General features: G+C 36.8%; 2 protein-coding genes and 3 pseudogenes across 5 annotated transcripts; 2 read left to right on the plus strand and 3 right to left on the minus strand.

Annotated features, from left to right (window-relative positions):
* Window positions 1-15,317: 15,317 nt before the first annotated feature.
* LOC132526228 (heterogeneous nuclear ribonucleoprotein A1-like) lies at window positions 15,318-17,515 on the minus strand (annotated as a pseudogene).
* NAALAD2 (N-acetylated alpha-linked acidic dipeptidase 2) lies at window positions 17,400-62,597 on the plus strand. Its single transcript, XM_060160202.1, has 19 exons — window positions 17,400-17,589; window positions 18,275-18,386; window positions 24,886-25,072; window positions 26,188-26,289; window positions 26,994-27,119; window positions 29,275-29,461; window positions 33,611-33,704; window positions 34,845-34,943; window positions 39,900-39,985; window positions 40,261-40,380; window positions 40,486-40,568; window positions 42,791-42,854; window positions 43,817-43,884; window positions 46,899-46,990; window positions 49,049-49,139; window positions 50,710-50,974; window positions 52,687-52,768; window positions 53,965-54,057; window positions 61,006-62,597. Exons 1-19 carry the CDS (start codon window positions 17,508-17,510, stop codon window positions 61,193-61,195), a joined length of 2,223 nt encoding a protein of 740 aa, XP_060016185.1. The 5' UTR covers window positions 17,400-17,507; the 3' UTR covers window positions 61,196-62,597.
* LOC132525337 (mitochondrial import receptor subunit TOM6 homolog) lies at window positions 38,080-38,312 on the minus strand (annotated as a pseudogene).
* Window positions 60,830-103,611, minus strand: CHORDC1 (cysteine and histidine rich domain containing 1). 4 transcript variants are annotated; one of them, XR_009542502.1, is made up of 13 exons: window positions 103,270-103,611; window positions 99,938-99,987; window positions 97,161-97,217; window positions 94,464-94,621; window positions 92,357-92,460; window positions 91,159-91,217; window positions 86,822-86,892; window positions 85,494-85,599; window positions 83,694-83,813; window positions 82,888-82,950; window positions 82,453-82,599; window positions 79,466-79,523; window positions 60,830-61,113 (listed from the first exon to the last, which is right to left on the minus strand). XR_009542502.1 is itself a non-coding variant. In XM_060160205.1 (12 exons), the coding sequence occupies exons 1-11, from the start codon at window positions 103,331-103,333 to the stop codon at window positions 82,453-82,455; spliced, it is 999 nt and encodes a 332-aa protein (XP_060016188.1). In that variant the 5' UTR covers window positions 103,334-103,610; the 3' UTR covers window positions 60,830-61,113; window positions 82,435-82,452. The 4 variants fall into 4 exon arrangements, 3 of the variants coding, with proteins under 3 accessions (XP_060016188.1, XP_060016186.1, XP_060016189.1); XM_060160205.1 differs by lacking the exon at window positions 79,466-79,523 and having other exon boundaries at window positions 82,435-82,599; window positions 103,270-103,610; XM_060160203.1 differs by lacking the exon at window positions 79,466-79,523 and having other exon boundaries at window positions 103,270-103,609.
* Window positions 103,612-117,448: 13,837 nt separating this feature from the next.
* On the plus strand, window positions 117,449-119,467 carry LOC132525338 (disks large homolog 3-like; annotated as a pseudogene).
* The last annotated feature ends 24,712 nt before the right edge of the window (window positions 119,468-144,179 follow it).

Here is a 144,179-nt window from a genome sequence, read left to right on the forward strand (position 1 = left end):
TAGGATAAATGTCCAAGAGTTCCAAAGATGGGTCATAGGGTTAGCACATATTTAGTTTTGTGGGAAACTGCCATATTCTTTTCTAGATATATTATACCATTTTATATTCCCACCACAGAATGTGAATGATCTACTTCCTTCACATCCTTACCTGCATTTGATGTTGTCACTATTTTTTATTTTAGCCATTCTGAAAGGTGTGCTGTGACATAGCATTGTGGATTCAATATGCATTTCCGTAATGGCTAACGATTTTGAATATATTTCCCTGTACTATTTACCATCTGTATCATTTTCAGTAAAAAGTCCATTCATGTCTTTCACTTATTTTTTAATTGAATAGCTGGTTTTTCTTACTGTTGAGTTTTCAGAATTCTTTATATATTCCAGACTCAAGTCCTTTGTCAAATATGTGGTATATAAATGATTTATCCTGGTCTATAATTTGTCTTTTCATTTTCTACAGGTTCTTTTCCATGGTAAAGTTTTTAATTTTGATGAAGTTCAATTTTATAAATGTTTTTCTTTTTGTGAATTGTGATTTTGTTGTCAAGCCAAAAAATTTTTGCCTAGCACAAGGCCCCAAGAATATTTTTTTCTTTTTTTTTCCTAAAAGTTTTATAGTTTTACATTTTACATTTAAGTCTGTGATCCACTTGAGATAATTTTTGCAAAAGCTGTGAATTTAAGTCAAGGTTCATTTTTGTGCCTATGGATATCCAATAGCTCCTGCACCATTTATTGAAAAAACAATTCCCCCTTTGAATTGCTTATGCACCCTTTTAAAAAATCAACTGGGTATGTTTGCATGGGGCTACTGCTTTTAATAAAATAAAAACTTAATATTCATCAGTTATCAAAGTTTCATATTTTGTAGAAGGCATACTTCTGAAAGCAGAATAAAACACCTTCCCAGGTCAAATGGGTCAATGTGCATAGTACTACTTCCTTTAAAATATTAAAATGATCAGCCAAGACTATAATAAAAACTTACTGCGTGAAATTGCTTTTTTTCTATACATTAGAATGAGTTTTAAAAGGCCCATTATATCCTTGAATCAGTAAAACCTTAGTTCAGAGGCTGAAATGGATGCATTACTGCCACCTTGTGGAAGTGTTCTCCCTTTACAGTCTATCATAAAAAGCAATGAGGGTGTGTGATCCTTGCAAGAGCCATTTTCCGCTTTCCCAATTTCTTAAATATGATGCAACTTCTGGCCTTTTTCCCTTTCTTAAAAACACTTGTAGATATTTGCCTCAAGAAATTGCATTTATGATAATATATTTTAATAGATAGTTTAATTTGTTAAATAACGTGTCAGATAATAATAATACTGATTAAAATTAAAACTACAAACCAAGCAGGTTTTTTTCCTGTGAAATTAAAATTATAAAAAATATTCCAATTAATCTTGAAGAACACATTTTGAAGGACTTGTACTCAGGATATCCACTTATTTTAAGAACTTGAGTCCCATTGGAGTTTGTATGTTTTCTAGACCAGTGCATATCTAAATTAAGGTGCATTTAAATTACCATGTGTCTTGTCAAACTGCAGATCCTTACCACGTAAATCTAAAATGAAGCCTAGGAAATTCCCTGGCAGTCCAGTGGTTAGGAATCGGTGCTTTCACTGCTATGGGCCTGGGTTCAATCCCTGATTGGGAAGCTAAGATCTTGTAAGCCACATGGTATAGACAAATAAAATAAAATGAAGCCTAAATTGCTCTAAGGTGATACTGATGCTGCTGCTCTTTGACCAAACTTTCAGTAACAAGGTTAAAGACTAGTGGTTTGCAGACCTAGCTGCATAGTTACCTGGGTTGTTCTTTTTTTTTTTTTTTAAAGGAACATTTATTTATTTATTTATTTATAGGCTGCATTGGGTCTTCGTTGCTGCGTGCGGTCTTTCTCTAGTTGTGGCGAGCGGGGGCTACTCTTTGTTGGGGTGCATGGGCTTCTCATTGCGGTGGCTTCTCTTGTTGCGGAGCACGGGTTCTAGGCGTGCAGGCTTCAGTAGTTGTGGCACGTGGGCTCAGTAGTTGTGGCTCATGGGTTCTAGAGCACAGGCTCAGTAGTTGTGGTACACGGGCTTAGTTGCTCCGTGACATGTGGGATCTTCCCAGGCCAGGGATCGAACCCTTGTCCCCTTTATTGGCAGGCAGATTCTTTTTTTTTTTTTTTTTTTGCGGTACACGGGCCTCTCACTGTTGTGGCCTCTCCCGTTGCAGAGCACAGGCTCTGGACGCACAGGCTCAGCGGCCATGGCTCACGGGCCCAGCCGCTCCGCGGCATGTGGGATCTTCCCGGACCGGGGCACGAACCCGTGTCCCCTGCATCGGCAGGCGGACTCTCAACCACTGCGCCACCAGGGAAGCCCTGGCAGGCAGATTCTTAACCACTGTGCCACCAGGGAAGTCCCCTGGGTAGCTCTTAATTATACCAACACCTGGGATCAGACCAATTAAATTAGAATCTCTGGGACTGGGCTCCAATCACTGGCATGTTATAAACTCCCAAGTGATTCTAATGTGCAGTCATTATGTTTGAAACCTAAGAAACCCCATATGTAGAAAGAAACAGACATCTATAAGTTTACTAACTGTAAGGGATATCATTGTCTCTAGCCTCCTCTTGGAAACCTCAAATGAATGTCAAAGTTGAGATAGGATCATACAAAATGATCCTGAAAATACCTAACACTGAACACATTGATAGACATTTGTATACAACCTGACCCATAGGGCGTGAGATCAGTTTCCTCAGACCACTATCAAGAAAAATGTCTAATAAAAAAATGGAAAGGTATCCTGTGTTCATGGATTAGAAGAATTAATACTGTTAAAATGTCAACACTGTGAAAAGCCATCTATAGATTCATGAAATCTCTATGAAGTTTCCAAGAGAAATTTTTTTTACAGAAGTAGAAAAAACAATCCTAATATTTATATGGAACCACAAAGATCCTGAATAGCCAAAGCAACCCTGAGAAAGAACAAAGCAGGAGACACGTCCTGATTTCAAACTATACTGCAAAGTTATAGTAATCAAAACAGTATGATACTGGCATTAAAAACAGACGAATAGGGCTTCCCTGGTGGCGCAGTGGTTGAGAGTCCGCCTGCCGATGCAGGGGACACGGGTTCGTGTCCCAGTCCGGGAAGATCCTACATGCCACGGAGCAGCTGGGCCCGTGAGCCATGGCTGTTGAGGCTGTGCGTCTGGAGCCTGTGCTCCACAACGGGAGAGGCCACAAGAGTGAAAGGCCCACATACCGCAAAAACAAAAAACAAAAAACAGAGTCCTCCTGCAGATGCAGGAGACACGGGTTCATGCCCCGGTCTGGGAAGACCCCACATGCCGCGGAGCGGCTGGGCTCGTGAGCCATGGCCACTGAGCCTGTGCGTCCGGAGCCTGTGCTCCGCAACGGGAGAGGCCACAACAGTGAGAGGCCCGTGTACCACAAAAAAAAAAGAACAAGTAACAGGTGCCTTGCTCTCCTCCCAAGGGTGGAGAGCAAGCTGGTTCCTTAAAAAAAATAAATAAATAGGACTTCTGGGAAGATGGCGGAAGAGTAAGACGCGGAGATCACCTACCTCCCCACAGATACACCAGAAATACATCTACGCGTGGAACAACTCCTACGGAGCACCTACTGAACGCTGGCAGAAGACCTCAGACCTCCCAAAAGGCAAGGAACCCCCCACGTACCTGGGTAGGGCAAAAGAAAAAAATAAACAGAGACAAAAGGATAGGGACGGGTCCTGCACCAGCGGGAGGGAGCTGTGAAGGAGGAAAAGTGTCCACACACTAGGAAGCCCCTTCGCGGGCGGAGACTGCGGGTGGCGGAGTGGGGGAACTTCGGGGCCGCGGAGGAGAGCACAGCAACGGGTGCGGAGGGCAAAGCGGGGAGATTCCAGCGCAGATCGGGGCCGACCAGCACTCACCAGCCGAGAGGCTTGTCTGCTTGCCCGCCGGGGCGGGCGGGGCTGGGAGCTGAGGCTCCGGCTTCTGTCGGAGCGCCGGGAGAGGACTGAGGTTGGCGGCGTGAAAACAGCCTGCAGGGCGTTAGTGCACCGCGGCTAGCCGGGAGGGAGTCCGGGGAAAAGTCTGGACCTGCCGAAGAGGCAAGAGACTTTTTCTTCCCTCTTTGTTTCCTGGTGCGCGAGGAGAGGGGATTAAGAACGCTTCTTAAGGGAGCTCCAGAGACGGGCGCGAGCCGCGGCTAAAAGTGCGGACCCCAGAGACAGACATGAGACTCTCAGGCCGCTGCTGCCGCCGCCAAGAACCCTGTGTGCGAACACAGGTCACTATCCACAACCCCTTCCGGGGAGACTGTGCAGCCCGCCACTGCCAGGGTCCCGGGATCCAGGGGCAACTCCCCCGGGAGAACGCACGGCGCGCCTCAGGCTGGTGCAACGTCACGCCGGCCTCTGCCGCCGCAGGCCCGCCCCACACTCCGTGACCCTCCCTACCCCCGGCCTGAGTGAGCCAGAGCCTCCGAATCAGCGGCTCCTTTAACCCCGTTCTGTCTGAGCAAAGAACAGATGCCCTCCGGCGACCTACACGCACAGGCGGGGCCAAATCCAAAGCTGAGCCCCTGGGAGCTGTGAGAACAAAGAAGAGAAAGGGAAATCTCTCCCAGCAGCCTCACAAGCAGCGGATTAAAGCTCCACAATCAACTTGATGTACCCTGCATCTGTGGAATACATGAATAGACAACGAATCATCCCAAATTAAGGAGCGGTGTGGATGAAAGGCTCTTGGTGCTGCAGCCAGGAGTTAGTGCTGTGCCTCTGAGGTGGGAGAGCCAACTTCAGGACACTGGTCCACAAGAGGCCTCCCAGCTGCACATAATATCAAACGGTGAAAATCTCCCAGAGATCTCCATCTCAACGCCAGCACCCAGCTTCACTCAACGACCAGCAAGCTACAGTGCTGGACATCCTATGCCAAACAACTAGCAAGACAGGAACACAACCCCACCCATTAGCAGAGAGGATGCCCCAAATCATAATAAGTCTACAAACACCCCAAAACACACCACCAGACGTGGACCTGCCCACCAGAAAGACAAGATCCAGCCTCATCCACCAGAACACAGGCACTAGTACCCTCCACCAGGAAGCCTACACAACCCACTGAACCAACCTTAGCCACAGGGGACAGACACCAAAAACAACAGGAACTACGAACCTTCAGCCTGCAAAAAGGAGACCCCAAACACAGCAAGATAAGCAAAATGAAAAGACAGAAAAACACACAGTAGATGAAGGAGCAAGATAAAAACCCACCAGACCTAACAAATGAAGAGGAAATAGGCAGTCTACCTGAAAAAGAATTCAGAATAATGATAGTAAACGTGATCCAAAATCTTGGAAATAGAATAGACAAAATGCAAGAAACAGTTAACAAGGACCTAGAAGAACTAAAGATGAAACAAACAATGATGAACAACACAATAAATGAAATGAAAAATACTCTAGATGGGATCAATAGCAGAATAACTGAGGCAGAAGAACGGATAAGTGACCTGGATATAAAATAGTGGAAATAACTAATGCAGAGTAGAATAAAGAATGAAAAGAACTGAGGACAGTCTCAGAGACCTCTGGGACAACATTAAACGCATCAACATTCGAATTATAGGGGTTCCAGAAGAAGAAGAGAAAAAGAAAAGGACTGAGAAAATATTTGAAGAGATTATAGTTGAAAACTTCCCTAATATGGGAAAGGAAATAGTTAATCAAGTCCAGGAAGCACAGAGAGTCCCATACAGGATAAATCCAAGGAGAAATACACCAAGACACATATTAATCAAACTGTCAAAAATTAAATACAAAGAAAACATATTAAAAGCATCAAGGGAAAAACAACAAATAACACACAAGGGAATCCCCATAAGGTTAACAGCTTATCTTTCAGCAGAAACTCTGCAAGCCAGAAGGGAGTGGCAGGACATATTGAAAGTGTTGAAGGAGAAAAATCTGCAACCAAGATTACTCTACCCAGCAAGGATCTCATTCAGATTTGATGGAGAAATTAAAACCTTTACAGACAAGGAAAAGCTGAGAGAGTTCAGCACCACCAAACCAGCTCTACAACAACTGCTAAAGGAACTTCTCTAGGCAAGAAACACAAAAGAAGGAAAAGACCTACAATAACGAACCCCAAACAATTAAGAAAATGGGAATGGGAACACACATATCAATAATTACCTTAAATGTAAATGGACTAAATGCTCCCAGCAAAAGACACAGATTGGCTGAATGGATACAAAAACAAGACCCATATATTTGATGTCTACAAGAGACCCACTTCAGACCTAGAGACACATACAGACTAAAAGTAAGGGGATGGAAAAAGGTATTTCATGCAAATGGAAACCAAAAGAAAGCTGGAGTAGCAATTCTCATATCAGACAAAATAGACTTTAAAATAAAGATTATTAGAAGAGACAAAGAAGGACACTACATAATGATCAACGGATCGATCCAAGAAGAAGATATAACAGTTGTAAATATTTATACACCCAACATAGGAGCACCTCAATAAATAAGGCAAATACTGACAGCCATAAAAGGGGAAATCGACAGTAACACATTCATAGTAGAGGACTTTAACACCCCACTTTCACCAATGGACAGATCATCCAAAATGAAAATAAATAAGGAAACACAAGCTTTAAATGATACATTAAACAAGATGGACTTAATTGATATTTATAGGACATTCCATCCAAAAACAACAGAATACACATTTTTCTCAAGTGCTCATGGAACATTCTCCAGGATAGATCATATCTTGGGTCACAAATCAAGCCTTGGTAAATTTAAGAAAATTGAAATTGTATCAAGTATCTTTTCTGACCACAACGCTATGAGACTAGATATCAATTACAGGAAAAGATCTGTAAAAAATACAAACACATGGAGGCTAAACAATACACTACTTAATAACGAAGTGATCACTGAAGAAATCAAAGAGGAAATCAAAAAATACCTAGAAACAAATGACAATGGAGACACAACGACTCAAAATCTATGGGATGCAGCAAAAGCAGTTCTAAGAGGGAAGTTTATAGCAATACAATCCTACCTTAAGAAACAGGAAACATCTCGAATAAACAACCTAACCTTGCACCTAAAGCAATTAGAGAAAGAAGAACAAAAAACCCCCAAAGTTAGCAGAAGGAAAGAAATCATAAAGATCAGATCAGAAAGAAATGAAAAAGAAATGAAGGAAACGATAGCAAAGATAAATAAAACTAAAAGCTGGTTCTTTGAAAGGATAAACAAAATTGATAAACCATTAGCCAGACTCATCAAGAAAAAATAGGAGAAGACTGAAATCAATAGAATTAGAAATGAAAAAGGAGAAGTAACAACTGACACTGCAGAAAAACAAAAGATCATGAGAGATTACTACAAGCAACTCTATGCCAATAAAATGGACAACCTGGAAGAAATGGACAAATTCTTAGAAAGGCACAACCTGCCAAGACTGAATCAGGAAGAAATAGAAAATATGAACAGACCAATCACAAGCACTGAAATTGAAACTGTGTTTAAAAATCTTCCAACAAGCAAAAGCCCAGGACCAGATGGCTTCACAGGCAAATTCTATCAAACATTTAGAGAAGAGCTATCACCTATCCTTCTCAAACTCTTCCAAAATATAGCAGAGGGAGGAACACTCCCCAACTCATTCTACGAGGCCACCATCACCCTGATACCAAAACCAGACAAGGATGTCACAAAGAAAGAAAACTACAGGCCAATATCACTGATGAACATAGATGCAAAAATCCTCAACAAAATACTAGCCAACAGAATCCAACAGCACATTAAACGGATCATACACCATGATCAAGTGGGGTTTATTCCAGGAATGCAAGGATTCTTCCATATACGCAAATCAATCAACGTGATACACCATATTAACAAATTGAAGGAGAAAAACCATATGATCATCTCAATAGATGCAGAGAAAGCTTTTGACAAAATTCAACACCCATTTATGATAAAAACCCTGCAGAAAGTAGGCATAGAGGGAACTTTCCTCAACATAATAAAGGCCATATATGACATACCCACAGCCAACATTGTCCTCAATGGTGAAAAACTGAAAGTATTTCCACTAAGATCAGGAGCAAGACAAGGTTGCCCACTCTCACCACTCTTATTCAACATAGTTTTGGAAGTTTTGTCCACAATAATCAGAGAAGAGAAGGAAATAAAAGGAATCCAAATTGGAAAAGAAGAAGTAAAGATGTCACTGTTTGCTGATGACATGATACTATACATAGAGAATCCTAAAGATGCTACCAGAAAACTACTAGAGCTAATGAATGAATTTGGTAAAGTAGCAGGATACAAAATTAATGCACAGAAATCTCTGGCATTCCTATACACGACGGATGAAAAATCTGAAAGTGAAATCAAGAAAACACTCCCATTTACCACTGTAACAAAAAGAATAAAATATCTAGGAATAAACCTACCTAAGGAGACAAAAGACCTGTATGCAGAAAATTATAAGACACTGATGAAAGAAATTAAAGATGATACAAATAGATGGAGAGATATACCATGTTCTTGGATTGGAAGAATCAACATTGTGAAAATGACTCTACTACCCAAAGCAATCTACAGATTCAATGCAATCCCTATCAAACTACCACTGGCATTTTTCACAGAACTAGAACAAAAAATTTAACAGTTTGTATGGAAACACAAAAGACCCCAAATAGCCAAAGCAATCTTGAGAACGAAAAACGGAGCTGGAGGAATCAGGCTTCCTGACTTCAGACTATACTACAAAGCTACAGTAATCAAGACAGTATGGTACTGGCACAAAAACATAAATATAGATCAATGGAACAGGATAGAAAGCCCAGAGATAAACCCACACACATATGGTCACCTTATCTTTGATAAAGGAGGCAGGAATGTACAGTGGAGAAAGGACAGCCTCTTCAATAAGTAGTACTGGGAAAACTGGACAGCTACATGTAAAAGTATAAGATTAGATCACTCCCTAACACCATACAAAAAAATAAGCTCAAAATGGATTAAAGACCTAAATGTAAGGCCAGAAACTATCAAACTCTTAGAGGAAAACATAGGCAGGACACTCTATGACATAAATCACAGCAAGATCCTTTTTGACCCACCTCCTAGAGAAATGGAAATAAAAACAAAAGTAAACAAATGGGACCTAATGAAACTTAAAAGCTTTTACGCAGCAACAGAAACCATAAAGAAGACCAAAAGACAACCCTCAGAATGGGAGAAAATATTTGCAAATGAAGCAACTGACAAAGGATTAATCTCCAAAATTTATAAGCAGCTCATGCAGCTTAATAACAAAAAAACAAACAACCCAATCCAAAAATGGGCAGAAGACCTAAATTGACATTTCTCCAAAGAAGATATACAGAGTGCCAACAAACACATGAAAGAATGCTCAACATCACTAATCATTAGAGAAATGCAACTCAAAACTACAATGAGATATCATCTCACACCAGTCAGAATGGCCATCATCAAAAAATCTAGAAACAATAAATGCTGGAGAGGGTGTGGAGAAAAGGGAACCCTCTTACACTGTTGGTGGGAATGTAAATTGATACAGCCACTATGGAGAACAGTATGGAGGTTCCTTAAAAAACTACAAATAGAACTACCATATGACCCAGGAATCCCACTACTGGGCATATACCCTGAGAAAACCATAATTCAAAAAGAGTCATGTACCAAAATGTTCATTGCAGCTCTATTTACAATAGCCCAGAGATGGAAACAACCTAAGTGTCCATCATCGGATGAATGCATAAAGAAGATGTGGCATATATATACAATGGAATATTACTCAGCCATAAAAAGAAACGAAATTGAGCTATTTGTAATGAGGTGGATAGACCTAGAGTCTGTCATACAGAGTGAAGTAAGTCAGAAAGAGAGAGACAAATACCGTATGCTAACACATGTATATGGAATTTAAGAAAAAAAAATGTCATGAAAAACCTAGGGGTGAAACAGGAATAAAGACACAGACTTACTAGAGAATGGACTTGAGGCTATGGGGAGGGGGAAGGGTAAACGGTGACAAAGCGAGAGAGAGGCATGGACATATATACACTACCAAACGTAAGGTAGATAGCTAGTGGGAAGCAGCCGCATAGCACAGGGAGATCAGCTCCGTGCTTTGTGACCGCCTGGAGGGGTGGGATAGGGAGGGTGGGAGGGAGGGAGACGCAAGCGGGAAGAGATATGGGAACATATGTATATATATAACTGATTCATTTTGTTGTGAAGCTGAAACTAACATACCATTGTAAAGCAATTATACTCCAATAAAGATGTTAAAATGAAAATAAATAAATAAATAAATAAAATAATATGAATTATATTGCTATTATTATGAGTTATACTGCCCTTGGTCACTCTAGCTGGTCAAGAAGAGGTACCAGTCTCAGCTCACTGAAGGAAAAACATGAAATAATTTTAGCTTTTCCAACAACTGCCTCCAATTATAAAATTGTTGAAAACTGCTTTTTTGTTATTTTGTGTTGTTAGCAAGCCTTGGACAATACTGTAGAAGAAGGCCAGGAATGCCCTTAGCCACTGGCCATTTACCAATGCCTTCATCTGTGGGCATATGGACGTACTACACTAGCGCTTGGAGAGCACAGTACCACAGGCCTCCCTTGGGGATTGCCTGCTTCTTTGTGATGCTGGTGATCTCTGCTGATGTGGTTGTTTCCTGGTCTCTATGCACTTGGTCTGCATGTGTTTCCTTAGTGTTGTCTTCCCTTGAAGGGAGGCAAGCTTCAAAAGCTAGATCAAGTAGGTTTAGCTGCCACTCTAAGGAGTCTGAATTTTGTTTTTAAGTTTAATGAGAAAGCTTTGAAGGATTTTAATAATAACATGATCTGATTGACTCCATAGAGTTTTCTTCCTAAAGTAAGAACAGGAGCAACAGTGGAGGAAGAGCCCCGCTAGGGGTCTGTTGCAGAAGTCTAGATGAGAGATGACTATGGCTAGGATTAGATGAATACTGGTGGAGCAGCTGGATTCATGATATATTTTGATTGCAGAGCCAATAGAACTTACTGGTGGATTAGATGCAAGATGTGAAAGAAAAGGAAGAGTGAAGGGCCAGAGGTGCACCAAAAATCTACAAGACAGCTGTTAAAACCATTGCAGAAGGTGGGAGAATATCTTGGTGCTCAACTGGGGACGATGATGTGAATAAGAAGCAGATGATGTAATCAGAGGGTAGTAACTTCAAAAGAGAACACCCAGTGATTTATGAAGTCAGAGCAAAGGTCCATCCTTCCTTTCTGACCCCATGAGTCCCTATGTGAATCATTCCTACTTCCCCATGAAGTGGATTTTTCTCTGGTTTTAGGACAAGGGGTATCATAAGTAAAAACAGGTGTCAGGTAAGATGGAATAGAGAAAGTGCTGTCAGAAGGAAGATCAAAAATCTGGAGAGATTTATTCATAATCTAATGATAGGGAAAGTACACAGGGACTAAGGATGTAAATGAGGATAGAGGATGAGAGTGTTGGAAGAAAAAGCATGAGTGGTCCCCTGATCCTAGCACTATTATGTACAAGCTATCATGGAAAATAGGCTGAAGTTACATGTTAATTATAAGGGATGAGAAATACTGGATAGGAAAACATGGTTTAAAGGCCAAATAAACATAACTTACCAGCGCCAGGGTACCACCTGGAATGTTAGCATCATGGTACACACACCCTGTATTGATAGGAGGACATGGGTGGCAGCCCTCTCTCTGTTTTACACTTTAACTTGGTGGATCTTTTCTAATTTCTACATTTACTGTTGAGTAGAGTAATTGTGACATCAGGAGGAAATCATCCAATCATGGTTTTCTGCTTTTCTTTTAGAATTTCTTCTCACTTACTTTTATTAGTCTTTTACACTTTTCACACTATACTCCTGTCTCACTTCTCACCTGCTTTATGTATTATGGTTTATTGTACAATATACTAACATTCTCACATCTTAAATTTGAAACTAATTTGGGGCAGTTTTTGGACCCAGGATTTTAGAAATACTCAATTGGAATGTATTTTTTGTCATGAATCTCAGCCATCATGACATTAACTTTTCACTTTTTTGGGAAGAGAATGTTGCTATCTTGATGACCAGATCATCCTATCACCTTGTGACATCATTAATGGCATCATGTCTATATCTGTACAGTGAGCATCTAGGCGATCCCTCTTTTATGAAAGATAATGCAACATCTTCAGGGAAAATGTGAAATTTGACACTAGATATTATTTCTTCTCTATTAAATCTTAATTATTGGTATGTTTATTAAGAAACTTACATATACTGCTTTATTAGTACACAAGTCACACTTTGTTTTCCAACCTTGCTGTGACCCATTTGATAGAATTTGGACTTTGAAGTTACAAGATTGCCTCTTCTAGGATGTGAGAGGAGAAGGGAAAAAAGGATTATATAAGAACAGTTTAACTTCATGAATGGAGAAGATAGTGAGATCCTGTCATGTTAGAGACTCTGAACACTGAGCAGATCAAATGTGTTAAATACTTTTACTGAGAGATTGATTTTCCAATACTAGAAGTTTCCTATACAGTTTTTAGCTTTGCAAGAAAGACTGAAAGGGGTTGGCATAAATCAAACAATGTTGCTTTGTTAAGTGTGCTTTGTACGATGCAAATATCTTCTAAGATGCTAATAATTAGAAACTGTGATAGCAGCATTCTTTTATATGCTTAATTAAGAAGATGAAATAATGACTCTGTGTCTATATTTCTACAAAGGTGAAAGGCTTGCTGAACCAGCTAACTGGACTATTTACAATGGATTGCCAAGATCAAGATTGCAGATGCCACCTATTAAGGCAGCGACAACCTTCACATTTAAGGTAATACTGCTCCTTCTTAGAACTTCTTACATTTAATTACCTATTCAATATTTGCCTTCTCATTGTTGTAGGCTTCCTAAAGGCAAGGACCATATCTTCAGAATTTTTCACAATGTCTGGAATGCCATAGCCTCATTGAATGAACGAATAATCTAATTTTAATTTGGGAATATTGATCAAGTTGGGAACTGTGCTAATTAATACACTGATCTCTTCTATTAGTCAACATATAATTAGCTATAAAAATTGAGATAGGAGTAGGAAAAAACAAATTTCACAAATAACTTAGTCATTTTTTTTTTAACATGTATAGATGGGAGAGACCCAGAAGAATTGAGTAATTCCCCCAAATGGCCAAAACCCTCACCTTAAATACCATCTTTAGCGAAAGACAAAAGGGGGAAGTAGTTTGGGACTTCAAAGGGGAAGAAAGTAATTCACATGGAGATAGAAAGCAGATGTGTAGTAAAAAAAAAAAGTTTGCTGAGCCAGGCAGAGACAATGGGACAGAGAGGAATTTTAACAGATTTTTCCAGGTTCCTTCCAGTGTACCACACTTATTCATCCTATAGTTATCTACTTGATATCTCCATTCCTGCAACAGGTCCTCTAACTACATTCTTTTAGGCAGTTAGGAGGAAGATCAAAGTTTATTCCTGAGTCTTTGGGGCCTTGATTGTTTTCATCTAGAAATAGTACCCATGCCAAAGAGACATTTTGAGGTGGCAAATTTTGCTCTACTACAGTCCAGCCTTTGAAACTTCTTTTAAGAGATTTCACAGTCCGGAAGTTGGGTTGATAGATTGCTTTATCTCACTGAGCCAGTTTCTTAGTTCTGACAATAGGTCAGATCAGTTATTCATTTCAGGAGGCAGTGATGCAAGTGGGCTCGCAACGTTAGCCCTATAGGGTGTAAGCAATCAGGTATTTAATAAGATGCATTTCTACGGAGACAAAAGAAAAACAAATGTTAATGGTTGGAGCAAATTTTAAACCCAGTGTCTGAGTCCTGAGAGTTGCCAGTGGAGAAGATTTCTAGATCTTAAGGTTGAAGCATCTTTTGTAGTTTGAAATGTCTCTGATGATGTCATCAGGTGTTCAGGTAAACTTTCTGAGTGGCTTACAAAGTGACAGGCACAGAGATTGTCTAAACATGGGCTATTGTGGTGATCTCTCTTAAGTTTATATCAAGTTGTCAGCTTTAGTTCTAAATGATTCCAAGTCAAAAGGGGGAGAAAAATTGGAAACATTAGTTTGAACAGTTGTTGCCAAATATTTGAGGAGACTAGAAGAATTCAGAACCCAGTCCAGTTTTTAGGTGGAAGAATAAAACTTCAAAGATGATTGATAGGGCTTCCCTGGTGGCGCAGTGGTTGGGAGTCCGACTGCCGATGCAGGGAACACGGGTTCGTGCCCCGGTCCGGGAAGATCCCACATGCTGCGGAGCGGCTGGGCCCGTGAGCCATGGCCACTGAGCCTGCGCGTCCAGAGCCTGTGCTCCGCAACGGGAGAGGCCACAACAGTGAGAGGCCCGCGTACCGCAAAAAAAAAAAAAAAGATGATTGATAGAACACAAATCTAATATTCATAACTGTGTATTAGAGTTTTTGCTGAAACGCAATTTTTTCTCTTTAAAATCACTCTCATTTCTACCAACGAAAGCCAAATTAAAACTAATTTGTTTGCAAAATAAGTTTAGTTTCATTAAAATTGGCCGATTATTTACTTAAGTCTAGCAAGAATAGCAATTGAGCACATAGGCTTTTTTTTTCGCCACACAGCACAGCATGCAGGATCTTATTTCCCCAACCAGGGATCAAACCTGTGCCCCCTGCAGTGGAAGCATGGAGTCTTAACCACTGGACAACCAGGGAAGTCCCAGACTGAATTTTTAATAGCTCTCAAGGCCAGCAAGCCAGGCCAAGTATTTGCCATCACACTTGCATGTAATACTTATAGATTTGGGAGAATTTCTCTCTTCTTGAGGTTCCCAAAATATCCTGAGGTTCTTGCATCTGCCAGGAAGCGACCATTCTTACTCACCCGGTAAGGCTGCTAGGAACACTGTAAGTAAGCAAGGTACCAGGCTGGTTTTCTAAGGGGCTTTATAGCTTCATAAAATCAATCTTAGTTCCTTAAAGCTGTCTGGTCATATCTGATTCAATGCATATTCTCAAATATTGCCTTCCAGTCAAAGCCTTGTTAATGTAAACAGTGTTTCCAATTGTGCCCTGTTACAAGGAGAACAGATTATTAGTGACTTTATGTAAATACAAAGATATTATACAAAAGTATGATTTACCAAATTGCCGTGTGTCATTACACAAGAGGAAAGGTTTCCTCATATCTGAAAATGAAGGATTAAAAAACCAGTAATGTTTCAAACAAAAAGTCGTAAAAATTATAATAATATTCATCAGTTCATTCAATCATTAATGTAATTGATTCTTGTTGATCTTGATCTGCTGTTAGCAGTTTTAGGAAGCCATCAGTTTTTCAATTAGAGTTCTGTAATTTGTTACCCAGTTCAGTAGTATCGTCTGACAGTTATCAGAAACCTATATTTCTTCTACAAAATTTCTGAAGGAAAAACCATCAAATACATTTATCAACAATTGCAGTGCAAGAAAAAGAAACTAGACCCTTCTGGCAACTTTTTAGGAGCAAAGAAAAGTGCCTTATCTAAGATTATCCGGGTCTCAGACAATGCAGTGAAGATTGGGGGTATAACTGTTACTGAAAAAAGTTCCTGTGCCTGATACACAGTGAGGCCAAATAAACCGAAATTACAATTAGTCACAAATACAGCCCTCAAGTTTTTTTGCCCATACACATGAGTATTGTCTAAAACGTGTCTTCTTTGTAGCAGCTAGGCCCTGCCACCACTGTGCTTGGCTGAGCTCACAAATCTGTTGTAACCTGTAGCTTCCCTGTCACTTTTCTGGCTCTCCTCTCCTGCTAAGCTTTGTTTCCTGGCAGTAATCAGAACCTCCTGCCACTGCCACAGCTCCTGCTGCTGCTGGAACCGCCACAGCCACCTTGGTTTCGGGGTTTGGCAAAGTATTGGCCTCCACCACCATAGGGGCCAGAACTTCTGCCTCCAAAGTTTCTTCCTTTCATGGGTCCAAAATTTGAAGATTGATTGTTGTGACTGCCAAAATCATTGTAGCTTCCACCACCTCCAAAATTGCTTCCATCATTACCAAATCCATTATAGCCATCCCCACTGCCACCATAGCCACCACCACCACGGCTGCTACCAAAGCCACCTTGACCACTGAAGTTTCCTCCATGACCAAAGCTGCCATTCCCACCAAAACCCCCTCCACGACCACCACCAAAGTTTCCAGAACCACTTAGACCTCTTTGGCTGGATGAGGCACTAGCCATCTGTTGCTTAGATAGGGCTTTCCTTACTTCACAGTTGTGGCCATTCACAGTGTCTGAATGACAGTCTTGTCTACAGAGTCATGGTCATCAAAGGTTACGAAAGCAAAGCCTCTCTTTTTGCCACTGCCTCGATCAGTCATGATTTCAGTCACTTCAATCTTCCCATACTGTTCAAAATAATCTCTTGGGTGATGTTCTTCAGTGTCTTCTTTAATGCCACCAGCAGAAATCTTTTTCACAGTTAAGTGAGCACCAGGTCTTTGAGAATCTTCTCTTGAGACGGCCCTCTTTGGTTCCACCACTCTTCCATCCACCTCGTGTGGCCTTGCATTCATGGCCGCATCCACCTCCTCCACAGTGGCACATGTGACAAACCCGAAGCCCCTGGAGCGCTTGGTGTTTGGATCCCTCATTACCACACAATCTGTGAGCGCTCCCCACTGCTCACAATGGCTCCTCAGACTCTCATCGGTTGTTTCAAAGCTCAAACCTCCGCTGAAGAGCTTCCGCAGCTGTTCGGGCTCTTTGGGTGACTCTGACTTAGACATGATGGCAGTGGAGGTGGGGGGAGACATCAACGATGCTTACTCGGCGGCGTCCACGAGCAGAAAGGAGTAATCTACCGAACGTATCTCCCGTCAGTTTTGAGGTTATATGTGGTTAAGAAACTAATGTGTTATCACAGAGCAGCCAGAACCAGAAATGCTGCCCAAGTGTGACCAGTTATAAATTAGTCAGAATCTGGCAGCAGGGCAATAAACAGGGAAGAAAAAGCTGCAGTTAAATGCATCTGGCAGCTCCTGGAATGAGGCTGGTAAGTAGAGTTCTTCAGGGAACAAGCAGGGACATTTTCAGTAGTCTCCCCGAACGCAGACTTTGTCCAGGATCAACAGAATGGGCGTTGCCTGCCAGCAAAAAGAATGTGTCCTCCTCCTGCAGGGCTTCCTCTCTCCCCTCGAGGCCCCCTGGAGATCGCAGGAGCCAGGAGTTTGGGGCCGGTTTCCATTCGCCTCTGGACCCACCAGGAGAGCAGAGGCAGGGCTTTGAGGAAGGTCAGCGGAGGCCACGGTCTGCCGCAACCTGGGCGTTCCCCGCGTTCCCGGGCGCGCTCTCTCTGTTCGCCCTCATTCCCGAGGCTCGCTCCGGTAGCCGGCACCTCCTGCTCAGTCCCGAGGAAGCCATGGCCAAGTCCAGGGGTCGTCTACACCTCTGGGTGTGCTTGGCTGCAGCGCTGGCGTCTTTCCTGGGTGGATTTATGGTGGGTAAGTGTACCGACCCCTTCCCCGGATCCCTCCAGCCTCCCCGGAGGAAAGCGGTAGAGCCTGGGGCTGAAGAGCTGGGCTGCGCGCTGGGCGCCGGGCCGGCTGAGCTCCTTGAATTTCAGCCCAACCGGAAACTGAGTGGAATGCATTTCGGCCTTCTTAATAAAGTGTGCCAGAAATTCAAATTCATTAAATGCTCGCTGAGTTCAGGGTACTGTTAAGGGCTGTTAAGACAATTTAGAGTTGCCACTATCCGCAGGGGTCAAAAAGATGATTTCATTTCCAAGACCATTAATGAGTCAAAACTTTCAACTGCCCTTCTGTCATCATTTATTACATAAATATTTGTCGAATGCTCCCTGTGTGTCAGGCACTGTGCTATGAACTTAACCCCTGTGGGAGAACAAGAAAGGTAAAGACCCGTGCCTTGATGCATAACTCATGGGAAAATGAAAAGAATAGCCCTCACCTAAAACTCGTTTAACCAACTCAAAGTTACACATCAGAATTTGAAGGTTTTCTGCATTTGGTATGAATGTTTTTGTAAAGCTCACCATGATCTGTTTCTTAGGTAAGGGCTTTTTTTTTTTTTTTCCTTCTTCCCCTTTGGCTTCTAGTTCTTATAAAAGTCAAAAGCAATTTCTTGTGTATGTAGTATGCTTATGTGTATATATTCTCCTCCCAGGCTGGCTTAGTAAGCCTCTCAAAGAAACAGCCACTTCAGGGGACACTCACCAAAATCTAAGGTGGAAACTGGTGTCTGAGATGAAAGCTGAAAATATTAAATCATTTCTTCGGTAAGTTTGTTTCATATATTTGATCTTAAAAATAGTGTTTAAAATATTGCAGAGTGAGAACTGTATGAAAACTGATTTTATTCATGTGGGTAACCTTTGTATGAAAGTATATGATATCACATTAATGTGATACCACATCATGGTAGTTTAAATGTTCCTTTATTCCATTCTTGGAGTCAAATCTACTTGAATGTTGAAGGAGCCTTTCTTCCCCAACTTCATCTGCAGAAAAAGTATCTGGTTACTTTATTAAGAGATGTTTCAGCTTCATGTACTTTGGACTGCAGCTCAATGTTATTCTTTGTTCCCCGTGCCTGGGTTTAATCAGGAATTTTATTTAAATGTCATATTCTGCCAGGAAGAGGAAGATGGTTGTAAACTCTGATTTAGAGGAAAGGAGATTAAAGTTTCAGATTCTGTCCACTACAAATTAAACCTTTATCCTGTGTTGCAAATTTAAGTAACACAAATAGGACAAAGTGAAAGCAAAAGGATCAGTGCAAACCCACCAGTCTCTTGGCAAGAGGAGGAGTGACATTCATCCAGGGGAGTGATTATGAATTCCTTGAAGGCAGTTATGACATTTATTTCTATATTCCGACTCTTTCAAAGGAGTATCATTAAAAAAAATTTATTGAATCATAATTTACATAAAATAAACTGCATCCATATAACGCCTACGATTTGAGAGTATTGACAGATGCACAATATACTCAGCAAACCACCTCCTCAATTAAGATACAGAAAATTTACATCATGCCTTTGCAGTTTATTCCTCCCTTCAACTCCCTTCCTTTGGACTCCTTTATATTTTCTAGAACTTTATATAAATAGAATCATACAGTATGTGCTGTTTTGTGTCTTTCACTCAGCATAATGAATGATTTTGGAATTCATCCAGGTTGTTGCATGTATCTGTAGTTTATTGCTTTTTATTGCTGAGTAGTATTCTATTGAATGGAGAGACTCCAACATGTAGTTGATGGATCTGGGGTTGTTTTTAGTTTTTCATTATTGTGAACAAAGTTGCTATGAGCATATGTTTACATATGATTTCGTTTCTTTTTGAATGGCTGTGTTGGATGATAAGCACGTGTTTAACTTTTTGAGAAAATGGCAAACAGGTTTCAAAAGTGGTTGTACCATTTTACATTCCTAACTAGTATTGTCAGTTGTTTTCATTTTAACCATTTTAGTGAGTATGTACTAGTATCTCATTGTGGTTTTAATTTGCGTTTTCTTTTTTTTTTTAACATCTTTATTGGCGTATAATTGCTTTACAATGGTGTGTTAGTTTCTGCTGTATAACAAAGTGAATCAGCTATACATATACATATATCCCCATATCTCCTCCCTCTTGCGTCTCCCTCCCAACATCCCTATCCCACCCCTCTTCTCATGCACTTATTGGACATTTATATATCTTGTTTTATAGGGTCTCTGTTCACTTTTTTAAAATTTTTAAATTGTTTTGATTTATTATTGAGTATAGGAGTTCTTTCTTTATACATTCTTTTGTCAGACATCTTTGTGAATATTTTCTTCTGTTCTATGGTTGGCTTTTTTTGTTTTCCTAGTGGAGTTTTTGAAGGGCAGAGATATTTAATTTCGATAAACTCCAGTTGAACAATTTTTGTCTTATGTTTCATACTCTGTGTCCTATCTAGGCCTATGAGAAGTTGTGAAGATTTTCTTATATTATTTTTTTTTAGAAGTTTTGTAATTTTAGCTTGCACATTTAGGTCAATGATCCACTTCAAGTTAATTTTTGTGTGTGGTATGATGTAAGAGTTGATGATTTTTTAAATACAATTATTTAATTATTCCTGCAAGATTTGTTTAAAAACTTTTCTTTCCCTGTTGAATTGCCTTGGTACTTGGTCCAAAATCACTTGACCATAAATCCATGGCCTGTTTTTTTGATTTTATATTTTCTTCTATTGATCTATTAATCTATATATCTCAGTACCACACTATCTGGTTTAGTCTAGCTTAATAGTAAGTCTGAAAATCAGGTAGAGTTAATCCTACAAATTTTTCTTTTTAAAAATTGCTTTGACTGTTTTAAGTCATTTGCATATCCAAATAAATTTTAGAATCAACTTCTCAATTCCTATCAAAAAAAAAAGCCTGCTGGAACTTTGATTAAAATTACATTGAATCTGTAGATAAATTTGGAAGAGTCTTTCAGTCTCTTCATTCATCATAGGGATGTACTACAGTTTAACTTTTCACCCACTGAGGGACATTTGTTTTGCTTCCACTTGTTGGCTATTATGAATAAAGCTGCCATTAACATTCATGTACAGCTTTTATGTAATCATAGGTTTTCATTTTTCTGGGATAAGTACCCCCGAGTGAAAATTGCTTGTTTGTAGGAAAAGTACACTTTTAGTTGTTGAAGAATCTGCCAAACTATAGTATGGCTATATCATTTTATATTTTTCATTGGAATTATTACTCTTTTCAATTTTACCCATTCTGACAGGTACATAGAGATACCTTATTATGGTTTTAATTTGCATTCCCTAGTACCTAATGATATTGAACATCTTTTCCTGTGCTTATTCACCATCTGTATACCATCTGCAGTGAAATGTCTGTTCATGCCTTTGACCTATTCACTATTTGGATACTTTTTTTTTTTCTACTGAGCTTTGAGGTTTCTTTATATTTTCCATATACAAGTCTTTTGTTGGCTTTGTGGTGTACAGATAGTTTTCCTAGTCTGTTATTTGTCTTTTCACACCTTAACTGGGTTGTTTGCACATCAGAAGTGTTTAATTTTAATAAGGTCTAATTTATCAATTTTTCATTCTATAGATCACGCTCTTGGGTTCATGTCTAAGAACTTTTTGTCTAGCCCTAGATCCCTTTTCTCCTCTTTTTACCCCCAAATTTTATAGTTTACATTTTACAATATATTTTGTGATTCATTTTAGAGTTAATTTTTGCATAAGGTGTAATGCTTGGTTGAGGGTCATTCGTTTTTTACCTGTAGATGTCCGGTTGTTCTAGCCCCATTTGTTGAAAGGCTATCCATTGCTTTTGCTCCTTTGTCAATAATCATTTGGGCATATCTGTGTGAGTCTCTTTGAGTTCTCTGATGCTCTGCTGATCTATGTGTCTACTCCCTGCCAATACCATGTTGTCTTGATTACTGAAGTTATGTAGTAAGCCTTAACAATGCATAGGATGATTCATCCCACTTTATTTTTCTATATCATTTGCCTATTCATATAAAATATAGAATAAATATATCTATATCTAGAAAAATCCTTGATGAGATTTTGATAAGAATTGCTTTAATCTTACAGAGCAATTTAGGGGCACTTCGCAGTTTTACTATGTCTCGACTTTCCATCCATGATTATGGTAAGTCTCTACAATTATTTAGGTCTTCCTTTAACAACATTTTGCAATTTTCAGGATGCAGATCTTGTATATGTATTGTTACCTTTATATTGAAGTATTTCATTGTCTTTGCAGCAGATGTAAAATCATATTGTGTTTAATTTCAGTTTTCACATTTTTGTTGCTAGTATATAGAAATACTGTTGATTTTGCATTCTGTGGCTTGTCTAAACTCATGTGTTAGTTCTAGGAGTTTTTGTAGATTCATTAGGATTTACTTTCTATGTAGAAAATCAGGCCGTCTTCAAATAGGGACCATTTTATTTCTCTGTTTTCAAACTGTATGCCATATATATATATATATATATATAGTCCTTATTGTGCTGATTGTAGTTCCAGTACTGCATTGAATAAAAGCGATGAGAGCAAACATTCTTTCCCTATGTCTGATCTTAGTGGGAAAGCATTCAGAGTTTCCCCATTAAGTGTGATGTTATATGTAGATTTTTTGTAGATATTCTTTACTGACTTAAGGAAATGTCCCTCTATTCCAAGATTGCTAAGAGGTTTGTTGTTTTTTTTAAAATCATGAATGGGTATTAAATATTGTGTCAACTGGAAAAGAGAAAAAAGCACAACATGAGAGAGCTGTGAGTTCACTGTTATTTGCGGACTTACAGAAGACTATACCCAGGAGACATTCTCTCAGATAGCTCTGCAGAACTTCTCCCAAGAGGTGGAGGTGGGGATGGGTGGAGGTCCAGGTCCATATATATATGATTTTAGTGAAGGGGGTGCATGCAATCAAGCGCACATCTTGGTACACGGTTGCTACTAGTAACAAGAAGGTTGCTGCTAGTCACAAGGAGCAGATACCTCCGTTAATAATTTTAGTGCTTTTCTATGTATGAGAAGATACAAGAAATTGGGTAAATAAAATTTTCTCCTGAAAATATCTAACTATCTGAAGGCCTGTTCTGCCAGTTTTTCCCAGAGCATAGGGTATCTCATTCCTGATCTCCACCCTGAATTCCTTTCAGAGTGTGTTGGAGATCAGCAAATGCAGTGGCTGAGCTAATCCTTGTAGAGCCAGATGGCCAGTGACACACTTTAGTTGGAAGTTGTAAAATGGTTTTGCTCCCAAAATCTTGGCTCCCTGTACATCAATGCTGAGATGAGATACAGAGGCAGAGTTTTGGAGGAAAAAGAAAGGGTGGCTTTATTATTTGCCAGGCCAAGAGGGGAACACAGCAGGCTAGCATCTCAGGAACTGTGTCCCTCTCCCTGGGGAATAGGGAGAGGTCTTATAGTCAGGGCTCCTGGTCAGGGGTATGTGATAAGGATCAAGGCAGTAACAGTCCTGCATTCTTCTTTCTTCTGCAGAGTTTCAAAAGGGTGGGGTTGCTGACAAGATTAGGGTGTGTGCAGGGCCTCAGGTGGTTTCCTGGCTGCTCCTCCTTTGATTTGCAACTGTTGGAATGTCGTGGAGGCTGGAGTCTTGCCTACAAGAAATGGTGGACAAAAAGGCCTCCGTGCCTGGAAGCCTGTAGGGCCCCGCTCAGTTTCAGTTTTTCTGCAACAATTTATATGATCATATAACTTTTCTTGTTTTCTGCTTTAGCGGATTACTATGGTGATTCCTTTATTTCTTCACTGACTTTTTGGGGGGATCAAATTCTGTCAAGAATAGTGTTACAGTCTCCTCCAGGAATGTGAAATTGTCTATTTCCCCCATTAATTCTGTTAATTTTTGCATTATGTATTATGAAACTCATTTATTAGACATATACACATTAATATTATGTCTTCAAGACAGAACTAACCTTTTATCTTTGTGAAATGTTCTTTATCTTTGGTAATAATCTCTATATTTAAGCATATTTTAGCAGTGGTGATACAGGGAGATTCATGTAAATAGGATGATATTTATGTCTGAGAGAAGATCTTGTGCAAAGGCTAACAATGGTGGTCATTTTAGGAGACCAATTAACATATTAAATGATATAGAGTGAAGAAGTTTATAAGGTGAGTGGTGGGAAATGAAGCTGGAAAGGTGAAACAGTGGATTAGTTGAAAAAGGGCGCAAATGCCATGCCTAGTGTGAACTTTATAATGTAGAAGATAGAAGGCTTTTAAAAGCAGTTGATCAAAATGATCAGATAAATGATTTAAAAATAACACAATTTCTCAAGGTCAGACAACTGCAACTTTCAGATGCCAGCCCTGGCATTTAATACTTAGGAAATTATGGACAAGGTATTTAACTACTCTCTGTTTCCTTATTTGCAAAACGGGGACAATGGCAGAAGGGTGGTGAGGATTGAATGAGAAAGCCCAGGTGAAATACCTGTTCCAGTTCCTGGCATATAGTAAGTTTTCAATAAGTACTGGTTTTTCTTTACTGTCTGTCTTTTTTGGTTGTACTATGATTGATTAAAAAAACAATCTACGAAAGTATCATTACCCTACTTATGGAGGGAGAGGGTTTGGGAAACTTTTAAAATATTATTTACCTCAAGCCAAGTGAATTTCATTTAGAACTATGTTTGTGAAGTCATTTAACTGTTCCAAATCATTTAGACTCAGAACCTAGAGAACATTGCTCAAATTCAGTTCAACAAACCTGTATTGTGTAATTCCTGGGTAACAGGCCAGTATTGAGCATTAGGGAATATACAAATAAAATTGCATGGACTCTACTTTCAATGAGATAAATAGACAACTGCGTACAATAGGATGAAAACAGCAGTAGAAATGTATGTTAACAAGACTGCCCAACTGGTCTCTGGCAAACATTATGATCTGTTTTTCAGAATGTCCTCATTTCCTGTTAAGCAGCAAGAAGTTAGCACCACTGATGTAGACGCATGCCATCCTTCCAGCATGTTTTCTCATACCCAAACCTCTGCTGATTGAATGTGTTCACCATGGGATGTGTTCTTTTCTGTGGGAACATAGTGTGAAAACTGCAGTGACACACAAATATTTAAAAACTGGCATCTCTAGAAAGCTCTAGCTGGGTTTTTTATATCCCTGTTATAGAAATGATAACTTAATGCCTAAAATATGAGTTATGCATCTAGAATAGTTCTTAGGTACATTTTCTGAATATAGTCTTTAACTCCTCCTTTTATTTTCATTTTAGTTCTTTTACAGAGCTACCTCATCTGGCAGGAACAGAACAAAATTTGCTGCTGGCCAAGAAAATCCAAACCCAGTGGAAGAAATCTGGACTGGATTCAGCCAAGTTGGTTCATTATGATGTTCTCCTGTCTTACCCTAATGAGACAAATGCCAACTACATATCAATCACGGATGAACATGGAAATGAGGTGATTGTTTTACAATATTGTGTTACTTTCAGGTGTATAGCAAAGTGATTTAGTTTTTTTTTAATATATATATATTTTTAGATTATTTTCCATTATAGGTTATTATAAGATATTGAATATTGTTCCCTGTGTTATACAGTAAATCTTTGTTGCTTATCTACTTTATATATAGTAGTGTGTATCTGTTAATCCCATGCTCCTATTTTATCCCTCCCCCTCTTCCCTCTTTGGTAATCATAAGTTTATTTTCTATGTCTGTGAGTCTTTCTCTTTTGTATATAGATTCACTTATATTATTTTTTAGATTCCACATATAGGTGATATCATATATTTGTCTTCCTCTTTCTGACTTACTTCACTTAGCATGATATTCTCTAGGTCTACCCATGTTGCTGCAAATGGCAATTTCATTCTTTTTTTATGGCTGAGTAATATTCCATTGTATATATAAACCACATCTTATTAAAACAACCATCTGTTGATGGGCACTTGGGTTGTTTCCATGTCTTGGCTATTGTGAACATAAATAGTGAACATTTGGGTGTATGTACCTTTTTGAATTAGATTTTTTGTCTTTTTTGGATATATGCCCAGGAGTAGGATTGCTGAATCATATGGTAGCTCTATTTTTAGTTTTTTAAGGAACCTCCATACTGTTCTCCATAGTGGCTGTACCAACTTACATTCCCACTAACAGTGTAGGGGGGTTCCCTTTTCTCCACACCTTTTCCAGCATTTGTTTTTTTAAAATTTCTTTGAAGTATAGTTGATTTACAATGCTATGCCAATCTCTGCTTTACAGCAAAGTGACTCAGTTATACACATAGAGACATTCTTTTTTTTATATTCTTTTCCATTATGGTTTTTTCAAGCATATGTTGTTTGTAGACTTCTTGATGATTGCCATTCTTACCACTGTGAGGTGATACCTCATCGTGGTTTCCATTTACATTTCTCTGATGGTTAGCAATGTTGAGCATCTTTTCCTGTGTCTGTTTGACATCTGTATGTCTTCTTTGGAGAAGTGTCTATTTAGGTCTTTTGCCCACAAAATGCATTATTCCTTAATAGCAATCTGAAATAATTCTAACTTCATGTGTTTCAATTCTTGCTAGGTTTTCAATACATCATACCATGAGCCACCACCAGATGGATATGAGGATGTTAAAAATATTGTACCACCCTATAATGCCTTTTCACCGCAGGGCACACCAGAGGTAAAATAAAAGACATTTTTTATTCAACTGTTTAAATCTTTTTTAAAGAAACCTATGTAGAGGACTAAAACCAAGATTAGGTGGATCATACATGCTAATTCATACTTTGAGGTTTGATGCTATATACAGCCTTCCTAAAAATAATTTTTAAAAAAGAAAAAGAAAAAAATAAAGAAAATAAGTACATGAAAATTGGACCCTGATAAGCAGATGCCACTCTTTGAAATAATTAAGAAACTGCTGAACATGTCTTTAATTCAGTAACAACAATAGATGGTTTTCAAGCTTTTTTCCTTTGTTCATAGTCTGACTTTGTTATAGATTTATAGATCTGAATTTATAAATCATACCACAGAAATTCTTAAATTAATACCATGGTTGGAAATCAAACATAGTTAGGATTTTAAAAATTACTTTTATTTATCCTATTTCCCATGGCTCAGGATATGCTAATAATTTCCTCAAGACAGAGCACACTGTCTAAAATGTTTTACATATTGTCTTTTTTTTTTTTAAACTTTCAGGATACTGAAATATTTTTAAAGACTTCTACAGAATTAGCATGGATCTGTTTATTAAGCCCAAGGCAGGAAAGATAACTTTTGATGATGCAGTATTGCGGAGCAAACTTATTCTTTGGTTTCCTCTTTAATTATAGCGGTATTATGTATTTTTTATTTTGTTTGATTTTTGTTTTCCTACAGGGGGAGCTTGTATATGTGAACTACGCTCGTACTGAAGACTTTTTCAAACTAGAAAGAGAGATGAATATCAACTGCACTGGAAAAATTGTTATTGCAAGATATGGGAAAATCTTCAGAGGAAATAAAGTATTGTGTTACTTGCTTTTCTAGAGGGAAAAAGACAGGATATAACCTGTGAATATAAGTGATCAGCTTGCATTATGGTTTCCAAAATTGCTTTATATATATATATATATATATATATATATATATATATATATATATATATATATACACACACACACACACACACACATATATATATATATATGTAAATTTGCTATTTTCATGGTTGCACAGAAAATCCTGGTTTATTTTTGAGGTTTTTTTGTTTGTTTTTTGCTACCTCACATATCTAGAAAGGGAAATTATTCTTAATAGTTTTATTACCAAAGCAATGTTATTTTTTATTTAATTGAAGAAATTCTGTATAACCTAAAAAATGAAAATCTCCCATGTATTACTCAATTTCGTGCCCAGACATAATCAATCTTAACAGGTCTTTCCAGGCCTATGAAATATGAATATATTATATGAATATAAGTATTCTCCATATACTCATATTACATAATTTTTTTTTTTACAAAGAGGGCATTAGATACTATATATTATATAACTTTATTTTTTCTCTCAATAATAACTCAAGGGTATTCTTCCATGTCAACACATTGAGAGTTGTATAATAAAGTGGTTAAGAGTATAGGTAGCTAGATCCATACAACCTGGGTTCTGATCTGGTCTGGGCCCCCTATTCTCTAGATCTTTTCCTGTGAGCAAGTTAGTTAACCTCTCTGTGCCAGTGTTTCCTCATATATGAAATAGGAATGCTAATAATAACACTAATCTCTTAGAATCCACAGTAGGATTAATCGACTTTAGGTTTGACAGCGCTTAGGATAGTTACCGGTACTTAGTAATTTCTCGGTAACTGCTTATCAAGTAAATACCTCATTACTTAGATGGCTATGTAGTATTTCACAGAATTGATAAGCAGTTTATTTAACCATTGCTCTGTTGACAGATCCTTGGCTTGTCTTAAATTTGTTACTATTAAAATAACTATATTGTTGGCATCTTTGTCCATATGTACTTGAACATTCGTGTGAAGATTTTTGTAATATAGATTCATTCCTAGAAGTTGAATGACTAAATCATAATGCACAGTTGACTCTTGAACAACACAGATTTGAACTGCATGGGTCCACATATACGTGGATATTTTTCAATAATAAGTAGTACAATACTACATGGTTGGACGTTAGTTAAACCCGCGGATGCAGAGGAATGGCGGATACAGAGGGCCAACTATAAGTTATTCTTGGATTAACCCTGCATTGTGCAAGGGTCAATTGTGTATTATTTCAAAAGTTTGATGGGCATCATTGAGTTGTGCCAGATTTTACTCTTTCTAATATTATAAAAGAGTGCTTTCTGAATACTGGAAAGTGTTTAAGTTGACTGATAGTTATCTATCATTCGCTATAATACTTCTGGTAATAAAGAATTCAGTATCTTACAGGAGAGATTTTCCTATTTGTGGTCAGTTTGAATTGTTAGAAAAAATGTTTACAAACACTATGGGCAATGTTTCACACACTATGTTCTGTGTAGAATTTTATGTTTTATGTTATGTTATTTATTTTTTGACCACACGGCGTGGCTTGTGGTATCTTAGCTCCCCAACCAGGGATTGACCCCGGGCCCTCTGCAGTGAGACTGCAGAGTGTTAACAGTGGACCGCCAGGGACTTCACCTGTGTAGAATTTTAAATTAGTTTAGTTCCACAAATATTTACATCATGCTTACTCTATGATGTACTAAATGTTGGAGGGTATATAGTTAAAAAAGAGTAAGACAGGGTCCCATTCTCAAAAACAGCCTCAATGTAGTAGGGGAGAAAGATGTTTAAAACGTATTTTATAATGCTTTAATCCATCTAGTAATGTAATTATATACAAAATATAGAAGACGTACCAAGAAGGGAGACATTAATTTTGCAGTTTGAGTGATAATAGGAATGCTTCACAGAAAAGGCAATAACTTGTTTGGAATTATGTTGAATAATGAGAGTTGTTAAGTCTACCAAGACAGAAATTGTATTCAAGGCAAAGAGAACTGAATGTGTAACAATGTGATGATAAAAGTGTATATATTTCCTTATGTCATTAAATTGATTTGTTCTTAGATTTGTAAATCAGTCATTTTCCATTTCTACATTATGGATTGCACATTGCCCCTGTAGGTTAAAAATGCCATGTTAGCAAGAGCCAAAGGAATCATCTTGTACTCCGATCCAGCTGACTACTCTGCCCCTGGGGTACAGCCATACCCAAAAGGATGGAACCTTCCTGGAACTGCAGCCCAGAGAGGGAATGTGTTAAACTTGAATGGTGCTGGTGACCCGCTCACTCCAGGCTATCCAGCTAAAGGTAATAGATAAGCCTGTTATGGTCCACTCATTTTTGCAAAAATATTACTTGCCCTTATAGAAGGCATAAAAGCAAGCAAGCATCTATAGAATAACATTAAAACTGTGTGCAATTATATTTTGGATTGCTATTGCTAGGAATTCAAAAGCATTTCCCTTTTATTTCAGTTTTAAATTTTCATGAAGTGAGGACATGGAGAGGGGAAGGGGTCAGTTCAATTCTCTCTCTACCTTTAGTAGAGGTTCAGAAACACAGATTCTTATGTCCAAAGTAATATTACTCTTACCAAACCAGAACTTAGGGTTTCTGAATTGTCTAACGATTTTATTCTTCTGTAGATCATGTATTTCTATTTTTAAAAATACCAATGGGTTTTTTGTGTTATTTACTATGTGAAATGTGAAAAGTTTTGACATCTGCATAACCATATCCACAATCAAGATAATGAACATATCCATTACCCAAAAAAGTTTCCTCTCATCTTTTTGTACAGCCTTCCTCTCAACCCTACCCCCTCCCTGCCAATCCCTAGGAAATCATTGATTTTCTTTCTGTCAGTATAGTTATTTTGAGATTAATTTATGTTGATGTCTGTGTCAGTATTTCATTTCTTTTTTTTTTTGATGAATGGGATTCCATTGAATGGATACTCTACAGTTTGTTTATTCATTTACTTTTTGTTGGAAATTTGGATTGCTTTAAGTTTTGGAGATATTACACATAAAGCTATGAACAGTTGTATGCAAGTCTTTATATGTACATATGTTTTTACTTCTCTTGAGTAAATACATAGAAATTGCACGGCTGGATAATATGATAGATGATTTTCAAATTGTTTTCCAAATTGGTTGTACCATTTTACATTGCAGCAGCAGTGTATGAGTGTTCCAGCTGCTACACCGTCGTCAACACTTAGTATGGTCAATCTTGTTAACTTTACGTTCTAATAGATATGTACATCCTCCAAGTTACAATTCTTTTTCAAAGTTTTGGTAGCTATTCTAGGTCCTTCCCATGTGAATTTTAGAACCAACTTATCAATTTCTACCAAAAAGTCTCCTGGGAGGTTGATTTGAGATTGAATTAAACCTATAGATCAGTTTGAGCAGAATTGACATTTTAAAAATATTGAATCTTCTGATCCATGAATATGGCACAACTCTCCATTTACTTAGGTATTCTTTACTTTCTCTCAGCATGTTTGTAGTTTCACTGTACAGACCATGCATGTCTATTTTCACATTTACCCATACAAATTTCAAAGTTTTATGCTGTTTTAAATTACATTTTAAATTTCAATTTCCAGTTGGTCATTGCTAGTAAATAGAAATGTTATTTTATTTTTAATTTAATAAATAAATAAATTAATTAATTTATGGCTGTGTTGGGTCTTCGTTTCTGTGCGAGGGCTTTCTCTAGTTGTGGCAAGCGGGGGCCACTCTTCATCGCGGTGCGTGGGCCTCTCACTATCACGGCCTCTCTTGTTGCGGAGCACAGGCTCCAGACGTGCAGGCTCAGTAGTTGTGGCTCACGGGGCTAGTTGCTCCGCGGCATGTGGGATCCTCCCAGACCAGGGCTCGAACCCGTGTCCCCTGCATTGGCAGGCAGATTCTCAACCACTGTGCCACCAGGGAAGCCCTATTTTATTTTTAGAAGAAATATATTGATCTTGTATTATGAAAACTTGTTAAACTAATTCATCCTACTAGGTTTTTGTGGATTCTGTCAGAGTTTTTGCATAGATGATCATGTCATCAGCAAATAAAGACAGTTTTATTTCTTTGTTTCTAATCTGGGTGCCTTTTATTTTCTTTTCTTATTGTAGCGTCTGGTACCTCTAGAACATTGCTGAAAAAAGTTGTTAGAGCAGATATCCTTGCCATGTTCCTGCCCCAAAGACTGTCCTAGTCTTTCTCTGTTAAGTATAATAGTAGCTGTATATTTTTTATAGATTCTTTTTATCAGATTGAGGAAGTTCACTTCTAAAGTGCTACGAGTTTTATCTTAGCACATTTATCTCATTTCACTAGCAGTATGTATTGGATTTTGTCAAATGCTTTTTAAAATTTTTTAATTTTTGGCTGTGTTGGGTCTTCGTTGCTATGCATGGGCTTTCTCTAGTTGTGTCGAGCTGGGGTTACTCTTCCTCGTGGTGTGTGGGCTTCTCATTGCAGTGGCTTCTCTTGTTGTGGAGCATGGGCTGTAGGCACGCAGGCTTCAGTAGTTGTGGCTCGCAGGCTCTAGAACACAAGATCAGTAGTTGTGACACACGGACTTAGTTGCTCTGCGGCATGTGGGATCTTCCCGGGCCAGGGCTTGAACCCATGTCCCCTGCATTGGCAGGTGGGTTCTCAACCACTGTGCCACCAGGGAAGCCCCTTGTCAAATGCTTTTACTGCATCTATTGAAGCGATCTTAAGTTGTTCATATTTATGTTTTTTCAATCATACAGATTGATGTTTTTTTTTTTTTGGCCATACTGCGCAGCTTGCAGGATGTTCTGCAACCAGGTATTGAACCTGGGCCATGCAGTGAAAGCCCAGAATCCTAACCACTAAGCTACCAGGGGACTCCCCAGATTGATTTTTGAATGTTAAACCACAACATCCTGGGACAGACTCTACTTGGTCACAATGTATTATTCTTTTCATAGTGTTGGTATATTATTGGATTTTTGCTAAAATTTTATTAAGAATCTGTCTTTAGTAATAAGGGATATTGTTTATCCCTTATTGCTATCAATTTATTTTCTTGTAATATCTCTGTCTCATTTTGGTAACAGTAATGTTGGCTTCATGGAATGAGTTAAGAACTATTTCATCTTCTTCATTTTTCTGCAAGTGTTTATATAGAATGGGTTTGATTTTTGTCTGTGAATGTTTGTAGAATCCTACAGTGAAGCCATATGGGCCTGGTGTTTTTTTCGCAGGAATGTTTTTAACTACAAATTCAATTTCTTTAATAGATATATGGCTGTTTAGGTTATCTATTTATTCTTGAGTGAGATTTGGTAGTTTGTGTTGTTTAAGAATTTTGTCCATTTCATCTAAGTTGTCAGATTTATGGGTTTAGAGTTGTTCATAATACATTCTCTCTCTTTCTCTTTTTCTCTCTTTCTCTGCAGGTACTGGAGTGCTATTCTTGTCTTTATTCCTGATATTAGCAATTTATATCTTTTTTCTTCTTTTCCTGATTTGTCTTGCTAGAGATTTATCAATTTTATTAATCCTCTCAGAGAACCAGCTTTGGATTTCATTGATAATCTCCATCATTTTTCTGTTTCCTATTTCTTAGATTTCTGCTCTGATGTTTAGTATATCCTTTCTCCTGCTTATTTTTGCTTTATTTGCTCTTCTTTTTTACTTTCTTAAGTGGAATCTGATGTCATTTGTTTGAAACCTCCCTTTTTTCTTCTTCTTTTTAAAAAATATTTATTTATTTATTTATTTGGCTGCTCTGGGTCTTAGTTGCGGCATGCAGGATCTTCGTTGTGGCATATGGGATCTAGTTCCCCGACAGGGATCAAACCTGGGACCACTGCATTGGGAGCTTGGAGTCTTAACTACTGGACTACCAGGGAAGTCCTGAAACCTCCCTTTTTTCTAAGATAGTGGTAATAATGCTCTAGAGAACTCTATTTTGGCTGAAAGCCAAAGTCCCAATTAGGTTTTAAGCCTGACAATACTTTTCATCTTCCTTTAAGGAGAATATTGTTATTGTTTGAGTAAGAACCTTATCACTTATTCACAATATCTCATAAATTCCCTTTAATTTTTTTTAGTTTCAGAATCTGGGATGCATTTTCCAGGTATCTGGTTAACTGAAGCTTCTTTAAGAAGGATTTGAGATATCCTTGAGGAAATAAAATATTCTTGTAAAATTCAAGAGAATTATGTGAAATGTCAAAGCAAGTTGGGGAGTCTGTAATCCTTATAACTGATTTTATATTAAAGTGTAAATGATTTAATTTCTTACTTTCAAATTAAATAGACCATATTAGATAAAACAATAATTGACTTTTGGGGAACTTTAAATTTTGAATATCATTTCAAACATATAGCTAATTTGCAATAGTAATAAAAGAAATTCCTTTATACCCCTTGCTCAGATTCTTCAATCGTTTTCCTCTTATGCAATTGATTTTTGCAGAGTACACTTTCAGACTTGATGTTGAAGAAGGAGTGGGAATCCCTCAAATCCCTGTACATCCCATTGGATATAATGATGCAGAAATATTATTACGGTATAATTTTCTATTTGGATTTGAGAATATGATATTTTGCACTAGTATGCCCATTTTCTCTTCTAAAACGAATATGTTTTGTATCAGAATGGCTCCTGAAATTGGAAAAACAGACCATATCTTCTTCTTTTTCCATAAGAGAAGTGCAGTCAGTTTAATGACTAAGAAATAATAAGAATACATTACTTTGTTTGCTACAAATGAAAGTCTCAAAAGGAAAACTATGTCCAAAGATAAAAATACTGATTTGAGATTTTTCAAGCAGTTAGATTTTCTTAGATCTTCATTCGATATTTGTATGTGACCTGCATTTTAAAAATGTGGTAATGTCTACCACTTACCAGATGTGTGAACTTATACCAGTTACTCAGTCTTTCTCTGACTCAGTTTCCTTCTCTGTAAAATGAAGACAGAAATAGTTTCTCCCTGACAGAGTTATTATGAGAAGTAGATGAGATCATGTATATAAAGTATCTATAATATGATATTCAATTAATGTTTGTTATTATTGTATTGTATAACTGTGTTGCTTTTCAAATCACCTAACTTCTATTTTTGTTTAATGTATGTACCAATACAATTTGGTAATTGCTTTGTAAGTGGCTACTATATAATCAGCAGCTTTTCTAGAAATTTCTTCTCTTTAACACAGTCATGAATTTCACATATTCAGGATTTCTTGGACCTAATGCTTCCCTATGTAAATAAAGTCAAAAGTAGAAAGGCTGATGCTTCCCATTTCCCCTCATTATATTGGTTGGGTTTTTTTCTCCTTAGCTCTTTTTGTTTTCTTGCCCATGCTGTGGGGCTTGCGGGATCTTAGTTCCCCGACCTGGGACTGAACCCAGGCCCGGGCAGTGAAAGTGCCGAGTCCTAACCACTGGACCGCCAGGGAATTCCCCTCCTTGGCTCTTATCAGTAATATATTAAACATTTTCCTCATTTATCTCAGTTATGACTCTCTCACTAGAATGTAAGCTCCACAAGGCAAGGAAATTTTACAGTACCTGGCACTTAGTAAATCCTCAATATATACTTGTTAAATGAATGAGTGAAATATCTCATCACCACACTTTATGATTTCTTCTAAGAAATGGTGACGCTCAGCATTTATCTGTCATTTTTGTGTTCTCCTGACAGCTATTTGGGAGGAACTGCTCCACCAGATGAGAGCTGGAAGGGAAGTCTTAAGGTGGATTATAACATCGGGCCTGGCTTCATAGGGCATGATTCTTTCAGGTAATTTTATGTTACTTTAGTATCCTAGAAAAGGTTTACATGTTTAATGGAAAAATGTCAAGATAAATATTCTGCCAGGTATATTTTGCTTATCTTCTTTTTCTCATTTTTCATAATTATTTTATATTGGTTAAAAATTACTTATGGAATGATGTATTAAATTCTTCTTCCAACAGTGATATCACAGCATTTGTTTTGTAAATCTCAAAAATTACATTTGAGTTATAGGTTTAACATTTTAACTTCCCTCTTCACCTAACCTTTTTAAGTTTTTCAGATAACTGTCAAAATGCTATGCATGTGAAGCACTAGGTTAACTTGAGGGAAGGAGTAAAAGAGAAGAGAGAAAGGAGCCAACCTTTGTTGATCACTTCCTGTGTGGGTGGGTTAGATGAGTTAAAATGGGTAAGCAAGTAACTACTGTAAGGCTCAACACACTTAGCATTTTGGGTATTATTGTTATTAACCCATGAGAGCACTTCGAGGAGTGATCACAGAATATGTGTTCATTGAGCTTAATTCTACAGAAAAAATAAGTTTTCCACTGTATCAAGATAGGCAGGAAATGCCAGAGGCAGAGAACAGCTTATACAGAGTTGCAGAACATCATGACATGATCAGAACTTTACGTACTTTGATTTGCTTGAAATGTAGAGAGGAAGGGAAACTTAACACTGATAAATCAGAGAAAATATAACTGTTTTTATTAAGCTAAAATGATTAAATCAGTCTTGTTTGCTAACAATTTACTTTAACAATGTGAAATTGTATTCTTAGAATGTTTTTTAATTTCTGTAAGAGTTTTTTTTATTTCTGAACTTTTAAAGTATTAGAAGTTCAATTTTATTTTATGGGGATTTTAGAAATATTTTTATATAAGTGCTTATTATCTCTCTCTCTCAATTAGAATGGAGTTCTTTCGATATAAAAGACTTTATTGTCTAATTATTAATACTGTCTAGAGGCACACAATGAAAGATGTAGGCCTTTCTGATTTATAAACAGAAACATACAAACAGAGAAATCAATAAACATATAGCTTCAGTCACAGTTCAAGAGTAAACTCAGAAAGAGAACATTTACTTGGTCAAGATATCAAAAAACTGTTCACCTTCACCATGGGCACAAAATCCTATTCGATTTTAACTCAAAATGGGCAGATACACAAATTTTTTTTAAAAATTGCTAAAAACAAGACTATGTATGTAATTTCTCACCCCAAAGAGATCTTGATAATCTATGGATCCATTTACAGAGATTACCAAATGACAAGGCATGAAACCTTGAATTCTTAAACATTGCTACCACAAATAGGGAATAATTTACCTACTGTAAGCAAACTAGAAACATAAACAAAACACAGAATCAGTAGAAAAAAATTAAGTTAGAGATACAGAGTTTCAGCAAAGTTAAAATTCTACTGCTGCTTGGGATTTACATCTGAGAGCCAAAAGAAGACGTCTGGTTTTAAGCTGCCCATTCTTGGTTCTTCAAGCAGAGTCCATGTACGTCTCAGTGGGACTTCCAAAAACGATAAAGGATTTTTTTTTAAGTAAAACCATAATTCTCATACAAATATAAACTGAACATGTGTAAAAATTTTATTTAATGCATTAATTAATAAGGGGACCAGAAAGGAGTTAAAACTGGTTCGAAGGAGAATTCAAAGATGGTACAAAAAACGAGCTCCTTAGGAATGCTGAAATGAGTGCGCTTAATAGCTGAAAAACTGATTTCTTCCACATTGGGGGAAGTAAATCAATTGAACGTTCACTAGAGAAATTGTGCATTTCAGTGGGCATGAATTATTTGTATTACTACATTACTACAAGTTAAGTTCTGTCACTACAGAGTTGTAAAATAGTCTAGTCAAAGATAATGATAGGCAGAGGTAACTCTGATGGTTGAGCTAAGGTTGTTCTCAGTTTTTCCACACAGGAGTATATTCATTCAATTCACAATTATTTACTGAGCATTTACTATACCCCTGGTACCATTCTGCGTACTGGGGATTCAGCAGTGTACAAAACAGGCAAAAATCCCTGCCCTGTGGAGCCTACATTCTGAAGTTTAGTTTATTTGGAACATGATGAGTTTGAGGTGATAACAAGACAAACAAATACAGTTGACCCTCAAACAACACAGGGGTTAGGGGCACCAGCCCCCCGCCTGTCAAAAATCTGCGTATTACTTTACAGTTAGCCCTCCATATCTGAGGTTTCACATCTGTGTATTCAAACAGCTGCAGATCATGTAGTATTGTAGTGCATATTTAGTGAAAAAAATCCACATGTAAAGGCACTTATGCAGTTCAAACCCATGCTGCTCAAGGGTCAACTGTAGATAATTCTTTTTTTTTCCTTTGTGCATAATCTCTATTTCAAATATTTGTTAAAATACCATTAGATTAGATCAAGAACAAAGACAAGAGCAAAGACCATACTCTTCAGAAACTTAGGAACTATGTACAGAACTTTAAGGAATAGAGGACAACACTTCAGCTGAAACCTGCCTGCTGACCAGAGAAGGGTGTTCTGAATAGACTCAGCAAAGAAAAGGAAATCAGGCTGTTACCAAGTCTAAGCTCTATCGCTCGCTGTACGACCAGCCAATAATTGAGAGATGAGCTGCTGGGGCAAGGAATAACTACTTTATTCGGGAAGCCAACAGACCGAGAAGATGGCGTGCCCCAAAGAACCATTTTGCCTGAGTTAGAATTCAGGCTCCTTTCATACTAAAAGGGGAGGGAGTAAAGTCAAACATTTCCTGGTTCCTGTCAGCCTGCAGAGGGGATGTGTTAATTTCTTCCTCCCTGCAGTCATTCACTGGTGGGCCTGGTCAGGTTGTTTCCTGTGAGCTTAAAAAAAGATATTTTAACTTAATGTTCATTACCTGGGAAGCAGGGTTCCCAGAGATGGGCCATTATGTATAATTTAAGCTTATAGGCTACATCCCTTAATGAATAACTTGTAATAGAGTACAAGAAGTTCTTCTCTATTACAAGGCAGGGAAGGAAATTTGCCCATCTGAATCAAACTTCAGTTGCCATCAGGGCAAGTCGTGTAATGGTCACAGATGGGAGGCACTGTGTTTGGAAGGTTCAGATACAGCACAGGGGTTCTATGTGTTTTTATGGCTACACCTCTGGCTGAGGTGCCTTTAGGTCATTGTCACTCAAATTCCTGTCCAGCCAAACTCCCACAGCAAAGAGTCCCAAACTGAGGATCAAATTCCTCTGGAAGTCATTCCTATTGGTGGTGAAGCAGTAGACGCCCCAAAGTCAATCTCCCAAGTTGTCCGGAATTTCAGAATTTCGGGAACTTTATTTGCTGAGCCCGCATCGTTCACACCAACCCCACTGGAAGCCATAGCAGCACCTCTCCAGATAATTCTTTTAGGTACTTCTGGAGTCAATGATACTAAAAACCAGAAAGATATAAGGATTAAAGATGTAGATGAGCTTCTTTGAGAATCTGAGCAGATAGCCAGTTTATTTTCATGTTTAGATTAAAATAGATTTTTTTCCTCATTCTTCATTGTTACAGTATTCTTTACTTAATTTTCTTCATTTAATGACATACATCAATGAAACTGGCTTTCTTACTAATAGATCTTAGGCTCATATACTTAGAAACATGCTAAAGAGTATTTTTGCTATTAATTTTTATCATTCTAGTAAAAATAAATCTTTTACTTAATGTCTTAAAATGCAAAACAACACCCATTGATTAGTTTTCCCCCAAAGGCACTTTTAGTTGAATACTGCACATGAATTACATATGCATTCAGAAGCACAGTGTACTTTTAGGGGGAGAAAAACCAGAATTTGCACTTAACAATATACAGGATTTGACTTGTTTGTTCTTCCATTCAAAAATGAAGTACCGGGCTTCCCTGGTGGCGCAGTGGTTGAGAGTCCGCCTGCTGATTCAGGGGACACGGGTTCGTGCCCCGGTTGGGAAGATCCCACATGCCTCGGAGCGGCTAGGCCCGGGAGCCATGGCCGCTGAGCCTGCGCGTCGGGAGCCTGTGCTCCGCAACGGGAGAGGCCACAACAGTGAGAGGCCCGCATACCGAAAAAAGGAAGTACTAAGTAGGTTCCCTGCCCACCTTCTGTAAGCCCACCATAGATTAAAAACTTTTGTTCCTTTGTGAAAAAGAGGCTCAACATTTTCCCATATCATTTTTGATTTATAAAACGTGAATGGCATTTTTTTCTGACTTTCTGAGCTTGATTGTTCTTTCCTGTGAATTCTAATTTGGTTAATTATAATTGATGAATGAATATTTAAAAGGCAGGCCCAAATCAGAATCAACAGTGGTGACCTGGAAAGGTTTCATCGTATAGTTGTCTTGTACATTTTAGCAGGTGCTTCTCAAATTGCCATTTAACAATAGAATTTATCATGTTTCTTATAGGCAGCATTCAGTCAGCCCTTTAACAATGTACTGATAGACTATTTCAATAATCTTGGAAAATGTTACCGAATAGCAGGAATTAATATAAATATAAAACACATTAAAAATAAGCTTCTTTGACCTTTAATAGATAATGGGCTGTCTCCCTTATTTTTTGTAATTGTATAGGGTGTATTTAAAAATTTTAGAATGAATACCCAAGACATGTTTAATAATAGAATATTTTGAACTTTAAATAAATATCAACAGTAGAGCTATGAGGGAGGAAAAATATAAAATATTGATATTTGGTTTTTAAAATTTGGCTTTAAGGAGCATGCTTAAGTACACAGGAGTGACCTGTCATGATGTCTGCAACTTCCTTGCAAGTGATTCAACAATATTACAATTATTGAATTTATGTGGTGGGTATTTGGGAATTTATTGTCCTATTATACAGTTTTCTGTACTTCTGAGATTTCTCATAATAAAACAACGGAAGAAAGCTGTTAGACATAATGTTCTATGTGAGGTAATTTGTTCCCTTTGAAATTCTAGGAAGGTTAGAATGCGTGTTCATAACATCAATAAAATCACAAGGATTTACAATGTAATCGGAACTATCAGAGGATCTGTGGAACCTGGTGAGTTGGTGGATTACTTTAGACATTTTGTTCTTACAAAGATTACAAGAGTAAGAGAAGATAAATTTTAGTCAACAATTGATTTTTTTCTGGCTGATGTGAAACAACTAAATTTGGAATAAAAAAGTATAATTCTAAAAGAAGACTCTACCTTATGGTGTTGATTATTTTCTATGGGGAAACTCAAGGGAGAGGAAGTTTAATTTAAAAACAGAAATTACTACTCTTTATAATGTATTCAAAGTTGTAGTTCTTTTGAACACATTTTTTCCCAGACAGGTATGTTATTCTGGGAGGTCATCGGGACTCCTGGGTATTTGGAGGTATTGACCCAACCAGTGGGGCTTCTGTTTTGCAAGAAGTTGTTCAGAGTTTTGGCAAACTGATGAGTAGAGGTAAGTAATGTTTCTTTGGTAGGTGATGACAAAAAGTGACTTCGCTGAATTTTCCTTTGTTTTTAGGCAGGTGTACCTAACTATGTATGTTAACAATGATTACAGGCTGGAGACCAAGAAGAACTATCATTTTTGCCAGCTGGGATGCAGAAGAATTTGGACTTCTGGGTTCCACAGAATGGGCTGAGGTAAATAAGACAGAGAAGTTCTTATTTTCTTGGTCAACAGGGAACAAATATATGTATCTCTGGATAATCGCAGATAGGTTCCATTACCTAATATGGTTTTAATTTGGATAAATACCCAAGAGAATTTAGGAATTAGAGTTTGCTTTTACTATCATATCAGATTGGCAAAACAGAATATCCTCTTAATTATTGGGCTACAAACAAATTTGTTTATTATTGTCAAAATATTTTAGTTTCTATTTGTATTTGTTTTGTAAAAAATCTGTTAAGTTCCAAAAGTAGTTAAAACTAGCAGGCTGTTTCTGACAAATGAATTAACTTATGTAAAAACTGATACAGATACTTGGAGTTAATTTTCAAGCTTCTGAAGTTTCCTTGGAGTTCTTCCATCTAAGAGAACATAAGATGTTCTGTTAAGGTGACTATACTTTGATTGTAATTTCACATTTACAGATTCCATGTATAACTGTAACCATAGGTATATTTTACCATTCACAAAAGTTCCTGATTGTTGAGTATAATATGATAATTTTGTAAACTGAGTTACAATTTCAAGGGTTTATTTTTCCTTCAGTTATGATTAATCTTTATTTGTCACTGGGTCTTAATGCTTAGCCTTTAAGTGTCTCTCCTAGGCCCCCTCTTTTATCTTCTTCCCTTAGCCTCTCTGTTGAGTATCTCTAAGTTTCTAAATGTGCAAGGTAAGCTTGTGCATTTTTATAAAGGCAAGTGCGCCATAAAGCACTTTCCCTCCATCATCCTCTATTTATCTTTTATAAGTCCAGATATTATAGAATTGTTTTAAAGTATGTCTTATAATTCTTGCCATTGTGTCTAGTTTTTAAATGCTTTCCTTCTGACTCCTTTCCTCGTACTTTACTTTAAAATAATAATATGAAATAAATAAATATGGGAGTAAAATCACACACATACAGTCACTTGTATCACTTTTGCTTTATTCCATTTATATTCCGAGGTTTTACTATTATGTTGGTATTATGAATATGTATTTTGGAATAGACTGTTAATTTAGATGCATCAAATTTCATTAAGGTCATTTACTTTTAGAAATATGTAATTTCTTATGAATACATGTATATATAAATACATGTCTCTGTTCCTATAATTTCAGCAGCTTAAAATAAATCCAAGATATAATATGCCTTGCATTAATTTAAATACATGAGGGTTAAAAGACAGTTTCAATACTGTTTCCAGTTTTCTACCAGATTCTTGATCACATTCACATTCGGATTCTTAACCACTGAGCCACCAGGGAAGTCCCACCTTCCTTAAATATAGTTAAGGAATCTTCTTTATTTCTACTCTAAATCTGTTATAATGGGAACGCTTACTCTATCTACAGCACAGTCAGCTGTGATCTGGCCTGTGTGGGCAACTGTAGAGGCAAGAATCCTCATTTGTGTGATAATCACTCACAGCTTTAAATGATTTTATTGTAACATGTTCTTATAAGGTACAAAGCTAGAGAGAGAGAGAAGTAAAGTGGTCTCTCAGCATATTCTCATCTGAGGGTGATGACATTAGTTTTTCTCTGATTTATTTTTCTTGGATGTGTGTGTGTGTGTGTGTGTGTGTGTGTGTGTGTGTGAATCAGAGAAAGAGAGAGAGAGAGAACATCTTTTTTTATTGTCCATCCTTCTTTCTCTCTTGTTTTTTCTCAATTCTCCTGCTTTTTTGTTCTTTTTCTTCATATCTTTTAAAAAATATTTAGATAAATGGAAATTTCCAACTACTCACTTTTAAAATGATAAATTTCCATGGGTGTCCAATTTCAGTGGATCTCACACTTTAATGTAGGTAAGGATTGCCAGGGATACCTTTTAAAAATTATAGATTTCCAGGCCTTACTTTGAGCAATTCTTATTCAGTAGATGTGGGGTGGGGCTGAGATTCCTTGAAGTTTACCCTTCATATTCTGCTGCAGGGGATCAAGGAACCACATTTTCAAAATGCTGTTGCCTCAGGGCTCACTGCTATTGCTATAAACAGTAGCTACAGCATCATAATATTTTTCTTACTTGTTTTAACTGAGTTAATGTTGTCAACCAATCAGATAATTTCTCAAAAATTATTGTCAAAGGCATAGGCATTTGATTTATAAAGGTATTTGCAGACCACTCTTATACTAAATTTTTTTTTTTACATTCTCACAATTCTAAATGCTGTGAGTTAAGTAACAACTTTTGCTTCAACTATAGGAGAATGTAAAATCACTTCAGGAGAGAAGCGTTGCTTATATCAACTCAGATTCATCTATAGAAGGTAAATTTTATTTTGGGTTGTTATTAAATAGTATACCATCATTTAAGTCTGTAAATTCAGCTTGTAAACTTTCTAAGATTATCCTCTCCTATGAGACACCTCTATAATACCTCCATTTTCCATTTTTACCAGAGAGAAAATCATTATGATTCCAATGAATCAATATGATTCATAACTAAGCTATTGATCCTAATTTCTTTAGTATATTTACCATTTGCCTATCTTGGATTACTAGTTAAAATTCTAGTACTTAATTACATTCTTCATGTGCAGATAGTAAAAGGACTGGTCTACATAATATTTCATACAGAAATACTTCCTGTATGTACTGGAGCAAATTTGAAGTGAGTACAAACTACAGACTTCCTTTTGACCCTGACATGTGACATTTGTATCTATAGGCTTTCACTGTATTATTACTTCTAGATAAATGTCAAAGCACACTTACTAGCTACTGACATGCTGTAGTCTAATGACTTGATATATACTATTGAATTGAATGAATGAGGGAATTCCCTGGCGGTCCAGTGGTTAGGACTCAGCGCTTTCACTGACGTGGGCCTGGGTTGTATCCCTGGTCGGGGAACTAGGATTCTGCAAACCGAGCGGCACAGCCAGGGAAAAAAGAAAAAAAGGCAGAATTGAATGAATGAAGAAAGAATACTGTGGCCTTATCACTTCCTTTGCTAAAGTCTCCCTAAGTGATACTGCCTTACTGAAGGATGAGAGCTGCTGCCTTAGCAGCAAAATCCAACTATGCCCTCCAATGTCCTAAGTGTTTACCGCAGCCTCTCTCACCCCTGAAGAATTATTTCCACACTATTTTTAATTCTCTGGGAATGATGCCTTCAATTTGAAGTAATTATATCTTGTTTATAATTAGAAAATAAAGTTAGAATTAAATAGATTGGAGTTTCATTTGGAAGTATTAATATACTCTGTGTGTCTTATTTATTTTTCAGGCAATTATACTCTCAGAGTTGACTGTACACCCCTTCTTTACCAATTGGTGTATAAACTGACAAAAGAGGTATATAAGTAGTTCTGTCTTAATGTTTTCTGATGAATAGTAAGTGAATAACTTGTTTTCTAAATTAGTGATACTTATTTTTAAACTGGCGACACATAGCTGATTTGTATTGATATAATAACTAAGCAGAACAAAATCTTTAATATAATATTTACTTATGTGACATAACTATGAAAATAGTAGCGCTAGTTTCTGTCCTAATAATAGTTCTTAATAATTGTATACATTTGTTATAAAGTATGGGGTCTGTCATTTTGTCTGGCATAGGCATTTTTATATAACAGAAAGAACGCTGAGCTGGAATGGAAAAGCCTTGATTTCAAAGATTGCCTTGGCTACTCATTCATTCGTTCATTCAACAAGTGTTTATTACGTGGTTACTATGTATCAGGCCCTATAAAATGAATTCTAGCAGCAGCAATGATAAAAGGAAAAGATTACTGAATCCAAATACTCTGTGATCTAGAGAGGATACAGACCTATAAATGAGGAACTATATATATTTCACTAGAGTATTGGATACTATATACAATGGAGAACAATTGTGGAACAGAGAAGCTAAAATCCTGGGGCAGCTGGGGAAGTGGGAAAACATTAGAGGATGTTTCCTGAAGAATTAATAGTTGGGCTGTAATACGGAGGGATGTGAAGGTAAGGGAGACGCTTTCTCAGCAGAGGATGCAGTACCTAAAAAAAGATGTGGAGGTATGAAAGAATGTATTTCTTGACCTGTAGGTAACTTAGTGTGACCTAAGCATAAGGTGTTGGTGAAAGGCTGGTACAAAATGGGGCATGACAAATAGGGGTTCAGAAACTTGGTGATGGAGAAATTCAAGAATCTTTAACAAGGTTGTACATTATCATATTTATTCATTTAGAAAGATTACTCTGTATCAGTGTAGTGAATAGGTTAAGCTGCAGTAAATCTAAAAGCAAAATGGAAATAATTCCACATGCTTACTTACCACACAGGAATTTTATAAATATTACTTATTGATATATAAAATACTCTGAAAACTCTAATGTACTCTAAATCTCTAAAAATTATGTAATCTGTTCATTAAATATCTGTGTACATCATTAAATAATTACCTGTTATAGGATTTAACTATAGACGTATTTCTTTCAAGTAGGTATCACGTAGATGACAATGTGAAGTAGGTATCAATTTTCTGTAGGTACTATTTCCCAATCTTCCTTAATCTTGCCCTTTCCTTTTCACTGTTAGTGTCTTTAACATCTTATTCTCCCAAATGAGAGTCCTCTCATTATTCTTATCACAACTCTCTCACTGTATTGGGTAGCTTATGTCCTTGATCCTTTCATTGGAATGTCCCATAAAAACACCTCATCTGAAAGCAAGTTGTAAAGACAATCTTTATTGGGAGAACCCTCCTCAAGGTATGCATTCATGTTCTGTCCTACAGAGGTGGCTCCTGCCTTTGATGTGAGGGATAGCAATAATTTCAGGACCAATAAGCAGAAGTTTCATTCTATCCCCCCTTTGTACAAAGGCAGATGCTTATCTGTGGCCATACAAAAACCCAGTAGAAAAAGGAGACTTTTATCCTCCTAAACTGTTTATTACAATTTTATCAACCCCTAGTGTGTGTTGGCACGGTCAAACCATGCTGGGGAGTGTGGTGGAGAGGGCTGAGCTTGGAGAGAAGGGAACCTACCTGCCTGATAGAAGCAGGAAATGGACAAGGTGTTGAAATAATGGGGGAGAACCAGCAATTATGACAGTGCATATAGCTGAAACAGAAAATTCTGATCTTAGCTGTACAGGCCATAGGGACACAGTTCTGGCTGGTGCTAGACCTGGATGGTATGATTCCGGAAAATGAAGAGGATTTTGCAGGGAATTCAGTTCAAGCAGTTTGTAGGAATTGGAGCAGGATCTCAGCTGGTGCAAATTGGCAGAAGCAGAGTACAGAGTAGAACCCAGTCATTTGGCTGGAAATGAGCAGAACATCCCTGAAGCTCCCACAGGCTGGTGGGAAGGGGGTGTCTCTGTGGAGTGCTGAGACTGTTTCTAAGCTGAGGACCTCGTATGCTATGATGAAGGAATAACCAACTCTGTGTAAAGGCCTGAGAAGATATCAGAGAAGATATTGTTTGGATTAAGATGGGTACCAGTATCCCCATTTCCACATGTGGGAAACTAGGGTTTAAAGAAAGGAAGCAATACACCAAAAGTTATAATGCTTTCAGCATTTCATAAGTAGGGTCTGTCTTTGGTCCGTTTTTGAACAAAGCAGAGCTGTAAACCAACAAACAAAATGCAGCCAATATGTATGATGATTTTTCTTCTACCACATGCTTCTGCTTTTCTTAGAGTGGAGAAAGAAAAGGAAAGTATAAGTTTGTAAGTATATGTTTAATGAGGGTAATAAAAAATGTTTATGTATATACATAAGTTCTTAAAATTCCCAGCTAGAAACCTGAGGTTGTGTAGTTTTTAAAAAACCCATCAAATTCCAACATTGTTTAAACACAGACTTTCTAAAATAACAGTTCCTTCTCACCCCATCTGCCCTACAAAACCAGGACTCATATTGACAATTTCAAGCTCAGCTTCTTAATGTCTGTCTCCTGCCCTAAGGCCTCCCTGTAGGTCATCTTGGACAAAAGCAATTTACTAAAGTAAATATTATATATATAAAGTTTTCTCCCAGTGACTTCCCACTGAAAGAAATCTAAGCTGCCCAACATTGAACTGATGACACTTGTTAAAAATCTGAAATGCTATTGACAAGTTTACCAGCATAAGCAAGAAATTTTTTCCTAAGGACATGGCAAAATTACAAGTAAGTGGGAATTATAAACGAACAAGAATTTGGGCTGGATTTTTTTCTTGCAATTTTCAAAAACATATTTTTCTGTAAAGAATATGATACACAAATGTTCACAAAAATAAACGTAGAAGTCGATATTAACTAACATGTGGTTTTATATTGGAGTAAATTTAGTTATTCTACCTCTTATTCCCAATATTTGATTTATCTTTCCAGATCTCCAGCCCGGATGATGGTTTTGAGAGTAAATCTCTTTATGAAAGCTGGTTAGAAAAGGACCCTTCATCTGAAAATAAAACTTTGCCTAGGTAAATTACTTGTATGTACGTTTTCTACCACATGATCAATTGAGTTCCCCTTTGCCCCTTGTTTCTCCAGACAGGCAATTCTCAGGTGTCTCAACAATTTGAGAGTATTTTTGCAAATTTTTAGTAAAAAATTATTAGCCATTATTTTGCATTCTTGCATAAAATTACATTAAGATATGTATTAAATACATTAATAAATACAATTCAAATGAAGTAAAAAAATGAATGATGGATTATTTCTTTCTAAATTTATTAAGGTGCATTATCAGTAACTACCAAGTTATGTCTTTACCTTTAATTAGTTTAGATTTTATGTAAGAATTAACTTTTATTTCTCATGTATACAATAGCAGCTTTCTTGTATTTATTTTATATTTATATTTGTTTTCTACTCCTATACTATTTCTAAAACCAGCTGGTGGTAGCAATTTATAGCTTCATTCCATATTGCAAATAAGTCTTGTGAAAGTTTAAATGTATCTCCACTATGTTTTTTTCTTATTACAGGAATTTTTAAAAAAATATTTATTTCTTTATTTTGGGCTGTGTTGGGTCTTAGTTGCAGCACGTGGGATCTTTCGTTGTGGTGCGCAGGCTTCTCTCTCTAGTTGTGGCGTGCAAGCTCCAGAGCGGGTGGGCTCTGTAGTTGTGGCATGCGAGCTCTCTAGTTGTGGCTCACATGCTCAGTAGTTGTGGCACATGGACTGAATTGCTCTGCAGCATGTGGGATCTTAGTACCCTGACCAGGGATGCAACCCACATCCCCTGCATTGGAAGGCGGATTCTTTTTTTTTTTTTTTTTTTTTTGCGGTACGCGGGCCTCTCACTGTTGTGGCCTCTCCCATTGCAGAGCACAGGCTCCGAACATGCAGGCTCAGCGGCCATGGCTCACGGGCCTAGCCGCTCCACGGCATGTGGTATCTTCCCGGACCAGGGCATGAACCCGTGTCCCCTGCATTGGCAGGCAGACTCTCAACCACTGCGCCACCAGGGAAGCCCCTCCACTATGTTTTAAATGCTTATTCAAAAAAACACTAGAGTAGAAAAAAAGATTTAAAAAACGTCCCAAGGTCTCAATCTCAAAAACATGTCTAATAGTTTGGAAGTATATAGTTAGGTTCTTAATGCATATGTAATTTTATATTCTGTTTTACTGACTTATTTTTGAACGAAAATCTTCTATGACATTACATTTTTTTTTAAAGTTTTTATTTATTTATTTATTTTTGGTTGCATTGGGTCTTCATTGCTGCGTGTGAGCTTTCTCTAGTTGCAGCAAGTGGGGGCTACTCTTCGTTGCGGTGCGTGGGCTTCTCATTGCGGTGGCTTCTCTTGTTGCGGAGCATGGGCTCTAGGTGCACAGGCTTCAGTAGTTGTGGCACGAGGCCTCGGTAGTTGTGGCTCGAGGGCTCTAAAGCGCAGGCTCAGTAGTTGTGGCTCACGAGCTTAGTTGCTGTGCGGCATGTGGGATCTTCCCGGACCAGGGATCGAACCTGTGTCCCCTGCACTGGCAGGAGGATTCCCAACCACTGTACCACCAGGGAAATCCCATCATTACATTTTATATGTATATATGTATATATTATTTATATATATATGTATGTATGTAGTGGCTTCTTAATTATATGCAAAGCAATATATTATAATTAGATTTATTTCTGAAATAAACTAAGGCACTTTTAGAGTCTTCATGATCTTAAATGTAGACTTTCTCATGGCAGTTTTCTTACTATAGTCCTCTGAGGGCAGAGACCGTATCTTATTTGTTTTTCCCTCAAAACAAATACCATAAACGCTGAAGATACGGAAGATATCCTAGTTACCAGGCTGCCGTATTTAGTGTCACTGCCCGACTCTGGTTTCAATCAGCTCAGATTTATAGGTTTACACACATATGAATAGGTGTGGTGGTATACCTTTTCTTAAGTTTTATAAACGTGCCATACAACTCCTTGCAGTTCTTGGGCAGGATTCATGGTGCCATCTACTTAATTTTATATTATTTATTTATGCATGATTTCTTCGTGTGTGTGTATGTGTATCATATTTTACATTTAGAATCAACAAGCTGGGATCTGGAAGTGATTTTGAAGCTTATTTTCAGAGACTTGGAATTGCTTCAGGAAGAGTCCGGTACACTAAGAATAGGGTAAGCCATTTTATTATTTTGGATACAGAGCACTTCATCCACATTCTCTTTGTTAGGAATTCTGTCATTTAGTTGTTGGGTACCAGGCACCGAGTGGACATGTGGCCTGGGAAGAATTGCAGGGATAGAGATAGCCTGTAGGTCCCTTTGTAGATGGACTAGGAAATCATTTGTGTTATTTTGTGAATGTTCACTGCCAGGGTTATTCAGTGAAGTGGTAGTTGATAGAGTAATGCCAGGTACTTAGCTGGTTATCACTACCGAGAGGTTTGCATCCTTTTCCTGATGTGGGCTTTGTTGGAAAATCTAATTCTTCTTTTCTGATCTGCATTGCCTGCATTGCACCATTGCCACTCAAACACATTGATGATATGTGAGTACACGGGTTTTGAACCTATACCGTGTTTGTTTGTCTGTTATAAATTATGTCATAAACCAAACTGAAGATTACATCAGTAAACTCAAATTTGTCACAGATTTTAATAATTTTCTAATCATAATTGCAGTATGCCAACATCTTGCTTGTCTAGAATACATATCCCTTGCAAATTTGACTATCCAGTATACAACTAACAGAGAAGTAAGCAAAAACAGCTTCAGAATAACCCATAATAAATACATAAATCTGTATACTAATACTCATTACACTTCATACATAAAAGATGCGCTTTACCTCTGTCAAAGCTTCTTCACTTTTATACTGTCATCATTCTGAACAAAGTTTTCTAGTTTCTAAGACAATGCAGATTTAAAGCAGAATATCAGATAGAGGGAGAGAGACTGATACAGGGATGCCTTTTAGTGATATTAAAAGCAATAAGAATGATAGTTTTATGGCAAAGTAGCATATAGGTAAAAACTAAAGTTAGGAAAGGCAGACCTAAGAAGTAAAAAATATTTATGTGGAGTACCACCCTGTAACAATTTATGTTTATAATGGTAACCCTTAATTTTGTAACAAAGGTTAAATGGCATGTGGTTATATACTGTTTGGGAAGGGAGGGAAGGGGCTGAAATGTTGACCTTTAAACAACAGGGGTGCCAACCCTCCCAGCAGTTGAAAACCCACACATAGCTTTACATTCAGGATCGTGTAGTTCTGTAGTACATATTTATTGAAAAAAATTAATGTATAAGTTGAACCCCTGTAGTTCAAACCTGTTAAAGTGTCAGCTGAATAATCCTTCAGCTATAACAATACTTAGCTGCTCAGAACCTTTCATTCTCAATCAGTTGATAGATAATTTTAAACTGTGCTGGTATGCAATTTGAGCATGTACTCCTTAATTTAACTGTCAGCAAAGCAATAGGGAAAAGTTTCAGGAAGCAGTGTTTTGAACAAGATTATATGAATTATAAAATGAATAATGGTAAAATTTTAAATTGGTGAAAATTTGGTTGTGGGGTTTTAGTTAATTAGACTTAATTTTTTCACTCATTGTGATAAAACTCAGGGTGCCGTATGGTTATGTTTTTTAATACAATCATTTTATGATTCCATAAAATATTATAATTTGAATATTTAATGTTTGTATATACTCGGTCCCCCCCACCTTTTTTTTTTTTTCAGAAAACAGATAATTACAGCAGCTATCCAATGTACCATACAATTTATGAGACATTTGAATTGGTAGAGAATTTTTACGACCCCACGTTTAAAAAACAGCTTGCTGTAGCTCAGTTACGAGGAGCACTGGTTTATGAGCTTGCAGACTCTAAAATCATTCCTTTCAACATTCAAGACTATGCAAAATCTTTGGAAAACTATGCAACAGGTATCTACAGCTTATCCAAGAAATATGACCAACAATTAAGAGACCATCAAGTATCATTTGGTAAGAAATGGCTGGACAGATATTTTATAATCATCAAGTTAGACTTTTAAGATATCACCTCCTATTGTCATCCATGCATACCATTTCATCCTAGAATTTATCCCTGCCTCATTTCTTAATCCTGACTTATAGAAAAAAAATTTAAACACCTATTAAAGAATGTGATTTAGTTTGATATTCGTAGGATGAATCCATTTTGCTAAGTGCTACAAACATTGGGTTGGTAAATATTTTCCCCATATTGCTGCCTTTAAAAATGTTTTGTTATAAGAACAATACTATTAAAATGTAACAATATTACACAAAGATTGGAAAGTAGAGAAAGCCACCACTTCTACTACATATATGTAGTATTACGTTATTATCACTATTACTGCAGCATTTACCTATTAATGTTTTTCTACATGGAGGATTTTTTTACATGGTTTTCAGCATTCTTTCCTTTTATATCTGGCCATTTTGTGGTTGCTGTTCCACATCATGTATCTCCTGCAAAGCAGAAGTGAAATGTGGTGTAGTGTAGTGTAGCAGCATTAAGCATTGGGTCTGGAAGCAGTTTCCTGGTTCAAATCCTGGCAGTAATATTTAGTCATTGTGTGACCTTGAGAAAGTTACTTAACCCCCTATGTGTCAGTTTTATTATGAGTGAAATAGTAAAGTAAAATGTTTCCAAGATTGCTGTGGAGATTTCATTTGGTTGGTGTGTGGAAACAATGGCGACTGTCACTTAGTGCTCATCATGTTAGCTATTATTACTGTTTTATTGCAACCATTTTCTTTTATTATTCTGGGAGTACATATTCTTAGTATATATCAAACTTAGCAAATATGTACTGAGTGTCTACTGTGTACCAAGTGCTGTGTTATTTCCTGGGAGATATAAAGAAGATTAAGAAATAGTCATTGTCTTCAAAGAGCTTAAATTCTCATGGGGAAGGAGAAGACAAAATGCAGGGGAAAACCTATTAAAGGGATGCACAGAGGGTACTATAGGGGTGCTGAGAATGAGTAGCGGGTGGTCAGTAAAGCGAGAGAGAGGCATGGACATATATACACTACCAAACGTAAGGTAGATAGCTAGTGGGAAGCAGCCGCATAGCACAGGGAGATCAACTCGGTGCTTTGTGACCACCTGGAGGGGTGGGATAGGGAGGGTGGAGGGAGGGAGACGCAAGAGGGAAGAGATATGGGGACATATGTATATGTATAACTGATTCACTTTGTTATAAAGCAGAAACTAACACACGATTGTAAAGCAATTATACCCCAATAAAGATGTTAAAAAAAAAAGTCACCTTCAGAAAGTTACGACGAGCAGCAGGCACTAAGATCTAGAAACTGAAGCAAAGAAAATTTAGAAAATTGTGCTTAGATCTATATGAATTTCCTAATAAGTAAGTATTGAATGAATAAATAAATGAATGCTGGGTTTCTGATAAATTGAGTTAAAAGGATTTTTTATGTCTTAAACCCCTGAAATTTGTTATTTCCTTAAGAACCAATTTTGCCATTTTCAATTTGATACATTATTTCTTTGTTACAATATTTTCTAATAATTTCCATGGATCTGAAAGAAGACTCAGTAGAAAAATAGTTTCAACATCTATTTAGTCACAGCAATCTGGAATGGGGGGGTTGGAAAATGAACCTTTGAAATATGAAGCACTCATGCTTACTAATCTCCCTTCTACTTTTCTATTTTTTAAAAAAAGATTCCTTATTTTCTGCTGTGAAAAACTTCTCAAAGTCTGCTTCCGATTTTCATAGAAGACTTTCACAAGTTGATCTGAATAAGTAAGTTTCAAATGTAAAGCTCCCTACTGTTTTGAAAAGCAGTCTGGTGACTGGAATGAACTGGGTACACTTACAGAAGCATTCAACTCTGAATCATGGCTACTCAAATTATGGTGTGCCAGCCAGTAGCATCAACATCACCTGGGAGCTTGTTAGAAAGGCAGAATATCAGACCCCATCCAAGACCTGCTTTATTAGAATTCTGCACTTTAACAAGACTCTCCAGGTAGTTTGTATTCACATTACAGTTTGAGGGGCATAGCTGTTGAATGATAGACTAAAAACTCATCCCATGGCAAGGGCCAGGGAGACATGTCTTCAGAAGTTTGCATGATAAGAATTCTGACTATTTCTGGTAATTCATAATTCTATGGGTTTAAGTGCATTTGTAGCATATTTTACTATAGTCACAATATTCCTGTGAATGGTGTAGAAGTTCTTTCTTTACTAATACTTTTTTTGCGTTTCATTTAACCTCGTGCCGTTGTTAGGTTGAAAAATAATTTAAAAGTTATACTCAAAGCATTATTTAACAAGCATAATTTGTTCCACCTTACAGTCCATGTCACATTTCTTAATTTTTTTCAGATTTATCAGGATAAGCTTTCCCACCTCCCATCCGGGCAGAAAGCTGTATTAGTCATTGTGAGGGGCCTCTCTCTCTGGGGCTGTAGGACAGCCTAGGGAACTTTTGCAGCACCCCAAAACAGAGTTGAAGATTCCAAGTGTGGAAGGGACTCCCTGCCCACTAGAAGCAGCTGTCTCCCTCCTTGCAGACTCCTGCAACTTCCCTTTACTCTATCTTGTTTAGCCTTTACTCTGCTCCTTTCTTCCACAGTAAAATTAACTGGTTTATCAAGAACAACTTGGTAGTCCACCCTGTCTACCTTTGCAGGAGGCCTGGCTCTCCTCCTACAAAGAATTTAAAATGTCTTTCACTTCTTTCTGGTCTGTGATCTTGAAAAACAAAACAAACCATTTCCCAATCAGTCTCTCTGCTTATTATAAATAATAGAAAAATGCCCCTGCTGTTACATGTAGCTTACCATATGAGCCTTACTGTGTGTTTTATATGCATTTTCTTTAAAAAAATCTATGAGTTTAGAAGGTTATTTCCTCATGCCTTATCCTTATTTAATATTTTAAAATGTGGCTGCATGGTAAGGGTTTTAATTATCTATTTCTTATTCTCAAAGCCCCACTGCAGTGAGAATTATAAATGACCAACTGATGTTCCTGGAAAGGGCATTCATCGATCCCCTTGGTTTACCAGGGAGGCCATTCTATAGGTAAGGAGGCAACAGCTGTTCCACTAAAGGACACCAAATATGTCACTGTGACCAACACCAGCACACCCAAGGTGTGCTTCAAACTCCTGCTATCAGACAAGTGGAAAGTGGATATGTATACTGAAGGAAATATGGGTGAGATTATGCATAACAGTATAATTTGCACTATCAGAAAAGTTAATTTCATATCGTGTATTGCTTTGCTGCAGATGTAAACGGCAGATGATAGTTGAAAAAGAACTCTTGTAACAAAATCGAAAAGACACAGAATCTTAAAGGGGATCTGAGAGCTCATGTAGTTCAATTTTCTACATGAATCTTTTCTGTAGGATCACAGAAAAGTAGTTATCCAGACAGTTTGAATCTTCCAGTGAATGGAAGCTTACTACCACATGAGGAAGTTCGTTCTGTTTTAGGAAAGTTCTACTTAATAGAAAGTTTTCTTCATAAAGATATATTTCCCTGTAATTTTCTCCCTCTGACCCTGTTCTTCTCTCCAAAGTCAAAAAGAATTAGTCTAGATCTATTTCCATATAACATTTCAGGTTTTTGAAGATGAATGCCATAGTTTCCCCTAAAGAAATATCGTCGTTTTTTTTTTATCTCTATCTCAGGTTTTCTTTCAGTATCTTGGCTGCTTTTGGATAGCCTCCAGTTTTTTTGAGGTACATTTTAAGCCGTGGTTTCTTGGTAAAAATTAGAAAGGTCCTAGCATTTAGAGTCAGAAAATCTGTGTTCTAGTTCACTTGCACATGTGTGATTTAGAGCAAGTCATATCTAGGGTTTGCTCATCTGAATTAGGATGGTGATAATTGCTATTTTACAAGGCTGTTTATCATCAAATGACATATACAAAAGATATTTCTATGTTACCTTATAAATATTAGTAATAATTTAACTGATTACAAGCCCAGGCATTTAGAGCCCAGCTCTGCCAAATACTAAGCGTGACCTGGGCAAATTTACTTCTCTGACTCAGGTTCCTCAGCTGTAGATGGAGATTACAGTGCTTTTACCCCATAGGTCTGTAGATTTAAGGCATGCAGAAGATTCAGCTCAGAGGGGGTATACCCAGTAAATGGCTGCTATTTTTATAATAGTTTACATAATGTAAGGATAAATGTTTATCAATACAAATGAAATAGCAGCCATCAGTTATTTACATAAATCAAAGGTTGAAAGCTAATCTACACGTTAATGCTCTCTTGCCTATCATTAGTCCATCTTTATATATTTTTTTATTTTTTAAAGTTTTTTTTTTTTAATTTTTTTTTGGATGCATTGGGTCTTAGTTGCGGCACGCAGGATCTTTTGTTACAGTGCACAGGCTCTTCGTTGCAGTGCGTTGGCTTCTCTCTACTTGTGGCGCATGGGCTCCAGAGCTCACGGGCTCAGTAGTTGAGGTGTGGGCTTAGTTGCCCCGTGGCATGTGGGATCATAGTTCCCCAACCAGGGATCGAACCGGCGTCCCCTGCATTGGAAGATGGATTCTTAACCACTGGACCACCAGGGAAGTCCTTATTTTTTAATTTATATGATTTATAAGCAAACATCTCTTTTTCAAATTCAGGCTCTATACAATTATATAGAATAAAAAGGGACAGTGCTAACACATGGACATTTCTATTATTTCCTTCAGGGAAAATCAGTGATGAGTTTGATGTTAAATTTTGAATGCAGTTATGTACACATGTATAGTTATTTATTATTTATTCATTTGTTTACATAAATGGGACCATATATCACTTTGCAACTGCTTTTGGTAAAAATTTATCTCAGAGATCTATGTCAATATATATAACTATTTTTTACTTATTTATTCCTTTGGCTGTGTCAGGTCTTCGTTGCTGCAAGCGGGCTTTTCTCTAGTTGCAGCGAGCGGGGGCTACTCTTTGTTGTGGTACGCGGATTTGTTGTGGAGCACAGGCTCTAGGCGTGCCGGCTTCAGTAGCTGTGGCTCACGGGCTCAGTAGTTGTGGCTCACGGGCTCTAGAGCGTGGGCTCAGTAGTTGTGGCGCACGGGCTTAGTTGCTCCAAAGCATGTGGGATCTTCCCAGACCAGGGCACAAACCCGTGTCCCCTGCATTGGCAGGCGGATTCTGAACCACTGCGCCACCAGGGAAGCCCAATATATATAATTTTAGCTCTTCTCATCTGCTGCATAGTGTTCCACTGTATGGCTTTCATGTGTAATTTTTTTAGTCCTTATTGAGTTTTTAATTAGATTTTGCCCCCCAATTATTTAGTACTATGAAAAGTACTGCTATAAAATGTCCCTGAGCCCTACTTGAACATTTGTTTTAATATCTCTATAATCAGTACCTGAGATTTCAGGGTCAAAGGGTAAACACACTTTTTGGAACTATTAATTGAACATGAAGACTATATTCTACAGCCAGGGAGAGGTGGTTCAAGATGACAATGTAGGAAGATACTGAACTCACCTCTCCCAGACATACCAAATCTACAGCTACAGATGGGACAGTTGTCCTCTGAAAAAGACCTGACGATTAGCCGAGCAACTCCTTCAAATCAGGCAAAGGAGAAAAAGGCCACGTGGATATGGGTAGGTGAGGCTGAGGCCCAATCTTGCCACCAAGCCCACAGCCACCTCAACTTTTAGGCCCTGTGCCTGAGAGGTAAGCCTCCCAAACATCTGGCTTTGAGAACCAACAAAGCTGCTGCATCCCGAAGACCAAAGGGATGTACAGAACTGAGAACCTGCTCAGGCTGAAAGGACTCGCTGGAACTCATCTGCACAGGGCCCAGCACAGGAGCAGTCCTTAAAAGCACCCAGATTTTATGTGAAAGAGATTCACTTGCTGATCTTAAAGCACCGGCTGGAGGGGCAGGGGCCTGGTGGGATACTCTCCGAGATGGGGGCCGGTGGGTGCCGATTTCCACTCTTCCTCTGCCTTGCTAAAGCTCGTGGGCACTATCTTTCTTTCCCTCCTCTTCCCTGAAGGTGATGATCTTTATGCATTCCCTCTGCTGATCTCCAGAGCACCAGTATCTCTGGAGCGGAGCTTTTATTTGCAGCTGGTACTCTGCCTTTTGCATCTGGTGTCCTGGTTTTTGTAGCTGTCGCCAGGAGACACTCCTTGATTGCTTGGCGCAGGGTAGCGGGTGGGAGGGCTTGCATTCCTGCATCCCATGAGGCTGTAACAACTGGAGAGACAGTTCTTGGCAGACTACCATCCCCAAGGTACGAGCAGACTGAAAACACCCCCAGTCTTTCTGAGAAAGAGGCTCATTTGCTTGTCCAGGAGCTTTGGCCTGAGGAGAGGGCTTTCGTTCCGGCGCACTTCTAAAAGCCCACGGAGTGCTCTCTCGAGGAATGGAGGCTGGTGGAAGCACTCTTTGCGCTCTCCCTCTGCCTCACTCCAGCTTGACCTTCTCTCTCAGAAGGGAGCTTATACCCTTTTCTGGCACCCTGATTTTTGAAGCTGCTGCCAGGGATACCTCTACATTGCCTGGCTCTGGTGACCAGAGGGGATTATGCTTGCGGGTGTCATAGGAACAGACATTAAACAGCTACCTCTCAGGCACAGCAAGAGAGAGGCAGCAGAACCAAGGGCTGTCTTCCAGGGAAAGAAGCCTATAAGCTTATAATCACAGCTGCAGGCCGAGAGGCAGAATTCTGATTAAACACATCACCCATCTAAGGGCTGACTGTAAACTGTACCAGAGACCTAGGAGGGCAGGTGCTGTCTTCATGCTCTCCCTTTGCCACGCTCCAGAGAACGAGCATCTCTCAGGGGAACTCTTACACGTTTGATGCCTCAGCTTTTGCGGCTGCTGCCCAGGGGGTACCCCTTCATCCCCTGCCTCTGGCGGCCAGGTGGTATTGCTTTCCTGGGTCCCACAGGGTTACAACGATCCGAGAGTCAGTGCGTGGGAGGCTGCCACCTTCAGGTCACTGCACAGATAGCAGGCGGAAACCCCCCCCCCCCCCACCTTTCCATAGAAGAGGCCTATTTGTCTGTCCTGGAGCTTCAGCCTGAGGGGCAGCCTTCACGCTTGGCACACATCTAGAGGCCTGTGGAGCTCCTCTCAGAGAACACGGGCCGGGGAACGCCATCTACGTTCTCCCTCTGCTCTGCTACAGCTTGCTAGTATATACCAGAAAGGAGCTTACGCACTTGTCTGGAGCCCCGAGTTTTGACTGCTACCCAGGGGACACCTTCCTATGACCTGGCTCTAGTGGCCACCAGACCTACTCTCGTGTTCCACAGGATGGTATACATTTGCATACTTTAAAAGCTGCTGCCTGAGGGCCTGGCTTCCAATCATCCTGAATCTAAGTGCTGACTGAGATATTCCCCTTTGGTACACTGACAGGTCTTGGCACACACTCAGCTATTGGGAGCTATTAAAAATAGGTGGCTTGGAGAATCCCAGAGGTTTGAGGGACAACCAAGAGCTAGGGAAAGGTTGGACAGTAAGGTTTATCACATGAGGCTACTCCATCAAGACTGTTGGTTTCTACACATTAGATGAAACAGCCACCTCTTCCAGAGAGTCAAGCAAAATGAGGAAACACGGGAATATGTTACAAACAAAGAAAAAAAGACAAAACCCCAGGAAAAAAACAGTTAAACAAATATAAGTAATCTACCTGATAAAGTGTTCAAAGTAGTGGTCATCAAAGAGGCTACTGAATGTGAGAGAAGAATGGATGAACACAGCGAAAACTTTGAGAAACTTGTAGAAAATATAAGAGAGTACCAAATAGAAGTCATGGTGTTAAAGAAAGAATACAATAACTGAACTGAAAAATACACTAGAGTGGTTCACTAGCAGACTAAAAGAAGCAGAAGAATCAGTGACCTGGAACACAGGTGGTGGAACTCACACAAACAGAGCAACAAAAAGCAAAAAGGATTTTTAAAAGTGATGACAGCTTAAGGGACCTCTGGGACAACATCAAGTGAAACAACATTTATGTTATAGAGGTCCCAAAAGAAAAGAGAAGGGGGCTGAAAACTTCCCCAACGTGGGGAAGGAAACAGACACCCAGATCCAGGGAGCTGAGACAATTCCAAATAAGATGAACCAAAAGATACCCATCTAAGACAAATTATAATTAAAATGGCAAGGAAGGTAGAAATAAGGAGAGAATCTTAAAAGCAGCAAGAGAAAAACAACTTATGAACAAGAGAATCCTCTAGAGACCATTAGCAGATATTCCAGGAGAAATTTTTCAGGCCAGAAGGGAGTGGCATGATGTATTCAAAGTGCTGAAAGAAGAAAATTCCCAACCAAAGTGAATAAAAACCATATAATCATCTCAATAGAGAAAAAACATTTGGCGAAATTCAACATCCACTTATAATAAAAAGTTTCAACGGGACTTCCCTGGTGGTCCAGTGGTTAAGACTCCATGCTCCTACTGCAGGGGAGCATGGGTTCGATCCCTGGTCGGGGAACTAAGATCCCACGTGCTGCAGAGTGAATTAAAAAAAAAAAAGTCTCAACAAACTGGATACAGAGGCAGTGTATCTCAACATAACATAGGCCATATATGACAGACCCAGAGCTGCCATCGTGCTCAATGGTGAAAAACCCAAAACATGACAAGTATGCCTACTCTCACCACTTTTATTCAACATAGTACTGGAAGTCCTAGCCACAGCAATTAGGACAAGTAAATCAAAGACAACCAAACCAGGAAGAAGTAAAACTGTCACTATTGCAGATGACATGGTACTGTTTGTAGAAAAACCTAATGATTCCACAAAAAAACTATTAGAATAAATGAATTCAGTAAAGCTGTAGGACACATAAGCAATATACAGGGACCTATGGCATTTCTACACACTAATGATCACAAAGAAATTAGGAAAACACCCCATTTACAATTTCATCAGGTTTACTTGATTGCTATATCAATAATACTGTACTATACTCTCCCTTTACAATTCTCCAGAAGACGGCATGTATACTAAGGAATACCTATGACCCGTATCTCTAATCTCAGCTTATATATGTCAGAATATTAATGTTTATAAACAGTTTAGCACATATACCTCTTTTAATAAGAAAGATCCATTTGAGGCCATACTAAAATTTAAAAGCCAAGAGCAATAAATCCTGATGTACTTTGGGAAATCTAAATGATTACATTATAAATTTCTCTTTGATCATTAATATAGTGACTTTACAGAGTTCCATATTGTGTCCTACAGTAGATTTACAGCTTGAAGCAGCTATAGGATTTGACTATTGGGCCTAATTCCTGATAAGAGTGTTTAATAAAATATGTACATTTGTGGAAAGCAGAATTCCACACACTGGGGAGAGAAGTAACTTGATCTCTTGAGCTACTTATGAGGTGAAGTAGGAAATCAACTGCAAACTTTCCTTCTAGATCAAAAAAGTGTGTCTTTGTGGGCAACCCATATATAGCCATTTTACCTTTGTGGAATGGGCTTTATTATCCTTGCCACTTGTGATATTTTTGTAATACAAGCGTCTTTAATTATTGCTTTTTAATGTCTGAAGAGTACTGGGAACAACTGTCATTCTTGTTGAATCTCTAAAAAAGGCAATACAGCGGTATTTTTTTAATCTCTTATTAAACATATCCATAAATTACCCATGCTTCATGGATGTCAGTTTGTGGATGTCTAGGCAGTTAGACAACTAATGCCCATAACTTACAGGAAAGAATCTACTTACTTCCAGCTGCATGGGATGGCAACATATGATTCACGAGATGCGTCTTATCAACTCCTTTCTTTGCTTAAAATTATACCATTAACTAAGTATCTCAAACCAATTATATATGTTTTTATTTTGGAGTAACAAAAGTAAATGCCAGGAGGAGACACAGAATACTTAGTAAGATAGGGTCTAACAAAGCAGAATGAATAAAGAAAAAGCATATAAAATGTAATATATGTACATGCTTCAGTTCAACCTGTCCTCTTTGTTTTTTTCTACTAGGCATATCATCTTTGCTCCAAGCAGCCACAACAAATATGCTGGCGAATCATTTCCTGGCATCTTTGATTCTATATTTGATATTGAAAATAAAGCAGATCCTCGTTCAGCCTGGAAAGAAGTAAAGAAACACATTTCAATTGCAGCCTTTACAATTCAAGCAGCAGCAGGGACTCTGAAAGAGTTGTTATAGTAAGGTCTCAGCCAACTAGCTGCCATTAAAAGTCTGAGGATAAAATCCATCTTTCTTTCTGATAACACATGAAGCCAGAGCATGCTAAAATCTTGCTTTTCATGTCATGTTTTGACTTTAGACTTCCACCTTGTTCATCTGCAAAGAGATTTTTGGCCCTTTGAAAATTCATAACTTCATCATCAAAGTGCTAATCCAATAAAACAAACCAAAAAACCTCTAGTCATATGGAGAAAGAGATAAAGTAAGTGAAAGTTCCCTAAAATAAAATATGGCAAGGAACTTGAACTCTTCAGACATTGGTGGCCAGAAAGTGAAACAGTACAACCACTTCGGAAAACAGTCTGGCACCTTCTTATAAAGTTAAATATATACTTATATTATAGCTCTAAAATTCTACTTCTAGGTATTTACTAAGGAAGAGCAAAAACATGATCACCAAAAGACTGTTGCATGTTCATCGCAGCTTAATGTGCAAATAATGCCAATGCCCATCAATAAATGAATGGATACATTGTGGTATATTCACAATGGAATACTACTCAGCAATAAAAACGAAATAACTGCCGATACATGTAATATTATTGGCAGACATTATTGAGGGAAAGAAGCCAGACACAAAAGAATGCCTAGTATGAGATTCAATTTATATGAAGAAGCGAAACTAATCTATGGTATTAGGAATTACATCAGTGATTGCTTGGGTCAAGTAAGGGGCAGGCAGGGAGGAAATCTGCTACAAAGAGCAAAGTTTCTGGGATGATGGGAGTCTTCTGTATCATGATCTGGATGATGGTTACACAGGAATATACAGTTGTCAAACTTCATCAAACAGTAAACTTAAAATGTGTAACAATGATACCTTATAAATAAATTTGATTACCAAGAAAAAAAATGTCTGGCAAGGATACTGGAATAGCACACCTTCTCTTGTGAAACCATCATGGAGTACAAATGGTAAGGAAAAGTGAGTAACAGCTATACTTTTGATAACTTCAACTCTACTGAAAAATATATATCTGATAGGTGAAAATAGTTGACCCTTGAATAACATGGGGGTTAGGGGTGCTGACCCTCTATGCAGTTGAAAATCCATGTGTAACTTGACACTTGGCCTCTCCGTATCCTTGTTTCTGCATGCATGGATTCAGCCAACCATGGATCATGTAGTGCTGTAGTACATATTTAGTGGAAAAAAATCTGCGGATAAATGGACCTATGCAGTTGAAAGCTGTGTTGTTCACAGGTCTACTGTAGTTGCCACAAATCTTCAAACTCTGACTCCTATTGAACAGAAGTATATCAGCATGTGCAAACTTTCATGCAGAGCCTAATGATTCAGAATTGTGGGTAATCTGAGATGAAAGCTTCAGAAAGCTTGGTCGTTTAATTACTTTGCCAAAAAGAGTTGAGAATCAAAATTAAATGAGCCCTCATAGGCAGGCACACTAACTACAAGAAGAAGCTTTAAAGGGCAATAAAAGACACTACTCATGAAGCATAAATAAATATATAAAGCATATTAAATTAGACTTCTGTGACAAGTTTGTTTTAGCCAATCTATGAATTTAATTTTCTACCATACTATATTACCTTAACATAAGACTTTATTTTAGGATAGAGGAGTAACTGTATTTTAACTTTTGACTTAAAGCATTGTCTTGTAGAGACAATATTGGGTTTTCTACTGTCCCAACTGAGTAAATCACTACATAATTTTGGGCATCAGTTTCTTCAAGAGTAAGGATTGTTAAGGTTCCATCTAACTCTATTGTATCATTTCTAAAGGGGACAAAATACAAAAATTTATAAATCTCTTTTATGTTTTTCCTACCGGCAGCTTTCCAGAAGAAGGATATTTATTGCTAAAAAAGCATGTATGGTTAGAAATATGGGTTTAGAGAAAAATAGTAACCTTTTCAACTTATTGTTTACTTTAATTGGTAAGTTATTTTGTTTTTATCATCTTTAATCAACAATTCACCATTTGAACAGAACAATGATTATGTGGTATGCACTGTAATAAACTCAGGATATTAGATAGAGAATATGTACTACCACATGTTCAACACACAGAACGTGTTTGAACTACTGTTTTAGTCTTTTTCCTGTAGGATTATTTTATGTCTAAGATGTTTATGCTTGGTAACCACATAGCAAAAATCTAGAGTAGTCATGAAACATGAAAAAAAGGGAGACTGAGCAAATCACCGTGGAAAATCACCACTTTACAAAGGTAGACAGAAACAGAGGGAAAAGCAAAGAAAGGAGATACAAAACAACCAGAAGACAAACAATAAGCTGGCAGTAGTAAGTCCTTACATATCAGTAATCACTCTAAATAGAAATAAATTCAGTTCACTAATCAAAGGCACAGAGTGGCTGGATGGATTAAAGAGACCTAACTATATAATTTCAGCTCTAGAGATACACATAAGCTCAGGGTGAAGATGTGAGTGGATGAGGATATTCCGTGCAACTGGAAACCAAAAGAAAGCAGGTATAGCCAGACAAAACAGACTTAATGCCAAAAATGATAAGAGACCAAAGGTCATTATATAATGATAAAAAGGTCAGTATATCCAGAAGATACAACAATCATAAATATATATATACACCCAACATTGGCACACTGAAATATATTAAGCAAATTCTAATAGATCAAAAGGGAGAGATAGACAATAATGCAATAATAGTAGAGGCTTTCAATATCCCACTGCCAGCAATGACCGCTGATCATCCAGACATCAAATCAATAAGAAATGCTGGAATTTAAGCATACTGTATAACAAAGGACCTTAACAGACATATCCAAAAGTAGCAGAACACACATACTTCTCAAGTGCACACAGAACATTATCTAGTATAAATCATGATATGAGAAGAAATGAAAACAACACATCTCAACAAATAAGAATACTGAAATCACACCAACTATCTTTTCAGATAACAATCTATGAAACTAGAAATCAACAATAAGAGGAAAGCTGGAAAATCTACAAATATGTGGAAAGTAAACAAGACACTCCTAAACAAAGAGTCAGAGGGGAAAAAAAAGGAAATTTAAAAATTATCTCAAAACAAATGAAAATGGAAATACAACCTATCAAATCTTATGGGATGAAGGAAAAGCAGTTCCAAGAGGAAAGTTTATAGCAATAAATTCATATATTGAGAAATTCAGAAACATCTCAAAAAAAATCCCCCTAACTTTTACACCTCAAGGAACTAGAAAGAGAAAGCAGGAGGACCAAAGTGGAAATACATGAATAGAGACCAGGGAGGAAAAAAACAGAATTAACAAAATTAAAGCTGGCTCTTCAAAAGATAAACAAAATTGACAAACCTTTAACCAGACTAAGAAAAAAAGAGAGAAGACTCAAAATTAGAAATGAAAAAGAAGACACTACAGAGATACAAATACTACAGAAATACAGAAGACATATGAGACTACTATGAACAATTATATGCCAACGAGATAACCTAGAAGAAATGCATAAACTTCTATAAACACAAACTACCAAGACTGAATCAGGACAAACAGAAATTCTGAACAGACCATTAATGAGCAAAGAAATTGAATCAGTAATCAAAAACCACACAACACAGAAAACCTCAGGACCAGATGGCTTCATTGGCAAATTCTACCAAACATTCAAAAGAGAATTAACAACAGTCCTTCTCAAACTCTTGCAAAAACCTGAGGAGGAAATACTTCCAAAGTCATTTTACGAGGCCAGCATTACCCTGATGCTGAAGCCAGATAAGGACACTTTAACAATAGGCTAATATCCCTGATGAATGTAGCAGCAAATTTTTCAATAAAATCTTAGCAAACTGAATTTAAGAACATACAAAAAGGGTTATACATCATGACCAAATGGGATTTATCCCTTTGATGCAAAGATGGTTCAACATGTAAATCAATAAATGTAATATATTAATGAAAGATAAAAATTACGTGATCATCTCAGTTGATGCAGAAAAGCATTTGGTAAAATACAACATCCTTTCATGATTAAAAAACGCTAGGCAGGGGCTTCCCTGGTGGCGCAGTGGTTCAGAGTCCGCCTGCCGATGCAGGGGACATGGGTTTGTGCCCCGGTCTGGGAAGATCCCACATGCCGCGGAGCGGCTAGGCCTGTGAGCCATGGCCGCTGAGCCTGCACGTCTGGAGCCTGTGCTCCGCAACGGGAGAGGCCACAACAGTGAGAGGCCCGTGTACCGCAAAAAAAAAAAACAAAACCCGCTAGGCAGACTGGGTATAGAGGAACATACCATAACATAATAAAGGCCATATGTAACAAACCTGCAGTTAACATGATACTCAATGGATAAAAATTGAAAGCTATTCCTCTAAGATCAGGAACAAGACAAGGATGCCCACTTTCACAATTCTTATTAAATATAGTAGTGAAGGACTAAATTGCTCAATATAGAGCAATTGGGCAAGACAAACAAAAGGCATCCAAACAGAGAATGAAGAACTAAGTGTTGATATTTGCAGATGCTACAATTTCATATACAGAAGATCCCAAAGACTCAACCAAAAAAAAAACAACAAAAAACCCAAAAACTGTTGGAACTAATTAATGATTTCAGTAAAATTGCAGGATACAAAAATCAATATACAGAAATCAATTACATTTCTACATGCTAAGAATGAAACATTTGAAAAGGAAATAAAGAAAACTATCCCAATCACGATAGCATCAAAAACAATAAAATACTTAGGCATAAGTTTAACCAAGGAAGTGAAAGATTATTGCTGAAAGAAACTGAAAACAAAAGTAATAAATGGAAAGACAGCCTGTGTTTATGGATTGGAATAAGTAATATTGTCAAAATGTCCATACTATCCAAAGCCATCTATAGATTCAACAAAATTCCCATCAAAACACCAATGGCATTCTTCACCGTAGAAAACAATCCTCAAATCTGTATGGACCCACAAAGGACCCCAAATAGCAAAAGCAACTCTGAGGAAAAAGAACCAAGCTGGTGGTATCATACTTCCTGATTTCAAACTATATTACAAAGCTATAGTACTAAAAATGTATTATAATAAACAATATAACCATATGCCTAAAGGAGGTAGGAAAAGAAAAACAAAACCCCCAAGTTAGTAGAAGGAAATAAATCATAAATATCAGAATAGAAATAAGTAAAATAGAAACTAAAAATAGAAAAGATCAATGAAGCTAAGAGCTGGTTTTTAGAAAAGATAAGCAAAACTGATAAACCTTTAGCCAGGCTCATCAAGAAAGAAAAGAGAGGGCCAAATCAATAAAATCAGACATGAAAGTTATAAGAGACACCAAGGAAATACAAAGGAATCATAAGAGACTACCATGAACAGCTATACGCCCATAAAATGGACAATCTAGAAGAAAATGGAAGATTCCTAGAAATGTATGATCTTCCATGATTAAACCAGGAAGAAACAGAAAATATGAACAGACCAATTACCAGCAATGAAAGTGGAACAGTAATAAAAACTATCAGAAAACAAAAGTCGAAACCAGAAGGCTTCACAGGTGAATGCTACCAAACATTTAGAGAAGAGTTAACACCTATTCTTCTCAAACTATACTAAAAACTGCAGAGGAACATTTGTGAACTCATTCTACAAGGCCAGCATCATCCTGATAACAAAAACAGACACCACAATAAAATTACAGGCCAATATCACTGATAAACATAGATGCAAAAATCCTCAACAAATATAATCAAACCAAATCCAACAATACATTAAAAGGATCATGCACCATGATCAAGTGGGATTTATCCCAGGGATGCAGGGATTTTTCAATATCTGCAAATCAATCAATGTAATATACATTAACAAACGGAAGGGCAAAAGCCATATCAATAGATGCAGAAAAAGCTTTACAAAATTAAGCATCCATTTAAGATAAAAACTCTCCAGAAATAGACATAAAGGGAACAAACCTCAACATAATAAAGGCCATATATGACAAGCCCACAGGTAACATCATACTTAATGATGAAAATCTGAAAGCATCTCCTCTAAGATCAGAAATAAGACAAGGATGCCCACTCTCACCACTTTTATTCAACAGAGTTTTGGAAGTCCTCCCCACAGCAGCCAGAGAAGGAAAAGAAATAAAAGGAATCCAAACTGGAAAAGAAGTAGTAAAACTGTCACTGTTTGCAGATGACATGATGCTCTACGTAGAAAATCCTAAAGATGCTACCAGGAAACGACTAGAGCTCATCAATGAATTTAGTAAAATTGAAGGATATAAAATTAATATACAGAAATCTGTTGCATTTCTATACACTAACAACAAAAGATCAGAAAAAGAATTTAAGGGTACAATCCCATTTACTATCATATCAAAAAGAAAATACCTAGAGATCTACTTAAGGAGGCAAAACACCTATACTTTGAAAACTGTAAGACACTGATGAAAAATATTGAAGATGACACAAACAGATGGAAAGATATACCATGTTCATGGATTGGAAGAATCCATATTGTTAAAATGACCATAATACTGAAGGCAATTGACAGATTCAATGTAATCCCTATCAAAATACCATGGGCATTTTTCACAGAACTAGAAAAGAAAATTTTAAAGTTTCTATGGACACACAAACGATCTTGAAAAGCCAAAATAATCTGGTGAAAGAACAGAGCTGGAGGAATCACACTCCCTGGCTTCAGACTATACTACAAAGCTACAGTAATCAAAATAATATGGTACTGGCATAAAAACAGATACATCGATCAATGGAACAGGATGGAAAGCCTAGAAATAAACCCATGTACTTATGGTCAATTAATCTGTGACAAAGGAGGCAAGAATATACAATGGAGAAAAGACAGTCTCAATAAGTGGTGCTGGGAAAACTGGACAGCTACATGTAAAAGAATAAAATTAGAACATTAACACCACATATAAAGATAAACTCAAAATGGATTAAAGGCCTACATATAAGACAGGAAATCATAAAACTCCTAGAGGAAAACATAGGCAGAACCCTCTCTGATACAAATCATAGCAGTATTATTTTGGATCTGTCTCCTAAAGCAAAGGAAATAAAAGCAAAAGTAAACAGATGGGACCTAATTAAACTTAAAAGCTTTTGCACAGTAAAGGAAGCCATCAAGAAAATGAAAACCTAGTGAATGAGAGAAAATATTTGAAAATGATATGATCCAAAATATATACACAACTCATACAACTCAACATCAAAAAAACAACCTGATTAAAAACTGGGCAGAAGACCTGAATAGACATTTTTCCAAAGCAGATATACAGATGGTCAACAGGCACATGAAAAGATGCTCAATATCAATTGTCAGAGAAATGCAAATTAAAACCACAGTAAGATATCACCTCAGACCTATCAGAATCACTATCATCAAAAAGAATACAAATAACAAATGTTCATGAAGATGTGGAGAAAAGGGAACTCTGTACACTGTTGAGGGAATGTAAATTTGTACAACCATTTTGGAGAAAGTATGGGGGAGTTCCTTAAAAAGTAAAAACAGAACCATCATATGATCCAGCAATACCACTCTTGGGCATATATCCAGGGAAAACCATAATTTGAAAAGATACACACACCTCAATATTCATAGCATTATTTACCATTGCCAAGATATGGAAGCAACCTAAGTGTCCATCAACAGATGAATGGATGAAGATGATGTGATACACACACATACACAATGGAATACTACTCAGCCATAAAAAGAAAATTCTGCCATCTGCAATAACATGGATGGTCTTGGAGGGTATTATACTAAGTGAAATAAGTCAGAGAAAGACAAATACTGTATAATATCACTTATATGTGGAAACTAAAAAATACAACAAATTAATGAATATAACAAAAAAAGAAACAGACTCACAGATACAGAAAATAAACTAGTGTTTATCAGTGCAGAGAGGAAAGGGGGAGCAATACAGAGGCAGGGGATTTAAAAAAAGGGTTTTTATGGGATTATATGAAACCATGTGTGAAACTTTTGAAAACTGTAAAGTTCTATAGAATTTAAAGCATGTTCCTTTCAATTAAAAAACAAACAAATAAATAAAATGAACTAGTGAACATAACTAAAAAGAAACAGTCACACAGGTATACAGAACAAACTAGTAGTTACCAGTGAGGAGGGGGAAGGGGCAAAATAGGGGTAGGAGATTAAGAACTAAAAACTACTCTGTATAAAAGATATAACCTACAATGATATATTGTCCAACACAGGGACTACAGCCAATATTTTATAACTATAAATGGAATATAACCTTTAAAAATTGTGAATCAGTATGTCGTACTCCTGAAACATATTGTACATGAACTATACTTCAATTTTTAAAAAAAGTATTATACTGGCACAAAAATAGACACATAGACCAGTGGAGCACATTAGAGGGCCTAGAATTAAACCTCTACTTATATGGTCAAGTAATATTGGATAAGGGAGTCAAGGGCACCCAATGGGGAAAGGAATAGTCTCTCCAACAAATTGTGTTGGGAAAACTGGATAAACACATGCAGAGCAATGAGAATGGACCGTTATCTTACACCACTCAAAAAAATTAACTTGAAATATATTTAAGATTTAAACATAAGACCTGATACTTTAAAATTCTTAGAAGAAAACATAGGGAAGAAACTCCTCAACACCGGTGGTAGCAATGATTTCTTTGGATATAAAAACACAAGCAAAAATCAACAAATGGGACGACATCAAATTTAAAAGCTTTTGCACAGCAAAAGAAACAACAAAATGAAAAGGCAACCTACAGAATGGGAGAAACTTTTTGCAAATCACATATATGGTAAGGGGTTAATATCCGAAATATAGAGAAGTCAGAAACAAAAACGCAAATAATTTGATTAAAAAATGGGCAGAAGACCTAAAAGACATTTTTCCAAAGACAACAGGTACATGAAAAGATGCTCAATATCGCTAATCATCAGGGAAATGCAAGTTAAAACCACAGTGAGTCATCATCTCATACCTGTTAAAATGGTTATCATCAGAAAGAAAAGAGATAAGAAGTGCCGGTGAGAACGTGGAGAAAAGGGAACCCTTGGTACACTATCAGTAGGAACATAAAGTGGCACAGCCACTATCGAAAATGGTGTGGAGGTTCCTCAAAAAATTAAAGATAGAACTACCACATGATCCAGTAATTCCACTTCTGGGTTATTTTTCAGAACAAAATGAAACCACTAACTCAAAAAAATATGTGTACCCCAATATTCATTGCCGCATTATAATAGCCAAGATGTGGAAAAAAACTTAGCGTCTGTCAATGGCTGAATAAAGAGAATATGGTACATATATAATGGAATATAATATAATGGAATATTATTCAGCCACGAAGAAAGGAGGGTATCCTGCCATTTGTGAAAACATGGATGGCCTCAGCACATTTTGCTAAGTGAGATTAAGTCAGACAGAAAACAAGTATTGTATGATATTGCTTATATTTGGAATTTTAAAAAGTCAAACTTGCAGAAACAGAATAAGATGGTGGTTAGCAGGGGCTAAGGGGTGGGGGACAAGACTAATGTTGTTTAGGGTACAAATTTACAATAAGTAGTAAAAAAGCTCTAGAGATATAATGCACAGTACAGGGAGTACAGACAATAGTATCGTGTTACAGTCATCAAGCTTGTTAAGAGAACTTATTCCAACTACCAAAAAAAGGATAACTAGGTAAGGTGATAGAGGTGCTAATTATCACCACAATGGCAATCATATTACAATATATAAATGTATCCAATTAACGTTTTACACTTTAAATTTACACATTACATATCAGATATACTAAAATAAAACAAACAAAAAAAACACTCTAGAAGAGATTGAGTCCTGTACACCCAGAACAGCACCTCAAGTCTCATTAAGCATCAAACTTACACAAACATAGAGAACATACAATAAACTCCCATTTATCCATCTCCCAGCTCAAAGAATCATCCCCCCAAAAAGAAAAAAAAAATAAACCTTTTTTCCCCTAAGCATATCCTATTTCTTGGTCCACATCCTGGGTAAGAGATTATTTCTCATGAGGATACTTGTGAAATAGCAAAGAAATATTTTGCTAGTGACAAATGTTTTATTACTTTTTTTTTTTTTTTTTTTTGGCTCTGCAGCACAGCTTGGGGGATCTTAGTTCCCTCGACCAGGACCAGAGGTTGAACCCAGGCCATGGCAGTGAAACCACTGAGTCCTAACCACTGGACCGTGAGAGAATTCCCTGTTGCTGACTTTTAAAATCAAATTTAAATAAGCCATAAATTTCTATTATAATGCAATAATTTGATCATTTAAAAAATCTAAACATGTTGCTTATATTAATATAAAAGTAAACTAATAAAAAGCATATGAAATGCAATATAGGCATATACATTAAGAAATTCTAAAAATTTATTCTAGAGAAAATTGGAAAGAATGCCAATATTTGTGACAAAGATACTGCAACATTTTATCATAGTAAAAACGTAAACTAAATATTCATAAATGGGAAACTGCTTAACTTATAATAGTCATAAAGCTGATAAACTGATAAACATTTTTCATTTTTGGTAAGTTGTCTGAGTTATTGTTGAGTTGGGAAAAAAATATGTTGATAAAACTGAATGTACAGATATCACACAAGTATCAGCAGTACTTATTACACTGGGGTGGTGGACTTTTAATCTTTGTACTTTTCTGTATTGCTTTAATTTCTTACATTGGAATATATTCCTCTTATAATAAAAACTACAGTAAGGCTGTTTTAACTTTGAAGAGAAAAAAAGTTCTGGGATACAATAAAGTTCAAAAATAGAAACCTCTTTTTCTATCTTTGTAATTTACTAGTTTTTCTGTTCTGAGGATACAAACACTTATTTACAGATGCATACATGGGCTATTTTAGTATTTTTCATATTAGCTCAGAATTTCAAAACTATCAATTGACCTTCCAACTTTCAAGTTTATATATGGAGATGAGGTACAAGAAAATAATTCTCCTCCAATCCTGACTTTTGAAGTACAGAAATGAGTTTAGTAAAACAGTAACGTGAGAAATAACTACCACACTGTAATGGATTTTAGTCTTTGTATTGTCATTGCTTTTTAACTTTAGTCATTTGCTTTGTTTCCTCTCTTTTTAGTAAGTCTGTGTTCATCCACTTCTTTCAATCCCAAGTGTGATTATTCTGAATTCACGCCAACAATATCTTTCACTTAAATGATGTAAAAACTTCCTTTCAAATCACCCAACTTCCTTTCCCCTGTTGTATCACAATCATAGTAACTTCTGCCAGAATGATCATCCTAAATGTGATCATGCTACACTCTATTTACAGATTTTCAATAGGGACTTCCACACTCCCAGGAATGATATAGTAGGTACTGGCAGGCAATCACTCCAGTTCCAGCTACTAAAAAAAAAAAAATGTATTAAATGCACAATATTTTTAGATATATCAAAAAATTGTGGAAGCAATGAAAACTAAATGTACTAAAAGTCTCCAAATACTGCTGAGAGCAACAACTGTTTACTTCCTTGGGGACATTTGCCAATTCTAGGCATGGGCTAAAGGTCAGATTCGTCCTATACTAAGGCACTTTAAGGGGAATATCAGCAGAGTTTCTGATGGCTATATGAACTACCACGACATACTGGAATCTAGAGGAACCGAAAACCAAGGCTGAGGTGTTTGCTTAGGGGCGAGGGCAAGATAGAAAGCTTTGGGGCTAAGCAGACTAACAAGAGTTTTCTTAAGAGGCCACTGTCATCTCTCAACTCCAGTTCTTTTCACATCCTTGTCTTTCTCCATCCCCCCCCTCCTATTTGGTTAACTCCTACCCATTTTTTTTTCAGGACTCTAGTGTCTACCCCTCCAAAAATCCATGTATAAAATCTACCAAACATGCTCTCACAGCAACTCTTTACAGGTTGATCTTTAGCATAGTTTTTATTTGATGACCTTTTGCTTTCCTTGCTGGAATCTTTGGAAGCAGAGGCCAGTGTGTTTGGTAATTATCCCCAGCACATACGAAGTAGCTAAAAATGTTTTCTTGAATGAAATGAAATAATTAAGCAAAGGGATGGCTATAATAATTGAAGATGCTCACAAACTTTTATATCTTACCAAAAACATTAATAAAATCTGTAAATTTCGTACCTACCAACTCAGAACAATTCCTTTGGGAGGAAAAAATATTAAGAAACCTTACCTCAACTAGCCTCAAGATTATCTGGCAAAGCATAATAATATATAAAAAGATCACCCATGTAGTCTACAGATCTCTCTTTGGAAGAAGTGTCCTATAATTTATAACATAATAATTTTACATGTGGTTCTTGATTCATTAAAACACTCTAGAGCTCAGGTTTAAGTGTCTTTCCCTGTACTTTGATGGGGACATCTTCCCTAACTTTTCACAAATGAAAACTTCAATCATGTAAAACTAGGTTACGAGTGAATTGTTTGTCTAATGCACTAATACTTAATTTTAATGCATTGCTTCTTTCACCCCATTACAGTGACATGTTATCTGCCTATGTACATTGTCTTCCAATCATCAACATCTAAGAATACAGATGTAGAAAACTGTTCCAGATTCCAAATGATAGTAAGTCCAAGGTTATTTATATGCACAAGCCTTTAGAACTAACTGCCTGCAAAGTACAAATTCATTGTCGTGGGCCTTTTACAGTCCTGCAGAAGCCATCCCTAATTCTTGTCAATAGCCCATCAGCCCTATAGAGGTCCTTATCAAGAAAAGTCAATGGCTCAATTAACTACTGCAAAAGTTAAAAGCATATTATCTTTTCATGATAATTCACTCACTTGATACTAAGGAAGAAAAGACTAAACATTAATAAAGAAATAGCAGTTCCAATTTTAGGTTTTGCATGGTGACTCAGATGTCTTCAGTGTCATGGTGGAGAGTTTAAACAGGACTTTGAAGTTGAAGGCCCTCATTTTAAAATCCAATTTTGCCATCTGCTACCTATTGTGACCTGAGGCAAGTTATGGAGCTTCCTTTGCCTCTGTTTCTCTATCCATAAAATATGGATAATAATATAGAATCATGGGGGTATTCTGAAGATAAAATGAAAAGCTCAAAAGCACTTAGCAAAGTGCTTAGCACACTTGAATTGCCAACCTATTGAATAAAAAATTAGTCATCATTATGTCTACAGTTCTGAATTACTTGTAACCAGTACTTCCTAAATTCCTAAGCCTAAATCACAAACAGAATTTATGAAGTATTTTAATCTGATCAATTATAAAGCCCTATTACTATACACCTACTTAAATGGGACAAGAATTCCACCTAACTAAATATCTCTCAATTCTGATTTTCATCATCCTGACATTGGCTTTCTGCTTCCTTAAACTGGTTCCCCTCCTTTGTGTCCAACTCAGCCTTTTTATGATGATAATTTAAGTAGCATTATGGGCAAGGGAGGGTGGGGCTGGCAGGAATCATTAAGGTAACAAAAACAGTCCAACTTGGTTTCAGGCCAGTCTGGGATCAGTCTGTTATCGGAATCCAGCTTTCATAATTCAGAAGCCTTTTAAAGTTTTACAAACAATTGTAATTATAAGGAAGCCATCAATTCTAATAAGCCTAATGCATCATTTAAAATTTGTGGATTTTATTTCCAACAAATAATCTTTACATTTTCCTCCACCATAAGAATATATTATGCCTAGCACTAAAATTGTTTAATGATCATACTGACAGAATCAAGGGTCTGTGGTGAATTTATGTTGTTTTTCATCCACCCAGCCTTCCTTCCGCATTCTTCTGGTAAAGAACTTTCCTTTCATCTAGGGGACCCATTACAGGTGGTTTAGGGGGCACACTCTGCATATTCAGGATGGAAGCCTCAACACTCCTTGTTCAGGCTTACTTATCTCAATGCCTGTGTACTCCTGCATGATACAAAGGACAGGAATTGTCACTGCTTTTGGATTAAAGCAAGATGCTCTCAAAAGTTCAGAACAGTATCAACTTTGTATTCTCAAAGTTAGCTAAATGGTATATTTACATTACCGCCTATTTACTTATGACTTCCAAATTCTGAGAGCCAGATATGGGCTCACTGTAAGCGTCAGAACTTACCAATAGCTTGGACTACTTTACCTGGGCATTACAGATTCCTTGGACTCAAGAGTCCTCCGTAAAAAAATCACTTTTTCCAAAATTCCCTATCTTGTTTAGGGGCTCCTTCTGTTTCAAAATCTAGGAGTTATCCTTGAAATTTCACCCTCTAATCCCTAATTGCTTTGAATTCAAGATAAATCTCTTAATTTATCCTCTTCTCTTCCTACTGCTTCTGGTATATTTCACGCCCTCGTCCTAAAGGGTCTTCCTCTTTAAAACACTTCTAATTGCACCTTTCATTATAATGATTATTTTATTTATTTTTGGCTGTGCCGTGTGGCCTGGGGATCCTACTTCCCTATCAGTGATCAAAATTGGGCCCTGTGCAGTGGAAGCATGCAGTTCTAACCACTGGACTGCCAGGGAATTCCCTACAATGATCTTTCTAAAATAAAATACAAGCCTTATCACAAATATATGAAAAAACCTCAAAGAAAGAAGTGAGGGGGAAAAGGTGCTCAGCTAACTCTGAGACTGTAGGAGTCTAGAAATATAAGACTACAGGCAAAAAACTACCTAAGCACTACTCCAGTTAATAAATCTGTTTCCTATAGGAGATTAGGTTAAAAATTCTGATACTGCTGTACATGTATACTGAAACTGAACAAGTAAATGGATAGTGGATGACAGAAGCCAGGTTTTTATTGTAGGAGTGCGAAGTTACACATAAGCTAGGGGAGGAGGCTGCAGTGATCTGTGTGGTAACGGAGTAGTGGTGGGGAACTAAGTATGAACTCACGTTCACCTTACTATAGATAGTAACTTACAGAAATATTTATAGATATGTGTATAGACAGGTTAGCATACACACATATATTTCCTTGCTATCAGCTTGAGTGTACCTAGACACAAAGATAAGTCAGCAATGAGTACACCTAATATCCAGATATTGGTTTCTAATACCATTTTCCAATAAAAAGAACCTAGAATCTTTGGAGAAATGACTGACTGGAGCATGCTGGAGTGCCAGAAGGTAAGAAAGTGCTAAAGAACAACACCAAAATAAAACCAAAAATAAACCCACAATGACAGGCCAAGGATATGACAAAGGGACACACAGCCAACTGAAAGGCTACAATAACCAAAGCTGGGACAATCTGAGAAACAAAGTAACACTGGATTATAATTCAAAGTATAAAAACGAGTCTACACTGGTATAAATACATAAATAATCAGGAGAAGAAACAAATCTTCCACACACAAAAATTCTAAATAATTTACATAGATACTCCACCCTTCAGAGGTGGAACATAGCTCCCCATACCTTTTTAAGTGTGGGCTGCACACAGAAGGAACTAAATGATAGAAGACCGGACAAAGAGTAACTTTACAGTTAAAAATTGACAAACACTACCTTAGCCAGGAGATCAAAATGGTAATAAGCCATGTTGACAGTACGTACCCTTGACAGCACGTATGGGAATGGCACTTTACCCTGTGCTTTTCTTTCTCAAAACACATCGATTTAATCCTAAGAAAAACACCAGACAAATCCCAATTGGGAGACATTCTACAAAATACCTGACCAGTACTTCTCAAAATCATTAAGGGTTTTGAAGAGAGTCTGAGAAACTGCCAAAATCAAGAAGAGACCAAGGACAGACACATGATGACTAAATGAAATGTGGTACCTGGATGGGATCCTGGAACAGAAAAAAGACATTAGGTAAAGTACTAAGGAAATCTGAATAAAGTACGGACTTTGTTAATAATAATGTATCAATATGAGTTCATTAGTTGTAACAAATGTACCATACTAATGCAATATATTAAAAATAGGGGAAAATGGGGGTGGAATATATGGGAACTCTGTACTATCTTCACAACTTTTCTTTAAATCCAAAACTGTTCTGAAACAAAAAGTTAACTTAAAAGAAATTAAGTTGATGAAAAAAAGAATGCAAGCCTAATTAGATTTCCACGCTGCTAGTGTTTCCCAAACTTATCGTACAACAGAATAAAATGGAAATTCTTCCACAGACTTTTGGGTATCACTCCACAGTTTCTGATTTAGTAGGTCTGACAGGTTGGGGACCAAGAATTTGCATTTTTAACAGATTTCAAGATGCTGACACCTCTGGTCTTGAAGTGGTATTTTGATAACCAATGGCCTGGTCTACAAGATGAAAACCAACAATTCAAATGATCCTTTGCTATTTATCCCCATGTTTACAATCTTATCTGTCCTTCCTCTGCATATCTTATGCTCCAAACACGATTGCTTTAACCAACTCTCATGTTAATGGGGAAAACAAAGATAAGTTTGATGCTGTTTCATTACACATTTTATCCAACACACAGATAACAATTCCTATCTACAAGCTATATACAAAATACATCACTATCAAAATGGCAATGGAAACGTTTTTGAACTGAGGATTCTGACATTTCTTTGGAAGCTGTTTAGAGAAACTAGAGACCGTAAGAGTTGTCAAAACATAAATGGTAAGTTTTTAATCCAGCTATTACTATAACCAAAACCGTACAAAAGGACTAAATACTTTATTTTATAAATTTATTTTCTAACAAAACATATGAAAGTAAAATTTGTTCCTAGTAACTAAACACAGTGTTACTAGTTTTCCATGCTATGTGCCAGTTTTATGGAACCCACTAATTCAACTGACAGACATAAGCAGCATAAAATAGTAGTTAAGAGCACAGAACAGAAAGCCAGGTGCCTCAGTTTGAAATCTCTCCTGTACAACTCACTAGTTTTGCCACTGGGCAAGTTACTTGTGCCATAAATCAGTTTCCTTGACTGTAACAAGAGAACCTACCTCATAGGTTTGTCATGAGGATTAAGTTCATATTCATAAAACTCCTTAGAACAGTGACAGGCCCATAACAAGTGCTACGTCTTTATATTTACATGAGCCAACCAACTTATCAAGTGCTGTACTAGAAAATGGGGACAAAATTGTTGGCCAAAACACAGTCAAGGTTGTATGTGGTCTATAAGAGTACACGAACATTAACAAATTAATCATATAAATAATAAATATGGAACTATAAACTGAAATGAGCAATATGAAGAAAAGGATCATAGTGTTTTCAAAAACATTAATATACTCAGCTAGTCTCATTTTTGGAGGAGGGGAAAGTACTAGAGGTTCAGGGAGACTACCCTCTCCCAGGCTTAATCAGTAATCTTCCTTCTATTAGCAGTCTTAAAAAAGATAATTTAAGAACTGAATCACTTGAACACTGTATCTGCTTAGTCAAAAAAGATTAACAAAATTATTTTGACACATAATCTTTAAGCAACATAAAAATGTTTAAGGCTGGAAGTTTTATTTCACTTCAGTAGACATTAAACGTGGCCTACTCAATTGGAAAACTAAGAAAAGGCATTAATTAGCATTTAATAAAAACATGCTCTTTAGAAAAACTGTTTCTCAAGGAATTCTTCACAACTAAGAATTATATAAAAACTTAAAATCAAACAACTATACAAAAAAAAAACCCACAAGAAAACCTTTGCAAATCCAGTATTTTAGAGATAACGCCAAATGTTTAAAGCAGCAGGTATCTATCTACACGTAAATAAAATAAGCAAGGCATGCAACAACTCCAGGTAAGTTTAAGTTGTACTCGGGAAGTAAGGAAGCAATCAGGTAAAAAACCAACTTCCCACCTACCCAACAAACAAAAGAAATGAAAGAAAACACCTATTAACAAAACTTAAAAACAAGCTGGACTTAGCTTGCATTCCAGAATTGAGGCTACAGAATTATAACATAGGCAAAAATAAATATCAAATATGTATGCCAGGCCAAAATAATCTGCAATGAAACAAACCAAAAGCCCATTAACATTCTAATAGATAAAAGTACCCGACCATTAAAAAAATAATAAAAGGTTGCAGACCTCATAAGTGAGCTTCTAAGCTTCCCTCCCCTCCCTCCCGACCCCCCGACCCCGAACCCTTGCAGTGGAAGCACGGAACCCTAACCATTAGACCACCAGGCAATTCCCACTTTTAAGCTTTTAAGTGAATTTACTTAATATGGGTATATGTATGACATGCATTTTTGGGCTGGGCAATGACTGATTTTTTTTTTTTTTTTAAAGCAAGGGGTGGTAAAGCAATAGCCAAAAGTCACCTTAAAATATTTCCAAGAACTCTTTAAGGTTCTCTTCACCCTTAGTTGGTTGAGCTGTCTAAAGAAAACCAAACACAACAAGTTTCACTTAATAAGAATTAAAATCTCTGGCATAAAATATAAATTTTAATAAAATAGATCATTGCAGTACTTTGCCAGTATATGGTTACAGCAAGAAGTTACAACACTGACCTATAGATGTCTATGATAGGTTGATTTCAATTTATATATATATATATATATATATATATATATATATTTTTTTTTTTTTTTGTGGTACGCGGGCCTCTCATTGTTGTGGCCTCTCCCGCTGCAGAACACAGGCTCCGGACGCGCAGGCTCAGTGGCCATGGCTGAGCCCAGCCGCTCCGCGGCATGTGGGATCTTCCCGGACCGGGGCACGAACCCGTGTCCCCTGCATCGGCAGGTGGACTCTCAACCACTGTGCCACCAGGGAAGCCCTCAATTTATATTTTTAATGGCTCATAATTACTGGCTTTAATTACTACCAAAATATTAGGATAGGTCTCAAGAACTACTCTTTAAATCGTGTTCTACTAAAAACAAATGGTCAAAATTAATGTTCAGCTTTAGTTAACAGCATTGTACCAAGGCTAATTCTTAGTTTTGTAAATGTTCTACGGGTATGTAAGATTTTAACGTATAGGGAAGATTAATGTAAGTATATAAAAAATTTTACTTTTTTTGCAATTCTTCTGTAAATCTAAAATTATCTCAAAAATAAGAGGCTAAAAAATAATAAAAGTTCAAATTCTTAGCACTTTTCTCCTTTATACTAGTAAACGTGCCAGGCAAGAAAAATGGTATTTTATGTTTCCCATGTTGAGTCAGCTGTCAGATTAGTTGACTGCTTTGCTATAGTAATTACTATGAATGCTAAGAAAGATGAAGCATTTCTAGAGAAACAACTTAATAAAGTTAATAAGCATTTTTTTGAGAGATGATATATATATATATATACACACACATATATATAAAAAGGTCAGTGCTTTGTAACTAACTCTTAGGTGAATAATACGCTTGCTTTAAATAGTTCACGGGCACATAACATATAAAGATACTGCTCAGGGGAAAAAACCTCAAGAAGGAATCATCGAAAACGGGTCTACCTAGGGCTTCCCTGGTGGCACAGTGGTTGAGAGTCCACCTGCCGATGCAAGGGACACGGGTCCGTGCGCCCGTCCGGGAAGATCCCACATGCCACGGAGCGGCTAGGCCCATGAGCCATGGTCACTGAGCCTGCGCGTCCGGAGCCTGTGCTCTGCAACGGGAGAGGCCACAGCAGTGAGAGGCCCGCGTACCCCGCCACACACAAAAAAAGGGTCTACTAATCATTACCTCAAATCGAATCAATTATCAATTATCAATCCTTTCCCCTAACAATATACAAGGTTTCATGTCTCCAAATGAACACACGTTCCAAAATTATGAAAGATAACTTTAAAAAATTTAAATACAACCCCAAGTACTAGAAACATATACTCTATTTGAGTCCAATCTTCACTGCAAAAATTTCTTGCCATGGTATTTTAGTGTCATGAAAAGCTGGCTGCCAATTTTTCTGTCTTTATACATAACGCAGCTAAACCGTTTAAGAATTATATAACTACATCTAATAATTACCTGTTAAGGGTAGTAGACTGAGATATGCTACTAACTAAAATTGCACTTATGCAAACTTTTCTGTATAAGAAGTCCATTAATACCAAGAAAAGAAAAACACTCAAGGAGCTTAAGAAAATAATCATTTTAATCTATATAAACATAATTCACACCCAAACGTATTAAGTTCTGCCACAGTTTCGGCTTTCGTAACACGTCTTAATATCAGTTTTCTTTGTGAGCTCTGCACTGCCTCAAAAAGTAACTATCCTTTAATGACTTCAATTAGCATAAACAATCTAATTCTGTGATACCTATATTTAATCAAATACAATATATAATCATATTGTATCACCTAGAATTGTCAAGCTGTTCATGAAAGCCTTAAAAAAAAAAACCTCCAAAAGAATAAGCTATTTTGTTTATTTAACATGTAATAACTGTCATAAAGCAAAGCTTAAATATTTACTTTTCTGATATCCTGATGTATTTCCATAAGCCTTTTAGTCAACAACTTTACAAACACTTTTCCATCAGGGAGGCCAGATCTTTGTAACTAATAAAAGATTCTAAGAGGGTGTAGGCTATAAATTAGGTACAATTCAGTCATAACACCATACAAAGACCTTATAAATAGTCAGGAAAAAGATGTTTAACATTATTGCTTAGTCTCATAAAATGGTTAATTTTAACCAAATTGATACCTTTATACTCTTATTTATAATGTTTCCTATACTCTTAAATCATACTGCTTAGCCAGTTATATAGGTACTGATGCAATTTTTAATCCAATTAGTTGTAAATGAATTGAAATTTGTTAATCAATACATATATTCCCCGTTACTACTTACTACACTACCTCAAGTTAATCCCCCCACAAAACATAATTGCTGAGTGGAAAAAGCAATGCAGAGCTTCAACTCTTTCTTAAAGATTTTCAAGTATCATAGGAACACAAACTCATGAATAAACTAATTAAAAATTTGACATTCCATCTTGCTTTACTAATTACAGGATAAAAGAAAGAAATGTAAAAACAAATGCTTCTTTACATTTCTCTGATTAACATAATATACTACGAAATGCTGTAACTGTTGTGAGCTATTTTCTAGCTGCTTCAAGTATAAGACACAACTACAGTTCTATTAGTGAGGAGAAATGAATAATCAGTCTTAGGTAACTCAAAAGGGATATGGGAGGCACAAAAAGATAAACTGACTTTGGCTTGGACCTACTGTAGACCCTGAAATGCCAGATTCATTATCAACAACAACAACAAGAAAACAAGAGTACAGCAGCAAGCCACCACTTCACCACATATTAAGGATTCTGAAATAGTCAATAACTTTCTTTTCCTTCTCAACTCATTCTGTTGTATCTTCTTTTTGTTTTTCCTGGTTTTTGGCTGCAGGCAGTTCAAGGCTTGCCCATTGCATAGGTTCAGCTTTTCTCATGGTAATTTCAATCTTCGTTGCAGTCATAGTTACATAACTTCGCTTTACATCAATCACCTGCAACATATCAAAGAGAATTACAATACACCTGGGTGCTTTTATTAGTTTTAGAGGCAAGTAGGTTGAAACGATAAACAAGATTTCATGTCTATGCCTACGCCTGTTGCTAAGAGTCAAAATTCCAAGCTTCTAAGGCCATTTCTATCCCTAGTTTAAACTTTTTGGTAAGAAATAATGGTAAGTTATATATACACTTTGCATCAATGCTTACTAAAGTACTGTCTTTTATTATACAATGGTATTTTAAGTATTAAGAAAAAATTCTGCTGGATTCATAATACTTACACCCCATAATTTCACATTTTGATGAAATTCCTTCTCTCCTTCAAATACAATGTGCACATTTAACTGAAAAAGAGAAAGTTGATTAATTGATCAAAACCAAAGTAAAGACTTATGATATAAAACACTGATTATAAAAATAAGAAGATACTGATAAAAATCATTTAAGCTATTTTAAGGAATTACCAATATTGTACTTTTTTTAATTTGGAAAAACCATTAACCATTTTTAAACCATTAAAAAACCAATACAGTACTTTTTTTATTTGAAAAAACCATTAATTACCAATACTATACTTTTTTAATTTGAAAAAACCAAGAAAAATTAACTTGGAGTTTCATATTGAGAATTAAGTTCCATTATTATTTGATATTCTAAGCTACTACAGTATCTCCATGCTTCAGAAATAACTACTATGCACTTAAAGTAGTTTCTGTGAAAGTAATTTCAAACTAATTTTCAAATGGGGAAAATTAAAAGATCTTAAAAACAGCTCAAACAAGATCAATATTTTATAACACATTAACATTAATAATAATGTATAATTTTTACTCAAAGATATTTAGTAGGGCTTCCCTGGTGGTGCAGTGGTTGAGAGTCCGCCTGCCAACGCAGGGGACACGGGTTCGTGCCCCGGTCCGGGAAGATCCCACATGCCGTGGAGCAGCTGGGCCCATGAGCCATGGCCACTGAGCCTGCGCGTCCGGAGCCTGTGCTCCGCAGCGGGAGAGGCCACAGCAGTGAGAGGCCCGTGGACCGCAAACAAAACAAAACAAAACAAAAAAAGAAAGATATTTAGCGTACTTACCAATGTACTATTTGCTACTACTTGACTAAGTTCCGGAAGTGAATTTTTAGCATATACTGAAATGGTGACTTCACCCCCAGTCTGATGCCAGTCATGTCTACATGGAACAACCTTTTTCCCCTGTAATGTAAGAGAAACTTTATGAATTTACAAAGTGTCACATAATTAACCTCTTAAAAAGAGTAATTTGACCCATCTAAATTGAGAACAAAAATACCACACAAAACTGAGCCCTTAATGCTTTTAAGCACAAACAACTTCTAAAGCTCCCATCAAGAAGTTAAACCAATAAAATAAAATACAAACAATCTTATAGTTTTATGATTTGAGAACACACTTTTGAAGACTGAAGTGAAAAACACATTTGCTTAGCAGGATAAACCAGACAACATCTTAACGTCATGCATAAGAACTTTCCATTTATTTTCTACAAACTGAAATTTGGGAAAAATAATTGATTAGTTATAACTATCTGTTGTTGTTATTGAATACTTTCCTCTCATAATAACATGCAAAAAAGGGTGAGAATTTGTGGAAGTAATCTTTTGATTACTATTATGAAAATATTATTACCTATGAGTGATACACTGCTATAACAATAACTATCTGAAAGACAAATTATGATTTGTTCTATAACTGAGGGTAATTTAATGCAGGAAACTGCGAGACACTACTGTTTTAAAAAGTAGTATTTATATATTCGTACAATTACACTAACTGAATTTAAATTACTTATATGATTTACATTTTTTTGCCCTTAGCCACCTGGCTTAGACACTCAATACTCGATAACTACATGCATTAAAAAATAACAAAAAATGTGTTTCATCAAGGATCATACTATGAAAACTTTTGTGCATAAAACATTTTATTTTTTCAAACCAAAACTTTCAAACTTTTGAACCTTGGAGAAAATACAGGGAGATTTCACTTTTTACTAATAAAACATTCCTAGAAGTTTTGTGGCAGATAAATTATTATAACTTAATGGATACATTTATAATACCTAAACCCATGTGTTATTAAAAAGCAGAAACTATAAAATATGCAAATGTAGGCTAAATGAATTCCTAAAGTAATTTGAACATAAAGACACACATACTGAAAAGGTTCATTGTCTTGAGGTTATTATGCCAATACAGCACATAAAACTAATTTAAGATACATTAATAATAGCCAACAAACGTTTATTTAGCAAATAATTGCTTGCCTTCTTACAATTTAATGGGATTTTGGGGGATTATTTACACAGACACAAGTCTTTTTAAAATACTGTTAGGGAAGTAGGTACTGATGCTTTCTCTTCTCTTTTGATACATTTCCTGGTAGCAAGCAGAGGCTTTCAAAACAATCCCAATAAAACAAGTGTGCAATCCTTCTCTTCGGCCACTAAGAGTATTTGTACATCTGTATATGGTTGAATGATGTTAAGTGGCCAAAAGAGAATCAGAAGTCTAAATGATTAATAACATCAAATGACCAGAAAAGTGATTTTTAAAAAACAAAAACTGGGAACAAGGTATGGAATTACAGAAAAACATGCTTCAGTTTAGGCTAGCTTAACTATTTCACAAAAACCTACATATTTGCATCAACATACATAATGGCTATTTTGATCAAAGAGCAGTGCTTTGAGAGAGCTTGACTCAGATTAACTTCAGTTTTTAGGCTCATCAAACTTTACTGTGTGATGGAGAGAAAAACTTGCTTTTTTAAATCTAAAGACAGAATGATCTCAAATCTCTTCAAAATGACTCAGATAAATACACTCCAATAAGCTATTTTTAAAATGCTACTTACAGCATCCTTTTTAGTCCACGTGTGTTTCCCTGTTGTACAGCCCTCTTGGGCTAAGAATGTATTAAAATCAGACGTTTTTCTTCTACAACAGCTCCAATATTTCATCCTGTAAATTATTATAGAAAAACTTCAGCAATAAAATCTCACAATCAAGTTCAGAAGTGTTAAGTGATAAGTGACTTAACCAAAAAAGAAATAAGTGTGTAACTTTAGTATCTTACAAGTGTCTAAATTACTAAACAATTTAAAACTGCCAGAAGACTATGAGAACCTACTGTATAGCACAGGGAACTCTACTCAATGCTCTGTGGTGACCTAAACAGGAAGGAAATCCAAAAAAGAGAGGATATATGTATACGTACGGCTGATTCACTTTGCTGCACAGTAGAAACTGGCACAATATTATAAAGCAACTACACAAAAGTTAAAAACAAAAAACAAAAAAACAAAACAACACCCCCCGCCCTTCCCCCGCCAAAAAACCTTAAAAAACTACCAGAAGACTAAAGTTAAAACCAGAATGCCATTTAGTATAGCAGTTTTGGAGTTCCTGAGTGAAGATGCTTAAAACCATCACAAAATCCAAAATCAGCTTTTCACTGATAGTTTACACTCCAGTTTCCTCATGAAGCTACCATGAAGTGGTGTGACCAAAGATAGAATACGTTCGTATTTTAATAAACCAGCAAAGTGAGAACGTGCAAACAACCTAAAAATAACTGTTTACACAACCTGTGATGGTCAAGCCCAAAGTAGGTGAAACCCACTATTATTTACTTGAGAAAAATCTAACACTGGAAGACAAAAATTACAGTAAAACTTTGGGTTTGAGTCCTGAAGAATATGGAAACAGATTGGAAGATTTTAATACAGTACTGCGTTTCTATAAACTACAGCATAATATATTGAGAGGCTCTCAACTGAGAGCTGTGGAAAAGTATGGGTTTTCTCAGATGCCACAGTGTTGATGTCTTAGCGTCCCAGGGCCCCAAATTCCAAATGTCCTACAATGCACAGCACAGTCCTTCAAAGAAAAAAAAAAAAACCCAAAAAACACCTGTTCAGCTCAAACAGAAAGTATCACACTGTAATAGAAGGGAATACAGAAAAAACATGAGGTTTGAATCACAACGGCCACTTCACTATAATTTTGTTTCAGTTTTCCCATGTGTAAAAAGAAGACAAAACCCACATTTCTAGGTTATTGTAAAAATTATATGACAATGTAAGTAAAATACCTAATATTGCTGCATGGCATTTAATGTTTGAAGGCATATTAACATTTCTAACATCTACCATAAAGTTTTAATTAGCCTGGTATAAGTTACCCTTCATGGAAAATAGGTACTCCAGAATGATATACACAGACTTCTTCTAGACTCTGTGGACCCTGATATGTCTAAAAGAGAAAAAGAGACAAAAAAATTAGTTTCACATCTCAATGTTACATTTCACATGTATTTGCAAGTACCGGTGACCTCTATGAACTATGAAAATGCCCAAGAGATAACAATTACCTAGAACATTCATAAATTCACCTCAGGCCATTCCAATAAGGAATGAAAAATGATTCCTTTTTGGATATGCTTAAGTTTCAGTTCCCTGTGAAAAAGGCAAATATAAAAGTAGGCAAAAGGATGTATTCAGATACTTTCAGACTTTTGCATATGAGGACACACCCAAACACATTCAGGTATGTTCTATAAATTTACAGAACAATATTGAAACCAAGAGATTAGTACTCTCATCAGAAATACAGTTATAGGATGATTTATGTGCATAGTAAACTCTGTGTGAACATTATGAATTAAAATGGAAAATCTAATAAGCAGTTCTGGAAGTCCCAGATGATGATTTCTTTTTCCTACGAAGCGTAAAATGAGCTGCAGACCTATATATATATCCAGGGTTTGTCTGGAAGATCCGGGCCCCATTGCTGCTGTAGATGAAGGCTCTACAGATGAATTCACAGAAAGTTATGTTAATAAAACATAGATGCAGCCAATAGTATATTTTCTGTCTATTTTGGTATTTACAGCAACCACCCTACAGTTAGAGAAAACAGAATTCTGTACATTTACTTTTTGTAAATTCAAATTACGGGGTGTGTGTACCTCCTGAAGATATTCCACAGGCACACAAAACTCAGTATGTTAGATTCTGAACTTACACCACTACTGCCCCCCAAACCTCCTACTCTTCTTCCCATCTTATTTGATGGCACCATATCCACTCAGTCTCTCAAAGCAAAAATTCTGTAAGTTCTCTTCAGTTTCTCTTTACCCTCTACCCACATGTAGTCTATCACAAAATCCTGTCAATCTGACTTAAAAATATCTATCAGTTTAATTTGCTAAACTTCCTCATGATCACTAGCAGATTTTAGGCAATGAAACTATGCTAAAAGATTCTAATTAATTTCTCTGCCTTCAATTTCTGGACTCTACTACCTAATTAAAACACATATCACTCTCTTGTTTAAAGTCCTTTAATTACATCTACCTCACACCATATACAATAATCAGTTCCAGCTCGTTTGCACATTTAAATGTGCCTCTATATGAGAAAATACTCATGGCCCTAAAATAAACAGATATCTTAAATAGGATACAGAAAGCCCTAGTCATAAAGGAAAAGATGAACAAGTTGAATTTCATTAAAATTGAAGAGACTGTTTATCAAAAGCCATTAAAGCCATTAAGACAGTGAAAAGGTATATAGCCTCTCGGACAAAGGACTTGTAGCTAAAACATATAAAGAATTCCTAAAATCATTAAGAAAATGTCAATTTAATAGAAAAACAGATAAAAAAGATTTTGGACATGTCACAAAACAGGATATCCAAATGGCCATAAACATACAAAAAGGCAGTCAACATCATTATCAGGAAAGTGCAAACTAAAACCACAATGGGTGGCTTCCCTGGTGGCGCAGTGGTTGAGAGTCCGCCTGCCAATGCAGGGGACACGGGTTCGTGCCCCAGTCCGGGAAGATCCCACATGCCGCGGAGCGGCTGGGTCCGTGAGCCATGGCCGCTGGGCCTGCGCGTCCAGAGCCTGTGCTCCGCAACGGGAGAGGCCGCAACAGTGAGAGGCCCGCGTACCGCAAAAACAAAAAACAAAAAAAACACAATGGGAACATTCCACATCCACCAGAATGGCTAAAATATAAAAGACTGATATTACAAAGTGTTACCAAGGTGTAGAACAAAAGGAACCAGCCTAATATATTGCTGGTAAGAGCGTAAATACAACCACTTTGTAAAACTATGTGCAAGTATGTTAAAGCTAAACATACATACACATACACACACACACACACACACACACACACACACACACACACACACTCTGAATCAGCAACACCATTTCTAGTCATATACTTAAAAGAAATGTGTACATGTATCCTAAAAGTCATGCACAAAAATGTTCACAGTAACATTAATCAAAAAACTTTATAGGACAGTAGAAAGGATAAATTGATTGGTACATTCTAACAATGGCATGTTTTAAAGCAATGAAAATGAACAAATTACAGCTACATGAAACCAAGATAACCAACATTTTATTAAGCAAAGGAGGACAGACACGAGTACCTGTTCCATGATTCTATTTACAGTAAGTTCAGAAGTAGGCAAAACTAATCTATGTTGATAGAAAAAAGTGGTTACCTTTGGGAGAGGAAATAATGAATGAGAGGAAGCATAAGGAAGGCTCTGCTTTGTGAAAATCCCTTATGCTTATATAGAATTAACATATTTATATATATTTAATGTTATATTTCAATGAAAAAACTTAAAAAAAATTTCTTCAATGGCCAGCATGACCTAAAGTAAGGTTTTGAGCAGTATAAAAGCCTTTCAGGATCTAGACCCTACTTATCTCTTTTAATCTCAACTTTACATCAGCAAATTTTGTACCATTGTTATTGACTATTTTTTGTTTTCTGTATATTACTGCTATCACCTCTGCTTGGGATATCCTTTCCCTTTTTGTCCATTTATAGAACTGCCATTCACTTCTCAAAGTTCATCTAGGATACCTTTGCTCTGATCTTCCTCCATTACCCTACCACTTGCACGATATCTCCCTCACCCCAAGAATTAATCATTCTCTTTTATCTGCTACTTCTACCTTATACACATGTGAATGCATTCATATTTCCATCTCTAAATGAGCAAGGTGACGTCAAATTTAACATGAAGGAAGACTGCAAACCTGCCCCCAACCCTAACTCCATTTTCTCCTTCTCAGTTAATGGTGCACAAATCACCTAGATCAGGGGTCCCCAATCCCCAGGACTCGGACTGGTAGCAGCCTGCGGCCTGTTAGGAACCGGGCCGCACAGCAGGAAGCGAGCGGAGCTTCATGTGCCCCTCCCCATCCCTCATGTTACTGCTTGAACCATCCCCCCTGCCTCCACTCCGGTCCGTGGAAAAATTGTCTTCCACGAAACCAGTCCCGGGTGCCAAATAGGCTGGGAATCGCTGACCTAGATGCTTCACTTCCAGTTTATTAGCAAGTCCTGCTAATACTTCCAAATATCATCCATTCCACACGTCTTTGTCATGTGCCAGGCATTGTTCTAAGCACTCAAGACACAGCAAAGAGAAAACAAATAACATTCTTTCCTTTTAAACCTTAGTTCAAAAGGGGAAGGGAAGGGAAAGTTAGATGGGATAGAGCATAAGCAAAATAAATATGTAAAACAAGTAGTGTGTAATAAGGTGGTAAGTGCTGTGGAGAAAAAAGGAGAGTATGGAATGTTGGAGGGTGTGTAATATTATATTGAGTAGGCAGAAAGAAGCCTCACTGAGATGTCTGAATACATCCTACATTTAACCACTTCTCAAAAACATATCCTAATGCCTGGTCTCCAGAGTAGCACCCTAGCTGGTTTTCCTTCCCGATTCCACTCCTGCCCCATTAAATTTGCCACTTATCAGCCAAAGACATCTTTTTCAAAGCCCCTCCTTAAACAGACAATGGCTTCCTATTACACTTAGAATAAAGCCCAAAATCCTCACTGTAGCTTATAAGGACGGACCTCCATAATCTTGCCTGCCTCTCATACTCCCTACTTCCGCACGCTTATCAAGCCCCCACTGACCTTTCTCATGATTTCTCGAGTAGCCAAGTTCTAATGCCTCTACACATACTACTCCCACATCTACTCCACGGTTTACATAACTCATCTGCTACATTCTTCAGAATTCTGATTTAGTGTCACCATATCAGAAAGGACTTCCCTGACAAGTGCACTTAAATACTTTTACTCTATCTCCTTGTCTGCTTAATTTTCTTCAAGTCTACCTAAATTCACAGCATTTAAAAACTTGTTATCCTTCCCCCCAAATTAGAATATCAGCTCCATAAGAACAGAGATTTTGCTTTATTTAATACTATATTCCCAGCCCCTAAAACAATGTCTGGCACATAGTAAGTGTTCAGTAAATGCTGAGTGAATTAGAACTATTTATTCCCATGATCTATTAGACACGGTGCTCCTTAGAGACAGTCTCTTATCCATGTTAATAGCCCTGCTCCATGGAATAGTGCCCAACACATAAAAGACACCCAAATGTTTGTCTAATTAAGTCAATTACTCTCTTTTCTCAAAAGTAAAAATTTACTTCCATGACACAAACAAATTTTACAGTATATACCTTTGAACACCCTCCATTTTTACATGAGGTTCCAATCTTAATTTCATCACTGTCTTCTTCTACAACAAAGAAAAAAACCAAAATAGAAACATTAAAATAGAAGTTTACTGTAGTGCTATTCTTAAAAAGTAAACTATTCCATAACACAAGTATTTAATAAAATAATCTAAATACAAAAAACCTGATTTTTAAAATGATTTTAGATAACTAAGTTTTCTGTGTGACCTTTCATGTAATACACTTAAAAGCTAATAAGAAACCAACTACCATGAGTAAGTCTTGCCTATATCCCCAAACTGATATATGACATGACACATTTCTATTCTACAATGCAAGACTATAGCCAATAACTTAACCTTACGTAAAAGAGAAATCATGAAAGGGTTTTTTCCCCAGATACCAGGTGTAGGTCAGAGAATACTGAATATATTTTATATCACGTACAATGAAACATTTACAACTATCAAAAAATTTTAACTCACTGTTAAAAAGTAATGAGTAATAGAAGAAAAAATTTTTAATTAACAGGTTCTCATTTTTATTAAAGACAAAATGGAATAATCCACATATTCATTTTGTGGTTTTACCAGCATTCAGTAAACAAAAATCAAAAATAAGTTCTTTACTACAACGTACTCCTTTTTTTTTTAAATTGGGGTATAATTGCTTTACAATATTGTGTTAGTTTCCGTTGTACAATGAAGAGAACCAGCTGTATGTATACATATATCCCCTCCCTCTTGGACCTCCCTCCCGCCCCCCTCAATCCTATCTATCTAGGTCACCACAGAGCACCAAGCTGAGCTCCCTACGCTATACAGCAGGTTCCCACTAGCTATCTGTTTTACACATGGCAGTGGACATATGTCAATCTCAATCTCCCAATTCATCCCCCATCTCCGTCTGAGTCTACACGTCCATTCCCTACGTCTGCGTCTCTATTCCCACTCTGCAAATAGGTTCATCTGTACCATTTTTCTAGATTCCAAATATACGCGTTAATATACGATATTTGTTTTTCTCTTTCTGACTTACTTCACTCTGTATGACAGTCTCTAGGTCCATCCACGTCTCTACAAATATGCTACAATGTACTACTTTTTCGCATTTACATACAGTAAACTACACTGCTCCTATCTCTTTTAGATAATTGGTTAATTGAACAGAAAAAATTACAAAATACAAAACAAAATCTTACCTTTCTTATTTTCTTCATTCCCCGATGATAGTTTAAGTTTATCAAGTGCTTGTTTTAGGGAGGCAGATATTTTTAATTCCAAATTTGTCATTGGTTCATCCGGGCTGGAGAATTTGGAAACTTTATTACCATTACTGATGTACCAAAATATTTCTTTGTACTAAAAATATACTTAAGGCTCTACTTACGATACGCCAAATGCCTTGTCAATCAAGGTTTTCTCTTTAAAAAGTATTTTACACAATAACTGCTATTAATACAGCTACATTTCTAAGTCTTAGCAGAAAAAGTTCTGATATTAAATATCAAATAATCATGCTATTGTCAACACATTAAATTATTAATCAGTAGGGCTAATGGGAAGGAAGTAAAGAGTAAGAATACAAATTTGTTAAGATGAGCAACTCCAAGGAAGGGACTGCGAAGTACCTTTACATTCCATGCCTAAGCAAAACACTGAGCATGTAATAGGCAATAAACAGGTACTAAGTGAATCCATACCCCTACTGGTAGAGATAGTTCACTTTATGTGGACACTAGTATATGCATCTATAAATTCAGATACGGTTATATCACAAGGCAGTTTTAGTAGGGTTAAAAAAACAGTAACAACAATGTCCCCTAACATTTCACAATGGTTTAGTGTTATATGTACAATCTGGTTAAGGCACTCAATATGTATTAAGAATATTAATAAATGTAACAATAAAACTGAAAATCCTAGGTTATTCATTCTACATCCTTAATGAAAAACCTACTGATATAGGAGGCACTAACAAAGTACACAAAAACCTATATCCTCTGTCTCTACAATACTATCTAATGAATTTACGATAAAATATTTAATTTCTCTCACTTTCTCTTAAGTGAAATTAGTAGCCCATAATTTTAAAAAAAATTAACTCATCCTGTCAATTATAGTAGACTTCACTATAATATTTAATAATGAGCCATGCCAAAATTCTTGGCTTTTTCTGACATTTTTTTTCCCACTGGCAAATCAGCCTGTAAGGCATTTGATAAAATTTCTCATGGTATGAATAAGCTGGATATAGAATAAAATCATCCTAAGTAGTTTGGTTTAAAAGACAAAATAAACATGAGAAAGTCTCTTTGGGTTCTTATCTTGGTCGGGTATAATTCAAGATGCTATAAATTTATTTACATAAGATCAATAAAGCAAAAGCTGGGAAAATCATGAGTCCACAGTGTGAATAAAAATATCAACAAAGGCCATGTTTGAGGCCAAAAACCATCTGTTTTTTTAAGTCCTGTATTTTGGTTCTAAAACAATTCAATACTCAAGTGCAATATGAAGACGACCTGGTGTACCCAACATGCATGTGTGGGATTGTAAAACAGTCTCTAGTGGATCAGGAGGTGAGTATGAAGTACCTGTGTAATTCTACTGCAAAATGACCAAAAGCTATTTTAAAAGTACTTTAACAAATATGCCATGTAAATTGAATACATTAAAAATTGATCAGTAATGAGACTAACAGTTTTTAGGCAAACTGTTAAAAGATGAGTGACTAGGCTTGTTCTAAGTGGCAAAATATGGACAAATGAAAGAAACAGAATTTGACTCAATACAAGGAAAAGTTAAATACTGAGTTAGTAACATTAAAATGAATTGCTTTAAAATAGAAGTAAATTCTTCTTCAATAGAATTATTTGAAAGGAAATTAAATATTTTTCTATCAAGAATGTTCTAGAAATTATTTAAGAAACAGTGGTAGATTGGAAAGGAAAGCCTCTAAGTTCTTTTTCAACTCAAACTGATTCCCTGACAAGGCCGATTCTTTTACAGAACTCCACTATGCCACCGTGAAAAAGATACACACCAAGGCACAAGAAAGATGTGTGGCTCCCCCGCCCTTAGCATAACTGAGTACACAGTGAACAAATCTGTACTGCAGTTCTACTGTGTATATGCCCTCAAGGGAATAGAAATGAAAGGCATTATCTAAGAGAAAACCAAATGGTTCAAAAGTGGGTGAGCTACACAGTAGCTGCAAATGATATTACGCAAAATCAGAAGAGGAAATACCAGGAACAAATGCTATTATTCAAGTGCGACAAAAGTATACAACTGTATAAAGTATACCTTGGCCTTTTTATTGCTTCTATTGGTTTAGGGGCTTGAATGATATGCTCCTGAAATTTGGGTTTCAATTCAGATAGTTCTTTCTTCTCAGTAGTCTTGACTTCAGGTTTGACTGGCTCGGGTGGCTTCTCACTATTATGCCTTCCTTTCGTACAGCCCTGTTGGTGAGAGGTATTCATTCACTGAGAGTTAGCCTATCATCTACTTCACATGCCATGACAGAAATACTATTGTTCAATTCTTTATTAATAAATTCAAGGGCATGTTTTCTCCACTTTTAACACACTGACTTATTTTAAGAAACTAAAAATAGAACTCTAAACTTAATATATTTGTAAATGAGTTCTTACATGCGAATAATGCATTAAAAACAGGCCTTTAGGGCTTCCCTGGTGGCGCAGTGGTTGAGAGTCCGCCTGCCGATGCAGGGGACACGGGTTTGTGCCCCGGTCTGGGAAGATCCCACATGCCGCGGAGCAGCTGGGTCCGTGAGCCATGGCTACTGGGCCTGCGCGTCCGGAGCCTGTGCTCCGCAACGGAAGAGGCTACAGCAGTGAGAGGCCCGCGTACCGCCAAAAAACAACAACAACAACAAAAAAACCCAGGCCTTTAAATTACACTTAATAAATATCTACTATACTTATTCTATAAAGGTGCAGCATAAACTTCTTTACAGAAAACAAATTCTGGAGATCTCACACAGAGAATTCTACAAGTTATTTATATAAAAGGGCCCCAATTTGAGTCTCAGTTCTCCTACTACCTACCTATATAACCTCGAGCAAGTTAGTTAATCTTTTTTTTTTTTGAAACCACCAGTTAAAACTTTATTTCTTTCTAAATCACAAAGAATAAGGCATAAACATTTTACAGAGAAATTAAGTTTAAATGTTTTACTTCTATTAACAACAAGGGTAGTTGATTTCAACAGATCTCAAATTCCAAAAGAGTTCATATATAGAGAGAGACATACATGGCTCCAAAAACTTTGACTTTATTATTTTAAAAATTATTTTTAATTACTTATTTTTTAATTGGAGTATAGTTGCTTTACAATACTGTATTAGTTTACACTGTACAGCAAAGTAAGTCAGCTATACATAGACATATAATCCCTCTTTTTTGAATTTCCTTCTCATTTAGGTCACCACAGAGCACTGAATAGAGTTCCCTGTGATATACAGGTTCTCATTAGTTATCTATTTTATACATAGTATCAATAGTGTATATATGTCAATCCCAATCTCCCAATCCATCCCATCCCCTCTCTTTCCTCCTTGGTAACCATTCGTTTGTTCTCTATGTTTGTGTGTCTATTTCTGCTTTGTAAATAAAATCATCTATACCAATTTTTTGAGATTCCACATATATGCATTAATATATGATATTTGTTTTTCTTACTTCACTCTGTATGACAGTCTCTAAGTCTATCCATGTCTCTACAAATGACCCAATTTTGTTCCTTTTTATGGCTGAGTAATATTCCATTGTATATATGTACCACATCTTCTTTATCCATTCCTCTGTTGATGGACATTTAGGTTGCTTCCATGTCCTGGCTATTGTACATAGTGCTGCAAGGAACACTGGGGTACATGTGTCTTTTTGAATTATGGCTTTCTAAAGTCAGTTTCCTCATCAGTAAAATGGAGGCAATGGCATTCAGATCTTTTTTGAGAGGATTAAATAAAACAATAGAATACTTCCCATATCTGGCAGGTGGTAAACATTCAATAAATGCTAGCTACCTTTTCTATATTCCATTGAGTTATACATACATTTTAACATCCCTGAAATCATAAGGTAAATCGTACATCATTTAATTAACAACTTTAGATTTCTTTCTTAAGGGTACACAAAATAACAGTGCATCTCTATGGTATCTTAGATATGATAAAAATTTACTGTTCCTAACTGAAAATGCTTTAGATTGTTGCGTTCCTTCTTTTTGATGGTCTTTTAAGACTACTAACATCAAACAACAAGAACCTACTGTATAGCACAGAGAACTATAATATCTTGTAATAACCTATAATGGAAAAGAATCTGAAAAAGAATAGGTGTATATATAACTGAGTCACTGCTGCACATCTGAAACTAACACAACATTGTAAATCAACTATACTTCAATAAAAATAAATAAAAAGCTAGAGGAAAAATAATAAGCTGTAAGAAAAAATTCTAGGCTGTAATTTTGATGTATATAAAGGAACAAAGTACACTAGAAATTAAAAAAAAAAAGGCTGCTATCAAAAATAAACCTAGGGCTTCCCTGGTGGCGCAGTGGTTGGGGGTCTGCCTGCCGATGCACAGGGACATGGGTTCGTGCCCCGGTCCGGGAGGATCCCACGTGGCGTGGAGCAGCTGGGCCCGTGAGCCGTGGCCGCTGAGCCTGCGCTCCACAACGGGAGAGGCCACAACAGTGAGAGGCCCGCGTACCGCAAAAAGAAACAAACAAACAAAAAACTCTAAACTGACAAGTGGTTAATTAATATCTTGAAACTTTAATCTCAAAAACAGATAAATTCCTTATTTTAAATGCCATAGAAGGGAGGTGAGTAAAAGAAAGGTACTATCTGTGAGTTAACAGGGACTAGTCAATAGATGTCCAAAATCAGACTCCTCAACTCTGGAGCTCCCCATAATATGTACTTTTTGGGAGATAATCTAGGGGAAAAGAAACCCATTAATACTTACTGCAATGCTTAAAAAATCAGAAAAATCAGTTGTTCTTCTCTTACAGCAAGACCAACCCTAAGAAACATAAGAGGGAAAAAAAAATGAAAACCCTATTTGTATGAGAACCACAACCCACTAAAACACTCTATTTGGATTTATCTCCTTGAATCCCGAAGTAACCTGTATACACAACATAGTTTTATAGTTTTTAAGTGTTATAAATAATTCACCTAATCAAGTGAAATGATCAGTTTTTGACTTAAAAAGTGAATTAACCAATATTAAAAGTGATTTGTGCTGTGACCCATCATGAAAGGAAGCACCTTGAAATATGGAAACAGAAATTGCTCGTTTTCAAGAATAGTACTTGATTTTTAGAAGAAAAGCAATCTATAATTTCTAAAAACTATTTTAAAGGATCTAGGGAGTAAGTGAAGTGCTTTACTTTAAAAATCCATTAAGTTAGAGATAATAATTATAATAATTCAGTTTCTAAACAAACTCAGCATAGTTGTTCCTCAACAATAAGCATTCTATTTTCAGAAAAACATTAATTCATGTAGTAGCTTAAGCACTGTTAGATCTTTCAAGGTTAAATGATCTTTTCAGCTAGAAGCATACAAATATAGAAACTGTAATGCCGTATGAGATTTCTGAACGAAGTATCAAGCAGCTAAACAATAAATGGTTTTAAGTTATCACCTATAATTCCAATGTAGTACAAAGAATAAGGAAATAAAAATGCAGCAGTCTCAAAGCTTGGGATGTCTCAAATTCGGACTAAGAGTCAGCTTTGCACATATCCACCTGGGCCTCACTGTTTTTCTCAATGTATGCATGAAGAATTTGGTAGTGACTTTTTTCACAATATGCCCTTGAAGTTTTTTAAAAGGAAAATGTTAAATATTCTACAATTCATATTTTCCTTTATTCTGAAATTTAATTTTCTTTTACTCTGAACTGAAATATAGATCAAAAATTACTAATTATTACAAAATTAAATATAAGGTTTAACTAATATAGATAATATTGTCACCAGTAAAGTTATTCTATATGAAAAAAGCTTTACTGTCTCAATTCTATATGAAGAATTAGGTATTCTGGGAATATTGGGATACATACATGACATAGATTGTTCCCAACTGCCGATCTGAGATCTATGGTAGTCCTCAGTAAAATGTGAAAAGGTAATTAAAGTATGTAAGCATAAGGTTGCAAACTGTCTTTTCTTAAGGACTGCTCTTTTCCCTGAATATGCCTTTTCTAATTTAAATATTAAAATGTTTTTTTCTGTTAATGCAATGTTTAACTTCTCACTTGATTAAATAGAAAACTGACAACAGTAGACACCATACTGATTTATGTATTTTGCCTGAAATCTACAGGGCTGTGGAATTCAGTAGGCTTGGAAAATCTAAGTCTTCATATGTTTATAGAGACAATAATAAACAGTAGAATCGGAGTAGAGAAACAAAAACACTTCAAAGTAAAATCAGTAAGTTTAATTAATCAGAGTAATTAACAGTTGGGTAGTAAAAAGAGGAGCAATGGACTAAATGACTAGAAAGTTAGTGATATCATTACCAGCAGCAGCAAACTTGAAAGGCAGGCTATTTTTGGAATAAGGGGTCACTTCAGAACTCGTCTGTGCTTGCCAATAACACAGATAAATGAAAATATGTTGTATAAGTCACTGGCATAGAGGTGACAAGAATAAATTAAGGACAAGAATGAATGAGCTGAATGAGAGAAAACAGGAAGCCAAATCTGAGAAGTGAAGTATGCCCATGGTTAGGAGACAGGAGGAAAACATCACAGGAAAACAAAGTAAAACAAGAAAAGCAAACACAGAATAAATGGCAATTTAGGAAAGATAAAATCCCCTCACCCCCAGCAAAAATAAGTATTCCCACAGAGCCACAGTTTCTATCCCCATAAAAGCTTGTAAAGAGGCTAAAAAGATGTAAGGAAGAGTCAGATCATAATTTGCCCTACTGAACGTTTGTTCTGTTTTTCTCACTCAGAACTAACCATATTAACATAAACTTGCTATCTGCTTGTACCATTGTTTATATGTAGCTAACAGTTAAAAACCAGTAAGGTCCAACTACTCCCTGAAAGGTAAAATTAGAAATTCAAAGGGCATCGATAATATATAAACACATAGGACTGTTTATGTTCCTAAGAATACCTAAAACCATGGCAGCCACACTGCAACAGTTTCTTTTGAGATATACAAGGGAAAATGTACCACATTATCATCAATTTTAAAAGATCAATAAACCCAACACAAAAAAACCTGATCAAACAATATTCTATTATTTCTCTAAATCTACAGAACATCAAGGAAAACAGGTGGCATCTCTTTTCTGTACAGTATTACTCTAAACTTTCATGTCTGTCCCAAGAGTGGCACTGTTTAGTATTTATAATAATGTTCCCTAAAATTCAGAGCTGCTCTTATTAAACAGCACCTGCCTGATATATTGAAAGATTAAGAAGTGTTATGGCTTCTACAATTGCTTTCATTTCCCCTCAAAGTGAAGAAATGAGGGGCACTGAAAGTGAGAACTGGGATAAAAGTAACAATTTTATAACTGGAAAAGCCCTTAAGATCACCATCTACTGTCCTCTTTGCCTTTAGTTGAGCACTTGCTCAAAGCACCCCAAAATGGTCATTAAGAAAGCAGAGAGTCACAAGCTGAGGAAAAAAAAATGAGAAATTCAAGATTTAGTATTATACCTCTGAGTTTACTATACAAATGTGAAAAGACTGAAATGTATCAAGTTCCTACCTTTAATGCATCATGAAAGACTGGAACGCCTGGGTGGTATGTGCAAGCGTCTGGTCAAAAACAAAAGAAAAAAAAAACACTTTATAATGAAGAAAAATCATCATTTCCTTCAGTGTTAACATATAACCCTTTTTCCATATGCAGGTAATACTTTTCTTTTCCTTAAAAATTCAGTAATGCTCGAATTTGATGCATGACACACAGTGCTTAATATAACATTGTATTAAAATAGTAAAGGTTAAAATTCTCATTTGCGTAAGAAAGCTATAAATAAAAACACAAATAGTTCAAGTATAACAAATTATATTTTGTATTCCTCTAATCTTCGTTGTATAATTTTTTAGTACCCGAACTTCAAGCTCTAAATTTTGACCATCATATTCGGTTTTTACAAAAATACTATCAAATTTAAATGTTCTTATGTGCATCGATCCATAAAGGTTGCCCAAGGGATTACCTTAAAAGGTATTTTGGAAGAAAAGGTTCAAATTTTAAAAAACTGATACAATATCTAATTGCTAATTTAATTTTCCTATACAGGTGTCAATTCCTAGATATAAACCTCATTAAAAAGAAGTTTAAATTCTACAATCTATTTTCAGGCTTGTCAATGATTGTTAGTCTATTATTTCCCTACCCCTTCCCCATTATACCACCAAGTTTTACTTAACTCTTATGAAAATGGACTTATTATAGTCTGCAATATATAGAATTACATTTAAAAAAACAAAACAACAGATAATAGACACACATTCCCTAGCTAGATAGCACCATGAGCTCAGAAAAAGCAGGTCAGCTCCACACCTGTGCAATTTTCTTATAAGGCTACTTTGCTCAGACTTTCACGTCTGTTTAGCTCTCAATTGTCTACAACCTCTGACTCCTGGTGTCGCAAAATGATTAATTTCTGGTACTTTTCTCCCTATCGCTGTATTAAGTCAGTATGTTTTCCTTTGTTACTACCTAGAGACCATTCTAGCTAATGAAGCAATTAAAGTGTCAGGTATTTTCATGGTACAGTAAGTAAGCCCCGTTTAGGAAGATGCTATTAATTAAGGGTAGTAGTGGGGCTGAGGGCTGAAAAAGGAGATTCAAAGTAAAAATGAATATGCAGAGGAATATGAAGTTGAGAGGGGAATCAAAGTAGAGAACAGGTAGAATATTTTCAAATATCAAATTTACATACAGTCAGAGGCATAAAACACATGTCTGACACAGTAAGAGGCATGATCATAATAATGGACAGTTCTGGCAGAATGGCAGCAGGAGTGAGTCAGGTCTTAACCATACAACTAGTATAAACAAAATTTGAAAATCACTGCTAAATAACAAGCAGATGGACATTTTCATCTTTAGTGTTTCTTTTCTTTTTAAATCAGGTTTGCCAGTTTTGCCCAAAGTAATATTATGGGCAAGAAGCTACAACACAGTAGCGATTAAGAGCCAAGGGCTTTTAACACTGAGTCCGACACTGGCTCAAATTCTGCCTCTCACTCATTTAACTTTTGTTTCAAATGAAAATGTCCTATCATCTTAGAAAGGAGTCTTCTTATTTTAGTCAATACACAAGGTCAAACCTCTCCCATCCTATAAAACTTTCTCCTAATCAAGTCCACAGTTTTCTATTAGCTCTTGTCCTTACTCCCTAGCCCCATTTTCCATCAACCAATTACTTGGAGTATTTATTCTAAGTCTCTAATATAACCCCAATTTTGCTAAAGCGGATAAACTTTAAGCAACCTTAATGGAACTCTGCTGAATTTAATACGGTTGACGCTCAATGCTTGAGACTGTCTACTCCTCTGATTTTTCTGGCTTCCCCCATCTCTTTCCTGGGCACTGTACCATTTCACACACACAAAGCTGACTTCCAAAAAATTGGCTGTACCTCCCCTTAAAATTAGGCTGGTACATAACACCCTATAAATAAACATACTGTCCCATTCAACAAAGCATCAGTCTTCCCTTCAATATTAAAGTAAAATGTGTACAGACACTAAAGCAATTTACTTTTTACGCAGGCTACCAACAGTTAAGGGCTTTGAAACCCCTCATTCCTCGATGTTTTCAGCCACTTAAGTCTCACAATTTTCTACCTGAACTTCATATTAATATCATAAAAACGATTAAACTTATCTTTTTCCTCAGAATCCTACCAAAGATCTTATCATTTTAAATTATGTCCCCAATTCACCTGTGCACCAAGATAAACACTGAGACACCTCAAGAGGTGAAAAAGATTTTTTAAGTATCTATTTTAATCTTGTACACAATGAAGAACCATGTTGCTACCATGCTGAACTGTGCTTCTCTATTAAATGCGTATAACACTACACACTTCACAGAGTTGCTGTCAAGGTTAAATGAAATAACATAATAAAGTGATAGACCAATGTCTGGCATATAGAAAACATACAATAAATGCTAGTCGAATTGAGAAAGTGTTACAATGCTTACAACTTTCAAGGGATTCAACTCACTTCTTTATCCCATTCACCTATCAAAATTCAAATCCACTGGTCAGGTTCTATTCTTCACCTAGTCTAATCACTAACTTTCACCTTACATCCTTAACTCTACACCTGGGTGCCATAGAGGACATTCAATCACTGTATCCTATAGACCGCATGGTACTAAATGGAAAGACCACTGCAAAAATACCCAACAAACATGGCTACAAAGTAAAGGATGAGGAATGTATCTCCCATTTGGGCGGATGTATCAAAACTTAACAGCGTAAAAATACAAAATAATTTTCTTAACCAAGAACGTTTTAAAGAGTAAGCTTAAAACAAGTGAGTGGGTCGAATGAATAAATCGACAGCAGGCTTTCAGACAAATACACTTCTATACTAATAGAAAGAGGCCGAACTTAAACGCTAGGATAACCCGCCCGGGTTAACGCTAGGATAAGGCCTTCCAGGCAATGTCGGTCTGTCTCTGACACACGGACCCAGCAAATCAACCGCAAAGCGAGCCCAGAGCTGGTTAACTTTTGATTCCTTTAAGAGACGCTGTGTGGGGGGGGGCGAGGATAAACATGCTCTAAATTCCAGGCTAATTAGAGAGTGAGCGGACGACTTAGGCAAACACGTGCGCCCGAGGGGTAGTGGGTCCGTGGGTCCGGAAGCTGCAGCGGGAGGGGTTCAGACGTCGTTGCCTGGGCGCCCCCAGAGCGGTCCCGCGCCCTTGGGCGGTCAGGCGGGAGGGGAGGCCCGGGGCGGGGGGCAGCGCGGTGCCGGCTTGCGCGGAGACCCGGGATGCCCTCCGGCCCAAGGGCGTCCACGGGAGGAGGTGGAAGGGAGGGAGGGCCGGCGGCGCGCTTTCCTTACCATCGGAATTGGTCTCGGGATCGAAGCGCTGGCCGCAGCCTCGGTTGTAGCACAGCAGGGCCATTTTCTCTTCCCACCGCTCCGGGTCAGGGTCAAACGCCCAGAACCGCCAGACACTGCCTTTACAACTCCCCTGTCGCAACCACCCGTCTGCAGACTGGGGCGGCTGCCGGCTTCCGGAAACGGCCAGTTCCGCTTCACGAACCTTCGCGAATTTTCCGGTCGCGCAGGCGCACAGGCGATGGGAAGAGGCGGAGGAAGCGCGGCGGCCGGCCACAGGCGGGGGCCCCTTTAGGTGGGACTACGATGGGTAGGGGGCCGGGGTCGGAGATGCAGCCAAGATATTTGCCGGAGAGAAACCTTAAAGGCTGGAAATGTAGGCATCCGGGGCACTGATGCGCTCTCTCCGGATCTCCTCACTCATTGGCTGCGGGTATCTCGCACAGCGAACGGACCGCCCCGCCCTCTCGGCCCCCGTAGCCAGTCATCCTGCTTCCTTTCGAGACTGAAATTACCCGTAAAAGCCTGGTCGATATGTTTGCTCCTTAGCTGCCTGAGAGTGATTGTAGAGTTGTTCAGTATTTCCGAATCCTCTTCCTGGAACGTGGTTGCTTAATAAATGATGAGGGGGATGGTGGACGAATCTCCCTCTGTAACTCCACTGGCCTGATCTCAGAAGCACTGAAGAAGTGTAGGCATCGGGAGCAGTTTCGGTAACGAAGTAATTGAGGTCAAATCACATTGAAAATACAAAGCACTTGAAAATTAGAATATCAAGGAGAAATGTTGCTCAATTACAGCGCTAAAGTGGTCACTATTGCTCTAAGACGCTGGGGTAATTGTTATTGTTTCGTGTTAGCTTCCATTTAATCATTTTGCGATGCTGAATTCTCCAATCCTGGATCATCTGGTAAGATTCTATCAAGAGCATCTTAAAAAGTGTAGTGATACATTAATGGGCACACGCAAACAACCCTAGTTCCAACTTGTATGTTTACCAGACTTGGTGTGTTTGAAATAAAAGCAAATGCTTCTTGATAACAGGTATACTGAACAAAATGGGAATATCAGTATTTGTCAAGTAGAAGTAAAAAGCTATACAATATTTCTAACGATCCCAAGTCTGTTCATGAGAAATGAGTTCAGTCCTCCCACCCCAATGAAGAAGACTTTTCATTTTCCATATTCGTTCCTCCATACCTAAAAGTACTAAATTTCTATGTAGTCATTCTAACATAGATATATACAATGTTGTATTCTCCTTTATTTTACCTAAGGAGTATTTTTCTGTTTTGTTTCATAATCATATTATGAATGATGAGGTAGATTTCTGATGAATAAATTCACTATAACCGTTCTTCATTTAATCTCACCAACTTTATTATACAATAAGCTTCAGTGATAAACTTATTGTATGCTGTTTTTCTTATTTTAGGTTTTTGAGAAGTGGTAAGGTGTATGAACTGAAAAAACAAAACAAAACACAACCCCACAACATAAGAGCTGTGAGTTGAGTTTTATTCTGAGTATTATAGAGGACTTACGCCCAGAGCAGCTCTGAGGAACTGCTCTGAAGAAGTAGGGGGAGGAGCCAGTGTGTGTGTGTGTGTGTGTGTGTGTGTGTGTGTGTGTGTGTCTGTGTCTGTGTATGTCTGTGTGTGTGTGTGTGTATGATTTTGGATAGGGAATACATGCAGTCAAGCACACATCTCAATAAAAGGTTATTGCTAGCCAGGAGGAACAAGTATCTCAGTTAATGATTTTAGTGCCTTTTTTTTCATGTAAGGGAAGATGCAAGATTTTGGTTTCATTAAAATTCTTCCTGAGATATCTAACTATCTAGAGGACCTATTTTGCCAAAGCACAGAGTGCCTCATCCTGTTCTTCCTCTTTAATTCCTTTCAGGGTGTACTGCTGGTCAGTGACTACAGTGGCTAATGACTTGATCCTTGTAGAAGTGAATGGTGTGTGACATTCTTTGTTTTGCAAGGGCTTAAGCCTTTTAAAATAATTTTGGGACTTTAAAGGTATATACTGTCAATTGTTTCCAAAAAGGTGGTATTAATTTGCTTTTTCACCAGCCATGGATGTGAGGAGGAGCGATGAAGAGGTTTAAAAAGTTGGTTGTGGCCAAATCCACTTTCTGAGTAGCCTAGCATTATCATAACATTGCACTGTTTATCAGTAAGCTAACTCATTTAAATGGCTTTAATGTTTATTGTCAGTTTTTTTCAACTATAGCATTTTACAATCAGAAAATAATAAATGCTTATAATAGATAATTTGAAAATATAGAAATGTATGAAAAATAAATCAACAATAATTCTACTTCTCAGCAATAAGTATTGAGATCACTAAAATAACTGATAAAATTATTTCCAGTGGTTCCCCCCTCCCCCCAGGCAAGTACTGGTATGAATGTTAAAAAAAAAAAAACAGAACTGGAGTCATAGTGTCTACAGAAGTTTAAATTATTCTTAGTAAGAAAAGAAAGTATAGAGACAGTGCATTCCACTTCACCCCCAACATTTCATGTCCATTCCCACACTCCAGTGCTGACTACCAGGAACTGTTCAAGAAACTTTGTGGTGGTAACACGCATAATTTATATAGCCTTTAAATCCAGCTCCCACCTCCCTACCCCCCAACACACACGAACTATTACATAGTATCTTGAGATTTTTACCATGCTATGAAAGCAGTGCTGTAGAATAGCTGAAAGTGGGAAGTGGACCTTTGGAGTCAGACTGGGATTCAAATCTTAGCTCTGCAATATAGTGCCTAAAAGACTTTAATCATTTCAGGAAATCTGTCTAGACTTCAATTTTCTCTTCTGTCAAATGTAAATCATAATAATTCTTTAGAGATCATGTAAATGTTGTTAGTGTTAAAAGCATGGAAATCAATCAAAGTGTGGAAATCACTTGTAAAGCTCTTTAGTGCATTGCCTTGTGCATGGTAGGTGCTCAATAAATGAAAACTATTTTTACTTTGAAATGTTCTACAGAAATAGCATGACCAAATGGTATTCAATCCTACTGCCACAAATACCAATATTTTCTTAGATGACATAGGCATTCTTTGTTGTTGCACATAGATGTGGCTTCCAATATTTTTCTTTTGTAAATAATAATATGATTAACATCCTTATATACAAATATTTGTATCTCCTTTTTTCTCAGCTTAGATCCTTGAAAGTGGAATTTCTATGTAAAATAATATGAACAAATTTAAGATGAAATATACACCTATGCTACTTTCCAGATAGATTATACAAATTTACACTCCCAACAGCAATAGATGAAAGTCCTAGGTTCAGAGCATCCTTCCAGCCTTAAATACTGTAACTTCTAATAATTTTGCTTTCTTTTGTTTTGTGAATTCACTCCTCATATCCTTTGCTCATTTATCTTTTGGAGAACTAAAGATTTTTATTTTGGTTTTGAATAGATTTTTATAATTTTAAAATATTAAAATAGACATTTTTGAAATATTTATTTCATAGTTGACCTTTCTTATTTATCATTTTTTGATAGTAGAGCAATATTTAATTTTTATGCAATCAAATTTATGCATATTTTCCTTTGTGTTTTTTTTTTTCCCAGTGCTTTTATACTTAGGACCGTTGAATCAACTACTCCCGTAATACTGTGTATGCACACACATGTATACCTACTCTGGTTTATTTCTGGGCTTTCTATTCAATTCTATTAAATTATTATCTGCTCTGTTTCACTTATTATTTCACCTGTTTTCCTTAATTTTATTTGTTCTTTTTTCTTTTTTTAAGGTTAAAAGCCTTAATTTCTTTTTTTCCCCTTGTTCACAGATGAAATAATTTAAGGCTATAAATTTGCCCTTGCATACTTTAGCTCCATTTCATAAATTATGTAGTCTTATCATTCTGCTATTTTACTGAATAGCCTAAAGTTGTGGTTATGTATATATTTTCATATCACATATCACAAGAATCTGAGGACTAGATATTTAAGTATTTGAAATTTGCAGTGGTAACATAGCTTTTAAATATTATAACATACACATTTTATACAAAAGATTAGATGGTAACAATATGAATACCAATTTTGTTGGAGCACAACATCATGGCACAAACTGTTCTTATCAGATTAAGAAATTTATGAAGCAGAAATGTACTTGGGCTTAGTTATGGTGCACGTACAATTTTATTTACTTATGCTGTGATGGTGTAAGAATTACATTAGAAATCTGATCGTCAAAATTTGCAAATATTTTTTACATGGAATAACAACTGAATTCTTTTTTGTGGTGAAGCCTATGTTGAATCAAAAAGAAAGAAAGAAAAAAAAGACCTAATCATAGCAGTACCTGTTTTTCTTTTTGCTTCCCTGCATCAATCACATTTTTAGAAATGTCCTGAATTTATTTCACTACTTTGTAAACCAGTATCAATGCCCTACAATAGTGTTGCATATTTTGTAAGTGATTCTTCCAAAATTTGGTTAGTTTTTTTCAAAATAAGCTGAACATCTTTAACGGAAACAGTTTATAAATTTGGATTACCAGAAACCCTTCAGCTTTTGAAGTCCTTTGAAAATTGCAATTTAAAAAAACAAAGATTACAAACAAGAATACATTGAAATTTATCCCTACAAAACAAAGGAGGAAATAAAATATAAATAATCAGAGAAACTAGAAATGATAATTTTGTATATTAAAAAACATAGGTTTATGTTTATACTCTTCAGCATGTGTGAGCTTTGTGAAGAATACAACTTTTCATAGTGTTACCCATATTTGAATTTCCATATAGACTGCAATCCTGATGGAAATAATTTATTAAATTCTCATATCAAATTTGGAAAGTACTTTTTCTTATAATAAATTCTTACTTATTTGTTTTTACTTTTTAAATTCCCACCTAAGAGGGTGTCCTTATTAGTTTCAACAGCATCATAAAATGAGAGGTGAGAATTGTACATGTTTCGTGCCCCACCTCACATTCTCTTGGCCCATCATTTTACTCTACTCATTGTGGATATAACCTAATGTCTCATTTCAAATGAATCACATACTTTTCGTTCTCTATTCCCAGATTTCTCTGGTGCTAGTATGTATTATAAAATGTCCAAGAGAATCCAGTCAGCCCTTCTGATGCTTACCAAACCTGAAAGTGGTAGGAATAAACATGTAATGGTGCAGCCCTGACCAAGTGTTGGATGGGGACTAGTGGGTAAGTGCACCTGAGTCTGTGTCTCAAGTGGACAAATCTGAAATGTATCCTATGAGGCTTCTTAGAGGGATTGAGGCCAACTATTTACTGCAATAATCATACTGCTCAATAAGATATCCTAGGATTCAATTTTCTTTCTCTCCTTCTCTTTGCGGTTTCCCACTCCTCCTCTTTGAGGTGACTTCCTAAAATAGACTGTCTATTAATAAGCTTTTGTCTCCAGCTCTGCTTTTGGAGAGGACCCATACTGAAACAAATTGAAATATGTTGAAATGTGTGCATTCTCACTGAATACCTTTTTTTAAAAAAATTAAACCTTCAAAAAATGAAATTCATCATATCTCAGAATTTTATGGACTACATGCTCTATTAATAGAAAAAGAAAAGATAATTTTACAGGCTGTAAGTTTGAAGATGTTGTCAATTAGGAAGAATGATTTCCTTGTGCAATAATTGCTGGCATTTCCATCAAATTACAGTTTTACATTACATCATCTAAAATGCAAGCCTTTCCAAACAATTTCAATTTTCATTAAACTTTGACAACTTAGATGATGCATGTGAGCGCTAAATGACTTATTTTGCTTAGATTTGAATAAACTAATCAAAATTGTAAAATTTGTTGCTAAGTCATTTATTTGTAGCCCACTTTTATGTCATCTTATAAATACAGAAATAATCACGAAGACTTACAGTTTCTAAGTTCAAAAATTTTATATGCATGGTCCTAATATTGGAGTATTCTAGACTACATTTTTTTCCAAGAAGAAATCCCAGTTTAGAGATAGTTTCTTTTATATCTTCCTTGCTTCAAAATTAGAAACTTTTATGCAGTTTGTTATAGTATATAACAAAGATGTTTTCAAAGAACATCAAGACAAACAAATCCACTTTATATATCTAACTAAAATGTAAAATCCTTGAAAGCAGAGCTTTTTGTCTATTTATTCACTACCATATCCTGAATGCTTAGAACAATGACGGACACAAGATATGCACTCAGTATATATATATATATATTTTCTTTTTTTTGAATTTAATTTATTTTTTTATACAGCAGGTCCTTATTAGGCATCAATTTTATACACATCAGTGTATACATGTCAATCCCAATCGCCCAATCCAGCACACCCCCATCCCCACCTCCCCCACCGCTTTCCCCCCTTGGTGTCCATACGTTTGTTCTCTACATCTGTGTCTCAATTTCTGCCCTGCAAACCAGTTCATCTGTCCCATTTTTCTAGGTTCCACATGTATGCGTTAATATACGATATTTGTTTTTCTCTTTCTGACTTACTTCACTCTCTATGACAGTCTCTAGATTCATCCATATCTCTAAAAATGACCCAACTTTGTTCCTTTTTATGGCTGGCACTCAGTATATATTTATTAAATAAATTGAATGAATGAACTGATATGTACTCAGTAGAAAGGAGCTAAAAGGTGGTAAATTCATAATTAATTTGTAGCTGATGTTTTTCTTTAGTTTGTAGAATTTGGAGCAAAATTGAACAAATTTAAATATAGAAATTAATTTAGAGATATTTATATTACAATTAACAAAACAAAATTAGACTCCAGAAAATATATAAATTAAAAAGTCCATGTAAATTGAAAAGTCAGTTTGCATGAAGGCAGAAGAAGGAATACTTTTAAATGTTAAGGGTTAAGTTGAAATTTATTATTTTTTAAAAGATAAAGTAACTTTTTAAAAAACCAAGTTGAAATTTATTATTATTTTTAAAGACTATGGATAATTACAGGTTCAGTAAGTATTGCAAAGCTTAAACATTGTTATAAAGTATAAATTTTTTCCACAAGATGGCAGCAAAGATTTATTTTAGAATAATTAGAAAACCTCTGCCATCATACAAAATGATGTACATCTTTAAAAGCTATAATGTATAAGGAATGTGGGGCATATTTTCTCTTATTCCTTGGAGGTACCACTTCATCAGGAAGGTTTTCTCATTGGTGGCTAGAGTTTCTGTGATTCCTTATACTTGCCTCCTTTCTTTTAAATGCTCCACCTCCATTTCACTTTTCATATACTTCCAGATTAACCTTAAATTACAAATCTGAACATGTCACTCATTAACTAAAAAAAAAAAAATCAATAATTCCCTAAACCATACAAAATAAAGAATAATTCTTTTAGTTTATTCACTCAATCAACTCAGTAGCTATATTCTATTTACAAAGCACTATGATAGGCCCTAAAGAATAAACAAGATAATACATGGAGCTTTCCAGTTTGGGAATTACAAATATGTAAAGATATAGGAGATTGGTTCAAGATGGTGGAGTAGAAGGATGTGCGATCACTCACTCTTGCGAAAGCACCAAAATCACAACTAACTGCTGAACAATCATCAACAGGAAGACACTGGAACTCACCAAAAAAGATACTCCACATCCAAAGACAAAGGAGAAGCCAAAATGAGATGGTAGGAGGGGCTCAATCACAATAAAGTCAAATCCCATAACTGCTGGGTGGGTGACTCACAAACTGGAGAACACTTGCACCACAGAAGTCCACCCACTAGAGTGAAGGTTCTGAGCCCCACGTGAGGCTTCCCAACCTGGGGATCTGGCAACAGGAGGAGGAATTCCCAGATTATCAGACTTTGAAGCCTAGCATGATTTGATTGCAGGACTTCAATAGGACTGGGGGAAACAGAGACTCCACTCTTGGAGGGCACATACAAAGTAGTGTGTGCATCGGGACCCAGTGGAAGGAACAGTGACCCCACAGGACACTGAACCAGACCTATCTGCTAGTGTTGGAGGGTCTCCTGAAGAGGCAGGGGGTGGCTGTGTCTCACCATGAGGACAAGCACACTGGCAGCAGAAGTTCTGAGAAGGACTCCTTGGCGTGAGCCCTCCCAGAGTCTGCCATTAGCTCCACCAAAGAGCCAGGTAGGCTCCAGTGTTGGGTCACCTCAGGCCAAACAACCAACAGGGATGGACTTAGCCCCACACATCAGCAGACAAGCAGATTAAAGTTTTACTAAGCTCTGCCCACCAGAGCAACACCCAGCTCTACCCACCACCAGTCCCTCCCATCAGGAAACTTGCACAAGCCTCTTGGATAGCCTCATCCACCAGAGGGCAGAAAGCAGAAGCAAGAATAACTACAGTCCTGGAGGCTGTGGAACCAAAACCACATTCACAGAAAGATAGACAAGATGAAAGGCAGAGGACTATGTATCAGATGAAGGAACAAGATAAATCCCCAGAAAAACAACTAAATGAAGTGGAGATAGGCAACATTCCAGAAAAAGAATTCAGAATAATGCTAGTGAAGATGATACGGAACATTGGAAAAAGAATGGAGGCAAAGATTCAGAAGATGCAAGAACTGTTTAACAGAGACCTAAAAGAATTAAAGAACAAACACCTAGAAGAATTAAAAAACAAACAAACAGAGATGAACAATACAATAACTGAAATGAAAACTATACTAGAAGTAATCAGAAGCAGAATAACTGAGGCAGAAGAACAGATAAGTGACCTGGAAGACAGAATGGTGGAATTCACTGCCACAGAACTGAATAAAGAAAAAAGAATGAAAAGAAATGAAGACAGCATAAGATACCTCTTAGGCAACATTAAACGCAACAACATTTGCATTATAAGGGTCCCAGAAGAAGAAGAGAGAGAGAAAGGACCCGAGAAAATATTTGAAGAGATTATAGTCAAAAACTTCCCTAAAATGGGAAAGGAAATAGCCACCCAAGTCCAAGAAGTGCAGAGAGTCCCAGACAGGATAAACCCAAGGAGAAACACGTCACGACACATAGTAATCAAATTGACAAAAATTAAAAACAAAGAAAAATTATTGAAAGCAACAAGGGAAAAATGACAAATAGCATACAAGGGAACTCCCATAACGTTAACAGCTGACTTCTCAGCAGAAACTCTACAAGCCAGAAGGGAGTGGCATGATATATTTAAAGTGATGACAGGGAAGAAGCTACAATCAAGATTACTCTTCCCGACAAGGATATCATTCAGATTCAACAGAGAAATCAAAAGTTTTACAGACAAGCAAAAGCTAAGAGATTTCAGCACCACCAAACCAACTGTACAACAAATGCTAAAGGAACTTCTCTTAAGTGGGAAACACAAGAGAAGAAAAGGACCTGCAAAAACAAACCCATAGCAATTAAGAAAATGGTAATAGGAACGTACATATTGATAATTACCTTAAACGTGAATGGATTAAATGCTCCAACCAAAAGACACAGGCTCACTGAATGGATACAAAAACAGGACCCATATATATGCTGTCTACAAAAGGCCCACTTCAGACCTAAGGATACGTACAGGCTGAAACTGAGGGGATGGAAAAGATATTCCATGCAAATGGAAATCAAAAGAAAGCTGGAGTAGCAATACTCATATCAGATAAAATAGACTTTAAAATAAAGAATGTTACAAGAGACAAGGAAGGACACTACATAATGATCAAGGGATCAATCCAAGAAGAAGATATAACAATTATAAATATATATGTACCCAACATAGGAGCACCTCAATACATAAGGCAACTGCTAACAGCTATAAAAGAGGAAATCGACAGTAATACAATAATAGTGGGGGACTTTAACACCTCACTTACACCAATGGACAGATCATCAAAACAGAAAATTATTAAGGAAACACAAGCTATAAATGGCACAATAGACCAGATAGATTTAATTGATATTTTTAGGACATTCCATCCAAAAACAGCAGATTACACTTTCTTCTCAAGTGCACATGGAACATTCTCCAGGATCGATCACATCTTGGGACACAAATCAAGCCTCAGTAAATTTAAGAAAATTGAAATCATAGCAAGCATCTTTTCTGACCACAACACTATGAGATTAGAAATCAATTACAGTGAAAAAAAGGTAAAAAACACAAACACATGGAGGCTAAACAATACGTTACTAAATAACCAAGAGATCACTGAAGAAATCAAAGAGGAAATCAAAAATACCTAGAGACAAATGACAGTGAAAACATGATAACCCAAAACCTATGGGATGCAGCGAAAGCAGTTCTACGAGGGAAGTTTATAGCAGTAAAAGCCTACCTCAAGAAAAAAGAAAAATCTCAATCTAACCTTAAACTAAAGGAACTAGAGAAAGAAGAACAAACAAAACCCAAAGTTAGTAGAACGAAAGAAATCATAAAGATCAGAGCACAAATAAATGAAATAGAAACAAAGAAAACAATAGCAAAAATCAATAAAACTAAAGCTGGTTCTTTGAGAAGATAAACAAAATTGATAAACCATTAGCCAGAGTCATCAAGAAAAAGAGGGAGAGAACTCAAATCAATGAAATTAGAAATGAAAAAGGAGAAGTTACAACAGACACCACAGAAATACAAAGCATCCTAAGAGATTACTACAAGCAACTCTATGCCAATAAAATGGACAACCTGGGATAAATGGACAAATTCTTAGAAAGCTATATCCTTCCAAACCTGAAGCAGAAGGAAATACACAATATGACCAGACCAGTCACAAGTAATGAAATTGAAACTGTGATTAAAAATCTTCCAGCAAACAAAAGTCCAGGACCAGATGGCTTCACTGGTGAATTCTATCAAACATTTAGAGAAGAGCTAACATCCATCCTTCCCAAACTCTTCCAAAAATTTGCAGAGGAAGGAACACTCCCAAACTCATTCTATGAGGCTACCATCATCCTGATACCAAAACCAGACAAAGATAGTACAAAAAAAATTACAGACCAATATCACTGATGAATATAGATGCAAAAAATCCTCAACAAAATATTAGCAAACAGAATAAACACATTAAAAGGATCATACACCATGATCAAGTGGGATTTATCCCAGGGATGCAAGGATTCTTTAATATACACAAATCAATCAATGTGATACACCATATTAACAAATTGAAGAAGAAAAAGCATATGATCATTTCAATAGATGCAGAAAAAGCTTTTGACAAAATTCAACACCAATTTATGATAAAAACTCTCCAGAAAGTGAGCATAGAGGGAACCTACCTCAACTTAATAAAGTCCATATACGACAAACACACAGCAAACATCATTCTCAATGGTGAAAAACTGAAAGCATTTCCTCTAAGATCAGGAGCAAGACAAGGATGTCTACTCTCACCACTATTATTCAACATAGTTTTGGAAGTCCGAGCCATGGCAATCAGAGAAGAAAAAGAAATAAAAGGAATACAAATTGAAAAGAAGAAGTAAAACTGTCACTGTTTGCAGATGACATGATACTATACATAGAGAATCCTAAAGATGCCACCAGAAAACTACTAGAGCTAATCAATGAATTTGGTAAAGTTTCAGGATACAAAATTAATGCACAGAAATCTCTTGCATTCCTATACACTAATGATGAAAAATCTGAACAGGAAATTAAGGAAACACTCCCATTTACCGCTGCAACAAGAAGAATAAAATATCTAGGAATAAACCTACCTAGGGAGACAAAAGACCTGTATGCTGAAAACTATAAGACACTCATGAAAGTAATTAAAAATGATACAAACAGATGGAGAGATATACCATGTTCTTGGATTGGAAGAATTAACATTCTAAAAATGACTATAAAGCAATTTACAGATTCAATGCAATCCGTATCAAATTATTAATGGCATTTTTTACAGAATTAGAACAAAAAATCTTAAAATTTGTATGGAGACCCAAAAACCCTGAATAGCCAAAGCAGTCTTAAGGGAAAAAAACGGAGCTGCAGGAATCAGACTCCCTGACTTCAGACTATACTACAAAGCTACCTTAATCAAGACAGTATGGTACTGGCACAAAAACGGAAGTATAGATCAGTGGAACAGCATAGAAAGCCCGGAGATAACCCCACGCACCTATGGTCACCTTATTTTTGATAAAGGAGGCAAGAATATACAATGGAGAAAAGACAGCCTCTTCAATAAGTGGTGCTGGGAAAACTGGACAGCTACGTGTAAAAGAATGAAATTAGAATACTCCCTAACACCATACACAAAAATAAACTCAAAATGGATTAGAGACCTAAATGTAAGTCTGGACAGTATAAAACGCTTAGGGGAAAACATAGGAAGAACACTCTTTGATATAAATCACACCAAGATCTTTTTTGATCCACCTCCTAGAGTAATAGAAATAAAAACAAAAATAAACAAATTGAACCTGATGAAAGTTAAAAGCTTTTGCACAGCAAGGGAAACTACAAACAAGACGAAAAAACAACCCTCAGAATGGGAGAAAATATTTGCTAACGAATCAACGGACAAAGGATTAATCTCCAAAGTATATAAACAGCTCATGCAGCTCGATATGAAAAAAACCAAACAATCCAATCCAAAAATGGGCAGAAGACCTAAATAGACATGTCTCCAAAGAAGACATACAGATGGCCAAGAAGCACATGAAAAGCTGCTCAACATCAGTAATTATTAGAGAAATGCAAATAAAACTACAATGAGGTATCACCTCACACCAGTTAGAATGGGCATCATCAGAAAATCTACAAACAACAAATGCTGGAGAAGGTGTAGAGAAAAGAGAACCCTCTTGCACTGTTTGTGGGAACGTAAATTGATACAGCCACTATAGAGAAAAGCATGGAGTTTCCTTAAAAAACTAAAAATAGAATTACCATATGACCCAGCAATCCCACTACTGGGCATATACCCAGAGAAAACCATAATTCAAAAAGATACATGCACCCTAATGTTCATTGCAGCACTATTTACAATAGCCAGGTCATGGAAGCAACCTAAATGCCCATCAAGAGATGAATGGATAAAGAAGATGTGGTACATATACACAATGGAATATTACTCAGCCATAAAAAAAGAATGAAATTGGGTCATTTGTAGAGATGTGGATGGATCTAGAGACTGTCATACAGAGTGAAGTAAGAAAGAGAAAAACAAATATCGTATATTAATGCATAGATGTGGAACTAGAAAAATGGTACAGATGAAACAGTTTGTAGGGCAGAAATATTGACACAGATGTAGAGAACAAATATATGGACACCATGGGGGGAAAATGGTGGGCATGGGGGTAGGGCTCGTGTGATGAATTGGGTGATTGGGATTGACATGTATACACTAATATGTATAAAATGGATAACTAATAAAAACCTGCTGTATAAAAAAGTAAGTAAAATAAAATTTAAAAAAAGAGAATAAAATAAAGATATAGCTGCAGCAAAGTACTCACCTAGAGAAAAGTATGATTTGGGTACTGTTGAGGCACAGAAGAAAGATGGGGGAGTGAGTTGAGTGTGACTATGGTCATCCTGATCTGTAATTCAGGGGAAAAAATTGGGGCTTGAGGGAATAATTAATATACAAGTATAATTAAACAGCACATAAATATTATCGGTGAATTTTTAATTGTCTCTCCAATTTTAAAATGTATACATGATAATTGCAAAAGCATTAAAAAACTATAGAAATGATTAATGTGAAATTCACCCAGAATATCTCCATTGCCTACTAACATTTTGATATATATATATATATATATATATTTAGACCTAGCTTACACAGACACAACTCGTACTTGCATACTCTTAAATATTTATATATACAAATATATCATAAATGGGTCATAATACATATTCTGTTTTTGTAACTGCAATTCACTTAATGGTAAGTCACGAAGGGGGACCTGGAGGGGACAGCAAATGAGACTAAAAAAAAGTGGTCAGGAAGCAGTATAAGAATGGGGAGAGAGGCAGAGGGTGGCGGGCTCCTCTCCTTCCTCCTCCCCCCGCCCTGCCTCGTGTGCTTAGGCAACTCCTCCTCCTCCCTCCCCCTCCTCCTATCCCCCTCCCCCTCCTCCTCGCCTCCCCCGACATGCCCCACTTTAGGTCCGTGGTCTTCCGTGAGAGACGGAGGGGCCGGCCTGAGCTGACACTTTCTCAGCACTAGACCTGGACTCCCACCTGGCACCAGAATACAGTCGCTTTGAATCGAAGATACATGACTTGCAAGAGCAAATGATGAACAGCAGCATGAGCTCTGGGTCTGGGTTGGTCCCTGCAAATGAGTGAGAAGAGGTCCTTGTATGTCAGGGCCTTGTTTGATTATGACCAGACTTGGGACCGCTGCCTGCCAAGCCAAGGCCTCAGCTTCTCCTTTGGTGACAGTCTACTGTCATTAACGCCTCTGATGATGAGTGGTGGCAGGTGAGACTGGTGACCCCACACGGAGAAAGTGAGCAAATCAGTGTGATCCCCAGTAAGAAGAGGGTGGAAAAGAAAGAAAGGGCTCTACTGAAAAACGTGAAGTTTCATGCCAGGAGGGGGATGATTGTGTCTAGCAGGTCCATCAGCCACTATGGAGAACAGTGTGGAGGTTCTTTAAAAAACTAAAAATAGAACTGCCATAGACCCAGAAATCCCACTACTGGGCATATACCCTGAGAAAACCATAATTCAAATAGAGTCATGTACCACAATGTTCATTGCAACACTATTTACAATAGCCAGGGCATGGAAGCAACCTAAGTGTCCGTTGACAGATGAATGGATAAAGAAGATGTGGCACATATATACAATGGAATATTACTCAGCCATAAAAAGAAACGAAATTGAGTTATTTATAGTGAGGTGGATAGACCTAGAGACTGTCTTACAGAGTGAAGTAAGTCAGAAAGAGAAAAACAAATACCATATGCTAACAAATATGTATGGAATCTAAAAAGAAAAAAAATGGTTCTGAAGAACCTAGGGGCAGGACAGGAATAAAGACGCAGATGTAGAAAATGGACTTGAGGACACAGTGAGGGGGAAGGGTAAGCTGGGACGAAGTGAGGGAGTGGCATGGACATATATACACTACCAAATGTAAAATAAATAGCTAGTGGGAAGCAGCCACATAGCACAGGGAGGTCAGCTCGGTGCTTTGTGACCACCTAGAGGGGTGGGATGGGGAGGGTGGGAGGAAGACACAAGAGGAAGGGGATATGGGGATATATGTATATGTATAGCTGATTCACTTTGTTATACAGCAGAAACTAACATACCGTTGTAAAGCAATTATACTCCAATAAAGATGTCAAAAAAAAAAAAAACGAAACATAAAAAGAGTTTCCACCTCTCTCAAAGGTTTTCATTTTACAAGAGCAAAGAAAACATGGTATAGGAGAGCAGCGTACAGTAACAGGGAGTGACGTCCAACACCAGTGACAGTGAAAGCAGTTCCAAAGGACAGGAGGATGCTATTTTGTCATATGAGCCAGTGACACAGCAAGAAATTCACTATGCAAGGCCTGTCATCATCCTGGGCCCAATGAAGGACAGAGTCAACGATGACCTGATTTCGGAGTTCCCGCATAAATTTGGATTTTATGTACAACATACTACCTGGCCTCAGTGTGATGATGAAGTGGATCGGCAAGACTACCAGTTTGTGGTCTCCCGAGAACAGATGGAGAAGGATATTCAGGACAAGTTCATTGAGGCAGGCCAATTCAATGATCATCTCTATGGGACCAGCATCTAGTCAGTGAAGGGAGTTGGGGAGAGGGGCAAGCACTGCATCTTAGATGTTTCTGGCAATGCTATCAAGAGGCTGCAGCAGTCACAACTTTATCCCATTGCCATTTTCATCAAGCCCAAGTCCATTGAAGTGCTTATGGAAATGAACTGAAGGCAGAGGTATGAACAAGCAAATAAGACCTATGACAAAGCCATGGAACTGGAGCAGGAGTTTGAAGAATACTTCACAGCCATTGTACAGGGCGACTCACTGGAAGAGATTTAAAACAAAATCAAAGAAATCATTGAGGACCAGTCTGGGCACTACATTTGGGTCCCTCCCCTGAAAAACTCTGAAGAATCCCCTCCAACCATTCTATTGTGAACAGAAGAAATCAACTCCCCCTCCCCTCCTCCCTCTTCATTCCTGTCTCCATGGGGAGAACAAACGACTACTGTTCTTGTCCCCTTTTCTAGATATATCCAAAAAATTGAGTTTTCTAGTCCTGTTCTGTTTTTTTTTTAATTTTTGTTTTGTTTTAGTTTATTTTGGGGGATGATGCCATCTTACTCATCATGTGACTGTGCCCATTCCTGCATGGACCTTTCCCAAGCACTAGCACAAGTGCAAATCCATCAGAGTCATTGTTTGCATAAAACCAAGCTGAAGCGAAGAGAAGAGAGGAGGACTGATGAAAAGACAGACTGGACTGCTGTGCGGCTTATGAAGTGAGCCCCATGCACCCTGCGAGGAGAGGCTCCCAGGCTTTGCTACGATCTGTACACTGCCTTGAGGCTTGGGATGGCATGGTCATGGCGATAGAAAGTATCATATATATATATAAAATTTATAGAAATATATAGAAATTATATATATTATATACTCTCATATAGTTTATTATATATTCACACACATTTGGACTAGAAAATCTATGGAGATATCATCAATGGTACTGTGTTATTAGAGAAATGCTTTAATTTTCATATTCCAATCAGATGGCATCTTATATCTCAACTGGTTGGGGAGGGAGTGAAAGTGGTAGTTAAGTGCTGTACGGAGGGCACCTGCATTGGTCATTCTTTTGAGACCTGGGCTTTTCTTTAGGAGGGGTCAGCTGGAGGATGGTGAGAAAGGGCTTTTGCCCGGGGGCCAGAGGCTTGGAGCTGTGACCCTAGAGCCAATGCTGCCCTTGGGGCACAGTCAGGCCCGCAAGTGGAGAGTGAGAGAATGGCTAACGGTGCTCCCACGGTATTAAATTGCCGATTGTTTTATGCCACCTGATGTGTCTGCATGAAAGGTTTCCTTTTTGTTCATTTTTAAGCTGCTCTTAAACCAAAACCATGTTGTGCTACTGTGTCAGCCTCTTCATTCTTCCAAATTTTACTTTTACTATTTAACTGAATGTGTAGAATCCAATTTGACCATGTTCTAAAGGCTCAAGATGTTCTGGAGGAGCCGGGCCTCGTGATAGATTAGGCAACCCGGGCTTGGCCATCCTGTCAGCGGAAAGGGAAGTGGGGGCAGGTGAGAATCGACAGGAGCTGGGCCTCCTATTGTAACGTGTCCCTTCACTCACCTGCCAGGGACATGCTGGGCTCAGCTGAGGCCCTGTCATGGGGCCCACTGGCAGGGACGGAGAGTCACTTGCCTTCCAGTTCTGCGCAGAGACAGTGGGATGGCCCTGAGCTTGGCCAGCCGCGTAATGAAAAGTTTGATTTGGGTTTTTTTCGCAGCTGCTTCATATGCCCTACCTACCCCAATCCCTCACCAACAGCTGGTAGCTTACTATTTCTTCAAGAAGAAAGTAGACTTTAATGCTGTCAATTTGAGCTGTAGAGCTGAGATTCACTTACTGTTGAGATGTGAAAACTTGTTGCTTTTTCCCAGAGTCAGATGGTGGTGATTGTGGTCAAGAAGGTTTTTCTCTGACCACAAATGCAGGCGGCAGGTGTGGCCCGGGCCCTGCCCCACCATGCTCCTTTGAAGCCACCGTGCCTCCCTCAGCTCCACGCTGGAGGCACGACCCAGGGGAGAAGAGTGTGGACATGCTTGGCCCCAGGGTTGAGCCTGTTGTTTCCTAGCCCACTGTGTTACAACTGGTGCAAAGGATACATGTTGAAGATGCTTTGAGTGCTACCAGCCAGATTTAGGAAGTCTGTTAACAGTTCTCCTACCAGCATGATGAGGCTAACTGTAAAGTCTGGAGCCCAGAATGTGAGTAAAGAAAGGGCAGCAGCGGGCTTCCCTGGTGGCGCAGTGGTTGAGAGTCCACCTGCCGATGCAGGGGACACGGGTTCGTGCCCCGGTCCGGGAAGATCCCACATGCCGCGGAGCGGCTGGGCCCGTGAGCCATGGCCACTGAGCCTGCGCGTCCGGAGCCTGTGCTCCGCAACGGGAGAGGCCACAACAGTGAGAGGCCCGCATACCGCAAAAGAAAAAAAAAAAAAGGCAGCAGCTTTACCCGCGCAGTATACTGGATTGGAGGCAAGAGGGGTAAAATGGTGTCCGATTATGACTTTGGTGAGGAGGGGGTGAGCTGGGAGTGTTGTTGATTTCTCTGATGTTAAATAACGTAGTTTGAATGATGTTCAACCCTCTACCCCTCCCAGGGAAGGAAAGCAGAGATTCAAAGCAAGCATGACACTAGTTGGTTTACCAGTGTTCCTTCCAAGGAGGCATATATATATATATATATATATATATATATATATATATATATATATATATATATATATATTTAAATAAATGATAGTTGAAATTAAAAAAAAGGAATGGGGAGAATAGTGCCATGTATCACAAGAACTGAACAATTTTTAGGAATAGAATAGTTTAGTGTCAAATTCTGCAGAGTGATTAACTGAGACGACAACTCAGACAAATCGATTGGATTTGGCAATTAGTATCCTGGATGGTGACCTCTGCTAGAACAGTGTTAGCCTACCTGCTGTGGGACAGGAGACATGAGATGCAAAGAAGGGGTGAACTATTCCTGTGAGAAGATTCCTTTCAAAATCAGGATGGTAGCTCCAAAGAAAGTCTGAATATAGGAAGAATATTTATGGATTGCTTTGTTTATTTTAAATGGAGGAGATTAGAGCATGAATATAATTTGTGAAGAAACAAGCTGGTAGACAAATAGAGGGCTAAAATATAAGAAAAATAGGGAATAGCTAATAAAACAAGATTCTGGAAGTGGTCAGATGTGATCAATAACTAGATGAAGCATTTGTTCATACATGGAGAGAGTATTACATTTTTTTCTTTTGGAGTCTGAAAGAAATGATGTAAAAATCAGTGTAAGTATAGTTAAGTTTTTAGGTATAGGGTGGAGAGTTTGCATTCAAGGATCTTCACACCATGGTCTCTATCCTTCATTAATACATTTCGCCTGACTTATACATGAGTCAAACTGGATTACTTCCTCTTGCCCTGATATGTCCTGTGATTTCTGTAATGCTTTGTTTAATTCATTCTCTCTTTTCTAATATCTCCTTGTTTAAAACTTATACATTTTGGGCTTCCCTGGTGACGCAGTGGTTGAGAATCTGCCTGCCAATGCAGGGGACACGGGTTTGAGCCCTGGTCTGGGAAGATCCCACATGCCTTGGAGCAACTAGGCCCGTGAGCCACAACTACTGAGCCTGCGCATCTGGAGCTTGTGCTCCGCAACAAGAGAGGCCCGCGCACTGCGATGAAGAGTGGCCCCCGCTCGCCACAACTAGAGAAAGCCCTTGCACGGAAACGAAGACCCAACACAGCCAAAAATAAATAAATAAAAAAAACAAAAAAAACAAAAAACTGATACATTTTTAAAGTTCCAAACAAATTATACCTCCTACTTGAAGCTATACTCACCATATGATCCAGTTCAAGTGTGAGTTCTCATATCTGAAAGTTACAGGTTAAATAGTCAATGATACCTCCCAAAACAGAACCAGTATAGAATACTGGAGGGGAACAAGACGTGTTTGTGTGTGTGTGTGTGTGTGTGTGTGTGTGTGTGTGGGTGGTGATTAGGGAAAAAATCTTACAGCATATGATCTTTCATGGTCTGAAAACATATGAGAATCTTGTAGGTAGTGGAAGGGGTTCTTTGTTTTCATCTGGCTCAGTAGTTTTAGAAAATATATTTAATTCTCTTAAAATTTAATTCAATTTGCTGCGTTTTGAAAACACAAACTTCACTCTCTTTTATTCAATGTAAAATGTGTATTAGATTTGATTTGCTGAAAAGTAAGGAAATGTTTATTTTTGTTTTGTTTCCCAAAGGTAATTCTAAAATTTTGTTAAATTGCTTATATAAGCTGTGAGTTTTTATCAATATATAAGAAAAATAAAATTAAGGAATATAATAAAAAGTAGTTGGATATCAATATAGTAATCAAAAACAAGTAATGAGAAGAGCCTAAATTTGGAGTAAGAAGACCTGACATTGAATCCAAATATATAGCTTGAGCATATTGCCTCATTTCTCTGGTTCACATGCTTTCTAACCTAAAAATAGGTTGTTAGGAGGATCAATTGAAAAAAATTTTTGAAAATATGTTGCGAACCATAAAGTCTTGTAAATATATTAGTACACTTTTTAGAAGCATTCATGTAAAAGTATGTCCAATTTTTATTTAAGAAACTTTACTGTATTTACAGTGTACAATTCTCTATAAGTTTTACAGATTTTGAAATCCATATTCACAGCAATTTGCTTCTTGTAACTAAGCACATGTTGCCTATTAAAAGTCCCTCAGAAAATTTTTATTAAATGAATGAATAGTGAATAATTGGTCTATCCCAAGTCTTATCAAAATAATTTATTTTTATTTTTAAAAATCAGAAGGTCTTTATTATGTTTTAAATATAGATACAGAATATTTTGATCTGTTTTCAGCAAATAGGTATTTAACTTTAGATTTTGATTCTAAGATCATTTTGCTTTTCATTCACAAAAGTAAAATATTTTAATCAGAGTTACAACAAAAATTGATTTTTTTTGGTGAAAATATTTGGGGGAAAATAAAAATATATTTGGCTGGATGGATGTCATTATGTCAGTATAAGCTGTTGACCAATTTTCTTTCACAGCTAGCCATTCACAATTTTGCCATTTCATTTTAAATTTACTGAAGTTATTATTTATTTATTTTTTTTGCGGTGCGCGGGCCTCTCACTGCTGTGGCCTCTCCCGTTGCGGAGCACAGGCTCTGGACGCGCAGGCTCAGCGGCCATGGCTCACGGGCCCAGCCGCTCCGCGGCATGTGGGATCCTCCCGGACCGGGGCACGAACCTGTGTCCCCTGCATCGGCAAGCGGACTCTCAACCACTGCGCCACCAGGGAAGCCCTACTGAAGTTATTTTTATTAATAATTTTTTTAAATAAAATTTTAAACTAAGAGTTGATCCATTTATTAGTTTTTATCTGCCTAAAATGTTATAACTCATTTATAACTCATATAACTCATTTATAACTCATACTATTGGGAATTTTATTTGGTCACCATTATTTCTACCAAATCAAATGTGCTTCCATTAAATTTTATATATCATAATGTTATACTTGGAGTTTTATTTATTTATGTGTCTTATTCGTATCAGTCATATTCACCAAAATTTCAAAGACTGAAAGGGTATATTTATTTCTTGGCTAATCTTAGGACAATATATAGAACAATTGCCTTCAGATAATTTAAGATTAAGCTAATATCCAGGGCTGGGGATAGGCCAATTATTCATAATTTTTCAATCATTCTGTGTCCTACCAATGTTTCTTTTTTTAAAAAATACATTTATTTATTTATTTTTGGCTGCGTTGGGTCTTCGTTGTTGGGTCTTCGTTGCTGCGCAGGCTTTCTCTATTTGCAGCGAGTGGGCGCTACTCTTCGTTGAGGTGCACAGGCTTCTTATTGCTGTGGCTTCTCTTGTTGTGGAGCACGAGCTCTAGGCACACGGACTTCAGTAGTTGTGGCACGCGGTCTCAGTAGTTGTGGCTCGAGGGCTCTAGAGCACAGGCTCAGTAGTTGTGGTGCACAGGCTTAGTTGCTCCGCAGCACGTGGGATCTTCCCAGACCACGGCTCAAACCCATGTCCCCTGCATTGGCAGGCAAGTTCTTAACCACTGCGCCACCAGGGAAGTCCCACTACCAATGTTTCTAATTCAATGTTTTACTATATTTATAACATACATTTTCTTTCCTTAAAGTCTTCAAAGTGAGTCAGCTTAATAGATATCATTTAATAGACATTTAAAAATTATATATTTGATCAATTATCTATGGTTCTGAATAATATATGCTTATGCTTTTCTCCATTTCTTTGAATAGCTGAATTAATATAAATTATTTTATGGGAAATATTAATGAAAAAATACTCAGTTGGTCATGAGATAAATGAGTCAGGAATTCATAAAAATCAAAGCAGAATGTGTTTAGAGGACTGAGGAAAATAAGATCATATTGTAATACAAGAACAGAAAGTTTAAATAGAGTTTCAGGAAAAGTGTTCTAATACTAAAGTCATGCTATGAAATATCTTCCCATGGGAAGTGTGAATACTTCAGTTATTCAAAACCAGTCTGGAAACAGCATTAAAAAATATACCCTAGGGAGTAATTTTATACAGTGGTTGAGCCAACTCGGAGCCTAATAAGCCTTTACCATATCTACTTGGTATGACAAGTATAATAGCAACTTTTATATAGTACCTGCCATTTGAAAGGAGAAATTAAAAAATAATGTGACCAGCACAGGTAACACAATTCTTTTAATAAAATGCAGTCACATTTTACTAACCTATAAAATAATAGGAGTAATGATGATTTTCAAATAATTTTGAAAATAAAAAATGTTATGAAGTATTGTCAGGTTCTATTACATATTTTATCGACACATATTACTTCTCTGGAAAAAGAATTCTATAAGCTGGAAAGTGGGAAAGAAAGGGAACTAATATAGTGAGAAGGAAAAAATAAATAAGAAGGAAAGCAGAAAACATCTGCTAGGCACCCTAAATGGCATCAGGCTGTAATGGGGCCAGCTCAAGGATATTATTCATACTAAGATAAAAAAGAAATCCAGATGTTTCTCTGCCAAATGTGTTAAAGTTGACATTCTCTATTTTTGTGAACAGTGACCTTCTACTTGTAGCATTATCATTTTCAAGATCTCATGTAAAAAATATTTCATTGGTTAAACTTTTGAATATCTGTTTCATAATATTTCAGTTCATTTTTCATCATTTAAAAGAAGTATGTCTGAAAGACAATGATGTAAACTACAACTCCAGAAACTAAGAGTACAGTTGACCGTTGAACAACATGGGTTTGAACTTCACAGGTCCACTTAGCAGATTTTTCAATAGTCAACACTACAGTACTACACAATCTGAGGTTGGTTGAATCCACCAATAGGGAACTATAGTTAAGGAGGGACCATGGATACAGAGGGCCAACTATAAGTTATACTTGGATTTTTGACTTCACAGAGGGTGGGGACTCCTAACACCCCCCACCACATTGTTCAATGGTCAGTAGTAATTCAATCAGCATATATTTTTGTAATATTTACAGTATACCATATTTATTTTAACAAATCAGGGGTCTTTAAAAATAGCGAAAGCCAACTAAATAATGTCTAAATACGTGCTTGTTTTTGCTTCAGTTGAATCATCTAAATATGATTTCTTAATTTTTAGTAATAGCTGAGAACATGGGATTATTCTATTCTTTTACATTCATTACTACTTATGACAACAAGAACAATTCAGTGCTTACTCTGTTCCAGGCTCTTTACATTAAATAATCCTCACAAAGACCAAGATGAATACTTTATTACCCCAAGTTTCCATATTAGGAAAATGAGGCATAAAGGAGTTAACTTGCCTTCCTAAGTTATCACATCGGGTAGGTCCCAAAGACTTATTTCAAACTCAGGCATTCTGAAACCAGAGCTCATATTCTGAGGCTCTGTCTAAAGCATTTAGAATAAGCTTCTCTAGTATCTGGGAGTCATGTAGTTAACACAACAAAGTTCTAATATATTTTGTAGCACTTGGTTAATTAATTCAAAGACACTTTCAGTTGGAAATTGGCTATTACTATCTTCTCAGTAAGTGTTCTCTTGTAGTCAAAATTAAGTCTTACTTTCATTCCTACGTGCCTAGTATTGATACGGTGTCATTATATAGTTCTGTGGATACCTAATGCATATTTGTCAAATAAGTTATATATTAAAATTTCACAGAGAAAGTTGCTCAAAAAAGGGGGAGGAGCAATATTTGAAGTTACTTTTATTCTATGGAGCAAGCTTTAAGAATATTTAATTAAAATTTTATTTTGTGATAATTGAAGATTCACATGAAGTGGTAAAAAAATAATACTGACAGCTCCCATGTACCGTTTACCTTGTTTGTCCTCATGATGATATCTTGTAAAACTATAGTAAAAATACCATGATGAGGAAATTGACATTGATACAATCCATTCTTATTCAGATTTTTCCAATTTTACACGTACAGATGGTCCCTGACTTACAATGGTTTGACTTACAATTTTTCGACTTTACAATGGTGCAAAAGGGATATGCATTCAGTAGAAACTGTACTTTGAATTAAAAAAAAATTATGGAGTATAGTTGATTTATGATGTTGTGTTAGTTTCTGCTGTACAGCAAAGTGGATCAGTTATACATATACATATACCCACTCTTTTTTAGATTCTTTTCCCATATAGATCATTACAGAGTATTGAGTAGAGTTCCCTGTGTTATACAGTAGGTCCTTATTAGTCATCTATTTTATATATAGTAGTGTATATATGTCAATCCCAATCTTCCAATTTATCCCTCACCCCCTTTCTCCCTGGTAACCATAAGTTTGTTTTCTACATCTGTGACTCTATTTCTGTTTTGTAAATAAGTTCATTTGTATCGGACTTCCTGATGGCGCATTGGTTAAGAATCAGCCTGCCAATGCAGGGGACACAGGTTCTATCCCTGGTCTGGGAAGATCCCACATGCCACAGAGCAACTAAGTCTGCGTGCCATAGCTACTGAGCCTGCACTCTAGAGCTGCAAGCCACAACTACTGAGCCCGCGTGCCACAACTATTGAAGCCTGCACACCTAGAGCCCGTACTCTGCCCCAAGAGAAGCCACCACAATGAGAAGCCCGTGAACTGCAACGAAGAGTAGCCCCTGCTTGCTGCAACTAGAGAAAGCCCCCACGCATCAACAAAGACCCAGTGCAGCCAAAAATAAATAAATAAGTAAATTTATTTTAAAAAGTTCATTTGTATCACTTTTTAAGATTCCACATATAAGCGATATCATATGATATTTGTCTTTCTCTGACTTACTTCACTTAGTATGATAATCTCTTTTGATCTTTTCCTAGGCTAGCAATACGTGGTAAGATACTCTAGTGATGCTGGGCAGCAGTAGGGAACCACAGCTTCTAATCAGCCATGCGATCACCAGGGCAAACAACTGATACACTCACAACAATTCTGTACCCATACAGCCATTCTGTTTTCTACTTTCAGGACAGTATTCAATAAATTACATGAGATGTTCAATCCTTTATTATAAAATAGGCTTTGTGTTAGAAGATTTTGCCCAACTGCCGGCTCATGTAAATGTTCTGAGCGTGTTTGAGGTAGACTAGGCTAAGCTATGATGTTCAGTAGGTTAGGTATATTAAATGCATTTTTGAATTTTGATATTTTCAGCTTATGATGGGTTTATCAGAACGTAACCCCATCGTAAGGAAGGAAGATCTGTACTCATTTGTGTGTGTGTATGTGTGTGTGTATTCAGATGTAAGCAATTTTGTCACATGTAATGGTTCATGGAACTACTATCAGGCAAGATACAAAACAGTTCCATCAGTACAAGGGTATCTATTGCCGATTGTACTCTTTTAAAACCACTCCAGCTCCTCCTCCTCTTCCTTAATCCCTAACGACCATGAATTTGGTCTCCATCTCTATACTTTTGCCATTTCTAGAATGTTATGTGAGTGGAATTTTATAGTATAAAACTTTAGTTGTTTTTTTTTCTTTTTTTTCACTAGGTAAAATTCCCTGGAGATTTATCCAAGTTGTTGTATATATATCAATCCTGCCTTTTTATCCCTGACTAGTATTCCATGGTGTGTACGTGCCATAGTTTGTTTAATCTTTCTCCCACTGAAGGACATTTTAAGCTGTTTCCAGTTTTTATCCATTACAAATGAAGCTACTATGAATTTTTGGCTACAGGTTTTTGCATTAGCATAAGTACTCATTTCTCTGGGATAAATGCACAAGCATGCAGTTGCTGGGTCATATGGTAGTTGCATGTTTAGTCTTATAAGAAACCCACAAACTGTTCCACAGTGGCTATACTATTTTACATCTCCACCAGGAATGTGGATCCAGTTTCTCTGCATGCTTGCAAGCATTTGCTATTGCCACCATTTTAAATTTTAGCCATTCTGGTAGGTGTGTAGTAATATCTCATTGTAGTTTTAAGTTTCATTGCTCTAATGGCAAGCCATATTGAACATCTTTTCCCATGTCATCAATTTATCCTTTTTAGTGGTATATAGAAGGCAAATTTTATTTACTATTTACATATCCTCTTTTGTGAAACGTCTGTTTGTCTTTTGACTGTTTTCTAATTGGATTGTTCTTTACTGGTGAGTTTTGAGAGTTTTTTCATATAATCCAGATACTTATTTTTGGTTCTTTATGTATTCTGGGTACTAGTCCTTGTGTAAGGTGTGCAAATATTTTCTCCCAGATCATAATTCATCTTTTAAATTTCTTAACAGAGTCTTTTGTAGAAAAAAAGTTTTTAATTTTGATCAGGTCCAATTTATCAATTTTTCTTTTATGGATCATGCATTGGCATCAAGTATAAGAATTCTTCCTATAGCTAGAGATCTTGAAGATTTTTTTAATGTTTTTTTCCTAAAAGTTTGACAGATTTATGTTTTACATTTAAGTTTGTGATTAAACTTATTTTATTTTTTAAGAAATTAACTTTTGCTATTTTTTTTATTTATTTATTAAAAAAAAGTTTTTTGGCTGCGTCGGGTCTTCATTGCTGTGTGTGGGCTTTCTCTAGTTGTGGTGAGTGGAGGCTACTCTTTGTTGAGGTGCACAGACTTCTCATTGCAGTGGCTTCTTGTTGCAGAGCATGGGCTCTAGGCGCGCAGGCTTCAGTTGTTGGGGCGTATGGGCTCAGTAGTTGTGGCACACAGGCTCTAGAGCATGTGGGCTTCAGTAGTTGTGGTGCGTGGGCTCAGCAGTTGTGGCACATGGACTTTGTTGCTCCACGGCATGTGGGATCTTCCCGGACCAGGGATCGAACTCATGCCCCCTGCATTGGCAGGGAGATTCTTCACCACTGCGCCACCAGGGAAGTCCCTGTGATTAATTTAAAAATTTTTATATAACATTTAAGGTCTAGGTTGAAGTTTGTTTTGTTTTGTTTTTTGGCCCATGCATGTCCAGTTGCTCCAAGACCATTTCTTGAAAAGATTATCTTTCTTCCATTGAATTGTTTTCTTCAACTTTGTTAAAAAATCTGTTGGACATAATTTGTGTAGGTCGATTTTTTAATTCTCCATTCTGTTCCATGGAGCTATGTGAAGATTTTTAAAAAATATTTATTCATTTTGTTTATTTATTTTGGCTGTGCTGGGTCTTAGTTGCAGCACATGGGATCTTTAGTTGCAGCATGCAAGATCTTTAGTTGTGGCTTGCAGGATCTTTTAGTTGCGGCATGCGGGCTCTTAGTTGTGACATGCGGGATCTAGTTCCCTGACCAGGAGTCGAACCCAGGCCCCCTGCATTGGGAGCATGAAATCTTAACTACTGGACCACCAGGGAAGTCCCGTGAAGATATTTTAAGATATATTTAATACTAAGAAAAAGTGAAAATTCTAGAGTTGTAGTTAGCAAATATTTTCTGTAAAGATTCAGATAGTAAATATTTTTGCCTTTGTAGTCTCTGTCAACTCTGTTGTTGTCAGGCAAAAGCAGTCATAAATAATACATAAATGAATGGGGGTGGCCGTGTTCCAATTAAACTTCACTTACAAAAATATGCAGCAGGTTGGATTTGGCCCATAGACTATGGTTTTTGAGGGATGTTGCTTTTGCCAATTCTTCTTCTAAAGAAGAGAGTAATAACTGAGGTAAAAATCTCATTGTCCAGAAACTATTGGATATTTATAAAATACTGCTAAATTCCTTCTAGCCACTACCATTTTTCCCATGCTAATGGCCTTGTTATCATCTTAATTAATATTTCTCACATGAGTAATGTAAGGAACCATTTTAAAGGGAAAGCACTCTTGTATATTGCTAACGGTCATTTAAGTTACTCTCTACTGTGATATTACTGAAATATGTAAAAACACAGAAATAAGTATAATTTTCTTATGTATTTGTATAAGAAAGACTATGAAGCAAATAAACTAACATTAAGAAAATTAATTTGGTGTAATGAATGAATGCCTTGTTCAAAATAAATAATTTTCTGAGGTTGAAAATGGTACTGACTCTCTTAAACAAGGACTACTTTTAGTTTGAAATGACTATGAGATGACTCAATTCTCCATAACTTTTGTCTGTGGAATTACTTTGAATACCTTGTTTAGTCAATACACTGATATCGTTGGCCTTCACTTGGCACACCTCACTAGTTACATGTAAATGGTCACATTCTTATTAGACTCTGACAGTTAAAAGCTCTTCCTTGTATTATTTTTATAAACACCAACTGGGTACTGAATTTATGAAGCCATTCTTATGTTTAAGATGGTTTTCACAAGATCCAGAGTATACTTATGTTAAATATCATATCATATAAATTAAATCATAAAGCTAAAAAATCTTATAGACAATAAGCCCTGTAAAGACATAAAACATCATAAAAAATCATTTGGGAAATGCTGATCTTGAATCTTTCTATTTAAAGCTGGCAGCACAGTCTTTCATGAAAATAATATCTGTCTAAACATATCTATAGGCTTTTGAAGAAATGGGTGTATGTAATTTACCTACAGGTATTTGCTTTGGTATAATTAATTTATTCTGAAGGATTCACATGGAATCCTTGTCATCAGATTCTGGATTCTAATTAGTACTATAATGTTCTTCTGAGATATAACATAATGCAGTTTTGTGTTATTATTTAACAGGTATTCACTGAATATCTACTGTGCTAGTACCAGAAATGAAAATAAAATTAATGCTTCGTCCCTGCCCTGGAGCAGTTTATTAACCAGTTTAGAAAACAAGACATTCACATTAAGTTTGTAACATCAGTAGCTAACATTTATCAAAAGCTTACTATTTTCCAGGTTCTATTCTAGGGTCTTTACATGTGTTAAATGATTTACTCATACATATAACCTTATAAGGTAGGTTCTGTTTACCTACCTTAAGTAACTAAAGGACAACTAAAGTAACTAAAGGACAGAGAGTTAAAGTAACTTGTTCAAGATCCCACAGCTAATAATTGGTGAAGGTACCATTCAAACCAGGCAATCTGATTCAATAGCCTGTGACTTTAATTCTTACTCAGTATTGTTTCCTCCAAAAGGAAATTAGTATCATCTGATTGGTAGATCAGAGCCAAGCTTTGAGTCAATTGGTTCTACAGGTTGCATTTTACCATCTTACACCCCTTTGCCAATGCAGTCAGTACATTAACAAAACCATTTTTGGAAATTATATATAATTGGGGAAATTATTTGGTCATTATTATGGCCAAACTTGATTACACTTTTAGGAAAAAGCTCCACTACCTAAATATTTTCAATTTTCTTTTGGGAGGCTCCTTCAGAATGACTGACCCTCTTTTGAACTGCCCTAGGTTGGACTGGTAAAGGCATTGCATTTAATGCAAAGATTTTATTTCCTGTCTGGCCATGTTAAAGCATAAAAAGAATCAGGAAAACAATGTATTACAATCAAATAAACCTACAAGAGTTCGAAATTATTTGGTTTATATTGATATATTTTAAATACTGTTTCATATTGAAGTCAATTTTGACTGTTGACAATTTTAACATTCATGAATTAGTCCAATCGGGGTTAAGAGTAGTTTTTGTTTATAATTTTCTTTTGTTTTGTAACTTCAAAAATAATATTAACAAAACAAAAAGACAACCTTCAGAATGGGAGAAAATATTTGCACAGGAAGCAACCGACAAGGGATTAATCTCCAAAATATACAAACAGCTCATGTTGCTCAATATCAAAAAAAACAAATAACTCAGTCAAAAAATGGGCAGAAAATCTAAATAGACATTTCTCCAAAGAAGACATACGGATGGCCAAAAAGCACTTGAAAAGATGCTCAACATCGTTAATTATTAGAGAAATGCAAATCAAAACTACAATGAGGTATCACCTCACTCCAGTCAGAATGGCCATCATCGTAAAATCTACAAACAATAAATGCTGTAGAGGGTGTGGAGAAAAGGGAACCCTCCTACACTGGTGGTGGAAATGTAAATTGGTACAGCCACTATGGAGAACAGTATAGAGTTTCCTTAAAAAATGAAAAATAGAACTACCATATGACCTAGCAATCCCACTCCTGGGCATATACCCAGAGAAAGCCATAATTTGAAAAGGTACATGCACCCCAATGTTCATTGCAGCACTATTTACAATAGGACATGGAAACAACTTAAATGTCCATCAACAGAGGAATGGATAAAGAAGATGTGGTACATATACGCAATGGGATATTACTCAGCCACAAAAAAGAACAAAATAATGCCATTTGCAATGACCTGGATGCACCTAGAGATTGTCATACTGAGTGAAGTAAGTCAGACACAGAAAAATATCATATGATATCGATTATATGTGGAATCTAAAAAAAAGCATACAAATGAACTTATTCAGAAAACAGAAGTAGAGTCACAGATGTAGAAAACAAACATGGTTACCGGGGGGAAAGGGGTGAGGGATAAACTGGAAGACTGAGATTGACATATATACACTACTATATATAAAATAGATAACTAATAAAAACCTTCTGTATAGCACAGGAACTCTACTCAATAATCTGTAATGGCCTATATGGGAAAAGATCTAAGGAAAAAAAAAAGAGTGGATATATGTGTATGTATAACTGATTCACTTTGCTGTACACCTGAAACTAACACAACATTGTAAATCAACTATACTCCAATAAAAATTTTAAAAAATATTAATAGAACTTAAATTTGATGAAATGTTTTTCACTAAGTGCATTTTTACTATTGAGTAAAAAATTGTAAATATAAAACTTAGTTAACCCCTTTTTAGTGATGACCTGATAATTTGGGCTTTTTCTTCCTCTAATTCTGAGCCATTTAATTAATAACATATCACTATAATTTTGTAATTGCTTGTCCCCGTAACTACTAAACCATAGAAACCAAATGCTTATAGAGTGATAACTTAGTTACTCTAATAAAAGTTTTATAGTCTTATTTGTTGTGCCTATTTAATTGTTAATATAACAGTGAAGGTATACAAATATGATTTGTTTGGTTATGATTCTCAGAGAAGAAATGACATAGGTTTGATCATTTAAAGGAATTACTTATTTAGTCATTTTAAAACCAAAAAGAAAGGTAGCCTGGGGGCAGAAGGAATAATCAGAGTGATTTAGAGGAGAAATAGAATGAATTTCAATAAAATGTAAATATTTATAACTGATATCTATATGTTTACAGCCTGAAGCTATATATCAAAGTTCTAATTACCATATGCATAAGTTAATGCATGTGAAATGAAATTATTTTGTTACACAGCTTAAGCAACAAGTGTTCAAAATGTTTATTGATTCTTTGCAATTTTAAGAATTTAATCAGCAGATTTTAGTGAAGGACATTTTTATTTGATTCAGAGATACGTTGTCTCCACATTTTAACATTTTGAAATTGAGGTACCTTGTATAATCCAAGGTTCATTTGCAGCCTCAATGCCAAAACTTGGTAAAGAAATAAGTTGCCATGTGGTCCACCCTGCCTGTGAACTTAACTCTGTAGGTGTAGGTGCTTATTTATCTAATTGTCTACTCAGCTAGGTTATTTGCAAATTGGTATCCAAACAGAAGATTGAATTTTAAATTAATTTGGAACCATAATTGTAGCCCAAAATTCATAAAAATTATTATATTGGGATGCAACATTGAAATGGAAAGTACTGGGTTCAAAAGAGCATAACACAGATCTGTAAGATGAAAACATTACAAATTGGGCAAATATTTCTTGCTAGAGCATTATCTGCATGTTTTTAAAGTATCAACCAAGTAATTTACGGTACCTAATAGGAGAGAAAATATACAAGAAGATAAAGCTAAGTTTTATTTTGTCATTGAGACATTTAAAAAAGGATTTCTGGTTACCCTCCAGGCAATGCAATTAAAGATAGGAGAAATTGCCAAATCTCTTGGAACAGATCACAGAATTTTCAAAGCTAGGAAAGGTTGGTGTGATGATTCATACATCATGCAAATCTATTCCTCAGATACTGAGCATGTAACATTCAAAGGCTTCCAGCTGACTTCCAAGAGAAGCTGTTAACTTGCAGGGATACATAAGTCCTATAGGGAGAAAAGGAAACCTTGAATTTAACTAAATCGGAAATGCAGAGAAAATCTTGATATTCCTTGATATGTCAGAAATTATACAGTGAATCCTAAATGTGATAAAGCAGTCAGGTTCATGGGCATAGAATATAAAAAGCAATATTTCTGAGTTCTGTAACTGCATATGCCTGGAACTGATTCAGGAGAAGCTTTGGATTCTGAATTATTATGAATATTCCTATATTCCCTAGGAATAGGAAGACTTATTTCACAACTAATGTCCAAAGAGCTCTAGCCTATAAATAGGACATCTCTCTTGCTTCCTAAATCAAGGTGGTAATTCCAACAATAAAAGGGAGAACTAGAGCAAAAGCTAAAGAGTGAGAAGGAGGTGCTAAGAGAGAAGAGTAAAATGAATAGAGGGCCCCCAGTACCTGAGAGTGATAGAGGAGCCAGCGAAAAGAGGCTGAAAGGAGGTAGACAGAGAGAAGTGAGGAAAACAAATGGGATGTAGTGTCATGAAAGCAAAGCAAAATTAATGTTTCAAGGAGGGGGTAATCAGTTGTTAAATGCTGCTGAGATGCTGAGTAGTGTGAAGGCAGAAACGTGTCCACTGAATTTAGTTATACAGTAAGTCCCTACATATGAACAAGTTCCATTCTGAGAGCACGTTGGTTAAGTCCAATTTGTTCATAAGTCCAACAAAGTTAACCTAGGTACCCAATTAACACAATCAGTTATATAGTACTGTATTGTGATAGGTTTATAATACTTTTCATACAAATAACATAAAAACAAACACAAAAAATAAAGAAAACACTTTTAATTTTATAGTACAGTACCTTGAAAAGTACAGTACAACAACTGGCATACAGCTGCTGGCATCGAGTGAACAGGCAAGGAGAGTTACTGACTGGAGGAGGGAGAGGAGGTAGGAGATGGTAGAGCTGAAGGACCATCGGCAATAGGAGATGGAGGCCAAGCTGCAATTTCAGTCATGCCTGATGGTGATGGCACAGGTTCTGGTTCCTTTCTGGATTCAATTCTATCTTCCCTCTTGAAGAAACGATCCAGTGATATCTGGGTAGTAGCTCTTTTTTTCTTGTCATAGATGACATGGTAGCCCTGGATTGCATTCTGAACAGCTGCTGCAACCTTCATGTACTGTTCTACGTTTGGGTCCTGTGCCTCAAAAACTAACAGTCGCTCCTCAAATAAAGAAAATTCCCTTGCCATTTCCTGCATCGTGAATCTCTTGGGTTCTTAGGGTACTTCTTTTTCCTCTTGTCTCTCTTCATCCTTTCTCTGGGTCTCCAATTCCATCAGGTCTTCATTAGTAAGCTCCTCGTATTGCACAGCAACAGTACTGTACAGTAAAGTATACAAAAGCACAACCACTTGTAGAGGCTGCACGCACGTGACAATGTACTCCAGACACATGAACTAACTTACGTGATCGGACATGAGAATGCACGTTTGCATCTTTGAAAGGTTGCAACTTGAATGTTCGTATGTAGGGGACTCACTGTAGAGAGCTAACTGAAACTTAAGGAAAGTAGTTTTCATGCGGTAGTGTGGTAGAAGACAGATTAAATTGGTCTGAGGAGTTAATGGGACAAAAAGGTGCAGACTAAAATAACTTTTCTATTAAGTCTAAATGTGCGAAGTATATGAGCTGAAAGAGCATGGGAGGTAAAATTTGTTTTTTTTAACTTTTAGATGAAAGAATTTAAAGACAAATTTGTAGAGGAATAGAGTAATTCATTGTGGTTCAAACTGCAGGTTATGACTCACTATTGTGTTGTAGCATTAATTTAGTGAGTGGTGACCAGCATTAATTTAAAAAAAAAGAAAAAAGATAATATCAGTGTATCATGCAAGTAAGGTGATCTTACCTTGTAAAATTGTGTTTTTTTGGTACAAATTGTCAACTGCAAAGCACAGTGAGATATATTTTATACATTTATACATGATACTTATATACAGTGCATATGTTACATGTGATAAGTACATATATTATATATGTATAATGTGAATGTATTGGGTTGCAATGTAATACATATATTCCTTGTTGTGGGTCTTAGTAAAAAGAAAAAATAATACTCTGAAAGTGAAAGCATTAAATGTTAGCATAGATTCTGAAGAATGTGGGAGGAACTGGGACTCAGATTACATGTAGAAGAATTGGCCTTCAAGAAGAGGCCAATTCAAGAGACATGCACCTTTTTGTATCAGGAAGGCAGGAGGAGAAGGTTGGTACACGTGCAGGTTAATGACAGATTTGGCAGTAGAATATTGAAGGAATTCCTGTCTGATGGCTCGAATCATTTTAGTTAAGTACAATGCCATCATCTGCTGAGAGTGAAGTGTATGGACAGGGTATCACAGCTTGTAAAGAATAAAGAACATATGAAATATTTGTTATAGAAATTAGATCAAGATGATTAGAGAATTATATTAAGATTGTGTATAGGTGAAGTTGTTGACTGAATTTATCAATCCATGTATGTACTGTCAATCCATTTATGAGTGCTTAGCTATCTGAGTATAGACATAGACACAGGTAACAAAGATTGCTGGATTCAGGGTTGGAGTTTTTCTCATTGGAGGCTTTAAAAGGACAAATGGACAAGGGAGGTTAGTGCATTGGCACCAAAATGATTGAAGTAAAATATTGTAGAATCAAACAAAGGTATAAGGAGTTTGATATTTGGAAGAAGTGGAGAGGTCAGTGGAGCTGAAGGCTCAGAGGCTGAAGAACAGTGAGAGTTGGGGCTCTGAGCAGGCAAATGGAAATTTTCATAAGAAAGTGAAATGTTTGTAATTTTGAAAGTGGAAATTTTTTCAGTGTTAAATTATAAGGGATTGGTGGGGATGATCTGAACTATACCATTAATGATAAGAAAGTTAGGGAACCATTAAAATACAATGTTGGATAGATTGTCCATATGGACACTGAATTTCCTGAGATGATGGTAAGAATAGAGAAGGAAAGGAATACCCTGAGCAGGGTACCAAAATCTTTAGTGAATGAGATGAACTGGACAGGAGGTTGGTAGATAAAAACAACAAAGGACAGGAGTTTTTAAAGGTGGCTGAAAGAGCTTCTGTAGAACAACAATGACAACTCAAGCCCCACTTCTAACACATGAGAAGAAGATGTTGCCTAAGAGTCCCAGCTCTGGATTCAGACTGCCTGGATTCCACTGCTGGCTCCATCTCTCTATACTTCTGTGACCTTGATTAATGTTACTTAATCTCTCTATGCCTCAGTTTCACATCTCTAAAATATGAATAAAATACTTACTTTATTGGATTGCTATAATAATTAAATGAAATAAGGTTATGAAATTTATTCATGAAATAAATCCATGTACAGTATAGGTGTAGTGCTGTAAATAGGAAGTGCACAATAAATGCTTGCAGTTATTATGGCTATTATTTTCTAGAATGTTAAACAATTTCTACTTGGGAGAGCTGCAGAAGTTTTCTCAGTAGTCATCCATTTTCAGTTAAAGTAATGTTTGGGGAAGCTGGTAGGATTGTAGGGACTTGCTGGTTCTATGGGGAGTGTTCCAGAAAGCCCAATGTGATTGTTTTGGAGGAAAAATAATTGTGAGTAGGGGGGCACGTGAGGAAACAGACATACTGAGGGAACAAACAGATGAGAATAGAGCTAGGGATAGCTTAAAGATCTATCTGGCTTCACAGATACAATGTGAAGTCACAGTCACTGCCACAGTGGCACACCATTCACATAGACTCTACATAGAAGCTGTGGTAGAAAGCAGGGATATGAGGCATTTAGTGAATTTAGTACCAATAGTCCTTTGAGGAAGGAAAGATATTTTGGCCTTACAGAATTCACGCACTTGTGGTCTGGAAGGGAGCTCTTGTAAATGTGGGGTGGGGTGAGATATTTTCTTTCCTCCTGGAGTCATCATCTACAATGAGAACAACTGTGACTTGGAACTATGGATAAATGAGCACAAGCCACATGGTCTCTCACGGAAAGGGGGCATGTACTTTGGCCATAATTTCCATACCTATTCAGTTGGTATAGCTACCCATCACCCTAATCACTATTGTTTATCTATTTCCATAGAGGTTATTACCATTATCTTAAACAGCTACTTGTTTACTTTTATGTTAGCTTATTTACTTGAATTTGAAGTAAGAAAAAGCAATGATTCTATCTCTCTTGTTTACCGTAACATCTACCGTACCTAGACAGCCACCATTATTTCTTAAACGGAGAAGATCCTCCAGTCCTTTCAATCCAGGTGACTTATATAATTCTGAGGATGATATACCTCAGTCTAATATATGAAGTTACTTTGCCTTATAAAATTTCATATTGCTGTTAAGTGCCTACTATTTGGTGTAATTTCCCATTTTGAATTTGTCTTTCTATGATACAAAAAGTGACATCATGATGAGTGATTAAGCACCAACTCATGGTTATGTTGTACAATAGTATAAATAATTATATTCTGTCTAAATTTAGAACTATTTTCTGTGAAACTTCATACATTTTGTTCTTTTTATTAAGTCCTCTGCAAGGAAGAACATTTGGCTCATCCAAATATTCTTTACTTGAAAAGTGCTATACTTGAAAAGAGGTGGAGGAAGTATGACAACTTACTGCTGCTTTCCTCACTAAATTGGTCTCTGCTCTGTAACAGCCCTCCTTATTTTCCCCTCACGGCCCTCATAATGAATTAAAATTAGTTTCAGGACTGGAAAGATCCAGTAGCTTCATGAAGAGTTCATAATCTATAGCATTTATTTTTTTTCTGAGAGTAAATTGTCAACTGGAAACCTTTCCTCAGTGCAAGTGAATAGACATTTCGGAAAACACAATTTTCTGAATAATGATAAAGTGGTACCTTCATATAGATATTTGCTTTGACAGCCCTAAGGGGTTGCAGGTGTTTTTTGATAGCAAAGATCATATTTAGCATTTTGAAATTAAGCATCTGCTAAGATTCTTCTTTATGATTCACATTTTGCAACAGGATTATAATGAATATTAACAATTCCTATATTTTGTCTTATACTCTGCTCCATTTCAGTCTACTTTGTTGAGGTTACTTAAGACTTGATCTGGGCCCTGTTAAGTTCTCTGTCTGCACTCACCCCATTACCTGTTCTAATTTCAATATACATATATATATAGATATATGTATATATATACATACACCATTCATACCTCTCTCCTAAGATTCAATATCCAATTGTCTTCCTGACATATCCACTCAAAATGGCCTAAGTTTTCTCAAATTTAACTAGTACAAGAATGAATTTATTGATTTCCTCATTCACCAAATCCAATTTAAGTCTTTTTCTTTCACTGTTTGGCATCACCATCCATTCATACTGTCTCATAAGGCAAAGTCTGAAGTATTTTTCTTCATTATTTCCATCTATTCCATTAGGAAGACCAGTCAAATGTACTTCATAGATATTTTACAGTGTGCCCTCTTCTCTCTTTCTCCTTCCACCCATCTATATCAAGTCACCATTATCTCTTTCTAGATTACAGTTGACTCTTGACAACTTGGAGGTTAGGGCCTCCAATCCTCTGCACATTAGAAAATCCAAGTGTAACTTTCCAGTCAGCCCTTTTTATCCACTTGTTGCATCTGAGATTCAGCGAGCCACAGATTTTGTAGTACTGTAGTTAGTACATATTTATTGCAAAAAAAATCCACATAAAAATATACCTGCGCAGTTCAAACCCAGTTGTTCAAGGGTCAACTCTACTTCAAGTGTCTCCTAACTGCATTGACTTCAGTTTTAGTCAAGCTTTCCCTCCCAGAGAAAGATCACTTTTCTTTTCCAATTATTTGCTCTAGTAAAATAGAACTACCATACGACCCAGCAATCCCACTACTGGGCATATACCCTGAGAAAAGCATAATTCAAAAAGAGTCATGTACCACAATGTTCATTGCAGCACTATTTACAATAGCCAGGACATAGAAGCAACCTAAGTGTCCATTGACAGATGAATGGATAAAGAAGATGTGGCACGTATATACAATGGAATATTACTCAGCCATAAAAAGAAATGAAATTGAGTTATTTGTAGTGAGGTGGATGGACCTATAGTCTATCATACAGAATGAAGTAAGTCAGAAAGAGGAAAACAAATACTGTATGCTTTATATGGAATAAAAAAAAAAAAGCAAATGGTTCTGAAGAACCTAGGGGCAGGACAGGAATAAAGACACAGATGTAGAGAATGGACTTGAGGACATGGGGAGGGGGTAGGGTAAGCTGGGACGAAGTGAGAGAGTGGCATGGACATATACACACTACCAAATGTAAAATAGATAGCTAGTGGGAAGCAGCCATATAGCACAGGGAGATCAGTTCAGTGCTTTGTGACCACCTAGAAGGGTGGGATAGGGAGGATGGGAGGGAGACACAAGAGGGAGGAGATATGGGGATATATGTATATGTATAGCTGATTCACTTGTTATACAGCAGAAACTAACACAACATTGTAAAGCAATTATACTCCAATAAAGATGTTAAAAAAAGTTACCAATAAGTAAATTAAAAAAATATATCCATGGTAGGGCTCTCATGAGCGTGGCCCATATCATAAGGGCATCTCAGATTCAAGTACTGTATCAGAAGGAAACATTGCTCTTGTTTGTCACTAGTAGCTTTTTGGAATTCTGGTTCAAGTAGGGTAAAACCTACCCAATCCACAGGAACAGAGAGAAGGGAAAGATCATTCCCTAAAGGAACATCATGTCACTATTTCTAAGAGATGAGAAAGTGGATGTTGGGAAAACAGTATATATCCACCACTTCCACTATTGCCCTCCAATAATACATTCTCCACATATAAGTAGGCTTATTTTTAAAACTTGAGTTCCATTATTTCACTACTGTTTAAAACTCATTCATGGTTCTTACTGCATTTAGAATACATTTCCAGCACCTTTTAATGGCTATAAGACCATATGTTATCGGGAACCTTTTCACTATTCAGTCTCATCCCATGCCACTTTCTCCCTCACCCACTTACACTCCTAGATGAAAGTTCTTTTTAAGGCAAAGTTATTTTCCCACCTTAGGGCAGTTGCACTTGCTGTACTCTCTTCCTGGAGATATCTTGTGCTTATTCTTGCTATCCTATTACTTCTTATCCTTCATGTCACAGTTCAAATGTCACTTCTCTAGAGAGGCTCTCTCTGCCTACTCACTCCCACGCTCTTAATTTTCTATTATAGAGTCTATTTCTTTCTTTCTTATGCTTCTCACAAGCTCTAAACATTAGTTGCTATTGCATATGTTCCTAAATGAAATATAAGCTCCGTGAGGAGAGGAGCTATATTACTTTTTAAAAACATAAACTTATTTATTTATTTTTGGCTGCGTTGGGTCTTCGTTGCTGATTGTGGGCTTTCTCTAGTTGCGGCAAGTGGGGGCTACTCCTCGTTGCGGTGAGCATGCTTCGCATTGCGGTGGCTTCTTTTTGTTGCATGGGTTCTAGGTGCATGGGCTTCAGTAGTTGTGGCACGTGAGCTCAGTAGTTATGGCTCATGGGCTCAGTAGTTGTGTCTTGTGGGCTATACAGCTCAGGCTCAGTAGTTGTGGCACACAGGCTTAGTTGCTCTGCAGCATGTGGGAGCTTCCTGGACCAGAGCTTGAACCCATGTCCCCTGCATTGGCAGGCAGATTCTTAACAACTGTGCCACCAGGGAAGTCCTTATATTGCTTTTTTTTCAAACTCAGAACTTACCACAATCTCTCTGGGTCAATATAGTCTGAATCACTAAATCCCTAAGGGCTATTTATGTCATTGTTCATGTTTTATATTTAGTTACACATACTTGGGTACCTGCAATGTTGCATAATATTTGTAATATCTAGTTGCTTTACTATTAGTGTTTACAATGCTTATTCTATATCAGTATTAACAAAGTTCCTTAGTCAGTTACTCAAAATAATTATTTTCCTGTCTTTAAAATACACCCTTTAAAATATATATTACTCATCTCTCCCTCCCTGCACTACTACATTATATTACATTCCTTCCCTGCAACCATATAGATCTAATTTTATCCATTTTAAAATCAATACATCCTCCAGTTGTTGTGTCATGTAAGCTTTATTTTTCTGGTTTCTTTACATTTTCAATACCTTTCATGGTCATGTTTAGAGTCTAGACTATAATTGTAAGATAAAGTATAGGATATTTTTAAAATACCAAATATAGAAGGCACAGAATACAAATGTTTCCATTTGTACTTTGGAATAAATTCAACAAAGAAGGGCATAAACTAGCAGTATTCAGTGTATAGACATCTGTAAATTTGTCAGGAAGAAGAGGCTAGTGATATTTTTAACTGGACCAAACAGCACAATAATAGTCATATAAGACTCTGTCCATTCCTTTTGTAAGACATAAGACTTTATCACTTACTTTTGGAGTATAGAGAATATAATTTTTGTTACGTGGTAATATAATTATTAATGAAAATTAAAAAATAAAATCCTTTTAAATGAGGATTAAGGAATATACCTGGCATTAAACACTTTTAATGATAAATCAGAGTATAAATTACTTTTTGGAAGTGGGTGTATGTATCAATTTATAGTTTTTTGACTTAAAA

This window comes from Lagenorhynchus albirostris, chromosome 9, assembly GCF_949774975.1.
Source record: "Lagenorhynchus albirostris chromosome 9, mLagAlb1.1, whole genome shotgun sequence".
Taxonomy (NCBI): domain Eukaryota; kingdom Metazoa; phylum Chordata; class Mammalia; order Artiodactyla; family Delphinidae; genus Lagenorhynchus; species Lagenorhynchus albirostris.

Coding starts and splice junctions, on each gene's coding strand:
- NAALAD2 (XM_060160202.1), top strand. CDS start 17,508: ATGGCCAAGTCCAGGGGTCGTCTACACCTCTGGGTGTGCTTGGCTGCA. Junction 25,073..26,187: donor CGGATGAACATGGAAATGAG/GTGATTGTTTTA, acceptor AATTCTTGCTAG/GTTTTCAATACATCATACCA. Junction 49,140..50,709: donor TCCGGTACACTAAGAATAGG/GTAAGCCATTTT, acceptor TTTTTTTTTCAG/AAAACAGATAATTACAGCAG.
- CHORDC1 (XM_060160205.1), bottom strand. CDS start 103,333: ATGGCCCTGCTGTGCTACAACCGAGGCTGCGGCCAGCGCTTCGATCCC. Junction 86,893..91,158: donor AAAATGGAGGGTGTTCAAAG/GTATATACTGTA, acceptor TTTCTCTTTTAG/ACATATCAGGGTCCACAGAG. Junction 82,600..82,887: donor AAAATGTGAAATTATGGGGT/GTAAGTATTATG, acceptor GATATGTTGCAG/GTGATTGATGTAAAGCGAAG.